The 144,179-nt window shown below is 50.8% G+C and overlaps 1 long non-coding RNA gene across 1 annotated transcript; it reads left to right on the forward strand.

Moving 5' to 3' along the window:
• The first annotated feature begins 51,617 nt into the window (after nt 1-51,617).
• On the forward strand, nt 51,618-87,824 carry LOC106992788 (uncharacterized). Its single transcript, XR_001438840.2, has 3 exons — nt 51,618-51,688; nt 69,468-69,588; nt 87,028-87,824. It is a non-coding gene; the product is annotated as an uncharacterized LOC106992788 (long non-coding RNA).
• The last annotated feature ends 56,355 nt before the right edge of the window (nt 87,825-144,179 follow it).

Here is a 144,179-nt window from a genome sequence, read left to right on the forward strand (position 1 = left end):
TCTCCGGCAAACTGAGCTGAAGCTAATTTGAAATTTGATTGATGCAAAACTGCCAAACCTTTTTGCAAATTTCTGATATCCTCAGTCTAGGACTTTTTTTGAAAATTCCTGGAAGTCAGCTTTTAACTCTGTGATCCTTACCTTCTTAGTCAAAGGCTGCAGCAACACCCTCCAAGCACAGTTAAATTTACTGAGGGCCTCATGAAGTTAGATTTAGATTAGTAAAAATGTACCTTTTTTTTTTTGAGACAGAATCTCGCTCTGTTACCCAAGCTGAATGAAATGCAGTGGCATGATCTCGGCTCACTGCAACCTCCACCTCCTGGGTTCTCCTGCCTCAGCCTCCTGAGTAGCTGGGACTACAGGTGTGTGCCATCACATCGGGCTAATTTTTGTATTTTTAGTAGAAATGGATTTCCACCATGTTGGCCAAGGGGGTCTTGAACTCCTGACCTCAGGAGATCCACACACCTCGGCCTCCCAAAGGGCTGGGATTACAGGCGTGAGCCACTGTGCCTGACCATGTACTGATTATTGATAGATAGATGTGATGGAATCACAGTGCTTCCTCAAAATGTCTGTCACTTGGAACCTCAGAATATGACCTTATTTGGAACAAAGGTCACTGCAAATATAATTAGGATAAGGATCTTGAGATGAGATTGACCTGGATTATTTGGGTGGGCCCTGAGTAAAATGACTGGTTTCTTTATATGAGAAAGGAGAGGGAGATTTGAGATGCAGAGTCACTGAGGAGAAGGAGGTGAAGAGGGAGGCAGAGATTGGAGTGATGCAGCCTCAAGCCAAGGAGACCTGGGCCCCCAGGGCTGGAGTCTTGGTAAGGAAGGAGACCACTACTACTCCTGCTGCCCTCCTCCCCCACCTTGCCTAGTTCACAAGACAGGAAGAAAGAGAGAAAGAAACAAAAGTAAGATAAATAGCCAGACAACCTTGGCACCACCACCCAGTCCTAGGAGTTAAACAAAGTAATAATAATAACATCAACCCCTGGCCTAAACTACTTGTGTTATCTGTAAATTCCAGACACTGTATGAAAAAAGCATTGTAAAACTTTTTGTTCTGTTAGCTGATGCATGTAGCCCCCAGTCATGTTTCCCATGCTTGCTCGATTTATCATGACCCTTTCACGTGGACCCCTTAAAGTTGTAAGCCTTTAAAAAGGCCAAGTATTTCTTTCTCGGGGAGCTCGGCTCTTTAGACGCGAGTCTGCCGACGCTCCCAGCCGAATAAAAAACCTCTTCCTTCTTTAATCTGGTGTCTGAGGAGTTTTGTCTGCAGCTCGTCCTGCTACACTGGGAAGTAAGGATTCTCTTTTAGAAGCTCGGGAGGGAGCACTGCCCTGTCTACACCACGATTTCCAAACCGTGAAAGAATGCATTTCTGTGGTTCTAAGTCCCTGTTGGTGGTACTTTGTTACAGAGCCCAGGACACTGATACAATAACCAGAGGCTAAAGTGGGGAGGAGGGCTGAGCTCCGTATAAGCCCACCACACCCAAGGCCAAGGCACCACTGACCATTTCCTGTGCACTCTCCCCGGAGCAGAAAGGTCTGTACCAGCCCCAAAAGAGGACAGGCTTTGCTAAAACCAGGCCGTCGCAGTCATGGTTGAAATTGCTTGGATACTGTGAGCCAACATCTCCATAAATCTGCTCTCAATATCATGTCCAACCACTTCATCTGACAAATGAAAAGGTCAAGTGACTTACGGTTGCTTTTAAAAGGGCAATCCCTTTTGTTCCAACTGAACGTAGGACAAAGAGAAACACAGATCAAACACATTTTCACACACCTTGCTCCCTGTGCTCCCAAAGGAACAGTGTGTGTGTGTCTCGCTTGGTTTTTGAAATTTGGGAACATAAAACTGCATTCAAACAAGAGAACAAATTATGAAAATAAACGAGGCTTCCAATGTTTAGTTACTTGTGAAGAAAAGGACTGAGAAGACAAAGACCTGGACAGAGAAGAGCAGAAAAGCGGAGGGGAGGGTGATACGGTTTGGCTGTGTCCCCACCCAAATCTCATCTTGAGCTGCATGTAGTTCCCATAATCCCCATGGGTTGTGAGAGGGGCCCAGGCAGAGGTAATTAGATCATGGGGCGGTTACCCTCATGCTGTTCTCGTGATAATGAGTGAGTTCTCATAAGATCTGATGGTTTTATAAGGGGCTTTCCCCGCTTTGCTTGGCACTTCTCCTTCCTGCCATCATGTGAAGAAGGACATGTTTGCTTCTCCTTCCACCATGATCGTAGGTTTTCTGAGGCCTCCCCAGCCCTGCGGAACTGTGAGCCAATTAAACCTCTTTCCTTTATAAATTATGCAGTGTTGGGTATGCCTTTACAGCAGTGTGAGAATGGACTAATACAGACAGTACAACAGGGGTACTTAGTGAGGGCTCCAGGAGGGGTACTTAGTGAGGGGCTCCAGGACAATGGGTGAGGGAGAGGGTCAGGCAAGGGAGGCAACTGCAGAGAGCAGAGAATGGAGGGAGAGGGAGGAAAGGAGGCTGGACCAACAGGAGTGGGGAAGCAGATCATGGATGCTGAGAAGACTGGCCCCGCCCACCTGACCAGACCCCCCCCATGCCAGGCTCACCTGCTGGCCTAGTGCCCCCAGGCCACTCCCCACTGCCCCCCACAGGATCAGGGTGAGCAGTGACCGTGCCCCTCCCTCCTGACCACCAACTGACCACCAACAGGGCCATGCCTGGAGGCTGCACTGTGCACCACTGCCGCTCTCTATTTTCATGCCCTGTTTGCTTCTAAAAAACACAAACATACATTTCATTGAGGAGTAACCAGGTATAGCTTTTTTTTTTAAAGTAAAGCTTTTGTTTGAGAACAGTTTTAGATTTACAGAAAAGTTGTGAGGACAGCACAGAGAATTCCCATGCACGCCATTCCCAGGCTTTGCTGTTGCTCACACCCTTGGAGCAAGGTGCACTGGCTGCCACTAACGAGTCAGCTTCGGTCCATTGTTATTAACTAAGCCTGGGCTTTATTCACATTTCCTCAGTTTCCGCCATGTCCCTCTTCTCTTGCAGGATCCCACCCAGGATTCCACGTCACATTTGGTTCTCCTGTCTCTTTAGGCTCTTCTTGGCTGTGGCAGTCTCTCAGACCTGACTCGTTTTTGATAACCATGGAAGTTTTGAGGGACAGCTGTTTAGGAATTTCACAGGATTTCCTCTGGCTCGAGTTCGTCTTATGTTTTTCTCATGACTGCACTTGAGATGATGTGGTTTTCTGGGGAAGACCACAGAGGTCAAGAGCCATTTTCGTCCCATTGTATCAAGGGTGCCCCGTCCCCATGACTCCTCCCTGTTGGCATTGACCTTGATCACCCCACTGAAGTGTTTCCCAGGCTTCTCTACCATAAAGTTACTCTCTTTATCCTCCATGTCCAGGCTGTACTTTTGGCAAGGCAGTCACTACTGAGCTCAGCCCACACTTGGGGAGTGGGGAGTAAGGCTACGTCTCCCTGAAGGGAAAGCAGCTAAGTAAAATATTTAGAACTCTTTTGCATAGATTTGTTTATTCTCTCCCATGTCCTTTTTTTTTTTTTTTTTTTTTTTTTTTTTTTTTTGAGACAGGGTCTTGCTCTGTCACGCAGGCTGGAGTGCAGTAGCATGATCATGGCTCACTGCAGCCTCAACCTTCTGGGCCCAAGTGATCCTCCCATCTCAGCTTCAGGAGTAGATGGGACTGCAGGCATATGCCATTATTCCCAGCTCATTTTCGTGTTTTCTGTAGAGATGGGGTCTCACTATGTTATCCAGTGTGGTTTTGAACTCCTGGGCTTAAGTGATCTATCCACCTCAGCTTCCCAAAGTGCTGTAATCAGGCGTGAGCCACCCCACCAAGCCTCCCCCATGTGCTTATGTATATAATCTCCAATTTATGTTGGTCTGGGCTCATGGATGCTTATACTGTGGGTTATCATTCAATACTACCTGATTTATTTTGTGTCTCATGTGGTCCCATCCATTGGGTGCTCTTTTGGTTGGCTCCTCTGTCCCTTTGACATAGCTCTAGCATTTTGTGTATCTTTCCTCTCTTTGTTTTGAGCACTTTCTTTCTTGTTAACACTACAAGGTTCTCCAGGTTCATATTGCATATTCCCTGCCCCAGCACTAGGATCAGCTATGTCTCTAAGGAGTCCTGGTTCTTTTCATTGGAGATGGTGTTAGAAACCAAGATCTGAACACTGGGTGTGCTCATGGCTACTGCAGTGTCATTGCTTTTGGTCCTCTCAGCAGACACAGCAAAGGTCTGTGGGCATCTCCAGCCATCTTGGGGGAGTCAGCTGCCTTGTCCCTAGAAATTAAATAAATGTGGTGGCATGACAAAACACCTGCAGAACCCCAGGCATGTGGTAGGTGATCACAGAGGGAAGAGTGTTGCTGGTCTCCCCAGGTAGTTGTTCAGGCTCACTGAGCCACTGCCTCACCCTTGCCAGCCCAGAAGAAAGACTGTGCCTGGCACCTGGTCAGACGGTGCAGTCCCCATGGACCCACCAGCATCCCCTCTCTCTCTTCCCCACGTCAGTTTCTCCATGGTACTGGTTCTGAGCCAACACTGTTGCTTTGCTCATCTGCCAGTTTGCTGCCTGCCTTACCCTTGATGTGGAACTGCCCCTGCAGTCTGCTTGCACTGCCTGTGAACAGTGCTTCCCTGGTCCTGGGGGTGCCCAGCTCAGAGTGCGCCTGAGCGTTCATCCGTGGTGCAGGCCTATATTGGGTCACAGTCCACAGTCAGGAGCACTGGCTGTCCTGCAGATCACTCTGAAAGGAGCTGCAGGGCCATGGAATCACAAGGCTGGGGAAGAGTCGGCCTCTGTAATGCCAGTCTGCTCTGGCCTCCGCGTTCCCTTCCCTGCACTCACCCAGCATCAGCCCTGCAATCCTCCCACAGAGACTTTTCACCAGGTTTTCTAGCCCTGGGAGCCAGATCCAGGAGGCCATAGCAGAGCAGGTCCCCAAGAATGGTCCTCAGGTTGGCCCTTCTGCTCCTCTGGACCAGGGGCGAAGGCCCCGCTGGGCTGGCTTTTTGCAGGTGTTTCGTGTTAACCTTGGCGAGCATTCTAGGTACAGGACGCATTTGCTCACATGCACAGTTGACCCACTGTCATGTTGCTGGACAGAGGGTGATGCCTGCTGGCCGTGCTGTCTCTCTACAGGGAGTGACCACAGAGCTGGTGCTGGGACCAGACAGGTCGAGTCTAGATGCTGCTCTCCTGCCTTGAGATGGTGTGTGTGGGAGTGTGTATATGTGTGTATTTTTGTGTGCAGGTGTGTGTATTTTTGTGTGAAAGTGTGTTTGTATGTGTGTGTGTGTTTCTGTGTGCATCTGTGTATACGTCTGTGAGAGCGTGTGTATATATATGTGTGTGTGGGTGTGTGTTTCTGTGTGCATGTGTGTATGTGTGTGTGTATGTGTATGTGTATGTGTATGTGTGTGCATATGTGTGAGAGTATGTGTGTGTCAGGGGGGAATAACAGAAAACATTTGGAAAGCAAGGGAAAAATCTTAAGAGTAGAAACATTTTTCTTAAAAGCAAGAGCAGCACAGACACCAAAGCCGAGAGGGAATGGGTGTTGCTCATAGGGGTCACTGGGCACAAATGTGAGCCCATCTTATGTCATTCTCCTGGGACGTGGGGACCTGAACTGGGGGAGTCCCTGGGGACTATCAGTGCTCCCTGCCCCAGTTACCACCTGGCCCTACAATGTTGGAATTTATGAACAGGGTTTCAGTGAGGAGCAAACACCCAGCGTGAGATCTAAAACCCTCTGGGCAGGACGCCCGCTACAGGAGAGTTTGTTGAAGAAGGAGGTTCCAGTCTCTCAAGGACCTTAGCACACGGGCCCTGCAAAGCCTGGCAAACCTAGAGGACCCAGTGTCTGGCTTTCCTGAAAGGATCACAGTTTCATAAGCAAGGAGCTGACATCCGCTGGCCGAGGGCTCACTCTCGTTCTTGTGAATGTCACATCTAATTCCATGATCCGACATGCGGAAGGTTTTGACCCCGGCCAGCGGTTCCTCCAGTGAGGCTGAACTTGACCAGATGTGAGTGGGCACTCCGCCCGCTTGCCTGAAAACGCGTCAGATCAAATTTCACAGCCCCGCTGTTACTTGCTAATTCTGTTTTAGATCTGCGGCTCTTATTTGATTTTCAGATGAACTTAATAATTGCTTTAAAAGGAGAATTGGAAACGCTACACAAGTGGCTTTGTGCTGCCCCAGGCCATCCCAGGCTTTGGGGTTCTTCTTTGCAGAGGCACTGGTGTGTTCTGAATCACAGCTGCCTGCCTGGCCTGCCAAGTGGCGGTTCTGAGCTGACCCCCTCTCTCTCATTTTCTTGGTGCCACATAAGTAGGGCAGCCGCTCTGCAAGGCAGGGGCACAGCCGTTCATGGTCACACCGAAGTGTTTCTGGCCGCACATGGACTTGACATCCCTGGGCCCAATGTCTTGCTTTCTGGGATATTTTTCTTTTCAGGGAGAAGGAGACGCAGGCACAGCCCACATTCTCAAGCTCCTCCACACCAGGCACTGGCCTGGCCTGTGGGAAGTTCAACTCACACCCAAGTTCCACCTGAGCTGGGCTGGTGCTCAGGGCCTGGAGTGAGGAACGGGCTCTGAGTCAGACCTCCTGGGTTCTCCCACATGGCCCTGACATGTCCCAGGTGCCCTGTGCTGTCTGAACCTCAGTTTCCTCATCTGTAAAACTGAGATCTCAGCACAGAGACAACCTGTGGATGGAGGTGGCAGTGCCCGGCAGATTGCAAGCTTTTAATCAACATTAGCAGATAAAAACAAGAATGATGACGGCATTAATTGACACTTAGACATACTGCGATGTTGCCAGTACAGTGCTGCCCTCTGACCACTACAGCAGACCCCTTAGGACGTGGGTGATGTGTCCTGTTCTGCACAAGGACACTGAGCCAGGCCAGGGTCCTGGGCCCCAGGTGGGCAGCCGGCTATAGCCAGCTGACTATAGCCGCAGACCCTCAGGCTTCTCTCGCTGCCTCCCCGAGGCACAGGCCTGAACTGATGCCTGGGGAGCTGTGTGAGGTGTGCGGCCCCAGGACGTCAGGGCCTGTGAGACTGGGCACCGCGGCTCCACCATTTCATTGGTTAGGGCGTGCCACACAGCATCACAGGTAAGGGCGCGCAGGGCTGAGGAAGGCAGCGCTCTCCACAGGAAAGGTGGCTTTTCTGGATGATGTTATGTTTTGTTTTCCACATAAATTAACAATAGAGGTGGGAGAGGATTCAGCCAGGTGAGATGATTTGCTGAGGTCACACAGATGTAAATAGCAGAGCCAGGATTGAACAGGACTCTTTCTAGCCCTAAAGCACATTTTGAAGACTTTACGATGCCCTCAATTTAGAGACAGATCCCTGAGGATTTTCCAGGGGAAAAAGAAGCCCAAATAGAAACATGACTACATGAACTACACACACTATCTGAAGACGCATCAAAAGATCTGAAAACAGGAAGAAAAGGATTTGTGACTTCCAGCTGGGAAAACAGGCGATATGTGCGGCACAGAGACGTTCGCCTATACTCAGCCATCTCCCTTCTCCTGGCCCTGCCACTGCCTGGGTCAGGTACTGAAAGAACCCCAGGATCTCAGCTGAGGCAAAGTTACATTCATTAGAAGTGCTTGGGCAGGGAATAGTGGAGGAAAGGCCGTGAACTTGGAGGGGGAAGCAAAGGTTTTGTGAGGGCTGTACTCAGAGCAGCCAGCTCGGTGCCCATCCATCCAGCTGACTGTCCATTCCAGGTGACCATCCATCCAGCTGACTGTCCATCCAGGTGCCCATCCATCCAGCTGACTGTCCATCCAGGTGACCATCTATCCAGGTGACTGTCTAGCCAGGTGATCGTCCATCCAGGTGACTATCTAGCCAAGTGACCATTCCTCCAGGTGACCATCTGTCCAGATGACTATCTAACTGGGTGACCATTCATTCAGGTGACTGTCCATTCAGGTGCCCATCCATCCAGATGACTATCTAACTGAGTGACCATCCATCTAGGTGACTGTCTAGCCAGGTGACCATTCATTCGGGTGTCCATCCATCCAGGTGACTATCTAGCCAGGTGACCATCCCTCCAGGTGACCATCTGTCCAGATGACTATCTAGCTGGGTGATCATCCATCCAGGTGACTGTCCATCCAGGTGACTGTCTATCCAGGTGATCATCCATTCAGGTGACTGTCCATCCAGGTGACCATCTATCCAGGTGACCGTCCATCCAGGTGACCGTCCATCCAGGTGACTGTCCATACAGGTGACCATCCATCCTGGAGATGGTCTAGCCAGGTGACCGTCTATTCAGGTGACCATCCATCCAGGTGACCACCCATCCAAGTGGCCATCATCCAGGTGACTATCCATCTAGGTGACCATCCATCAAGGTAACTGTCTAGCCCGGTGACCGTCTATCCAGGTGACTGTCTATCCAGGTGACCATCCATCCAGGTGACCGTCTATCCAAGTGACCATCTATCCAGGTGACCATCCATCTTGGTGGCCATCCAGCCAGGGGACTGTCCATTCAGGTGGCCATCCAGCCAGGTGACTGTCCATCCGGGTGACCATCTATCCAAGTGACCATCCATCCAGGTGACCATGCATCCTGGTGGCCATCCAGCCAGGTGACTGTCCATCCAGGTGGCCATCCAGCCGGGTGACTGTCTAACTAAGTGACCATCCAGGTGACTGTCTAGCTGGGTGACCATCCATCCAGTTGACCCTCCAGTCAGGTGACTGTCCAGGTGGGTGGCCATCCCTGCGTCTGTAAACCACATGAAACTGTTCACCTCATGGGGTGTCCTGAGGACACAATGAAGCCATGGACATGCGAGGATTAAACCCGAGCCGGCAGGGGTCACCTTGGGGTTTGCTCATTGAGTCTGGATTGGGAAAAATAGGCAAAAGCAAACAAAGGACATGCACCCAGGCGGAGCTGGACTCCTTCTGCCTGGAGGGCTTGGCTGGGCAGGTCTGTAGAGTCAGAGGATGAACAAGGAGCCGCCGCTCTGCCACGGCCTCCACGGCCGTTCCTCTCCTGGCAGCCGGGCCATGCATCCCTTCCATCCTGTTCCCATTAGACACTTTAAAGTGGTTCCAGAGTTGGATTTCAGCTGTGAAACCTCAGTGCCCCAACCTAGACCTCGCCCCATGCCGGTGCCTTCTGGAAAGGAGAACGTACTGGCCTGGCCAGGGTTTCCATTCAGATTGGACTCCTGCCCTGGTCTCAGTCCTGGTCCAGGATTTCAAAAAAGGAATCTGTCCCCAAAGGAAGGGCAGAGCAGACCCTCTTGATGTGAGGCTGCCCGCAGTGGGGGTGCTGGCATCAGGGAGGCTTGGAGAGGAGCTGGGGCATGGGCAGATCCTCTCGATGTGAGGCTCCCGACAACAGCGGTGCTGGCATTGGGAGGTTTGGAGGAGAGCTGGGACTTGAGCCAATGGTGACCCCATGACAATGCGGCCGGGTTCAGAGCTGGCGTGCCCCTTCCTTTGTGTCAGGAGATGGCCTTGGACTTGGGGAACGGAGCCTCTGGAGCACCCTGGTGCAGGCTAAGGGCCTCTGAGCCTGGCCCAGGCCCGGGAGGAATTCAAGATTGCCAAAGAGACGCAGAGGCAGGGCCTGCCTGGCAGGAGCTTCCTTCTGCTCTAGGGAACACTTAGATGAGGGGCCAACCCACAGTTACTGATTCGAAAAGTACCCTCGGCCCACGTGGGGATGGTGTCATTTCTGGGTTTTTCCCTTTATGTGGAGACAAGGAAAGGGCAGAACAATGGTGGAAAAATTCCAGGAAATAATTCTCAGTGTGTATCCTTCAGAGAGGCATTTTCTTCCGAGCTGCAGCTTCCTGCCCTTGGTAGATGCCCCGTCATGATCCCAGGGACACTCTCTGGGTCTTCAGCGCCTGCGTCCAAGACCTGTGATAGGGAGGGAGCTCTGCAGTGACGTCTGGGGAGCTGTTGTCTCTGGGAATTGCCTTCAGCCAGGTGAGCCTGCCTTGCCCCAGGCTACGCCCCTGCCTGGGGGGCAGCCCTTGGCCCGGGATGGACCCTGAGCCACCCCCACATTGGGCTGGGGCAACCCCAATGCACTCTCCCGGGATCTCGGAGGACTCTGTCACCATGGTGCAGCAGCCCCATTCCCCCTGCTCCACCCAGGCCCTCGTGTGATCAACGATTCACAAACCTCTCGCCTCAGAGTCTAACCTAAGATGAGGATCCGCCCCAGCAACCTCATCTCATTTATTCTTTTGATCAATTTATACAGAGAATACTGTTTAGAGGGCACCTGAAGCTTTTTGTCTCATCAGCACCAGAGAGGATTTCCACTCCAGAAAGGGCCTGAGAGGTGATGTAGTCCAAATCCCCAACGTGACAGATGAGGAAACTGAGGCCCAGAGAGCCTCAGGTGGCTCCGGGGACACCTGGATTCTGGAGCCTGCTCCTGCATATACAGGTGGGGGCTGGGGGGCTTGGACATGTTGGGGCTGCCCTGCAGGACAGGAAACGGGTGACCCGGGAGAAGCCGGAAGCGTGGGACCCTGGACTGAGACCACAGAGGCAGAGAGGCGTCCCCACAGCCTGAGAAGTGCGGAAAGCGTCTGTGGAGCCATCTCGTCTGTCACAGCTCCGCAGGGCCAGAGGGCCCCGCTCCCGGGAGAGGCAGGCAGGATGAGAGCCAGCAGCACCGGGCCCACACGCTGCACCGTGTGCGGATGCCTGGAGCTGTCAACAGCCCGTCAGCAGACCCGTCTCAGAGGAGTCCAGCACCTGCCCACAGTCACACAACTGGAGATGGCTGGGGCTGGAATTTGGACTGGACTCCTGGCCTTCAAAGCTGATGGCTGCACCCCACACCATTCAGGTGGGGCCCTGGAGCTCTGGAGGGCTCCACAGCCCAGGGAGGGCTCCCCATTCGGCTGCCTTCTTGTTCCCCACAATAGCTGAGGGAGGGAGCCCTGGCCTTGAGGTGCAGGGGAAGTTCCATGCTCGACCCCCCAGCTGAGGGTGGTGGCCTGGGGGTCCTTGCAGGCCTCAGTGTCCAGGTATTAGCTGTAGCAGAGGACACACCTGGCCCTGCAGGAGATGTGGTCAGTGATGGTACATCTCTGTGGGTGGAGTGACCCAGCCCCACCAGCTGGTACCTGAGCCCAGAGGGGTGATCCCCTGCCCAATCATTGGGAAGGCCCCAGAGAGGGCAGCAGCTCCATGTGCATGACAGACAGCACTTGGCCCAGCAGGGATGACCAAAGTCCAGCCGAGGTGACACCATGCCTCCCATGAGAAATACCTGGACACTGGGGCATTGAGGGGTGAGGAGGGCCGCTGAAGGGCTGGCACACGGGGAAGGCGGCTGTCATTCTCCTGTCTGGTGTGTGACAGGGCCATGGAGTGGGGGCTGGGCATCTGAGAGGCAAGGCCTCCTGCCTTCCAGCTGGCAGAAGGTGGACAGGGACGGTGGCCAGCGCAGGCGAGGGGCAGGTGGAGAAGGCGGGCGCAGCAAAGTGGACAGATTGTGGCCCACGTCTCTAATACATGGAAGGGAAAGGAGGGACACATGGATGCTTCCAAGTTGGGGGTCTCTTCTCAAGGGCTGGGACCTGTGTGTCCAGAAAGCCTCCTGCTCTGTCCTAGAACCTCAGCTCAGGGATGCGTTTGCCTTGCAGGTCTCGCTGGGGGCCCAGAGAAGCATGCACAGGCTGAAGGCCCTGAGAGCGGCTGCTGGGCCCAGGATGAGGCTTTCATGAGGAAGCCAGGCTGCCTTCCAGGGCCAACTGCCAGCTCCACAGTGGTACCTCTTGCACCCTGCGGTTTGCATCCCTTAGGAAACGCCCTGCCCTGTGTTGTACTTGTGGAAACTGCTTTCAGGGGACATTAAAGGTGGCACAGGACTAAAGGGTATGAGGATGTAACACACTCCCCTGGATGAGTTTCAGCTGCCCTGGGACTTGGGAGCTGCAGTGCCGTGCCCCAGAGTCACCAGCTGTCAGGTGCAACACTGGGACCTCTAGACCTCCGACCCCAGGCTCCTCTGTGGCTCTTCCAAATTGTCCTGCCCAGAACACTGAGGGGCCACTGCCCGCCTCCTGATTGCTCTTGCCCTAAGAACCAGGTCCCCGCCTATGCAGCTGTGTGTGAGTGAGCATGTGTGTGTGATCATGCAAGTGAGCCTGTGTGTGCGTGACTGTGTGTGTGCATGAGCTTGTGTAAATGTGTGAGCATGTGTGTGTATACGTGTGCATGTGTGAGTGTGCTTGTGAGTGTGTGTGAGCATGTGTGAGTGTACGTGTGTGAGTGTGCTTGACTGCATGAGTGTGCATAAGTGTGTGAGCATGTGTGTGTGTGAGCGTGCATGTGTGAGTGTACATGTGTGAGTGTGCATCGCTGCATGAGCTTGCGTGAGCGTGTGTGTGTGAGCGAGCATGTGAGCATGCATGTGTGTGAGCATGTGTGAGTATACGTGTGTGAGTGTGCATCACTGCATGAGCTTGCATGAGGGTGTGTGAGTGCATGTGAGTGAGCTCACTCAGTCGCCAGCTGAGCAGCATCTGCAGTCACCTGTTTGGGTCACATGTTTGGGTCCTGGAAGGGGTCACATGCCTGGGTCCTTGTTGGGTTCACCTGCCTGGTGGATAGCCCTGGTGCGGATGGGTCTTCCTGGGTCCCTAAGCTACTGTACCACTTCTTGGGTGCTTGCTCCTCAGGTCTTGCCCATGCTTTGCTCTCCTCTCTCATGCTGGGCTGGGCCCTGCAAACTCTGTCTCTCCTTAGCCAGCTGCTCCTGCAGACCCTGTGATGGGGCAGCCAGAGGAGGCTGCACTGGGAGAACTTACCCCGCCTATCTTGGCTTCTCTGAGCCTGTCCCCAGGAGCTCCTCTTGGCCGAGTTTAAGCCTCAGGAAGGCTGAGCTGCCACTGTGTCCCTGCTTTGTTGGAAGGAGGCCTTCTTGCCCTGAGAATCCCGGGGCCGAAGACTGGGCTCAGCAGGGAATTTTCTCCCCAGGAGCCAGGTGGGCATCTGCAGGTGTTTGCCTGCAGGGACTTGGCTAAAAGGAGCCATTGAGAGGTTGGGTTAATTGGCATCTTCCCAGCCCCCCGCAGAGTTTTCCGGAGTGGGGTGCTCTGTAGGAGGTCATGATGCTGTTTTTCCCCTTGTTAATGCATCGCTGGCTTAGCCTACCTGGGGAATGCGGGGTTGGCCCCTGTTTCCCAGCCACGCCTGGAAATGTCTCCATCTGTGCGTTTCTGCCCCCGGATCCCAGCGCTTCTGCTCCTCCCCCTCCCGCCAATTGTGTGGGCAGCCGATGCCGGTCTCACCACTGCCAGGAGAGGCTGATGCAGGTGGAGACAAGGGAGAGACAGCAGGAGGCCCCAAGTTTACAGCAGGTCAACAGCTGTGGGCAGTTACAGTCCGTCGATCCTGCCTGCAGGTGCCATGCAGAAACCTGCCTGTAGTTCCACCCTGAGTCCAGATGAGACTGCAGGAGCCTTCCTGGGAGAGGCGCTCATTTACCCAGAGGCTCTGGAATGGGGCAACAGGTTGCCTCAAACAGGGTGATGGGAATGACTGGGCAGTGGGCACCAGGGGAGTCTGAGGAGGGAAGGGACACCTCTACCCTTGTGGGGCCATCTGAGTTGCCATGTCACGCGGACCCTGAGCATGGAGGGCGGTCCTGGGAGGTGTGGGGAGCTGGAAATTAGGCTACCTCCACCCCTGCCTTTAGGGGTCCCTAGCAGCTGGGGCCTCTCCTGATGCTAATTTCAGGAATGTTAGCCCCAGTTACGGGGTGCCAGCACCCAGCAGGCCCTCTTTGTCCTACGGCTAGAACCGCCTCCACCCTGGTGCAGCTGCAGGAGAGAGACAAGTGAGTGAGGGAGGAGTGGCAGCCACGCTGGCCAGAGCACAAGAGTCCTGCCCACTGTGTGGGTCATCAGGTGACAATGTCCTGCCAGCACCTGCGTGAATGTGGACCGGCCATTTGCATCTTTGTGGTGCCTGGTGTGGATGACTTCATGGACAACTGCTTGGGCCCCAGATGGGATAGCCTGCCTGGGGTCACCAGCCTGGGTCTGGAGGAGGTCACCAGTCTGAGACCTGGATGGGGCCGCCTGAGTCTGGATGCAGCCTCCAGCCTGGGCCTGGGTGGGGTTCCTTGTTTGGGTCCTGGAAGGGGTCACATGCCTGGGTCCTTGTTGGGGTCACCTGCCTGGTGGGTAGCCCTGGTGTGGATGGGTCACCTTCCTGGGTGCCTAACTGCTGGGCCTCTGCTGCCTGTTCTATGAGGGGTGCTCTTCCAGCCGGCTCCGAGGAATCCTCCTCACCCTGCGGTGGGAGCTGAGCGTTTGACCTCGAAAACTGAGCCCTGCAAAAGCCTGTCAGACATGGGGAACCACCTCCCTTCTGGGACATTCCCGTCCCCTCCCCTGGGTCAACTATTCACCCAGAGGGCAGCGCTGTACCCAGGACTCGGGGACCAGGTGAATCTGCCCCTGTAGGCGACAGTAAATTGCAGGCAAGCCCGCAAGCCTGTTCAGGAGCCTGAGCAAGGAGGAGCAGTTGCATTTAAAGAAAGACTCGGGCTGTCGGAGGGGCGGTGCTCAGCTTGGGAATGAGGAATGAAGAGCCCGCCTGTGGCTCCTGTGGGGAGGGTGCTCTTGGAGACGGGGCCTCCAGCACCTCTTCACCAGGGAACACGGAGGCGCTTGCTCATCTCTTGGCGGGTTCAGGGCCCACAACTGAGATCAGGGTTGTGCAGACCCGGACACAAGCCCATGAGGACAACACAGCCCCACTGAGACCTCCATCATCTGGGCGGACATCAGAAGACAGTAACGCAGCTCCCCGCGATGCAGCCTGCCCGCGAGGTGAGGGAGGTCTCAGGGACACCTGGCTCCACCGCAGCGACGGGGAGCTTCTCCATGGAAGTGACTCCCATCTGAAGTCCCACCCATGGTCTGCTGTAATTCTGCCTCCATATCGGCACCATGGCCTTCCAAGCCTGTACATCGGTCTCCTGAGTTTGGCTGATGAGTCTGACCCGAAAGGCAGGGCCTGGCTCTCTCTTTGTGGGAGGAGGTCCAGACTCTGGACCTGCAGGACTGAGCCCCTGGGTGCTGAGGCCTTGCTGTGGTCAAGCAAGTGATGAACATGCCCAGAGAAGCAGGGACAGCAGGCCCCGGGGTACAGCGGCTGGTGTTCAGGCATAGCGGGTGGCCAAGGCCTGCCTTCCCCTGTGGGGCTCCCATGGCCTCTGATGGTCAGCACTCCCTGCACAGCGGGCACCTGGCCCATACCAGCCCTTCTCTGTCAGCCCCTTGGCTGGCCGGCCTGGCCTCCCCATCCTGCAGTGAGAAGGTGGAGGCTGAGTGGCCCCGGGAGTGTGCCAGGGCTGAGATTCCCAGTCCTCTCTGCCTCCCCATGCATCCAGGGCTGGAGCCAGGATGCAGGCTGAACCCCGAGGGAGGTGCCCACCCCTTCTGGCTCAGTGCTCTCTGCAGTTCGTGAGGGCTCAGGACATCGTCTGACCGTGATGCTTGTTTTACCAGGCACAGGTCTGAAACAGACGGCAGAGGAGCACACACAGCTGGAGGGCATGAGCCAGCAAGGAAGTTTTCTCGCTTCATTTTACCTGGGCCTAACGAGCCGTCTGCCGCTCACCAACAAAAGCCCAGGGTTCCCAGCCAGGTCTGGCACCTGCTGGGAGCGCCAGGCCCTGTGCAGGGCGGAGTGCTTCTGTGCCTAAGCCCGAGGGGCCCGCTGTGTATCTGGAGGGGAGGTTATGAGGAGTCAGCACCCGACAGGCCCTCCTCATCCTCTGACTGCCTGAGCCCCCGGCCAGGGCACCCACTTCTCACAGACAGCACCCTCCACCCGGGTGCAGCGTCAGGTGGGAGACGGGTGAGTGAGGAAGGAGTGCAGCCAGGCCAGAGCGGCAGAGTCCTGCCCGCCGTGTGGGTCATCGGGTGAGAGGGTCCTGCTAGCACCTGCGTGTATGTGGTCCAGCCGTTTATCTTGGGTGAGCTCACCTCCACCCACACCCTCACCCCTGAGCTCCTTGTACCTGCCCTTTCTTATTGTTCAGTGGCTGCCTTGATGATGCTGCTGGTGCCTCTCAAGCACCTCGCAGATGTCCATTCATCTGATCCCCAGAACAGCCCACACTCTCATTACCCAATTCCACAAACAGGCAGCTGGGGCTCAGAGCAGCCGAGGCCCTCCCCACCTCAGGGTACTCACCTGTGGAACAGGCTCACAGCACTGGCCTCAGAGGGCCACTCAGAGCAACGGCAAGCGGGAGCGCTCCACGGCCTTGTGGGCAGCACTGCAGCTCCCCGTCTGCCTGAGCATCCTGGCCTCTGGGATTAAAAGGGTTAAAGTGCCCCCCTGTTTGAGGCCCCTCCCCGAGATGCCCCACCCTGTGATTTTCAAGGGCAATGAGTGGAGGGGCGCCTTCACTTTGCAGGACACCCAGCTGGGCACAAACTCAAAGGAGCCAGGTGTCCAGGGGGCCTCCAGTCTTCCCGGCTGCTCTGCAGAAGGCAGCAAACAGGCAGCAACAGCTTTATTGTCCGACTCTGTCCTGGGCCTTTGAGTTCAGCACCGACAAGTCCAGCTCTCCTCCTCCTCGCTGCGTCGCTCTGGTGGGGCTCCATCAATGCTGGCGGAAAGAGTCCCAAGAGGTTGATGGGGCTGAGGCTGGCCATCACGGGCCTGCTCCCTGTGCACAGGCAGGGACAGTTGTCCGAGGGGCGCTGGGCTGTCTCTGCCGAGCCCCAGCCCCAGCACGTGCTCTCCCGGCCTGAACTGCTACTCCGCAGGAGGGGAACATGCATGTGTGTGGATGGGAACCTGTGAGCGGAGGATGTAGAGAGACAGCTGAGAAGGGTGGGACAGTGCCAGTCCCCAAGGCCCCAGTGGCTGTGCAGAGGTCAGAGGTGCTGCAGTGGGGTCCCGTCTCATGGAGAGAGTGGCCGTGCTCCTGACCCCAGGCCAGCGCCTGCAGCCCCTTCCTTCCTTGCCTGATCACACAAGCATTAGCAAGATGATTCTGCGCCCTGTCTTGAAAAGTGTTCTTTCAGTACGGACCTCCTTCTGTTATGTTCAGAAATGACGGGACTCTCACCACCCATGAAACGCGAGTCATTACTGGGCAGTTTTCTCCCCTCTCCAGCACAGACCCAGCCACTGGCCAGGAGGCTGATCAGGCTCAGAGGGTTGATCTAATCTCACAGGGGCAGTCTGGGGCTGGTGTTGAGGTGCCATCGGGCACGGAGCGTGAGGTACGAAGCAGCTTGTGAATTCACTGGCTGAAACCAGTTCCGCCCAGACCTTCTCAACAGGTCAAGACCTTCCTGCAATTTTCATTCTATCACATTCAGCATCAGTTTTTCAAACTCTTGGGTCCTTAACGTTCCTAACCTGCCCCACACCTGCCTGACACCTGTCTGTGGAACGTTCTCTTATGTTGAGAAAAAGGTTGGAGAACAACCACGTGGCTGGGAGACCAGGCCAGGTGGGCCGGACCCCTGGAGCTCTGGGCAGGCTCAGCCTCCTGCAGGACCTGGGACCTGCTGTGTGTTGGGGGGGGCTCCAGCCGGCTCTGAGGGTCCCCTAGGGGCTGTGGGGTCTAACCTGAGGGCAGGGCTGTCTGAACCCCAGGAGAAGCCTGTTGGGATCCCAGGGCACCTTCAGTCCTTCATACGTGGGGAAACCTCGCCTCTCACAAGCACTTCCTCTGTTCCTAGGGTCAGAGGAGCACCAGGTGGGGCCACCTCCTTTCCAGTCCTACCTTTGAGCTTTGTGACTTTGGACAGCAGCTCAGCCCTTTGGGACAGTCCTGCTCATGGGTTTGGGGGGGGTGGCTGAGGATCAGGCCAGTGGGTCTTTGGAGTCACACCCTGTCCCAGGGCCTTCTGGCCGAGAGGTTGGTGAGGCTGTGGGCAGGGAAGGGCTACCTGAGGAGGAGGACGGGTCCAATTCCTAGCCCCAAAGCCTCAGGCAGGCACTGCCACAGGTAATCATAGGCCCTGCCAGGGCAGTCAGCTCTGAGCCATGTGCCAGAGGCCAGGGCGGCCCTCAGGGTCACAAGGGAAAGGGGTTCTCAGCTGGGGTGCCCTGGTTGAGGGGCTCCACCCTGACCCTCTGACAGTCTACTTCCCAGGATCCCCTGTCTGCAGTCAGGATTATTGCTGCTGGCGTTGGAAGGGACCATGGCATTAAAGCTCGTTCTTGATCCCTGGGTGAGGTACAAAGATTTCTGGGGCCCTGGGGCAAGGCTGGATTTAGAGGGTGGTGGGCCGGGCTCACTCTGGAGCTTCCTCCAGTGCTGCAGGAAGCCGAGGTGCAGGAGGCAGGCTTGGAGGGCTGCTGGGGTGGATGGGACCCCAAGATGATGGAGAAAGTGGGTGGTTAGCCCTGACTGCGGCTCTCCAAACAGACTAAGCCCAGCCCCAGCTCCTCAGCCCTCGACCCTGGATGCGACATGAGTTTCCCGCTTCTCCATTTCCCCAGCATCATATGGAAGCTGTGAGTTTACCCAGCCTGCTTCAGAGGTGTCCACGTGAAGGAAGCTGTGGCCACCATTAGAGAAAGCACGCAGTACTGCAGCCTCGACCGTGTGCTCCTCACGGTCTCTGCACCTTCTCCAACAGCTGTCGGGGAGTTCAGAACGGCAACAGAACTTGGGGAGTTCCCCTGACCTCTGTGCGGAGGTTCCTTTGTCTGCACGATGGGAATCATACTATGGTCCATGAGATAGTATGTGTAAAGCCTTGGCCCTGCACCTGGGGCTTCATCTGTGCTCAAAAATTAGATATTGTCATTTTCATTATGCTGATAATTATGTCCCTTTTCTCCCGCATCTGTCTACCTCATATCTGGTCCTGCCTGGCAGTCTTACCGCTCCATAGACGGTAGGATCTGGGTCCCCCATTGCTCCCGCTGGTCCTGCTCCAGCCTCTGCCGGTCTCCGTGCTTCCGGGCTGGGCGACCTCTCCCGCTTTGCTTCTACTGGTCTCTGCAGCCAGGCTCCCGGCCCCTGTCCTATCTGCCTGAGTCCTGCCCTTCCTCGAGGGTTTCATTGTCCTTCCTAATTGTGTCCTCGTCCCGACGTGATCACCACCCACCCCCGGATGCCCACAGTCATTTTCCTGCCCACCCTGGATACTGCCCGCTTTGCATTGTGGTCATGACGCTCACAATGTGGCTCCCACAAAGTCCCATGGGATTTGTCCTTGATTCATTCCCGAGCTTTTCCCACCACAGGGTTTGGGAGCATCTGCTGGCGAAGCCAGGAAGGAAGCAGGGAGAAGACAGAGGAACAAATGGAACAAGAAGAGGGAAGACTGGGCCTGGAGGGTGTGCGGGCCTTCGTCTCAGCCCCTGAGTGTGTCTCGTGGGTCGTGCAGGGCGTTGGGGTCCTGTTTGGGTCTAAGTAGACCAATCACCAGGCACCTGCCTTTTTATATTCCAATGCATGGTGCATTCACTCAGACCTCGGCCAGGCTCCTGGTGGCCACTGGGAGCAGCACTCCTGGCTTCAGTGGGCCTTCCAGACCCCGTGCTGAGCAGCGACACCCTGTGCCCTCCGGAGCCCTGACTCTTCTGTGCCAAGGCTGCTGGTAAGGAAGGACCCAGGGTACAGGTGAGGTGTGACCCCCATATGCCAAACGTGTTTCCCTACAGAGAAGACCACAGCAGAATGCAGAGGAGGGTTGTGGTCACGAGATAGACGGGAAGGGCTCACACCAAGATACGTGCGATCAGGCAGGGCAGGGACGTGGGCAGCAGGACTGGCCACTGGCCCTGATAGGTGCTGGTGAGCTGGGCGGACTCGGGGTCTTTCTCCCACCCTCTTTCCTCCCCTCCACCTCCCACCTCCCACCCTCCCACACTCCACTCCCTGCCCTCCTTCTTCCCCTCCACCTCCGACCTTTCGCCTCCCACCCTCCGCCTTCAACCCTCCACCTCCCACCCTCCACCTACAACCTCACCCTCCCACCCTCCATCTGCCACCCTCCTTCCTCCCTCTACTCTCCACCCTCTCCTTCCTCCACCTTCTACCTTCAACCTTCCTTCCTACTCTCCACCCTCACCCTCTACCATCCTTGCTCCCCTCCAGCCTCCTCCCTGCCAGGCCAGTGAGGCACCCGCCCTGCCTCCTTGGACCCACAGGGAATTCTCCAGAGCCTCTCCAGAGCGTGGACCTGGAGGGACACAAGCCGGCTCCTGCGAGGGGACACACAGGGTTCCCTCCCTGAGGTCTCCCGTGCTAGGTGGCTTCCAAAAGGCATGGGCTCTGACCCCAAGAGTCCTTGAGTGGTGCCTGAGCCTCATGCTGGGCACATCTGTGAACCACCAGGGGTGGCAGGGGTGGTCATGCGGGCAATGCGTGCCTGTGTTCCTCCACTCCTCCTGAAGCAGGTGAGTGTGCTCCCTGCTCTCAGGACCTCTGACCAGCATGGAGCAAATCCCGGAGCTCCATCTGGGGACCCTGTGTTTCCCTGGCACCCTCAAGGCTTGGGACCCCCCAGCACTGTGCTGTCTCATTCCCACTCCCCCAGTCCAGGGAGGGAGAAGGATTCGTGCTCATGAACCCTGCAACCTGGGAGGGTGGGGAGGGACATTGGCCTCACCTGGCGGACTTGCAGCAGAAGGACACTCGAGTTCAAGGCCCTGGCATAGTAAACAGAGGAGTCCAGGACCCTGGAATAGTGAGTGGAGGAGTCCAGAGCTCTGGAATAGTGGGTGTGGAAGAGTTCAGAGCCCTGGAATAGTGAGTGGAGGAGTCGAGGTCCCTGGAATACTGAAGAGGGGAGTCCAAGGCCCTGGAATAGTGAGTGGAGGAGTCCAGGGCTCTGGATTACTGAACAGAGGAGTCCAAAGTCCTTGGAATAGTGAGCAGAGGAGTTCAGGGGCCTGGAATAGTGAATGGAGGGGTTCAGGGGCCTGGAATAGGGAGTGGAGGGGTTCAGGGGCCTGGAATAGGGAATGGAGGGGTTCAGGGGCCTGGAATAGGGAGTGGAGGGGTTCAGGGGCCTGGAATAGGGAGTGGAGGGGTTCAGGGGCCTGGAATAGGGAGTGGAGGGGTTCAGGGGCCTGGAATAGGGAGTGGAGGGGTTCAGGGGCCTGGAATAGGGAGTGGAGGGGTTCAGGGGCCTGGAATAGGGAGTGGAGGGGTTCAGGGGCCTGGAATAGGGAGTGGAGGGGTTCAGGGGCCTGGAATAGGGAGTGGAGGGGTTCAGGGGCCTGGAATAGGGAGTGGAGGGGTTCAGGGGCCTGGAATAGGGAGTGGAGGGGTTCAGGGGCCTGGAATAGGGAGTGGAGGGGTTCAGGGGCCTGGAATAGGGAGTGGAGGGGTTCAGGGGCCTGGAATAGGGAGTGGAGGGGTTCAGGGGCCTGGAATAGGGAGTGGAGGGGTTCAGGGGCCTGGAATAGTGAACAGTTCAGCTCTAGAAGGGCAGTTCAGCTCTACAGCAGGTCTGGTCCCTCCAATCCATGTCCTTGGCCCCAATCCTCACAGAGACTCACACTGGCCCACAGACTGCAAACATGGATGGAGAGAGGGCAGCGTCCAGGCCCCGCGTCGATGGCTGGAGTGTGCTAGTTCACAAAAAGCTTCAGCGCATCCCTTGGCTAGGCGCCTAATCTCCACCAGTGGAGTAAAAAGTTTAAAAATCAGCCTATCTTCTCCCCAACTCTATTCCCAGCCAAAGTTCAGACCTCAAGGAAGGGGGACCCCACTCCACACCCCACAAACTGAGACTACACCTCTGGGGGAGAGAGAAGGGTGGCTCCTGCTTTAGCTCCAATGGAACTGCTGTGTGACTTTGGCCAAGTCACTGCCCCCTCTCTGATGTTTAGTTTCTCCCCTGGTGGCAGGTGAGGCTGAATGAAGGCAGCACCACGTCATGTTGTGTTAGCCCATTCTCATGCTGCCGTAAAGATATACCCTAGACTGGGTAATTTATACAGGAAAGAGGTTTAATTGACTCACAGTTCTACAGCACTGGGGAGGCCTCAGGAAATTTACAATCATGGCAGAAGGAGAAGCAAACACATCCTTCTTCACATGGGAGCAGGAAGAAGAAGTGCTGAGCCAAAGTGGGGAAAGCTCCTTATCAAACCATCAGATCTCATGGGAACTCACTCACTCTCATGAGAACAGCGTGGGGGAAATCACCCCCATGACCCAATCGCCTGCCACCAGATCCTTCCCTTGACAGGTGGGGATTACAACTGGAGATGAGATTTGGGTGGGGACACAGAGCCAAACCATATAGATGCAGATAGTACTGGAAACACAGTGGCCTCTGGGAAGCCCTGTCCTAGGTCCCTGGTGAGCCATGGGGGCGGGTCAGGCCTGGTCCTGTCATCCACAGGAGACCGAGCCAGAGAAGTGAAGAAACCTCTGAGTCCAGTGTGCAGAGGGAAGGCCAGAAACAGCCTGTGGGAAGCCGTCATCGGCTCTTGCTTCATCAGTGTGGGCCTTTCCCGGCAAGCAGGAAACTGGAAGGATGATATTCATCCCTAGTAAAAGACTCATTTGCATGTGTGGGGGAGGCAGTGAGGCGAGGGGGCAGGGGTCCCACTGTCTTGCCAGTGCACACCTAGGGCCACCCCTCTGCTGAGCCTTCTCGGGAATCCTGGAGTGGGCATGCCAGGTTGTGGCACCCACTTTACAGATGAGGAGACTGAGGTTGGGTGGGGAATGACTCCATTGTGAGGGGTGAGACTGGCCCCCCATGGGTAGCCGCAGTCTGCCAGGGCCTCCCTCAGGACACCCAGCCACCTCCCCTGTGCAGAAGCATGCAGAGGCTCGGGCTTGGCTGGCACTGGAGCACAGGAAATGCCCCATTTACACATGGACCAGAGCCCAATGTCTTACGCACCAGGATCCCGGCCCCCAGGCTCAGAACTTGAATATCTGGGCCATGATCTCCAGAAGCCTCTCTGAGAACCAGGCCAAAGTAGCTGCTCATGGTCTAGGGTCCATCTAAAATAGGAGTGGGGGGCGGCCTGAGAGGTGAATTTCCCTAGGCTGGCTCACGGGCTGGGCTTGTCCCGGAGCCCCCAGTGCCTGGCACTCACGTAGGGCCCCCAGCCTGGGCCAGGAGAAAGCCGTTGTTATGTGTAGCCTGGAGACACATGTGTGTCTTCACGTGACAGATGCTTGCAGCCATCCGGGACCTAAGCAAAGCCTGCAGCTGGTGATGCTCCCCTCCTACCAAGGGGTGCAGAGCTGGAGGATTGCTCCCAAATTGTTCCCACCCTGTCCAATAAATAAAATATGCCTTCCGGGGCGCAGTAGCGGGGAGCAGTAGCAGTGGAATTACCGTGTGGAGCCTGAGCCTCGCTCCCTCCAGCTGCACAGTTAGAGCTGCAGGCAGCCGGCAAGGGAGTGGGTCCTGGAGGCCTTGCAAGTCCACCCACCCCAGCAGGGCCCTGAAGGCAATTGCCCCTGTGGGTGAACACCAAGGCCCCTGGGCACTCAGCGTCGAGTCTGGGCCCTGCTTGCCAACTGCCCCTTTAATGCCAGTGCTGCCTCGCAGTGACAGCCAGCTCCTGACTGGGAGCAGATGGCTTCCACAGAACCCACCGACTCTGCCAAGGCCAGCAGAGGGGGTCGACTCCAGAGAGCAGCAAAAGGCTGGTCAGCATAGCCTCTGGGTTGCCCTCTGACCTCAGGGGCACTGTCGTCAGGGACGGGCTGGAAGGGCAGGATCCCTCTGGGCTGGTGGCCGAGTGTGGCCAGGCAGCATGGGGCAGGATGGCTGAGCCCTGGATGGGTCACATCATGGGAGCTGTGCAGGTAAGGACTTCTCTCTGAGGATGAGGACTGGGAGGGTTCTCCGGGCGTCCCTGACGCTGTCGTCACTCCATCACTCCAGGTTCACCCTAGAATTTGCCTTGGAGATGCAAGAGGATGTCTGCAGGCACAGCCCGGCAGGAGGAGCCTGGCTCCCCTCTCTGAAGGTGCCAGTGCATGAACAGAGGGACCAGGAGCACCTCAGCAGGTTCCAGAGCCTGGGGCTGGTTCCAAGGAGGAGACTCCAGAGGGGCCAGCCCTGGAGGGCAGTGGGCTGTGGTCTCTGTCCGTGGTCTGCCACCTGGGACCCTACTGAGAAGTGTAGCGAGGAGGTCGCAGCCCAGGCCACTGGGAGAGCCAGGGGTCCTGGCTGCCCCTGGGCCTGAGCCCTGCTCTCTCCACTTCGGGATGCATCTCCTTGGTGAGGTCGCGTGGAGGCAGTGATGTCTGTCGGTATCCCAAGGCCTGTGTGGAGGCAGCAAAGTGTCTGGGGTGGCTGAGTGGTTTCCCGGCTTTGCTCAAGCTCCGATGCCCACGGGAGGAGGGTAGGAGGCAGAGGCTAGCCTGGGTAAGACTCAGGATGTAGCACATGCTGCTTGGCCAACCTGTGTTTGGGTCAATGCACCCCTGTGTGCTTGAACCTGGAACTGCACCTTTCTCAGGCACCCTGAGATAGGAAGGGCTCACACCTAGACACGTGCCATCAGTCAGGGCAGGGACGCGGGCAGCAGGACTGGCCACTGGCGCTGATAGGTGCTGGTGAGCTGGGCAGACACTCGGGGACTTCTTCCCACCCTCCTTCCACCCTCCACCCCAAGGACAAGGCAGGACTCCCAGGGGCCCCCAACCCAGTGCCCCCCAACCCAGCGCCTCGCTTCCTCCCTCTCCCCTCTGGCCTCCAGAATGTGGCGCCTGGCGACACAGACAAGCCCATCCCCAAAAGGGTCCTTCCCTTGACAGGTGGGGTCTTTCAAGGAAGGAGCTATGACGTCATCTGAGTCACGTGAACCTGGTCCTTCACAGGTTCTGAAACATGGACGTCAGCAAAACTAGTGGTGGAAAAAGCCTTTGACTCCCGCCCTCAAATTCTTGCCAGTGAAATACCTGGAAAAGGAGACATGGCTTTTCCTTTGCAGCCAAGTCAGGCTCCTGAGTGCTTCTCTCCAGGTCACAGCAGGGCACGGCGGGCTGGGAGTGGAGCCCGGCACTTCCACGGTGCTGCAGGCCCCAAGGCCCAGCTGCTGCCACCACACCAGGATCCCAGGACTCATCACCCTCTGCCCAGCCCATCCCACCTCTGTCAGCCACAGCACGCAGAGGGCTGCAAGCTCTTCTCCTTCCTGCCGCACTCCAGCCCCAAACCCCAGGCCCAGCTCCAGCCCTGGCCCAGGCCCAGCCCCAGCTCCAGCCCCAGTCCAGCCCCAGTCCCAGTCCCAGTCGAGCCCCACCCCTGCCAGCAAGAAAGTTCTGCCCTCCCTCCCTGCGGCCACTGTTGAACAGGGACGCACAAGTGAATGCACACACGCTCACACACTCACATATGCCCCCACACACTCGTGCACAGACACACACATGTGCACTCGGACACACACACACTGGCACACATACTTATATACACTCAGCCACACATGCATGCAGACTTATATATACTCACACCAGCACTCACACCCACACTTACACATATTTGTATACACTCACACCCACACTCACACACATACGTATATACTCACCCACACTCACACCCACATGTGTATATACTCACCCACACTCACACCCACACTTGCATACATACTTGTATACACTCCCACACACACTTGCATGTGCACACTTGGACACACTCACATACACTGTGACACATATATACACTCACAGCCACACATGCTTATATACATACATCCACACACACACTCTTATATACACTCACACATACTTATATACACTCACATCCACACTCACACACATTTACATGCACAGGTGCACACACATGCACACACACACCCACTCACACATACACTCATGCACACACACTCTTGCACATACACACTGACAACTCACTCTGATGCACATAAACCCACACACTCATATACACACATTCACTCACTCACGTACATACACCCCTACTCAGATACACACACACTCACATATGCTTCACACATACACCCTCACACATGCACTCAAACACTCGCACACGTAAATACACTCACACACACATCTACACATACACCCTCACGTCTAAGAACAGCCAACTTCAGGAACAGTGTCGATTACATCCATATTTAGGAGAAATTTCCTAAAGAAAACATAACATAAATGCAATTCTGCCACTAGGAAGATGGCTGTTTACCTCATTACACAAAGCAATTTAGCTCCTCGTGGACTAAAACTTTCCTGTTGCAGAATGTAATATTGTTTCCCTTCACGTAAGCAAGAGACCCGTTGAAGTTATTTCCTAAAACAAAGAACCATAGGCCACCAAAGGTGACCTTAAGATGCCACTTCCTGAAGCTCAGGACTCCCTGCAGCGTCACAATTTGTAGCTGCCAAATTTTGAGCAACCTCAGGTCTGGCCTCTGCTGTGGGCTGACTCCCTCCCACTGCAGGGACCTCCGAGGGCGAGGACCGAATCTTGGCATGTTGTGTCTGCAGCCAAGTGCTGGGCGCGTCACATGGGAAATGCTCTTGGATATTTGTAGAACAAATGAATTTTATAATTTTCACAACTGTTCTAGCTGAAAGCTCAGTAAGTCAGGGTCAAGGAAACTAAAGGACAAAGAGATGAAATGATTTCCAAACAAGAGTGTTAGAAGAGATCATTAAGATATTCTCTATTATAAAAAATGACTGTCTTATAAAACTAAACCCTCCCCTACCTTATAATCCAGGAATTCCACCAAAAGACCTGGGCAAGAATGTTCTAGAAGGTGTATTCATAAAAACCAAACACTAAACATAGTCCGGGTAGTCCTCCACAGACAGAGGAAGGTGAACATCCTTCTTCCTGTGAAAGGCCACAGAAAGGAACAGATTGCAGATATATGCAAAAAAGTGAGTGAATCTCAAAACCATTGTGCCCAGTTAAGGAAGCGTCACATCAGAGGGTGCACACTGCATAGTCCTATCGTGGGACACTCCAGAATAGGCACAGCTAAGCTACAGTGAATGCAAGCAGAACAGTGTTTGCCTCCGGGGGTCTGGTTTGACCAGGAAGGGGTCTGAGAGAACGTTCTAGAGTGGTGGCAGGTGTTGTGTCTTTAGAGGGATTTGGGTTACGTGGGTACATGGGTTGGTTGAAACTCATCGGATGACTCACTTATGGGTAGCTGTGAAGACAGGGCTCAGAGGAAAACTTACAGCTGTCCACATTCCATACTGAAAAAGAAGAAAGGTCTCAAATCAATAGCCTAACTGTACACCTTCGGGAGCTAGAAAGAGAAAAGTAAACTCAACGAGAGCTTAGCAAAAGGAAGGGGATAATGAAGTGCAGTAGAGAGAAGCAAAGCTGTAGAGAATACAGCTACAATTGGTTCTTTGAAAAGATTAAGAAAATTGACAAACCTCTAGCTGGGCTGATGAAGAAAGAAGGAAATCTGTTCGTCTCATTGAACGCAGAACTTGCAGAAAGGCCCATCACCAATTGTTGAGCTCTAGTTAATCATGCAAAAATACTTGGGGAGAAAGGCACCGATGTCTCCTACTTACTTTGAATGTGTAAAGTAAAAGCTGTATTTGATGAAAGGCTAGAGAGACAGACAGATGGAGTGATCAGTGATGCCCAAGGGGAGAAAGGCACGAAGAGTCCAGGTGACGGGTGAGGGATGTTCATAGAAAAATGCTTTCACGTTTCCTGTCTATTTGGACACTTCCACCATCAAATATCTGAAGCGGTGACTGTCAATAGATCACAGCACCCACGGCACCTTCACGGCTCTCCAAGGCGCTTTCTGCAATCCAAGAACTGACTTGCGCGGATCTGCCCATTCGACACTCACATTTGAGCGTCTACACTGTGGACAAGGCACCGGTCTAGGTGTTGAGCTGTGCCAGGAAAGAAAGCACAGCCTCTGTGCATGCAGTGGGGAGAGAGCCCATGAGTGAGCAATCAAGTAATGTGGCAGCTTGCCTGGTGGGTGCTGTAGAGAAATAGCATGTCTGTTTAGACATCACAAAGGAGGAGGAGGAGGCTGGTGGACACTTGCTCGGAGCCCTCCCAGGAGACGTCTTGGCGGTCTCTCCCTCTGCTGTCGTGGATGTGGCTGTCACAGAGGAGCGACCCCAAGATGGCACACTCCAGAAGACAGCAGCATTGTTATGACTACGGCTGCTTGGGGGATTCACAAGGCGCGTTTCGGGAACTTTGCTGGAAGACCTGAGGTCTGGTTTTCTCAGTGATGTGGGCGGGCTGTGGGTAGGATGCTGGGGAAGCACATGACCTCTGGCATCTTAGACCTTACTTAGAACCCATGCCCTGGCACTCACAGGCAAAAGTGGAAGCTGCAGGCCTACTTCAGAGCATGAGGGACAGCCGGGTGGCCGCCTTCATAACAATGGTCCTTCAAAAATCACTGCTTTTCAAAGAAAACGAATTCCACAGAGCCATCTGCCTGACACATGAGGGAAGCCGGCCCTTGGAAACAAAGAAGTTCTAAAACCCATGTATGGTGACAGTTGCCACTCGGTAAAGTTACTAAAAATAACGCACATGCACACTCACGCACATGTACCTGGAACCGCCTGGGTTCTAATCTGACCTCCTCCACTTTCGTAGAATCTCAGTTTCGTCATGGGAAAGATTTGCTCACAGACAGCGCACCAAGGTCAGCTGGAAATCCCGTCACATACACAGAGCTGGGTGCAGCCTGGACGGGGCAGAAGGTGCCCGACTCTGACCTGGCCACTGTGTCTCACCCAGATGAGCGCCTTGGCCTTGTGAGCACCCACGTCCCAGCTCCAGGGAAAGGGACTGGCATTTGGTTGGAAACCTGGGTTGTGATTTTTCCTGGCAGTATTACCTGAGTCGCCCGGGGTCTCGGATTTGTCACGTGCAGACACGAATATCTCCCTGAGGGGTTCCTGCAGATGTCACGGAATCCCGCCTGGGGGACCACATCGGCAGCAGCGCCCGACAGCTGAGCACAGCCCTGCAGGTGGTGGGTGCCCTTCAGTGTGTGTCCACACTGGCTTCTGACAGCAGGAGCAGAGAAAATCCACATCCTGGTCATTGGCAATGGGGTGACCAACCACCTCAGTTTGGTCAGCACTAACGGGCCCTCCTAGGATGGGGGAGATTCAGTTTTAAAACCAGGACAGTCCCAGGTACCCTAATTAAGGGTGACCTTTGAACTTTGTGAGGGAGCAGGGAGCTGTGAGCAAAGGTTTCTCTCTGTGCCATGAGCGCCATGGATAGTGAAATGAAGCTCTCCGGGGTGCAGATGTGGGGGCCGCCACCCTCTTTCTTGGCACTGAGGCTGGCGAACACCAGGACTGAGGAGGCTGGTCCCTGAGCCTGGTACTGCCATGCCTTAGGCTGCAGAGGGCGGCTTTCTGCCCCTGGACCCTCATTCTGCGAGCAGCTTCTGCCCTTCTTCGGTGCGCACCGAGGGAAGCCCCTCATCCGGTGGCCTTGCTAAGGGCTCTCTGCTCCCTGAACGCCGCTCCCGGACCATGAGGGCTGCCTGGCGGCCGCTCCCCTCCCCACAGCCTTTGCTCCCAGCGGACCTGCCCGCTGTCTGTGCTGCTGCTCACCACGGCCAAGTGCCATTCCCCTGTGGGGGAGCCTTGGGACAGGACTCCAGTTAAAGGTCTGATGGCAACACGCGTCCGCCTCCCTCAGAGCAGACGAACAGAACCCCCTAGGGTGCAGCTTTCATCGCCCCGACCTTGAGCAGAGGATGAAGAGCAGACCTCTCCTCCTGCTCCCGGGAGGGTGGGACGGGGAGGCCCTCCCTGTCCACCGTGACGGCCGGATTAGCCTCATGGCTACTGATGCTCTGGGCACTGGGCTTACCTGGCCACCAAGACCTAGTGTGGAAAAAAAAAAAAAAAGAAAAACAGAAGAACGAGGCTTGGAAGACTGGCTGTGGTTGATGATTGCAAGCTGGGGGTGGGTGTGGGGAGATTTACTTCTCTATGTGCTGTTTTTTCCTTTTCTTGCTGCTTTGGTATTAGATAACATTTTATTTAGGCATATTTTTTATATCCTCAAATTCACCCCTTTCATGTATACAGCTCAGTGATTTTTGGTAACTACCGTAGTGGGGCTGTCACCCTAAACTGGTTCAAGGACATCCCTCAGTCAACCCCCTCCCTCCCACTCTTAGCTAATCCCCAACCCTGCGTCCAGCCCCGGCAGTCTTCAATCTACTTCTCTGCCAACATACCTGCCTTTTCCAGACCTTTCATATACATGGAATCATAGGCTACGCAGGACACTGAGTCCAGCTTCTTTCACCTGCGTTTCTCATGACTGGAGCCCCCACTGCTTGGCTGCAGCCCACTGGGTCCGGCCGCTCCCCAGGTGATGGGCATTTGCATGACTCCTTGGCATGGGCTGGCATCAGTAACGCTGCAAGGAAGTGTCTGCATGGATCTAAGTTTCCATTTCTCTTGGGTAGAATCTGTACTTCTATAGTCTGCAACTTTCATTTACAAAGTTCAAGAAATAGGGTTTGTAAACAAAAGAGTATCTTCAATTAATTTAGAAAGTTTATTTTGCCGAGGTTAAGGGCACGCACCTGTGACAGGCTCAGGGGGTCCTGATGACGTGTACCCAAGGTGGTCGGGGCACAGCTTGGTTTTATACATTTTGGGGAGACGTGAGGCTTCAATCAATGTATGTAAGATGTACATTGGTTTGGTCCAGAAAGGTGGGACGACTCAAAGCTGGGAGGGGGCTTCCAGGTCTTGGGTAGAGAAGAGGCAAATGGTTGCTTTTTTTTTTTTTTTTTTTTTTTTGAGTTTCTGATTAGCCTCTCCAAAGGAGGCCATCAGATATACATTTATCTCAGTGAGCAGCGAGATGACTTTGAATAGAATGTCCTAAGCCGTTCCCAGCTTGACTTTTCTCTTTGGCTTAGTGATTTGGGGGTCCTGGGATGTATTTTCCTTTCATGGGTTTGAGGAGAGAGAAGAACATGCCTCCAGAAGAAGAACGAATGTTCCCCAAACCAAATGGGGGTCAGAGGGGGAGGTATAAAGCACCACTGAGAAGTTCCTCTGGGAGAGGTTCTTTGCGGGGTGTGTACAGAGCCCCTCTTGGAGTCACATGGAAAGAACTGATGGCAAATGAGAGCGGCGTGTCCGACCCTGACACTGGACCTGGAGATGGCATGATCCGTGCACCTGGAGGCCAGGAATTCCTGCAGCGTGATGCCGACGGACGCAGATGGAAGGAGGCCCAGGGTGGTGACCCTAGGAACAGGAGGAAGTGGGAAATGAGCAAATAGGCCCCCCACGCCCCATGGGGATCTCCACGCGCTCACACACGTACCTGCTGTTTCGATTATTCATTCTTGCCCTGTGTTAAATTTCATATTTATAGGGGATGTGGTCCACAGTCATATTTGTTTATCACTGTGCCAATAACTGTATTTGACCACATATGGTTTTACATAATACATCAATATATAAGCAAATATAAGCAAGCATCTATACCCACATATATAATTTATATGTAAAAATGTGTATATTATACATATGAATGAGTGTACAAGACATATATATATAAAATACAGATATATGTACATACATGGAAACAGATTGGAAGAATACAGTCAACATTTTTCTGGGAAGCGATGACCATATGTAAGTGTAATGTAGTCATGTTTATCTATATATCAATATCTGTATCCATCTCTATACAGACATAAATCTGTACACCTGCCGTGTATCTGGGGATGTCAGGCACAGGCAGTGCTGTTGCTGGGGGCTCAGCAGAGGCTCCCTGGCCTGGGGCTGGGCAGGGGAGCCTGGAGGGAGTCAGGCTGAGGCTGTGGAACTTGTCACAGGACAAGAACACCCGAGGAATGCAGGGTCACGTTCACAAGGCACATCGGAAGCCTCTCTGACTCGGAGAGGACTTGGAGCATCTCTGCTCACCCGTGAGACCCATGAGAGACAGCGCTGAGAGTCCGGCCATCCGGAAGCCAGGACCGGCTCTGCCTGGAGTTGTGGACCCAGGTCAGCCTCCCCCTTGCTCCCCGCCTGCACTATGCCATTGCTGCAACAGCAGCCTAGAGGAGGAAAGGTGGATCCGAGCACCCTCTAGCTCACAAGCACCCGAGCCCAGGGACTCGGGGGACAGCATCAGCGCTGAGTCCTTGAGGCTGGCACCACCAGGTTCCACTTTCACCCTCTGCTCTGAAGCCTGTTGGCAGGCACAGGGTCACTTTCCTGTCCACGGGCTCTTCACAGTCAGCACATTCAGGGCTGACTTTTTAAAATTATTATTACACTTTAAGTTCTAGGGTACGTGTGCACAACGTGCAGGTTTGTTACATAGGTGTACATGTGCCGTGTTGGTTTGCTGCACCCATCAGCTCGTCATTTACATTAGGTATTTCTCCTAATGCTATCCCTCCCCCAGTCCCCCACCCCCCGACAGACCCTGGTGTGTGATGGTGCCCCCCGTGTCCAAGTGTTCTCATTGTTCAGTTCCCACTTATGAGAACATGTGGTGTTTGGTTTTCTGTCCTTGTGATAGTTTGCTGAGAATGATGGTTTCCAGCTTCACCCATGTCCCTGCAAAGGACATGAACTCATCCTTTTCTTTGGCTGCCTAGTATTCCATGGTATATATGTGCCACATTTTCTTAATCCAGTCTATAATGATGGACATTTGGGTTGGCCAACTTTTTAACGAGTGTGCTTTCAGCCGCAGCAGTGGTAACAGCGGGAAGTATTTATGGAGCCCCCTGCGCTGTTCCAGGGGCCCCCCACACACGAATCCACTTGGTCTGCCCATGCCCCAGAAGGCTTGAGGCCCATCCTGGCAGGGGCTTCTCAGCCTCAGCTCCCCCTCTTCTTCCCCCTCCTTCCCCTTCCATATTGATCAGGTGTGCCCGTCCTCCAGGTGGTCACACTCCTCAGGGCGCTGGCCCATCCCAGCTCCAGAGCTTCAAGTCCGATGGGCTCCCTCGTCACTCCCCGGCTGATGGGAGATCAGGTGTGGACTTCAGACCTGATTCTGACTGAGGAGATGTGGGCACTGGGAGGGGCCAGTCAGAGAAACCCTGGAAGATCTCCTCATTGTTCCAAAGCTTCAGATACAATTGAATAAGGATAAGAATGATAGCCACAATGAGTCCTAACACTGCCATGGTGTCTAAATCCATGAGTTCATAAGAAAACAAAAAGATAATTGGTCAACTTTGGCTGCAGCTGGAGAACCACCTCGTTACTCTGACCACGGATAAGTAAAGGATAAAAATGAAGCCTTTATCGACTTCTCTATGCAAACCGCCCCTCAGGGCAGCTAAGCTGGTATGAAAGGGAAGTTTGCTTTGGTGGGAGTGTCCGGAAGATAAACACAGGAGCAATGATAGAGTGAGGATATTGTTTTACAGCCCCCGAGGAAGCCATGAACCAAGGCAGCTCATCATCAGCCGCTGTACACATCACAGAGAAAGCGGGACCCTGCATGCCTCCAGATGAAAGCCAGCAGCGTGGTCTAAGAGCAGACTCCCCCAGATACCCGGCAGGGCCTGTCAGCAGCTTTCAGGAACTACAGGGGACAGAGGAAAAGGTTGAATATCACCCTTGGGATGTATTCAGCAAAAATCAGAAAATGAAAAATGATCCAATTTCTTTAAGAACCACCGCCACAAAAACAAGCAAATAAGTAGTAAAACATTTTGAAAGTTAATGTAAAAACAGATGTGGAAGGAGACCTACAGGCTAAAACTTAGACACCAACCAATCCCAATGCACGACCCTTAACTGTGTCCTGATTCCAGTTGTTTTTAAACCTGTAAAACAAAGGATAGACCATCAGGATAATGTGAACCCCAATATTGAGGAATGACTGTGCATTTTCCACAGGTGTGGGAGGCGGGTTGGGGCATGAGGAGAGAGGAGAGGGTGGACAGGCAGAGGAAGCACCGTCCACATGCCGAGATGGGGCCCGGCGTCCATTCTCCCGTTCTCTCCACTTTTGTCCAGTTTGAAATTTTCCATCATAAAAAGCTTCTTTTTCCTGTTTTGTTCTGTTTGTCTAATAGGTCTCCTGGGCAGAGAGCCACTTCCCACTTCCGAGGACATTGTCCCACCTGGAGCTGCAGCTGTGGTCTTGATCCCAGTTCTAGGATGAAGCGGAGACACGGGGAAAGGTGAGGTAGGATGGAGAAAGGACTCCGGATTCCAGTGCACCCCTGAACCGGCACAGCCTCCCAACCCTCCTGCTGGGAGTTGGGGGATTGCTTCTAATGGGCAATGGATGGACTGTGCCTGATGTCACCCCATACACGTGGAACAGGGCAGCTGTCTTGTGTTCCCAGCCTCCGGTAAGTTCCTTGAGGGCACAGACGCTGTCTGGTTCATCTCTGCACCCCTGACAGTGCCCCGCTGGGTGCCTGGCCCAGTGCCCAGTGCTCCGTAGACCCTGGAGTTGTCGGAGAGAAGGTGCTTGGGCCATGGTAGCAGCAGGCCGAGGCCGGGCTTGTGTCCAGTGTTCAGGAAACTTGGAAACCTCCAAATGTGTCACCCCGATGTGATTTTGGTTTCTTCCCATCTCTTGTGCCTAAGGCACAATTATTGGGAACCTACAAAACGCATTGCTTAGGGAAAAGCCCACACCCAAATTTCTGCTAAGCAGGAGGAAGGTGCTGCGGTGGACGTGGTCTCGCAGTGCCTGTCCCCGGCTGCCTGTCTTACCACCTTCATCCCTGTGGCTGCTTCCTCCCCGGCGTCCTCAACAGCATATGTGCTCACGGCCCGGACCCCGCCCTGCTGGTCTGGCTGCACGGCTCCTGCACCCTGACTTCCTCCCCCTCTCCTCTTGTGCAGAGCAGCTCTGCCCATGCCCAGTGCCCGGTGCTCGCCCACAGCAGAAGTCTCGCCCTGGAGCTCACCACACCCCAGCCCTGACCCTACAGCACCCCCACCAGTGAGTTCTGCCATTAGAGTCAGAATGTCTTTTCCCTCTCCTGTGACAGGTTTGCATGCTACTTAGAATTTAGTTCTCCAAAGACCCCTGAATCACAGTCAGGGCCAGGCCCAGAGCAAGCTGAAGAAGGTCCTCACCCTCAGGGCTCTCAGAGCCAAGGGAGAGGAGTCTGGGGGGCTTTCGAGAGGCACCAGGTTCAAGTCTGTGTCGCCCACGCGAGGCTCCTTCTCTCTCCAACCTCTTCACCACAGGGACTCTGGAATCCGGCTTTCCACACCCTGCATGGCTAGAACCACTAGTGCAGAACATGCAGCTCCACACTCAGCCTGCCTGCCCCTCACCTGCGCTCACCTGGGCAGCAGCTCCACACTCAGCCTGCCTGCCCCTCACCTGTGCTCACCTGGGCAGCAGCTCCACGCTCAGCCTGCCTGCCCCTCACCTGCAATCACTTGGGCAGCAGCTCCACACCCAGCCTGCCTGTCCCTCACCTGCACTCACCTGGGCAGCCGCTCCACACCCAGCCTGCCTGCCCCTCATCTGGGCTGCCCCTCCACACCCAGCCTGCCTGCCCCTCACCTGCACTCACCTGCCCCTCACCTGCGCTCACCTGGGCTGGAGTTTAGCCATTCCTTCTGCAGCATCTGAGGTGTGGAAAGTCACATTGCTCCTCACAGGCCCCCAAAACAAGACAGACACAAGTCAAAGACAAAAAGCAAATGTTTGGTTTTTAAACTAGCTTAATAATCTGCTCAACTGGCCTCTCCTCTCTGAACTGTCTCAGGGATGCTGGTGGAAGAACTGAGGCCTACCTGCCCTGTGGATGCAGCCACCGCGTGGGCTCCCGCCCCAGGCCAGAGCCTACCATGAAGAAGGTCAGTGTTACCATTGAAGTTGGGTGGTGGTCCACAGAGGAAGGCTCTGGTCCAGAGCAGATTCTGGGTGTCCTTAGAGTGCCTGTCCAGGCACAGTGGGTAGGACAATGCGTGGTCAGGTGGTGGGGGCGGTCCCCCTGACAGGTCTGCACTCAGAGTAAAAACGGTCGCACCAACCAGATGCCACTCAACAAAGGGCTCCCAACCGCCCCCAAAGCTCTGAGCCCTGGTTCTGAAAATTTGGCTCTGCCAGGGGAGGGAACACTGGCTGTTTGGGTCACACACTGTTGAGCAGATGCAAACATTCTGATTGCACACGTGACTACCATCTGGTCCTGTGGTGCACGCTCCACTCACATGCCCAGGGCTTTGCATGTGATCTTCTGTTTAATCCCTACAAGGACTTCCTGGAGGAGACACCATTGTTTCCATTTTACAGAAAGGCAAAACTCAGAACCAATCAGCTCCTTACTCAAAGAGTCTCAGGCAGCCGAGGGCAGAGCTGGGCTCTACCCACTCCACCCAATGCCAAAGTGCTCACCACTGAGGCCACCCTGGGGCCCCTACTCAGGATGATCTTCCCAGGAAGCCGACCTCCCTGATCTACCCTGGTCTTCCCTGATTTACCCTGATCTACCCTGATCTACCCTGATACCCTGGTCTACCCTGATCTACTCTGATCTACCCTGGTCTACCCTGGTCCACCCTGATCTACCCTGGTCTACCCTGATCCACCCTGATCTACCCTGGTCTACCCTGGTCCACCCTGATCTACCCTGATCTATCCTGGTCTACCCTGATCTACCCTGATCTATCCTGGTCTACCCTGATCTACCCTGATCTACCCTGGTCTACCCTGATCTACCCTGGTCTACCCTGGTCCACCCTGATCTACCCTGATCTACCCTGGTCTACCCTGGTCTACCCTGATCTACCCTGGTCTACCCTGGTCGACCCTGGTCCACCCTGGTCCACCCTGGTCTACCCTGGTCCACCCTGATCTACCCTGATCTATCCTGGTCTACCCTGATCTGCCCTGATCTACCCTGGTCTACCCTGATCTACCCTGATCTACCCTGGTCTACCCTGGTCTACCCTGGTCCACCCTGATCCACCCTGGTCTACCCTGGTCTACCCTGGTCCACCCTGATCTACCCTGGTCTACCCTGGTCCACCCTGATCTACCCTGGTCTACCCTGGTCCACCCTGATCTACCCTGATCTACCCTGGTCGACCCTGGTCGACCCTGGTCCACCCTGATCCACCCTGGTCTACCCTGGTCTACCCTGATCTACCCTGATCTACCCTGGTCTACCCTGGTCCACCCTGATCTACCCTGGTCTACCCTGGTCTACCCTGATCTACCCTGGTCTACCCTGGTCCACCCTGATCTACCCTGGTCTACCCTGGTCCACCCTGATCTACCCTGGTCTACCCTGGTCTACCCTGGTCCACCCTGATCTATCCTGGTCCACCCTGATCTACCCTGATCTACCCTGATCTACCCTGATCTACCCTGGTCTACTCTGGTCTACCCTGGCCCATCCTGATCTACCCTGATCTACCCTGGTCTACCCTGGTCTACCCTGGTCCACCCTGATCTATCCTGGTCCACCCTGATCTACCCTGATCTACCCTGGTCTACCCTGGTCCACCCTGATCTACCCTGATTTACCCTGATCTACCCTGGTCTACCCTGATCTACCCAGATTTACCCTGGGCTGTGGCGGGGCTAGGACTGTAGGCCAGCTGAGTGGTGACAGGGTGAGACCCCAAGCTGGCCACTTCATCTTCTGCAACAACTGGCCAACCGGCTCACACAGAGTCACCTGCGAGCATGGCTGTTTAGAAAGCCGTGGTAGGTTTTACGTCTTCATAGAAGTAAAAACTCCTGCTTTGATGACACACAGGCCTATGCATAGGGCCTGGGGAAGCTCCCTCACCCCAAATTCTGTGAGCTGATTGTTCAGGTTGTGCAGTGGGCTGGGATCCTTAGTAAGCACCCAGACCCCCAAAGGTGGCCAGGGGTGCTGACCAGTCATCCCTGGAGCTGAGAGGGCCCCATAGGCAGAAGCTGTGTCCTGACTCCCCGACAAGTTGCAGGACTAGAGTCACTTACCTAGCCTGGGGGTGAATAGCCCCACCTTCAGACGCCAGCCTGTGCGTGGACAGCCCTGCCTTCAGATGCCAGCCAGGCTGCGGGTGCACCAAGACCACCCCTGACGGGCAGAGTCTCGACTCTGGCAAAGCGTCTGCTGCCGAGCCTGAAAGCAGGAGTGGGCACCATGTGTGGCTGCACAACTCGCCCCTCTCCCCATGCAGGGCCCATCTTTCTGGCCCCGTCACCCAGCCCTGGCCTCTAGCACAGCCCTGCTCAGTCCCTTACCCCTCAGCTCTGGGGCCTTGGAGGCAGGGACCAGGCCAGGCCAGCATCTCCCATCTTCCTGCTTGGGTAGAGGAGCTCCCAGAACCTGTGTTCAGCTCCGGCAAGTGGGAGGAGAAGCTCTTTAGAATAACTACCTGTAGCGGCCATGGCCTCCCGGGGGCCACTGGGAGTAGCTGCCTCCTGCATCTCCAGAGCAGCTCTGCTAGTGGTGCTCAGAGCAGGGGCTGTCTCGGGGTCAGGGCTGCAGAGATGCTACCTTCTGAGCAGGGACTAGGGAGGACAAACAGCAAGCTTCTCTTCCAAAAAAAAAAAAATGTATTTCTCTCTCATTCTCCATCACAACTGCAAAGCAGAGAGCAGTAGCAATGAACCAGCAACTGTCAGGAAGCAGTTGTGAGCTGGGATGAGAATTCAGGCATAATCAGATGCTCAGCCAGCCCTCAGTTCTGGGGCTTTCTCCAGCTGCTGGGCCACTTACCCCCTCCCTCACGGCATCCAAGGACACCCCCAGACACAGGGCGGACATAGATCCAGGCCTGGAAGCTTGGGGCTGTCTGATGCGGGAGGGCCACATGCAGGTCATGCAGGAGGATGGATGGGAAGGAGCTCGGGAAGCCATCACGGTGACAAGGGCCTGGCCCCCCTCATCCCCTGCGCTCATCCTGCAGCAGCCGTCCCAAGGGTCCAAACCCCTTCCTTGTACCCAGATGGCTGCCCCTTGCTCTGTAGGCTGCCTGCTCTGCCTTGGCACCAGCACGCCACCCCCACCAAGCTGCCCGCTCTCTTCTCCTCTGTGGGCCCCTTTCCCAAATATCCATTCACACCTGCAGAAAGAGCATGGCCTTTGGACGGGCCCAGGCTCTCAACACCCACTAGGCTGGTCTCTTTTGTAGCCTCTCAGGCATCAATGGTTGTCCCTAGGATCTCCCTGGGCAGGGACAGGTCAGGCAGGTCATTCTCCCGGGACCACCGCACTCATTCCCAGGCTCTCCCTTGGGGGGGCTGCCCAGACCGCCCATCAGAACTTCTTCGAGGGTCATCCACATCCCACACGCAGGGCCCCTCGAGAGGCCCTGGATGCCTACCTCCCCACCTGGACGCCTCCACTTGGAGGGCAAGCCCGGGGCGTGGGGCCCAGCACACCCAGGCTGTCCTAGCCACCTCGGGCAGCGTCCCTGGGCTGTGGGACATGCAGGTCCTGCAGGAGGATGGATGGGAAGGAGCTCGGGAAGCCGTCACAGTGACAAGGGCTTGCCCAGAGAGCCAGAGAGGAGCCCCAGAATGTCCTCACTGGCCCACAGACATCAACTGTTGCTCCTCCCAGGCTCTGTGTTTTACAAGTGAAGCCCAAGGACAGAGAGAGGCAGTGGGCTGCCCACGTCCCCACGACCACAATGTGATCTTGTCCTGGGAGAGGCTGTTGGGGGGACCTCCGCAGCTCTTCTGTGGCTATGTCTACCCCAGTGGGTCCAGTGGGCCCAGGGTCTGCTCTGAAGCCCTCCTCTGCAGGCTCTGCTCTCCACGAGGCTCCAAGGTTCCACACAGACAACTTCCTCCCCATTCCCCTGCCCGTTGCCCAGGGAGCCGTCCTGTTCCAGGACCCAGGCAGGAGAGGAGGCACTTTCCCCATCCTAGCACCCACCCTGTCCCTGCCAGGCCACTTCACCACGACCTCAGGCCATCCTCACCACAGCCACGGCAGAAGGGTAAGATCCCGACGAGGAAACTGAGGCTCAGCCAGGTAACGAGCCCGCCAGGTGGGAGGTGGCATCTGAAGGGCTGTGTGATGCCACCCCCAAGCTCCCAGCCACTGCACTCCACATGTGGCCGTGGTGGCACAGGGGCTGCAGCTGCTGGTTCCCAGACAGCGGGTGCAGGAAGCCTGGGGAGGATGGGGCTCTGCAGCCTGGAGAGGAGCCCCTCCCCAACGGGGGAGCCGCTCCCGGACAGGGCACACGTGGCCACATGCCCACAGTCAGTTTACACCTCCAAAACCTGGGCAGTAGACGTCACCCAGGGGACACCCAGGCCAGGGAGGAGGGGGCAGTTGGCCCACACAGCTGGGTCGTTGGGTCCATTCTGTGTGAGGAGTGGTCTCCAAGGGCAGGGGTAGCACAGTGCAGGCCCCCTGGTGGTCTCGGGGGCAGAACTGGGGGCTTCGTCTCTGTGCTGCCTCCATACCCTGGAACAGAGTTCCCACGCCAGGTAAACCCCGGGCTGACCAAGCTCATCCTGGCTGCCAGCACCCCAAGCCTGCTGTAGTGTGGCCGGGGGCCCTTCCCACCCCTCTGCAGCAGGTATGTGCCTCCTGCAGTGTGGGCGGAGGGGGAAGGGCAGCCTTCCCACACTGTGCAAGCTTGGGGAATTGAGGAGGCTGAGCGGAAGGCCGCAGCACCCAAAGGCCCAGGAGAGGGGCTTCCAGCCAGCCTGGAAGTCACCGCAGAAGCAGGAGCGACTCTGCCCCTCCCAGCAGGAGCAGGCTGTGGGTACCATAACACCAGCTCTGCCAGGGGTGACGACAACTCTGCCCAGCTGGGTGGGGTCTGTGGGGCTACATGAAGAACCCCGTAACCCACCGTGACCGGGCCCAGGCTGACCCCTGGGCGTCTGCCCTGCGTGGGAGTTCTGCCCTGCGTGGGAACTCTGCCCTGCGTGGGAGTTCTGCCCTGCGTGGGAACGGTGCTGGCAGAAGCCCCTTGTTTTGAGCAACTCATGGGCAAAGTGTTTTTAAGGGAGAAGAAACTTACTGTGCGACGGACAAAAGAAATAAAAATAAACACCATCCAAGTAATCCAGGGAAGAATCACCAACCCCACCGACAATGTTTAATACATGAACTCCAGCCTCACCCACAGAGCCGGAGAGGGGAGGGTATGAACAAGGAAGACCTCAGGTGGCCTGGCTGGGTTTCCGCACTTGTTTTCCAAACAGGAGCAGGCCAACCGTCTGGAAAATGGGAGAGAGAGGCCTGGTGGCAGCAGGCCGGCCGATGGTTTGCACGTGGAACCCCCGAGAGCACACTGGCTCTGTGGGCACAGGGCGCTCCGTGGGTCCTGGTGTGCCAAAGCCCCGGTCCCAGATGCAGGAACCAGCTGTCCCTCCCAGGCCAGGCTGCTGTGTGAGCCTGAGCACATGTGGCTGCACCTCTCTGAGGCCCTGAGAGGTTAAGATTCTTAGCCTGGACGCCACAGGGTTGGGGGTGTCTGGAGATGTCCACCAGATTTTCCGAATGCAGTACAGCGTTGAATCTGGAGGCCACATCCGGGCCCGACTGGCACTGGGAGGCCCCATGAAGCTGGTTCCCCAGTGTATAGCTCAGGAAGGATTGGGGCATCATTCTCACTCAGGTTTTAATGTGCCCCTAATAATGGGGTTTCCTCACCCTTCGATGGGTGCCATACACCCTGTGGCCCCCACTTCACCCTCTGTCCTGGAAGCTCCCAGTGCCTCAGCCTGCAGCGTGCAGTTCTCAGGAATGGGCCTCGGGAACGCGCACCGAGGAGCCTTCTGTGCTTAGACCTAACGTACTGAGTAAGCGGGAAGTAAATCTGCCACTGCAATGCCCTGCATTTTGGAAAGTTCCTGAGAATTTCTGCTTCCTCTGAATCACCTCACCATCCTCTACTGACCAGGGAGACAGCATAGTCATCCTTGTTTTGAAAACACAGCCTTATGGAAGCAGGATGAAATGTGGCCTAAAGGCCCCTGGATGTCAGTGCATATTTCAAGTCAGATCCTGGGCCCCTCCGTGCATTCTTTGTGCTCTCCGTGTCTGGCCAGTGGGGGCAGCAGCCCACCCCTTCCCTGCTGCTCTGTTTCACCCTCCATGGCATCGATCTGGGCTGTGCTGTGATGCCTAATGGACCTCCTCCAGATGCCTACCCTCGCTCCTGGTAATGGTCCTCACAGAGCACAGAGGGAGGGGCCCTGGGAACCGTCTCCCCCAGCCTTGTCCTCATGGCACTGGCATCGACTTCCAGAGCCCCCAACGTGTCTGTGTTGGGAGCAACCGAGGCATCAATCACCGGTGACCTCATCTTCCACTCGATAAAATGTGCATTATGACTTTTTCCCCTCCCAAGCCTCTCCAGGGACCCGGGGCTGATTGCAGCTGCTTACTGCAGGCCAAGCAGGAGGCAGGGGCGGACAGAAAGCCGGCATCTGTCAGGCACTGCACAGCGCCGTTCCTCTGCCCAGAGCCCAGGCTCCTCCCCAGCCTCTGGCTGTGCTGCCTCCCAGGAGATCTTCCCAGTGCCCGTCCAAGCAGGTGTCACCTCGGCATTGTGCACTGCTGCCATTTGTCTGTCCCTTCTTAGCTCTCATGCCCCTACATAGGTGCACTTCTCATTAACTGTATACCTGCTTCTTCTCCACCAAGCTTGTTCAGCCCTCCTAAGTGTCCACTGGCATCTGTTGAATGAATCAACCAAGAAAGGTGCCAAGCAGGGAGCCAGGTACTCAGTGTACATTGTTTCATGTGTTCATGGCAACATTCCTTAAATAAGTATAATTATCTCCACTTTATAGATGAGAAAAATTAGATTCAGAGAAATTAATAGCCCAAAGCTAGAATTTCAAATCCAAATATTGCTCTAAGACATTTTGTCAGCAGACACAGCACAAGAAGAGAATGTTTCTCTCTTGTGAAACATTCTTAAGGTCGACCCAGGCCAGCTTACGGAGCAAACATCCCGTGGGAGGCTAGGGTGGCATTGTGACGATGGACGCAACTACCCCCTCCTGTTAGCTCCCACAACACCTGTTCTATGCCTCCCTTTGACCTTTCCTAGTACAACTTCTCACTGACTTGTATTCTCATGATTTCTGATATTTCTCAGTCTCCAGCTGGATCTCAGTTGATGGGGGACAGCAGTCTCATTTGAATAATGCTCATATTCCCCAGACTGAAGGAATTTTCCCTGCCCCACACAATTCTGTTCTGAGATAATTGTGCGGGTGTGTAGAAATTTCTTATTGGCATGCTTTACTCCCTAATAGAATGTGAGCTCCTGGTGGTCAAGAGTCGTTTTATTCAATTCTTTTTCTCCTGAATTTAGCACAGGTGCCTTACTACCTTGTAGTAAGGTATGATAAGTGGTGGATAGATGGATAAATAGATGGATGAATGGATGGATGGATGGATGGATGGATGGATGGATGGATGGACGGATGGGATGGATGGATAGATGGGTGGATGAATGAATGGATAGATGGATGGATGGATGGATGGATGGATGGGATGGATGGATAGATGGGTGGATGAATGAATGGATAGATGAGTGGAGAACTGGATGGATAGATAGATGAATAGATGAATGGTTGCATAAGTAAGTGGGTAGTGGATGGGTGGATTGATGTGTGGGTGGGTGTGCTGATGGATAAGTACATGGATGGATAAATGGATGGATGGATGAATAGAAGGATGAGTGTGTGGATGGATAGATGGATGGATGGATGGGATAAATGGATAGATAGGTGGATGGATGGGTGGACAAATGGATGAATGGAGAGATGAATGGATAGACGGTTGCATAAATAAATGGGTAGTGAATTGGTGGATTGATGCATAGATGGGTGGATGGACAGGTGGATGGATGGATGAATGAATGAAAGGATGGGTGAATGGATAGATGAATGGATGGATGAAAGGGATGGGATGGATAGATGATGGATTGATGGATGCGTGGAAGGATGAATGGCAAATGGATGGATGAATAGACGAATGGATAGATTGTTGCATAAATAAATGGGTAGTGGATGGGTGGACTGATGCGTGGGTGGAGGGGTAGGTAGATAGGTGAATGGATGGATGAATGAATGAAAGGATGGGTGAGTAGATGGATGGATGGATAGATGGGTGGATGGGCGAGTGAGTAGATGGATGGGTGGTAGGTGGATGGACAAGTAAATGAGTGAATGGAAGAGCTGGTGGATGGACAGACGAATGGATAGGTGGATGTATGAATGATGGGTGGATGAACGGATGAGTAGGTATGTGGATGCATGAGTGGATGGATGGATAAGTGCATGGATGAGTGGATGAAAGAATGAAAGTCAGGCATGCTCAAGTGATGATTATGGTCTCTTCTAAAAGATTTTTTGAGAGCTACTTAGAGATGTAAGTATCTGTGAATGTCGCCAGTTACCATCAAGTGGAGAACATTTCCCAGCTGTAGTCACAGAGAGAAATGACGGTGGAAGAAGGGTCAGAAAGATGTGGTATCGCTGGCCTCAGATATGGATAAAGGGGCCACAAGCCAAGAAATGTAGGTGGCCTCTAGACACTGGGAAAGATGAAGAAATGCATTCACCCTTTCAGCCTACAGGAGGAACACAGCCCTGCCCTACAGACACCTTGATTTTAGCCCAGTGGGCCTGAGCTGCAGTTCTGGCCAACAGAACTGTGAGGTAATCACTGCGTGCTGTCATAAGCCACTAAATGTGTGGCGATTTTCTGTGGCAGAAACAGAAAATTAATATGGGGGATTTGCTGTTTAATAGAGAAGTGGGCAAAGTGCTTGAGTGATGTCTCTGTATGGGGCCCAGGGAAAGCAGCCTTTCCTCTAAGAGGGCTTGGACCCAGTGGACCCTCCCTGGGAGGCCTGAGCACGGCTCTGTTAGCCTCCTTCGCAGGTGACACACGGCCGTGGGAAGGAAGCTGCCTTGTGTTCACTCGCATCAGTGTGCATTATTCTTCACAGTGGACATAGGACTGTCATTTATGAAGTAGTGCCAGAGCCAGTGGGTGCAGGATCCACCCAGGAACCAGGGCCCTGGGAGCTGGTGCCTTTCTGACCTGCAGATGGAGAGACCAGGACCAACAAAGCTCACGTGATATGCCCAAGTGTAGAGGGCCCCAGATAGCTACCCTTGTTGGGTAGCCCCCAAAGCCTGGGCCCCTGGGCATGGCTGGAGTGAGGTTTTCTGCCGTGCGGTCTTATTTCGGAGACACTGGTGCGCTGGCAAGTTGGGGGAAAGCCCCTGGCCTGGAATCGCACGGCCTCTGCTCTGATGCTTTGAAAACACTGTTTATCAGGCACGCTTCCTCCATTCTCCTGTGTAAAGCCGATCTTTTTCATTTCTCATTCCTTACACCTAATATCCGAGTGCTTTCCAAGCAAAAGCACACTCCTGTCCACAGGGCATGTGAGACTGAAACAGCTGCTATATTTAACAAAAAAACACATCCTGTTGCCATGACAACCTGCGTCTAAAATTAGAAACGCCACATACCACGGGGTAGATGGCATGAAACGGGCTGCTCCCGTCACTCTCTTCGATTCTCCAGGCAGGGGTTGGGTGCTCCTGGCCCGTGCCGCATCCTGCAGTGGATTTGTATCAGACGGACTCCGTGTGGGTAGACAAAAATCTCTTTCCAATTTCCTCAGACCCCTGCCAGCCCCGTGCATGGGTGGGCTCCTTGTGTTCCTGGTTCCCAACGGTTTGTCTGTCAAGCTGAGGTCGCCTCTCAGGAAGCATGGACAGAGGCATCTGGGAGGGAGGGGGGTGGTCAGGGGTCCAGAACCGGAGAGCCAGCTGGGTGTCCCTGGTGACACAGCAGTCCCCTCCCTAACCGCCCTTCCCACTCTCACATGACCAGTGCTTTGCTGGCATTTCAGAGGGCTTGGCCCTCAGCACCTTTCCACATCTCAGAATCAACTCTCTGAGCACTGCCCACTCAGGCCTGACCCATCTCACCACTTGGGAGGCTGCTCAGGGCCCTGGACCCTTGTGGCTCCCCCTGCCACGTCCCCGGCCAGGCAGCCTCATGGGCAATCTTCTTGCCTCTCAGATGTGCATGACTCCTTCCCTCCTTCCATGCCTGCGAGGCGCTGCCAGGCTACCCCTCTCTCCTGTCCCCTGGATACCGGCCCTGCCCTCGGAGGAGGTTGCCCGCAGGCCCCGACCCCAGTCCGTCTGCTCCTCCACCACGTGTGCTTCTGAAACGAGCAAGGCTCAGACGCCTAAACCCTGCTTGGCATGCAGCCTTTGCTACCCCATGAGCTACTTGGTTGAGGTCCTGGGCATCTGGGCCCAGAAGGGAGCTCCCCTGGCTGTGTAGTTGTCATTGTCTCTGATATGGTTTGGACCTGTGCCTCCGTCCAAATCTCACCTCGAATTGTAATGCCCAGTGTTGGAGATGGGGCCCGGTGGGAGGTGATCAGCTCATGGGAGTGGAGTTCCCATGACTTAGCACCATCCCCTCGGTACTGTTTAGTGGGTGAGTTCTCACGGGATGTGGTTGTTTAAGAGTGTGGCACCTCCCCGCTGTCTCTCTTGTTCCTGCTTCAGCCATGTGAGACGTGCCTGCTTCCCCTTCGCCTTCTGCCATGACTGTAAGTTTCCTGGGGCCTCCCCAGCCATGCTTCCTGTACAGCCTGCAGAACTATGAGCCAATTAAAACTCTTTTCTTTATAAATTACCTAGTCTCAGGTATTTCTTTACAGCAGCACAAGTCTCAGGTATTTCTTTATAGCAGCACTTTAGAGCCACACAGTAGCATTGATTGTTTGTGCGTGGTTCTGTGAGTTTTAACAGACATAGAGATTTGTGTAACCACCACCACATTCCATCAGCACGACACCCCCCTGCTGCCCCGTGTAGCCACACCCTCCTGCACCGAAACCCCTGGGGCTGCTGACCTGTTTACCATCCCCACAGTGGTGTCTCTTCAAGAACGGAGCAGATTCAGTCCCACAGTGCACAGCTACCTTCGCTCAGCGTGACTTCTTGAGACCCACCCCAGGTTGTTGCCTGTATCAAGTTAGTTCTTTTTTATTTCTGGGAAGTGGTCCATGACACAAACGTGCTGTCATTTATTCCACTGTTAAAGGGCATTTGGGTTTTCCAGTGTTTGGTGATTATGACTAGAGTTGCTATAAACATCCACATTCAGGTTTTTATTTATCTAGAGAAAATGCCCAGGGACCTAGACTGCTGAGTCATATAGTGGTATGTGGCTGACATTTTAGGGCACAGCCAAGCCAGTTTCCAGGAGGGTGTCCCCCTTTTGCACTCCCCCTAGCGGCATTCTCACCTGCACGTGTACTGTTTTACCACACTGTTCTCATAGATGTGTTTGGCTGTGCAGGTAGGGCTGTCATCCAGTTTTTAAGGGACTACACTGTCTTTCCACCCCTAGTGAAAGCTAATTTCTAGTTAACTCTTTATAAGCAAGAAATTAGCTTCCATTAGGGTTGGAAAGACAGTGCTGTCCTTTAAAAACTGGGCGACAGCCAAAGAGTTAGCTGGCTGAGTGAGGTGCTCATACCCGTAATCCCAGCACCTGGTGAGGCTGAGGCAAGCCGATCACCTGAGGTTAGGAATTTGAAACCGGCCTGGCCAAAGGGTGAAACCCCATCTCTACTAAAAATACAAAAATTAGCCAGGTGTGGTGGTGCACGCCTGTAGTCCCAGCTACTCGGGGGACTGAGGCAGGAGAATCACCTGAATACGGGAGGTGGAGGTTGCAGTGAGCAGAGATCGCGTCACTGAACTCCAGCCTGGGTGACAGAGCGAGACTTCTTCTCAAAAAACAAACAAACAAACAAACAAACAAACAAGAGTTAGCCAAGGTTTCCCAAGGTCTGTGTTTTGCAGGAGAACTATCCGGGCTGCTCTAACACATGCTGCCAATATTCACTTTACAGTCTTGTGGAGACATTTACCAGGGTGTACAGCAGTAAGTAATGATAAAGCTCATCTGTATCCAGCACTTAGGAGTGGGCTGGCACCTGCACGGCCGCACTGACTCCCCACAGCCCTGTGCGGTGGGCGATGGCACAGCCCTGGCTTTGCTGCTGAGAGGCTCGCCTGCCTGGGGACACACAAGCTCGGCGAAATTTACATGAAGCTAATAAGACTGAAGTTCCAGGAGCTCTAATGTGTAGTTCCCATCCAATGGGAAAAAATTCTTACGAGGAATTTGTAATTTTTGCCACCTGAAAACCCACTATCTGTTCAACAAAAGTGAAATTAGTTCAGAATATCAATCCGAAATTTTTAAGAACATTCACTACCCAAGAAAACATAAAAAGCATTAATATTTTACAGATCAGGTGTGAAAGAAATATGGTAGAGATTTTCCTAAATTTGACAAGAATCCTAAAATTTCTCTCGTCGTTATCAACAATAGGCTGCCAAGTTAAAATGAACTTTTCTAAACTGTCAACAACTAAGAGAAAAAAGAGGTCACTCATGCTGGAGGAGACTGGATTATCTTTCCATTTTCGTCATAGAAATGACGTTGTGTGCTTGCATGAAGAGACCATGAAAAAGTATACAGACAAAATTTGGAGAGAAATGTACAACAGGCTGATAATTAGTAAATGACTGATGCTGCTATTTTTCTTCATTTTGTGATGCTTGTGGTGTTTGTCAGTTTTTAAAGAGTCGTAATTGGTTGCAATTTTCTTCTCATTCAAAATAACTGTTCACTTTTATGCTTAAATTTGTGTTTATAATTTTTCTGTTTTTCTTGCAGGTCTCCAAGGTTGTAGCATCTTCAGGCCCCACACACCTTGGGTCCACTGCACAGGGTAGGGGTGTCAGAGCCTGACTGTAAACATCTTTGCAGCTTCTCCTGCAGGTGGAGATCAGGGCAGCCGAAAGTGCAGGCCAGCACAGCCTTGGGGGCTTGGGCTCTGGGGACAGCCCACAGGGCATTCCGAGTGTGGTCCAGGGCAGCAGGAGCGGCTCCTGGCAGATCGGCTGGTGACAATCTCCCGTGAGTGGGAGGAGTGGAGGTGGGGTCTGTTTCCAGAGCCCCCACAAACTTTCACTTCATTTCATTGCCTTTTCAATGCCCTTGTGCCGCTGCGCATGAGCTGGATACAGGCCCTTCTCCCCGGAGAAGGGAGGCGTCACGTTGCACTGGGAGCCTGTGCCAGAACTGCACGCCGTGAGAATGGGGGATTCTGCAGCGTCTTCACGTGCCCCTTTCTGGACACCACTTCCACTCTTCCATCCTCATTCACGGGCATGTGGCTTGATCATTATGCCCTGGTCTCCCAGGAGATCACGGTCAGAGTGCAAGACCATGGAAAAACAGTGTTAAACCAAATCTGCTTCTTTTTGGTTTCACTGGTTTATTGCCTATTGTCATCCCTTCCACTAGCAGGTGGCTCTCACTGTACATGTAACAAGTTATCCACCTGGGCCAGTGCGCTAGGAAGCATGTGCCGTGGCTATTGTCTAATGCTGTGTAACAAACCCCAACTCTTGATGCTAATAACAATGACAACCTTTATTTTGTTCATGAATCCGCTGGGTGGGACAGCTTCTCCCTGTGCCCTGGACGCCAGCGGGGAGGGTTTACAGGCTGGGTCTGAAGTGGCCTGAATGCTCACTCATGTCTGGTGGCTGATGCTGACTGTGGGCAGGGACCTTGCAGGGGCTGTCAGCCAGAGCACCTGGGCTTCCTCACACCGTGGTGGCTTGATTACAAGGTCAAGGTCCTGACAGAAAAGAAGTCCAAGAAGAAGCTGTCTCATCTTGCCTGTCCTGGCCTTGGAAGTCATATGGTGTCACTTCTGCAGCATTTTATTCAGTGAGGTGGCCCTCAAGTCTCATAAGTTCCAAGAGCAGGAGAAAGATTCACTACTTGGCAGGAGTGGTGGCAAGTTCTGGATGAGTGTGCAGGACTGGAGCAGTGTTGTGGGGAGACCCAAGCTGCCACGTGGCATGCGTGTCAGGCATTCTAAGATGCCCCAGTGAAGTGATTCATTGTTAGGACACATGCATTAGACACAACATTTTTTTGCATGGTGAAGATGTCTGGGGGGTGTGTTGGTTGGAGCAAGTCAACATTACTTTAAAATTACTTTCTCAGGGAACATCAACCCTGACCCACGTTCTTACCTCTGAGTGAGGCAGCCACGCCCCGATGCTGGACTCTGTTGAGAGCCTCTGTTTCCACAGAACACACGGGTCCCACTCACTCCCAGCAGCCCAATGGAAAAGGCACGTGGTTCCAAGCCTCATCTCCCACCTGAGTAGCAAAGGCCAGGTATTTGCGGGGGACCACAAGCTTGCCTGATATCATCAGAGTCCTTGGTCGAGGGATTAGAATGTATGCTGTGTTCCCTGGAGGGCATCTATCCTTCCGCTTTTGCCCCATAATCTCTCCTTCTCTGTCCATCCTCCAATTCAAGCAGGTGGTCAGCAGCGCCAGGCTCATTGCCTTACAGAGGGTCATGACTTAGTCAAAGCAGAAATCTCATCCCCTGCGAGAATTTATGGATTTTGTTTCCAAAAACGCAAGCCCTGGGTTTCAGTGGAAGAGCAAGAATCTGAAGTACAGAGTATCTTAGCCAGAAGCATGAAGGGAAAATACCTTCCAGCACGTGAGACAGAGCGTCTCCTGGGCTGGGGGAGCCGATGAGGGCAGGGAGCCTTGCAGGTCCTGGAGGAAGGGGCTTCCACCCGGTGGGGCAGAGCCTGACTGTGGTCACTCTACTGACCATGTCCTGTGGCTGCTGGACCTTCGCTAGATTGCCTGCCCAGCGTCCTCGTGGTCAGGTGTGGTCACCTGATGAGACAGGCAAGCAGAAGTGAAGTGTGCCACCCCAGGACGGGTGGACAAGGCACAGGCCTGCCTTTGTGCCTGTGAGAGGCAGCCTCCAAGATGCCCAGCAATCCCCACCTCCTGGCATTCACACCCTTGTGGGACCCCTCTCCTTGAGTATGGAAGGGACCACACAGAACACTGCAGAGGTAATGGGGTGGGACATAAAAAGATGGTGGCTTCTGTCCTGCTCTCACTGTCCTGTCCCAGCACCCTCCCTCTCTCCTGTTCTCCCTTATTTTAATGAGGCCAGCTGCCATGCTGTGCACTACACCAGGCAGAGGCCCCCATGGCAAGGGCCTGAGCACGGGCTGGAGCCAATGGTCATCCAGGGACAAAGGCTCCAAGTCCAAGAGTCCATGAGGATCTGAATTCTACCGACAACCATGAATGAGCTTAGACATGGAACCCACTCCAGTTGAACCTTCGGATAAAACCCAAGCCCCTGCTGAGGGCTTGACTCCACCCTCATCCAAGAATACAAGGTGGGGGCACTCAGCTGAGCTGTGCATGGATTTCCAACCCCCAGAAACTGTGAGATCATAACTGTTTGTGGTTTGAAGCCACTAAGTTGTGGGGGTGATTCGTTCTGCATCAGTAGATAAACTGTCGCGTGTTTCCCATCTGCTGGCTGAATGCAGCATCCTCCGCTGACCTGGGGGAGGGCAAAAGTGCAGAAGGAAGGTTTCCATGGACCAGGAGCACCTGCTGTGCGGGACAGTCAGGAAGCAACAAAGTCGACTGTGTCGAGAGACTGAAATTTGTTGTTGTTCCTGCACCTATCGCTCCCCTGAGATGGAGTGGCTGTGTGCTGCATCTCGGCAGAAAACCCGCATCATGTGGGAATAAATTAGGCTGCATGTGATAAAATACCCGGAAAACAATGGTGTAAACCAGTAAGTGTGTTTTTCTCACGGGGCAAGTGGTTTGGGGGTCAGTGCTGGTTGGTGTTGGCTCAGCAGCTGTACATCCGGGCAGAGGCTCTGTGGCTCTCCTGGCCTTTCTCTCGCCTTTGCGGGATGTCTGCTGCTCCTCCAGGCTTTGCGTCCACTCTTGAAGAGCAGTGCCAGCTGTTTTGCCATTTCCATGAGGAAAGGAAAAGGTGTCTCAGATGTCCCTGGCAAGCTTCTCCTTGGTCAGAGTGTGTCACTTGGCAGCTCCTGGCTGTTTCCCTGAGTGGAAGAAGTGCCTCCTCAGCTCACTCCCTCTGCTAACTGCAGCATCTCCAGCTTGCTTCATGAGTCTTCTTTCTGCTGATGTGTTATCCTTCTCCTCCAAGCTGCAAAGAAGGGTCTGGCCTGGAAACCTGAATTCCAGTCACGGTGCAGTCCTCAGCCTTGTTTGTGGCTTTGGCCACGTGTCTTTCTTCTCTGAGCTGTTATGTTCTTCTATACAAGGGATTCCGTTCCAAGGACCAGCTAAATCATTTGGAAATTTTAAGATTCATGGATAAAAGGAGGCCTGGAAAGAAATGAAAAAGAAGCAGAATTCCATTAGGAATGCCTAGCGGTGAAGCTGGGAGTGCACTCCCGCTGGCTGAGGGGCTCCTGGAAAAAGAGGTCTGTCAGGTGACAGAGGTGGAGAGAGGTTGGGCAACGGGAAGGGCCACGTGGCAGGATGAGAAGGCAGTGGCAATGCCAGAGATAAGACGGGCTCTGCAGATTTTGTCTTTAGAGCAACTAGAATTTCTCTTTGGCCAAAAGACATGTTTGTAGCGAGGGAGAATCTGGCCGAGGACACTTCCGCTTGTGTGCATTTCTTTTAGGCATAACATCAGCTCTCAGGGCACGGGCAGTGCTTTCTCTCCCTCACACGGAGCAGGTGGCCCTTCCTCAGAGGACGGCCTCAGGCACCATCAGACCCGTCAGAGAATCACAGCCCAGCGCCTGCCAAGCACACCCGCCACCTCCTGGAACCTGCAGTTCTTGTCTTACTTACAAATGATACCAAATGCCTGGGCAGCCCCCTGTTCTCCACATTTTCTGGATTTGTGCGGTCTGCTTTGCTTTGCATAATGTTTTTGCGCACAGTGTCACTTGCCCTTCATGGCAGCTCCTGTGAAGGGTGACAGCTTCCTCTGGAGACCCTTTGTGACGTGTCCATCCGGGCCCAGTGAGACCTTCTGTGACCGCCCATTGGGGTCCAGTGAAGGAGCCCCATGGATCCTGAGCACAGAGGGCCTGTTGTCCAGCTCACAAGTCAAGAAAGGAACTCCGCAGCTCCCTGGCATTCTTCCCAGGTCCCCAGCAAGGTCATCCTAGGTGTGCCGAGGTCAGAGCCCACAGAAGTGACCCCATAGGTAAAGTCTGCAGGTATAGCCACCTGCTCTTTGTGACTCCAGGGACCACTGGTGGAGTCCAGTGGGGACCTCCTCATACACACACGTCCACTGGAGAACACGGGGCCCTCCTATCCAGAGACAGCTGCAGAAAGGCCTTTTGCAACTAGCATATGAAGTTGAAATGCTTCACCGGCCACTCTTCTTCCTCCTATGCACTGTACTTCCTTCTCAGATGCCCCAGTTGCTGAAAAAGATCCATCCTGTAGGGTTAGGGAGTACCCAGGTGTGGAAATGAGGGACTCCTGGCCCTTTCCACTGCTGCCTGGGGGCAGAGCAGGCCCTGCCTTCAACTCAGGCTGCAGCTGCAGGTGCATGCGGAAGAGGCTGGAGGTTCACTGGCCTTTCAAGGGTACGCGGTAACAGACAAAATCTTAGGCTGTGCAAACGTGAGGGACAAAATACACGGCTGTGTGGGAACTAAGGTGATCTCACTGTCAGAAAAGGGGTCTCCATGCCACGCAGCGGGGCCCCGAGCATCACATGCCACTCGCCCAAGCTGGGAAGAAAGTGCAGTGATTCACCCTTTCCTAGATGAGGAAACTGAGGCTCAGGGATGTGGAGTGGCTCAGGAGAATTCATAGGTGAGGCTCCGAGCTGGCAGCCTGGCCTGGGACTTCTGAATTTCAAGGGTTGACCCCTTTGCAGGCTCTAGGCCTGGCCATCCTGAGTGGGGAGTGGGGATGGCTGTTCTTCCTGCCCTCCGGCCTGGTGCTAATTCCCCCGAACTGATCTTTCTCCTCCTGGCGTCCTCTTGCCCACCCCTCCCCACTTCCGTAGGCTCCCCAAGAGTCAGGCAGGGCCACAGGCCCATGGGACTTCACAGCGTGCCAGGCAACATTCAGCCTTAGCTCTTGACCTGGTCAAAGGGAGGGAGGCCTCTGGAAAGGGTTCTTCTCTCTAATGGGAAACAGCTGAGCAGCGCACCCCACCATCACCGCCATGACGGGAGGACTGCTGAGCAGCGCACCCCACTATCACTGCCATGACGGGAGGACTGCTGAGCAGCACACCCCACCATCACCGCCATGACGGGAGGACTGCTGAGCAGCGCACCCCACCATCACCGCCATGACGGGAGGACTGCCCAGACATGTCTTCCCAGAGCAACGTGACCAGCTTCCCCTCTCTCTCTTTCTGTCTCTATCTCTCAGCCCCCCTCACCCCCAAACTGCAGACTGGTGAGCTCAGGGACTGACGGTTGTTATTTCAACCGAGTTCAGGAGTCACGTGTTACACAGCAGTAGATGCTCTGAACACCCTGTCATCCCCACACGGCAGATTCAAGTTCCTCTAGCACTTATTAAGTGCCTTCTGCATGCCGACTCGGCGCCTTCACACTCTCTTGCCCAGCAGCCCAGGGCAGTCGATCTCCTGTGGACGTGCAGCTTCCCCTCGTGTGCAGGGTCCGTTCACACGGCCGCTCATCTCCTGGGATGAGTTTTCAGAGTGTGTCTTTGCAGGCGTTCCTGTGGGAAGCAGGTTCGAATGGGGGGTGCACAGGGAGGTACCTGGGGAGACATGTCGAAGCGTCCACTCCTAGAGAGCTTTGCTTTATCCCCAGGTGTCCTTAGTTTGGGTGAAGGGACAGGATTTCAAAGCAGCCTTTCCTTCTGTCCTGCTCCTTGCCTCTCAGATGAGGATGTCCTGCCAACTGCTGGCTCTGTAGGTGACCATCCCAAGGACAGCCGCACCCCATATGGAGCACAGAGGCTGGTGGCTGGCGGGCCTGTGACCACCATGCTGCCAAAACACGTTACTGGTGTCCAGATGTTTCTCTCCACACATCCCGGAGCTGTTTGAGGGCAGGGCTGTATCAGAGTCGCCCGTGCACACTCACACGCAGCACGGTGCCCTGGGGATCTCGCCAGCACCGCCCAGAACCTTTTGTTGGAGAAGCCGGCGGTCATAGTGACGGGAGGTGGAGAGTATAGTCTGGCTGTTGGCCGTGCTTGAGTCCTCACCTCCGTGTGTGCTGTGGCCACCTTCGCACAGAAGCACACGCTGTGATTCTAAGAGGGACAACGTGTGTGTTCTGAGTCTTGCTGAAGGCTACAGGGTTCCAGGGAGGAGGCTCCTACCCACAAGGGCAGGGGTGCCCTGCAGTGGCCAACTCCTGGCCTCCAGGTGGCCAGCCACCCGGCTTCCCCCTCCTCCCTGGGTTTCCGCCAGTTTCCCATCTGCTCCCACAGACTCATCTGCTGGGGACAGCCAGTTCAATCGTAAGAAAAGAAAGGCAGATGCTGTAGGTGACATTTTTTTGGCAGTCTCCAGAGAAAACAGGAATCTGGACTCAGGAGAAATGCTGTGTGCAATGGAAGACGCTGGTGCCCACTCACCTGGGTCAGGACTCAGGGAAGTTCGAGGGCCTCCCGTGAGACGGCGTGTCCTCAAGGGCGTGGTGGGGGCCACGTTGGGACCAGTCTTTCCTCGGGGGCTCAAGGAGCGCAGGTCCATATTTTCATATTGGCTTAACTTCATGCTGGCCATTGGCAAAGATAAATTAAAAAAAAAAAAAATCAAAGACATTGTCAGTGGGGAAGGGAGTTTTCCAGATGAATCAGAATCCATTAATTTTATCCCCACACATTTGGTGACTGAATATTCACATGATACACGCACAATAGAGGGATGCAAATCTGTCCCCAGCACACTCGCGTGCCGAGGTGACGTGGCAGGCGCAGTGTCTTCATCTCCCAGCACTGCCAGTCTCCCTAAGGAGCCCCCGGACTGACTGCAGACCCGGCCCGAGGCGTCAATGCCAACCAGCCCATGAGGGAGAAGTTCAGCCTGTCCAACTTGACTCCCTCCCTCTGCTCCTCTGTGCGAAGGTGCCTGTGCCTGCAGGGCTGGAGGAGGTTGGCTTAGGGACCCCACCTGATCTGGATGAAGCCTGAAGATCCACAGGCCTCTGGGGAGACCCTGGGCAGGCCCCACACCTGGTCGCTTTCCTGCATCTCCTCAGGGAGGTGTGGCACAGAGGCCTGGGCTCAGTGTCTCCTACCCACGGGCTGCTGTGCTCAGTTTCACGGTTTCACCCTCGGGGCCTCTGTGTCTGCAAGGGAGCTCAGTCAGCAGCTGTACAGGCCTAGGGCTCCCCATCTGCCTTGCCGCTCCCATAACAGTGAGCACTCAGTACTGATGCCGGAATGGCAAGCCCTGACACAGAGCCATGTTTCTAGCAGTTATTTGAACCCCAGGGGTTTATTGTGGCAGATGCATTCCAGAAACCACACCTGGATTGGGGTGTGAAGCTTGAACACTGCTCCAGGCCTGATGGACCCGGGCTATGAGGTTGCACCATGGCCACAAGCACAGCTTTTGGGCGGTGGAGAAGGTGCACTGAGAGACTGATGCTGTGCCTTTAATGGACCTGGGCACCACCTGGCATAGGGCACCCTCAACCTGCCATCATCTACATCTCGGGAGGCTAGGCGACAGTTCCAGAACAACCACAGGAGTGGTCCCTGCCTGGTGCTCCTCCCAGGGGCAGGAGACCCCTCTCCTGGGCCAACCTCAGGCACTACGTGGCCTTCGCTGCTCCTGGGAATGACTGGCTGGGAGAGGCTTTGGAGCTAACAAGGCCCAGAGTTGAAGAGCACGAGGTTCTCTAGAAATCCCTCTCCCCTGTCATGGACTGGGAAACTGAGGCAGGGAAGAGGGAGCAGAGGCAGAGTCCCATGGCTGACCATTTGTTCTGCAAATTCTGAATGCCCAGCAGTGTGCTTTTTAAAGCTTTACTGAAGTATAATTTACATGTCATAAAATTCACCCACCGAGCAAGCATACAATTGCATGTTTTTCAGTAAAATTACAGATTTGTGAAGCCATCGCCACACTCCAGTTTTACAACTTTTTCATCACCCCAAAATCCTCTCGAGCCTGCTTGCCGTCAGCCCCCAGTTCCACCCTCAGCCCCAGGCACTGCTGGTGTATGCTCTGTCTCTCCCAGCGGCACTTTCCGTGGATGAGGGGTGAATATCCAAACCTAATCAGGTACCAGGCAAGCCTCATGGGCATTCAACCCGTGAGTGCTGACACCCATGCTCAGAAGGGCTCCATGCTTGGGGTTCAGAGCTCTGCAGTCCTGCTCCTGCAACCTCTGGTCACTTTCTCTTCAGTCTGTTTTGTAAGCACAATCTGATGAGGCCAAGTCGCATGTTCCAGGCATGGAGCCTGGGCCCACACACCTCCCGCCCCTTCCCACTGATGTCCTTAGTCCACACTCCAACCCCCACCCTCTCCTCCCAGGGCCACTGCCCGCCTCTCCCAAAGCAGTGACTGGGTCTTGTTAGCAGGGGGTGACCTGCTTTCCTGAGTCACTTTCCATCCTGGTGGCAGCCTGGGCCCTGTGTGGTGAGGGTCACGGTTGGGTCTGGCACCATGCAGCATCTTGGGTGGAACCAGGAGATGACTGTCTCCCAACCTGGGCTGGACGGTGGCTCGGCAAAGTCAGTCCCTCACACATCCTCGATCCAGGTCCCGTGCGTGCCCCGGCTCTGAGGTTCAGCCTGTTGGTAATGTTGTGTCCTGGGTGCTGGGGAGACAGATGCATGGAGCTGGTGCTGACGGCACACATGCCGGGCTGTGGAGTGGGGTCCAGGGTGCCTGTGAGGGTCTGCACTCCCCAAGCATCCCACGCCACCAAAGGAGTGTGACATTCAACATCAAATAACCCCGTGGCTGCTGGCCACCCCCATCGGCACCCTCCCTTTACCTACCTCCCTTTATGCTGCACATCTGCACATCACGCAGGACAGCTCACTGCACCGGAGCACTTTCGGGACTATGAGGCAGCTCCTGTGGCCTTCCTGGCCTTGAGGTCTCCCTGACGTCTCTTGACTCTGGGGTCCATCCACCCAGCCAAGGGCTGTTGTTGCTTGTCCCAAACACCAGGTAATTCATGAGAAGATACGTCTTGTGAGTGCTGAGACCCTCACGTGCCCAGCCAGGAACAGAGAAGAGCAGGCATGAGGAGAGCCTCATCTTCTCCTCGTCCCACCAGGAAATCTTTGAATTCAGATTTCTAATGTCAGATGACAATGAATCTGGGTTCATGTTTAAAGCAAGCATCTCTTACTATGGGCTGTTTTCATGAACTTGGGACTTGGGAAAGCTGTAGCCACTGTCTCCAGGCAAAGACCACGAAGAAGGTGAGTGGGTGAGGGCCAGGCCGAGGCTCCCAACACAGCCTGTGGGCAGACGGACGTAGAACTAGGAAGGCTCCAGTTCATGTAGCGGAAAGTACATACCCATCCCTCCCCCAAACACAATAAGCTGACATCCATTTCCTAAGGGCTACTGAGTTCTGCCAAGCAGCAAATAAATCACCCGCAACACCAGCGACGGGACAGGGAAGGAATCTGAAACCGCAGGTGCAGCAGCCGTGGTGCCAGGAGACATCGCTGTCTGCCGCGGGCAGGGGACTCCGTGCCATGAACACCCCTGCCAGCTGGAGCTGGGCTCTGCAGAGGTCTTGCCCGGGTGAGGGCCCTTCATAGCTCCTCCGAGCTGCCCTGCCGGAGTGAGGCACAGAGGCAGGGGCAGAGTGCAGGGTCTCAGTTGGCACCTGCCACCATCTGGGTTTGGACAGAAAGCATGTCGGGTCATCACCAGACCAGTCAGAAGATGCATTTGATCACTGGTCACAGCAGCACTGTCCGCATCATTCCAAGAGACCCAGTCGACGGTGGAGGGTGAGCATGGAAAACGGCCTTTTGCAATCACTTGCTCCAGCCATCTCAGACACAAAACCCAGAGTCAGCATCTTCCCCTGACACCCTGGCCCTGGCATTTGCAGTGAGGCAGCAGATGTTATAATCCAGTTCAAGATGGCCTTGGTGGTCTCACTCAATTCAGGTCCCGCCTAAAGATAGCCTGGAGCAGAACTGCCCCCTCCAGGAGGGGAGCTGAGCCATTGGCCTCTGGGGGTCTAAGAGCAGAGGGCCTGGGATCCCTGCCACCTGGGCTTGCTGGGTCACATCACTTGGTCCCTTGGGGTCACAGCAGCAGAGGTAGGATGGCAAAAACCCATTTGCAGCTGCCTTCAGACAGAGGCCAGAGCTCAGAGCTTACCACCCCCACCCCCACACCCATCGAGGAGTCTCAGGTGGAAGCTGTTCTCTCTCACATGACAGGTGTTGGGAGGCTCACATTCCCTCGCAGGTGGAAAAGTGCTTTTTCAATCTCCAGACCCACCTGTGAGCACTGACCTCATCAGCATTTCCCGGAGCTATAAATAGACCTGAAACACAATGAAACACAGTTTAGAGAAAACGGCCGTGGACCTTATGTCACCTGAAAAACGCTTTGGTAGGGCAAATGCTGTTCTGAACTCTGTCCACTTTATAAGTGTGGACACCACCATGACCCTCTCCTAGAGCACACATTTGAAAGGTGGGTCCAGAAAAATAGATCCAGATTCCCTGCTGGATCTAAATTTTAGACATATTTTGACTGGCTGAACCTTATTTTTTAGAGTTTAGATTGATTGTACACATTTAATAATCTAGAAATCCTAGTTTCTCTTGTTAAAACAGAAGATCTGACCACATTGGGCTCAGTGTTCCCCAGGATAATAAGCTGGGTTCACACAGCTCTTTGGGTGTGGGCTGTGTACTGCCAGTCTCTGCCAACTGGGCCACATCCAGTTGTTGACACCAATTAACCATACTATTTTCATCAATGTCCCCTGAGAAGTGGTCGTGAGCCTGCAGGACTTAGTTAACTGCAGGTGTAAAATGGGACATCAACTCCTGGAACTACCTTTTTCATAAAAATATATTCTTAAGGTATAAGTTTTCAGTTTCTAAAAACAGCTGATCTTTTGTGGCTGTAAAGTAGGACCCACATAACTACATATGACTTCATGTTATTGATTAAATCTTTGAGATATTGATCACAAACATTCAACTGCATTAATCTATATTAGAAATTTGAGAACCACCTCCTCCCCAAGCAGTTTTCAGAACCTGGCTCCCCCCATACCAAAGGGCCCAGATCATAATGTCTGCAGAGATGGGCTTGGCCAACTGGTGTCAACAACTGGATGTGGTCCAGTCAGCAGGGACTGGCAGTACACAGCCCCCACCCAAAGAACCATGTGAACCCAGCTTATTGTCCTGGGGAATACTGAGCCCAATGTGGCCAGCTCTTCTGGTTCATCAAGAGAAACCAGGATTTCTAGATTATTAAATGTATTAAATCAATCTGAACTCTAAGAAATAATGCTTAGCCAGTCAAAATGTGTCTAAAATTTACATCCAGCAGGCAATCTGCCTGTTTGTGACTCTGTAGAAATTATACAACTAAGACCCCTAGGCTTCCTGCTGCATCCTGCACCCTAGTCCCCTGGGGGAGCTTCATGCTGACTGCCCCCTCCTCTCTTACTCTGTGGCTTATTCCCCTATACATTTTCCAGAACCTCATGAACCTGCACAGATCTCCAGATTATCTTCTCCAGTTGGTCAGGAGGGACAGAGAGATCAAACCATCCCTGACTGCTGGGGATTCACAGGCTGCCTCCAGAAACAAGAACACCTGGGGCTTCTAGAAGTAGTCAAGAGAATGTCATTTCACAGGTGCAGGGTAAACCAAAAAAATACTACTTTGTTAGTGTAATTGGTAGGAGTGAGAGAGCAACATTTTTCCTATTGAATAATGTCAAGGAAATCACAGTCAGAGTGTGGGCCCTGCAGTTGGACCACCTGAGTTTAAAGCTCCTCCATGAAGTTTACTAGTTACATGAACAAATCTGTGTCTCAAGTTTATTTACTAAAAATATTGGAGACAATATTAATATTTATCATATCATTGTTAGGAGGATAAATTGGCACATGTCAGGTTTTTAGAACACTGTCTGGCAATGAAACCCTCAATCAAGTTTGCTTACCATAATCATTATTGTTATTTCTGGTCACCACTCCTCCTTTCCAAGTCCCCAGGAGTACATAGGGACAACAGCAAAGGAACATTTCATTTGCTGGGTTCTGGTTTCATTTGCCCAGCTGCAAGGCATACTGGTGAAAGGGCTTGTGCCAACCTAGCACCCTGGCTCATACCACATCTCAACCAGGTCATGACATCTTACCCCATCTCATAGGGAAAGTAAGGGGCAGGGAATCAAAGGGAGACAAGTATCCCACAACCCACCAAAAGAAAGCTTGGAGAGGTGGCTCTGAGTATCCCCCTCCCCACTGCAGAAAACAGTGACCCCACGGTCCCACTGCACAGACCCAGGAGTGGGTCATTTCCCCCCAGAATGTCCTCTGCACAGTTCCATGCTATTGCCCTGGCCCAGACCGACAATGCAGGGAGGGGACAGGAGACAACCGGCAGCTAAGGAGGGAGCACCACCAGCCTCAGGTGCATGGAGCTGAAAACCTGCACACCAGAACCCCTCCTAGTCAGTCACCAAGCCCCTAAAGCCACATTTCCCAGCCCTGTCTGGGGATTGGAGTGGTCACGTGACTCATTCTAGCCATTGGAGTATAAGCAGAGTTCGTGACCACCATACCAAGCCTGGCCCATAATCACCTCCTCTCTCCACGAAAGCATCCCTTCTCCATCCTTCATCCTCCTGTCCTCCCTCCTCCTCTTCTCGTTCCACCACTGGCTGGATATCCACACTCAGGGAGACCTCAGAAGCCAGGGGTTCAAGAAGGCAGAGTCTCCATCCGTGCCTGGAGCTCGGCCACCGCTGACTGGACTTCATGGGAGCAAGAATTCCATATTATTGTATTGAGCTGTTGAGGTTTCTGGGTTTATCTGTCACAGCAGTTTGCATCCCACTATCTGGTACAGCAGGGCTGCCTCTGTCCTGCAGGTACATCCCCAACTGCCCCAACCCTGCGTGGAGTCCCAGTGCCGAGCCCAGTGGTGAAGGGTGTGGACTTCAGGGTGGGACTGGCTGCATCCAACCCCAGCTCTGCCACAGCTGCAGGCAAATTGCTTTAGCCCTCTGTGCCTCAGTTTTCCTGTCTGTAAAACGAGGATCAGAGTATTTCCTCCCTGTATAACAGTCATTAGAAGGATGAAACAAGTTAAACCTGCAATGTGTTTACAGCTATGTGGGGCCAGTAGTATCTGCGAGGCAGGGGCTTCCTGACAGCATATTTCATTTGTAGAGATAAGGAGCTCCCACACCAGCCATAGCTGTCATCATGACACAGTCACGGTTCTTTATGCTTCCCATTAGTTAGTTTTCCTCACACTCAAGGCCGATTTGCTCAACTTAACAGGAAGTGTCCACTGAGATGGGAGGTCATTGCTGGTCCAGCCCTGCCAGGCTGTAGCGTGGGCTCCACCTCTGCCAAGACTCCTACCTTTCAGCTCAGATATTGATCAAAGATGTAGCCTCTGCATTGAGGCAGCTCCCAGCTCCAGCCTCAGCCACAGGCTCATCAGACAGGATGATCCCTGCCCTACTGGTAAGGTCCTTTAGGGCCCTTAGTCACCTTTTCTATCAAGACATTAGCCAGAGCTATCACAGGCGGTCAGAGAAGATGAAAAACTATTAAACATGGAGAAGAAGGAGGCTGGGGTCTCAACTTGCCTCCCAGGGCTGTAGGGACAGCGGTTTCTAGCAGGCATCAGAGCTTCCCTTTGTAACAGGTGTTTCCTCACCCTAAGTGTGAATGGCTGAGAGGAGCCATCCAGGCTTTTAGGGTAAAGTCAAGGACACATCTCCCAATGGATGCTCCACACAGCCCTGACTCAAGAGTCTGGTAGACTGTGTTTGCGTTAATGCCTCTTCCAGGACCCCTGGGACAGGAAGAGGCACTGGCATGGAAGGAGGGCACAACTATCACAGAGTCTCCAAGGGGGAAGTCCTTGCAGGAATTTAAAATGAGGGCCTTGTCTGGAGGAAGGGCCAGGCTGAAAGCAGGATTTGGAGTCCTCAAAGGAATGATGACGCCTGCAGCTCCAAGGGTAGGCTTGTTTGCCGCAGGCGTCTGAAGGCTCCTGCGGCAGAACTGGGCTGTGACCCTCAGGCTGAGGCAGGATGCTGTCACAGGTGGGATGGTGCCGAGGGGGACAGGGCTAAGACTCTGTGCCTAAGGCTTGCACACTAATGGCCCGATGGTGTTGAAGGTTGGCTAGCTGATGCAGACCTTGGCTTTCTTGTCCAGCCTAAGTAATCAGTGTTAGTTTCCTGGGGCCAGTATAGAAAAGGACCACACACCAGGGGGCCTTTAAAAAAATAGAAATGGATTTCTTTACAGTTCTGGGGGACACTAGTCAGAAATGAAGGTATCTCCAAGATTAGTTCTTCCGGAAGCTCTGGGGGACCTGTGCCATGCCTCTCTCTCCGGCTCCTGGTGGCTGTGGCGTTCCCTGGCTTGTGAACACATCGCCCTGCTCTTTGCTCCTGGTCACATCTGGGTCTGTATCCCTCCTGTCCTTATGAGGACACTGGTTACTAGATTCAGGGCCCACCCTAAATGCAGGAGGACTCGATCTCAAGATCCTTAACAATTACATCTGCAAAGACCCTGTTTCCAAATAAGGTCACATTCTGAGGTGCTAGGAGGACATGATTTTGGGGAGAATACTGTCCAATTCACTAGTGACTTGGGGTCCTCGGGAGGGATTCTAGGCTGCTGCAGAAGTGTTGGCACAATGAAGGTGGTGGCTTTGGAAGATTAGTTCTGCCATAGTGGGGAGCCAAGGTTGGGATAGATGGGTCACCATGGAACTGGAAGCAGGGAGAGAAGAGGAGGCTGGGTGTGAGGTGCCAGAGACTGACCCAACATAGAAGCGGAGGAAAGGGGGAGGAGGAAACCTCCCAGAGGGCAGGAGGGTGGGCCTGGGACCCTTGGAACACCAGGGCCAAGACCAGTGAGTTTTGGGTTTTGGGTGTGCCATGCACAGAACCGGATGGGAAAACCGGGAAAGTTGGAAGCCAGCGTGAACTCTGATGTGGGCGAGAAAAGAAGGGAAAGGTGACAGAACTGGGAACAGAGGGCGAGACCTGCATTCTGGGTCCAGAGCTAATCTCCCTACTATTTCAGTTTTCTCAGCTGTTCATGAAGGGAGGTGTCCCCTGTTCCTTCCACCTCCCACGCTCCTAAGAAGCACCTGAATGCTGCCACCCAGCCGCCCTGAAAAGAGAGGACCCCTCTTCGGAGGCTCCCAGCCCAAGAAAAGAGACTGGGTTTCCTGCATGAGCAAAAGGGAAAAGCTGCCTTTGGAAGAGTGGTTGGACCCGTCAGCCACATGCCTCTGAAGCCGTGTTGCCCTTCGGAGGCAGCGGGAAGGACATGACACAGAGGCTCCCTGGAAAGTGGGTAGGTGCAGAGCCACACCAGCTTCTGTGTGAAGAAGCTGAAAGTGTACAGGACACACTCCTCCGTCTCATTTCTTCACTCAAAACCACAAAGCCTATCTTGAAATAGACACCGTGTGAATAAAGCCAGAAAGTCGAATTCCCAGAAGGAGAGTGTGCGTTTCCTTGAGCCGCCGTCATGGGCACAGCGCGGAGAACCCATTGCTGCTTCATAAACAGCACGTGGTTCCCATTACCCTTTGATTCCTACACAAAAAGATTATGAGAAAGCGCTGGTATGTGGGAAACGGCAGCTTTCTAGATCTCAAATATTTGCCTTGTTAATTTTTCAGAAATGCACGGGGGCTGTGACAATGGGGAAGCGACTGCCGATACGCTTTACTACAGCTCGGCTCTTCCCCAGTTTTAAACGCCACCAGAGCCTCGGCCTTCATGTTTATCACAGGCCACGGCTCTTTCATCATGGGAGGGCATTTTTCTTTATTGCATTGTGGTTGACACGTTTGCGCGCCGCTTGATTTAAATGTCCTAGTAAAATCCTAAAAGATGAGACAAAAAAATCAGCGCCGGCAGCCGAAGTGAGGCCCCGGTAGCAGCTGGGTTATTGTGCCACGGTTTTAAGGGCGCCCTGGACCCATTTCCCTTCAGTCCAGCCTTCCCTGAGCTGGAATGCTCAGCGACATGAATTGGCCACAGTAGCAGAGGTGGCAGGCGTGCCTGCTGACTTCCCCGGGAGCCGGCAGACAGCCCAGAGGCCCCACGCCTGCCGCTGCCCTGCCCTGTCATGACCTTCCTGTTATTCCATGTTCACACCTTTGGAGTTTGGAACGAATGAAATTGCTGTGAGAGATTCACTTACATAAGAGACAATATCCTGCCGGGCGCAGTGGCTCAAGCCTGTAATCCCAGCACTTTGGGAGGCCGAGACGGGCAGATCACGAGGTCAGGAGATCGAGACCATCCTGGCTAACACGGTGAAACCCCGTCTCTACTAAAAAAATACAAAAAACTAGCTGGGCGAGGTGGCGGGCGCCTGTAGTCCCAGCTACTCGGGAGGCTGAGGCAGGAGAATGGCGGGAACCCGGGAGGCGGAGCTTGCAGTGAGCCGAGATCCGGCCACTGCACTCCAGCCTGGGCGACAGAGCGAGACTCCATCTCAAAAAAAAAAAAAAAAAAAAATATATATATATATATATATATATATATATATATATATATATCTCCTGTCCGTCCTTGGTTCTAGCAGGGAGGACGAGACACCCCAGGGCACAAAGGAAAGACAATGAATCACAGAGTCACCACCCGAAGCCAGTGGGACCAGGCCCCCACCCAGGGAGGGATCCCTCAGGGTCAGGACCACCAGTGAGCAGTGGGCCGCAGCCCAGAGTCCGGCTCAAGCCTTCCTTGCTGAGTGACTTGGGGACTCATTTCTTCTCGAGAGAATTCAGTTCCTCTCCTCTGTCCCCACGGTTTCCATTTCATTGTCTTTCCATCTGACTTTCTGGAAGATTTCATCAACTTTCTCCACCAAGACTTCTACCACAGCTGGCTGTTGCTGTTTCAGTCTTGGCAAGCGCATCCTGCCAGGGGCTGCTCTTGCTCTCAGCTGCGTCCTCGCACAGCACCCCGTTCTGGGTCCGGGAAGGCTCCACCCTCCCATTCCACAGAGGATGGGAATTCTGGCTTCTTCAGGGTTTTCTTCCTGCTACGTGGGCTGTGTTCATTTCCTGCAGGGTCAGCTACGTATTTGTCTGCCTCTCTTTCCTTTCTGTCGTGGATTTTCTGAAACACAGGCACGGACAACCCGGGATCACTGGGTATTTTGAAGAATGAGGCAAAAGAAACGTCAGTTGGGGCACGGAGGGGACTGGTCAATGCCAGAAAGAGGACCTCGGGGACACCTTTGCTCGGGGACATCAACCGTCACACAGGCTGCTGGGGGTCTCCCTGTTCATTCCATAAATATCAATCTGCAGGCACAGCATCCTCAACGGCCCATTTAAGTTCTTTACGGAACAGCTGCCCCCTTCTTGTCTGGCTGGGAGAGATCGAAGTCTGACTGGTGGGAGTTCTGTGTCCCCGGGCGAGGGCAGGTTGGGGATGGAGACAAGTCTGTGAGGAGCCCGGCTCAGCCCCCTCCCCAGTCCACGCTGCCCTGCCTGAGGCCGCGCCTGCTTGCCGCGGGCTCCGCACTGATTCCCTTTTGCTGTCTTGATGCCATGCGAGGCGAGGAGAGAAGCCTGGTGCCCGAGCCCAGCTGTCTTAGTCAGCTTCCTCCTGGTCTCAGCTGTGCATCCAGAAGTCCTAGGGAGCGTTTTTGTTTCTCACTAAGGCCAGAGGAACTTCTGCCTGCACTCAGGAGAGGTGGGAGCAAACAGGAAGCATGCACCGGGCAGAAGAAGGTGGGTACGCCCGCCCCCCACCCCTGCCCACCCCGGTCCTCTTGGGAGCTGAGATCCCCGCCTCCGGGATCTGTGCCACCCCAGTGGGTGGGTGCTCTTCAAGCACTGCTAGGACTGAGGTTCCAATCCAAGCTAGGGTTCTGACAGCGTGGAGCCTGGGGAATGCCGAGGCATCTCTGGGCCTCACTTTCCTAAGTTTAAGATGAGGATGAGGATGAGGACGGCAGGTGAGAGAATGATGTGCTTGGAGGCCTTTCTTTCTGGGGGTCCAGCTCTGAGCAAATACTTACTGAACACATGAATCAGGGAGTAACTCCTGTCATACCGCTGAGCTGGGCCAGGGTGAGCTCGGAGCAGTCCGGGTGCTTCTACAGGTGGTTTCCATGCACTTCTGTGGATGGGTTTACACGGATTAAGTTCACAACCTTGAAGGCAGCTAACAGATGCCCTAGATCTGCTGGCAGCCTGGGAAAGAGGAGGCTGCCTGGGCCATGAACATGAGCTCAATGGGCTTCGTGAGCCTTGAGGGGTGCCGCGCTGGAAGGAGAGCTTGGAAGTGGGGCTGGCCCCAGAGAGCCACCATCAACAGGGCTCAAGCTGCCCTGGGAGGGAAGCTATGACCACACCACTCCCAGGAGAGGAGCCCAGGCCCAGAGGAGAGAAGGAATTGCCCCTGAGGTCCTGGTGCCATGGAGGGAAGACCTGGATTTGAATGCAAGCCCCCTGACCCCAGAGCCCAAGCTCCTACTGACTAGACTGGACAATCAGCCCCACTTCCGCTCCAAACCAGGTGATCTGGGGCAAGCTGCGCCCCTCCCAGGCCTCAGATTCCCAGTGCAGGAACAGGCAGGTCTGAGGGGCTGCTCCATCCTCATGTCACTGACAGCGGGATTCAGTGATCCTGGGGTTTGGTGCAGCACTCGGCACAAAGCAGACCGTGATGGGTCATGCCTGCTGCCTGGGTTGTGACCTGAAACAGAGGCCTGGACCCTGCCTGGGCCCAGGAGTGGAGGTGAAACCCAGGCACCTCCCCAGCCTCCTGCCAGCGCCTCCCCTCAGAGCCTGGGAACAGCGCTGTGAAAGGGCCGGCACCTAGGCTGGAAATCGCCCTCAGGCTGCCAAGTAATCGGTTCCACAGTTGGATGCAGGCCTGTGCTGAGACTTGAAGTCAGTCGGCATGGAACACATTTCCCATGTCGAGGCTGGGCCTGACCTCCCTTCTCACGGTAAAGGAGGAATAAAATTGCTTCTTTGATGGCATTTGTGATAGGCTGGAAAGCGCACAGTGGAGTGAGCCAGGAGGCACTGGCTGGGCTCCCACACTGGCCGCCGTCTGCATCCATCTTGGGAGGGAAAAGGGAGGGACCACCTCGTGTCCCCACATCCCTGTGCTCCAACCCCAGCCCTCCGATCCCCATGGCATGGTGCTAGAGGGTCGAGGTGGTGGGGTCTCGATGTCCCAGAGGTAAGTCATCAAGCCCGGTCTTTATGGCAGGCACTGAGGTGACAGGACAGGTGGAACCCTCACAGTGGACGGATGCAGGAGGGGGTGGCTCTGTGTGCCCCAGGGCCTGTGTCCCCATGCCCAAGGGACTCATATACAGCACATGGTGTTGGGCTAAGTCTGTGCCATCTGTCTGGGGCTGTGCAGTGGGAGGTAGCAAAGGTGGGTTCCATCCAGGTCTATTGCCACCAGGCCCTGCCCTGGCCACACACAGCATCCATGTTAGCTGGGATCTTGGTAGAAGACCCCCAGCAGGCAGCACCACTGCCCCAGGCCTGCTCTCCTGGAATGGCTGAAGCTGACTCCTGTGGGTGATCGCAGCAACACCCCAGACCTCACACCAAGCAGCCTGTGTGCTGCACCCACCCTTTCTTGGAACCCTTTTCTGAGTTCTCGCCGTCTTTAGGCTAAGTACAGACAAGAGAAAAAGCTCATCAGCCTCGCACTGGTCAGTTCTGCTCACGGCCTTGCCTCCCAGGCCCTTCTCTCTGACCTCTTTCTTCTTGGTAGTCTGAAGGCAGTAGCTAACCCCTTGTGTCCCCTCACACAGCCCCTCAGACACTGCCTCTGTAGCCCCCAGATCAGCTCCACCACAGGGTCTCCCACACCCCAACCCTGTTGATGCTGGAACAACAGATGCCCTGGACCACGTGCGGCCCTGTGTGCCACAGGCAGGGGGTCTGGCCAGCAGAACATGGGTGCCCATGGACAGACACCTCCTCTCCGCTCTGTGGCACTTCTTAGGGGACAGTCTCTCCCAGGAGGCTGAGCAACCCTTGTATTCACTGGGGTCCAGCTCCATCACCTGCCTGAGTGTGGCTCCCTCCCTCCCTGCATCCCAGGCCTGCCCTCCTCCCTCAAAGTTAGCATCGAAGCCTGACTTTCAGGTTCAGCTTTCTGGAGGGCCCAGGCTTTCCCCCTTGACAGAGAGGCCAAATGCCAAGTAGCCCAGCAGAGTGGCTCTCTGGAACTGACACCTAGACCTACAGCCTCCCCCATAGCGGGGAACCAGTGGTAAAGAGGAGATGCCAACGCCTGCAAAGACTCCTGAAAGGTGGCGGGTCCTGAGGTCACACTGGTGATGGGGAAGGGGGATCACCCGGAATAGTGAGCGTGTTCACCTTTGCCTTTTCTCTCCCCACAGGAGCAGGAACTGGGGCCCAGCTGTGGCAGGACACCCACACGTGCCTACGGGATGCTTCCAGGTCCCCTTCCAGACAAGCAGAAGCCCAGGACACATGGCTGCAGCTCGACCAGCGCGTGGGGTGGGTGCTGTGAAGCCAAGTGGGGGCCCAAGGTAGGGGGTCCCTTGTGAAAAGCCAGGCGGGCATCTCTCCAGGTGTGAGTGTGTGACAGGGTCGGGTCAGAGGCAATGACCAGGGTAGGATCACAAGGCAGGCACAGGGGTGATAGCCACTCACCCGAGAATGCTATCAGAAATAATCACGGCGATTAGGACGACGTGTTAATTCAACACACAGCTTTGAGTGTCTGCTACATGCCGGAAACAGACAGTTCTACGTGCTGGAGATAGAGCAGGGAGAAGACCTTTGTGAAGCGGCTGGAACTGTGCTGAGAGTTTCACACGCATGAATTCTTCCAGTGCCCAGGTGAAGTGGGGCAGTGCTGGGTGCTGTCTTAGAGGGGACACACCAAGGCCTGGCAGGGTCCCTGTGGCTGTGACATGGCAGGACGCCGACCCCTGCCGAGATCTGCCTGTGTCCAAATCCCCTCTTTATCTCTTGGTTCTGTTGGAGCTGCCTGTGGCCATCTTAGTTCTTTGGGCTGAAATGACAAAATACCAAAAACTGGATGTGTTATTAACAACAAACATTTACTTCTCATGGTTCTGGAGGCTGGGAAGTCCAAGATCAAACTGCCAACAGGTTGTATGTCTGCTGAGGGCTGCTTCTTTGTTCTTAGATGATGCCTTTTCGTGTCCTCACATGGTCAAGGGGCAAGGGAGCTCTCTGTGGCTTCTTTCATAAGGACACTGATCCCATTCAGGATGCATCCACCCCCATGACTTTATCACCATCCCAAGGCCCCACATCCTAACAGAATCACACTGGGGATTAGGCTTGAACATATGAATTTGGGGTACACAAACATTCAGGCCATTGCGGTTGCTTTTCCTAAGCCTCCAATATGTCCCTCCTCGTACTTTCTGGATGCCTGTCCTGGGTCAGGCTGGCAGAGGCTGTTGCTGGGCATCCCAAGGAGAAAAGCAAAGGGGCTGGTCATGTGGAGGTGGGTGCACTGGGGTCAGAAAAGTGGGAGGCACACGTGCACAGAACAGGTGGTCCGATCTGGAAGAATACCTCAAACACCTGCCTCTCCATTCCACACCTTTCAGACAATGGTCACTAACATGTCCCCTTCAGGGATAGCACCGGCTCTTACATCTAAAGGAGGTGCAATGCTCAGGTGTGAGCAGGAAGGACCTCAGTCCTCTGGTGTGGATGCTGCTGCCCCTGCTGGGCACTGGCTGAGCCAGACAGTTGGGCCATGACCCAAAGCCTTGTGGTCTGTGAGATGCCCAATGGCAGGATGCTGCTACGCAGGGGAAACAGGAAACAATGGGGAAAGTATATGTGGGTTGAATTGTGTCCCCCCAGCAAAATAAGTTCAAATCTGCATCCCTAGTACCTGTGAATGTGACCTTATTTGGGAACAGGTTCTCTAAAGATGTCATCAAGTTAAGATAAGGTCATCCTGGAGTAGGGTGGGCCCTAAATCCAATAGCATGGATACTTGCATATAGAGACAAGGAGGAAGCACACACAGGAAAGAAATACATATAAAGAGAAAGGCAGAAGTTAGACGGGTCCATCTACAAGCCAAGGAACACCAAGGGCTGCTGCCATGGTAGGAGCCGTAGAGGGGGGAGAAAGGAACGTACCCTCACAGCCTCCAGAAGAATCCAGCCCTACTGACACCTCAGTCTCAGACTTCTAGCCTCATGAACTGTGAGAGACATAATTTCTGCTGTTTTATGTGCTCCAATTTGTGATAAGCTGTCAGGGCAGCTCTAGAAACAAATACACATTTGCAGGGAAGTGCAAGCCAAGTGGGCCCCACTGTAGAACGTCATGGGGCACAGACTTCCGCTCTGGTGGCTTTGCCATTGTTGAATACAGGTAATTAATTTATCATTTGATAAAACTTTTTGACTTTGCAGTGAATCCTTTCTGCACGATAAGCTTTAAAAAGTACAAAATTAAAAATTTCGCTGTTTTTAACACAAAATTCTACGGCATTTATTTCTCAGTGATGATGAATGTGTGTGAGCTGCATGAAATGTTTATTGACATGTACCATTCAATGTGGGGCCATGGTGATAACCCTGAACTTATAAAAAGCAGAAGACACAAATTTGCTGAAAATATATCAGCATCTACTTTAAAAAGTTAGTTGTTATTCATAAAAAACCGTGACCAAAAATCATAATGTAACACATGCAGATACAGAAGGCACATTTACATATATTCTATGAAGCATGACTTTTTATTTAGATCAATTCATTCTTGTTCTAAATTAATTTTGTTCACTTCAAATTCTAAACTTCCGTGTGCACACATGAAGAATGAGGCCCTAGCTGCTCACGTGTGGGTTCCAGTAACAGAAGAAGGGCTTCCCGGACCTTCCGAGAGGCCAGCTCTTCAATTACTTGATGAGCACCACGAGATGCTGTGAACAGCAAACCCACTATGTTAATTCCAATAAAGGATTCTAATTTTCAAAATTTAGTTTATAGAATCAAAATAGGGCCTTGAGAAATTTATCCTCTTGGAAGTGAAACATCTGATATTATTGTAAATGCAGTTCAGTCAAACAATTCAACATTGAGATAAAGTTAGTTGTTTTGCAGTGATAATACAAATACAAAGTTTGGTGGAGTACAGCACTGTGGTAATGTTCTTGCTAAACTAAGAAGCCTCAGGATATGTCTTAGTCTGTTTTGTGCTGCTTTACAGGACACGTGGACTGGATAATTTTTAGAGAACAGAGGTTTATTTCTTACAGTTCTAGAGGCTGGGAGATCCAAGGGACCGGCATCTGGTGAGGGCCTTCTTGCTACATCATCCCTTAGTGGAAATTAAAGAGCAAAAGAGCACATGAGAGAGAGAGAGAGAGAAGGGGAGAGGGTCAGACTCATCCTTTCAATAACAGCATTAATTCATTCCTGAGGGCAGTGCCTTGTGATGTAACCTAGCACATGAACTTTGGGGAACACATTCAAACCACAGCAGGATGGAAACCAGGAGTTGGTTGTGGTGCAAATAGAATCCACAATTTTGTCGAACAAGCTATGATAGTCTACCAACTGAAATAGAAGTCATAGCCATCAAGTTTTTAAATTATGGATATTTATATATATCATTTTATGCATGTGTAAATTTGCGCGCGTGTGTGTGTGTGTGTATGTGGAGAGAGAGAGACAGAGAGAGAGTCAGTCCTCTGTATCTTCATATCTTTGAATGTGGAACCTGCAGATATGGAGGTTTGACTATAAAGGACTTGAGTACCCTTGAATTTCAGTATCTACCAGAGACAGAGGGGATAGAACCAATCACCTGTGGATACTGAGGAATGTCTATATATGTATGATGTATGTATGTATGTATGCATTTATTTAAGGCTCCCCAAAGAAACAGAAGCAACGGTAGATAGCTATATAGATAGATGTGTGTGTGTGTGTGTGTGTGTGTGTGTGTGTGTGTGTGTGTAGCGAGAGAGACAGAGAGAGAGTCAGTCCTCCGTATCTTCATATCTTTGAATGTGGAACCTGCAGATATGGAGGTTTGACTATAAAGGACTTGAGTACCCTTGAATTTTGGTATCTACCAGAGACAGAGGGGATAGAACCAATCACCTATGGATACTGAGGAATGTCCATATATGTATGATGTATGTATGTATGCATTTATTTAAGGCTCCCCAAAGAAACAGAAGCAACGGTAGATAGCTATATAGATAGATGTGTGTGTGTGTGTGTGTGTGTGTGTGTGTGTGTGTGTGTAGAGAGAGAGAGAGATTTATTATGGAATTGGCTCAAGTGATTATGGAGGCTGAGAAGCGTTACAATCTGTGTCTGCAAGCTGCAGACACAGGAAAGTTGTTGATGTAATTTATTCTGAGAAAGAAGTCCTGAGAACTAGGGTAGTGATGTTAACCTCTCCAGGGACAGGAGTAGATTAAATGAGTTTTCCCAGATCAAGCAATGAGGCAAGAATATAGTGGCAAATTTCTCCTTCCTCCAACTTTTGTTCTATTCAGACTTTCGACAGATTGGATAATGCCCACCCACACTGGGGCGGGAAATCTACTTTACTGAATTCACCAATTCAAATGATAATCCCATCTGGACACACCCTCAGACACACCCAGAAACAATGTTTAACCCGGACACCCTGTGACCCACTCAAATTGACACATAGATAGACACACACACACATACACACACACGGAATGATTGAACTATAAATGTTTTATGGTTACACTGACGTTGTATAAACATACCTATCATGGAAATACATCTCTCCTCTTATTACCTATCATAAATTTAATTTTAGGAATGTGTGAGTTCTGTAAATCAACCTAAATGTCCTGCAATGCTATCAATGATATATTATAAAAAACATTTTGAAATCTTTGCTGAAAGTGTTAACTAATTGGAGTGTCAAAGAACTTAAGCTCTTGAAGACTCAAGCAAGTACAATTATGGAAAACAAAGCCGTAAATAGGAAGACATTGAAACTTAACTATCTAAAAGAAAGAAAAAGACTTTAGCTTCAATCATGATAAGTTAGCTTCCATTTATCTGATTCTTCTGCCAATAACAATCATAAAAGCTAAAAAAATTGTTTTTCTAATTAACTAATTTAAGATACTGAGAAGAAACTGGAAGGGGTATAATTATTGAAATATGGGAGAGTAAACTGGAAATGTTAAACTCTTCGGAGGAAAAGAATGCCTTCCTCTATAATTTTTTACCCACAGGCAAGAAAATCAGACTCACTGGTGATTCAGATATCAGAGTTAGCAGATAAGCTTTTAAAAATAACTATGATTAATATGTTAAGTGCCAGGGAGAGATATACTAAATGGAAGATAGAGAATTTCAACAGGGATTAAAATCTATAAAAGAAGTCAAAAAGACATTTTAGAACAGAAAAAACACAATATCCAAAATCGGAAAGCCATTCAATGGATTTTAAAAATAGCCTGGACACTGCTGAGAACAGAGTTGGTAGACTTGAAGATAAGTTAATAGAAAATATCCAAGATAAAACAGAGAAATAAAAGAAAAAAAGTAAAGAGCCAAACAGAACATGAAAGATGTGGAATAATAGAAGATGGTCTAGTGGAAGTCAGATAATACTGCAATGATATTTTTAAATAAAAGGGTAGAAGGGGGATCCTGCCAACCTAGAAATCTATATTCAGAAAAAAAAAATCAAAAATGAAGGTAAAAATAACAACAATTTCAGACAAACAAAGGCAAAGAGAATGAATTGCCATCAGACCACATGTCAAGAAACAGTAAAAAAAATTCTTCAGATTGCAGGAAAGCAATTCTAACTGGAAATTGGAATTGCAAAAGGAACACAGAGCTGGAGAAAGAGAAAATATGTGTACAAATATGAGAGATGTTAATTGTGCAAAGCAACAACAGCAACTATGTTTGCCAAGTTTGTAAAATGCATGATATGATTTGGCTGTGTCCCTACCCAAATCTCATCTTGAATTGTGGCTCTCATAATCCCTACATGTCATGGGAGGGACCCGGTGGGAGGTAATTGAATCATGGGGGTGGGCTTTCCCATGCTGTTCTCCTGATAGTGAGTAAGTCTCATGAGATCTGATGGTTTTATAAAGGGCAGTTCCCCTGCACGTGCACTCTAGCCTGCCACCATGTAAGACATACCGTTGTTCATCCTTCACCTTCCACCATGATTGTAAGGCCTCCACAGTCATGTGGAACTGTGAGTTCATTAAACCTCTTTTTCTTTATAAATTATCCAGTCTCGGATATTTCTTCATAGCAGTATGAAAATGTGCTAATACAATATATAGTAGCAAAAGGACAGAGGGGAATGAATGGAATTATATTCCTGTAAGATTTTTCTTTTGTCAGATCTGGTACCAAGAAGCAGATTTTTTTAAAAAAAGTGAGACTTGCAGAGATGTATTGGGGATACACCTGTGAAAGACAGGTGGGAGGGGAAGGCGGGTGGGTACGCAGAACCTTCAGACCATCATGCTGGTCTGACACCTGTGAAAGAAGAGAGGAGAGAAGGAAGGACTGGGCAGGAAGAGCCCCAGACTGTGGTCTCAGTCAGGCTGCAAGGGAGTCCCAGGCAAAGATTATCTGTCGTAGGAACCCTGTTGTCAGGAACGAGCTAGTATTGCACTCCTACCATGCTCCATCATTGACTGGGAACAGCCTGGGGAGGGACCGAAGGCTTGGCGTGACACTATGGTGTGTCTGCAGGTGCACAGCTAGAACTTATCCACCAGCTACTTTCCTTTCCTAACAGTGCGTTCTCTGAGCACCCTGAGAACCCTGAGAGCACCATGGCCACCACACTTGTGTTACTCTGAGTGTGATAAAAGTGGTACTTCCAGGTGCGTCTAATAAATCAATGATGCTTATTGCAATCTCTAGGCAACATCTAAAAGAAAAGTACAAAAATGTGTATTTAAATGTTCAACACAATTCGATAACTAAAAAAGCACTTTATTAGTTAAAAAAAAGGAAGACAGCAAAACAGGTGGGACAAATGGAAAGCAAATAGACTTTATCGGTAATTATGTTAAATGTAAATGGAATAAAATCAAAGAAGAAATCGAACACATTAACTTGGTGAAAGCTCTAGCCATGTATCAGGTTTAATTTTGAAATTGTATGGCTTTGCTTTAGTATGTCTCAATTTGTGGGAAAAATCTTTCGAGGGAGCACCTATTTTTAATTGGATAAATTTATACTCTATACCAGAATGGAATTAAATTGAGAAGTCTTACAGTTTTGCATGATCTAAATATGGTGAGAGATTCAAAAGAACCATAAATAGACACAATTTATTTGACAAGTTTTATCTTATCTTTGCCAAAAAAATGTACTCTGAATGGAGGCATAAAGATAGTATCTATGGAAACATTTGGCCTGAAATATTTACACACTTATATATGAGAAATAGAATTAAGATTATCCTCCATTTAGCAGAAATTATGCTGCACTTACTTGATACCTCAGCATAGTTAGAGGGAATGTTGTTTCTAACATACATTAGACTGTAGCAGCAGAGAAGAGTCCATTGAAAGTGTCTATAATTTTAAACTTATTAATGATAAAGCAGAAATTTAAAGAAGATTGTAATTTTATGAAGAGATTAAAAAGATGAGAGATAAACTATGAATTTCATGAGAAGAGAAATGGCTAAGCAGCAGATTCAAGTATAGTATATGAATATATATCAATAATAATCTGCTTGGCTATTTTTTCAGTGTTCAGATATCCAACATAAAGATTATCTTGCTTTGGTGAACACAAAAATACGTTATTTTTAACAGGAATTCTGTTTTTGAAATTTATTTATTCATAGAGCTATTTTATGGATTCAGTAATGTAATGTAATCAATTTGCTGGTCAATAAATACATATTTCAAACATTGCATATCTTTATCATTTCTAGTGTTCTATTTACGCGAGGACTGTCCTGTTTGAACAGTGGTTACTGTGCCTCATGTCCCTGGAGACGCAGCAACCAAAGCTCCACAGGCCACTGGAATGGCAGAGGCAGATGTAGATGAGCTGATGTGTGTCACCATGGCGAGGCTGTCCATCTCAGCCACAGCACCATGTCGTTAGAAAAAGCAATTAGAAATGAAGTCGGGGTGACTGAGGCAGGTCTGCCCCATGCACACCGGCAGGCTGGAATAAGACCCCTTCTTGGAAAGCTCTGGTCAGGATGCAGGATTGCACCCACTCCCAGCCCCAAGGAGTGTTTCTGCAATTGGAAAGGCCAGTGTGGCCAGGCAGGATGACAGGGTGTCATGAAGGCTGCCGTAGTTGTAGCCAGAAAGCATCACAGTGACATATGGGATCTTGTTTGTAAGCTCTACAAGACGTTTCTTTATTATCAGAACCCAGCACCTCAAGGTATTTATAAGAAGGCAAGTCAAAGGTAAAGAGATGCATTACCAAGAATCTGTGATTCCGAAGATCAAAGTTCATCTTATCACTCGCAGGTTCCTCTATTATTTGAAAAGGTTACTCACCCTACTTGGAATATCAAGCAGCAGTTGATTGGGTTTACAGCATTTTCTACCTTTACCCTTTGCAAACTGTCTGCATGCAAATGTCAGGATTGAAATGCCCAATAACTCGGATCTCTGGATCCAACAAACAAGAACTTAGTGCGATATTTTTAAATTCTGACTTGAATTAAAGTGATGGATGGGTCCTCTTAGCATAAACGTGCTTATCCTTTCTCCCTTCTCTTTCCCCTTCTAATAAACATCTCGAGCACTGGGGAAGAGGAAAAACACCTTGATATTACTTACCGCTCTCATGACTAGTCATTGGCTATGCTAGCTTGTACTTATTCTACATCAACAGAGCCACTGTTGTTAAAAATAGCCTAAGGAAATCAGTTAAGATCTAAGCATTAACATAACCACAAAGCCAAGGATCAGGCCATCGAGCTACTTTAATTTAGTTGCTGTGCTTGAATTTTCAGGTCGTAAAACTGTTGTATAGATTGGTGTTGTCGGTAGATTGGTTCAGGTTCTTGAGGTCGTCACACAAAAGAATTTGAGAGCGAGTTCAAAGTAAGAGTAAGCAAAGAAGTTTATTGCAAAGCAAAGGTGCGCTCTGAGAGGCAGGGTGGACCGCTCAAAGGGAGAGACAGCAGCCAGTGCCTTAAGAGGAATTTCCCTTGTGGGAGCCGCGTACGAATATTCATAAAACACTGGTGTGGTCAGGTATGCAAAAGTGGACCTGCGGTTGGCACATGTGCTCAGCATCTACGTCATCTAACACATATCCCATGTACCATTAGCATATGAAATCTCCACCTGTGGATGTGTTTCTACTACTAAAATGAAGAAAAGGTCACTCTTAAGCTAAACCTTGAGCCTAGCACATGAGGGACCTTGGAGAAGTCCCTGGCCACCCCCTACAAGGCAAGAACTTGCAGCTAATAGCTTCTTGGGCTTCTGGTGGTGATTGGCTGGGGATTGAGGAAGCTACATCAGGGAAAACGGGCTTTTGTTCTGTTTCCTGAGCCAGAGATCAGGAAAAGGTAACCATCTGGCGGGCGGCTGGTATCCTGCAGGAGCGCTTACCTTGCAAAAGAGTCAGGTGCTGATGCACGAAGGTGCAGGGAAGAGTCTGCGAGGCTTCCCACAGGGGGACCTGTCAGTATGGCCTCCTAACCTTACTCCTGCCTCATTAGTTGTGTTGGGAATTTAACCCCACAGGGCTCCTGCTGAAACCACTTGAGGCTGGGTCTCTGTGTCCTCAGTGCCAAGGTACACGGACACTGGAGGGAATACTTGATGTCCAGCATGAGGACAGCCTCAGGAGAGCACGATTACCTCCTAGGTGTGCCCCAGCCAGCCTCTGTGTGGTCTTTGTCCCTTGGCACCAGGCCACATTTCTCTAGGGCTTCCAAGTCTTGGACAAGGCGATGTTTTTCTAAAAGAGAAAGTCATTGTTGTATTTCTGGAATTTCAACAGTTGTAGACATTAAGGACAGTGGAGTATGTAAAATCGCACTGCAGGCTCCTGGCCCTGGGGCACAGTGTGAATGGCAGGTCTGGGATTGGGAGGCTGGGTCCCTCACCAGGCTCTGATTCTCAGAGCAGCGCTTTCTCACCCTGCCCCAGAGCCTGGGGGCAGAGCCACCAGGCCCAGCCTGAAATTCACTTCACCTGTGAGCGGGGGGAAGCTGTGAGCCTTGTTTCCTGGCCTGGAAAGTGAAGGAGTGGAACAGGGTGACCTCTGAAGTCCCTCCCAGGAGGCAGTGTCTTGGGAAGTCCAGGAGGTGGGGGCCAGGCTCACTCAGCAGTGTCCACGCCCATTTCCTCACTTTGAGAGGCAGAACCAAGGAATCAGCGGGTCTGGCCAGGCCTCAAGTGAGCTGGATGCCGGAGAGAACGATGATAAAAGAAAGGAATATCCTGGAGAAGGGGAGAAAGAGAATGCAGAGCAAGCATCTAACAACGTGTCTCTCAAACACAGGCTCCAAAGAGCAGACCAGTGCCCTCCAGGCTGATGGCAAGACCTGAGGGTGGGATTGTGCCCTGCTGTCTTTGCTGCTTCTTGGCACCCAGTACCCTGCCAGCATCTTATTTTACAAACATCCCTTTACATCCTAAAGGGAGACTAGTAAAACCTGAAGTTCATGGAAGTTGGACCAGGGCAGTCAGGGGCTCAGGGACTGCTAGATGTGAAGGGGATGGGGAAGCAGTGGGCACTCCTCCTCCTGGGCACAGGGCACTCCAGGCCCCACTGACTCCTGCTGAAGCTCCACCAGCCACCCACAGACGGGGACTCCGAAGCTGTTACCCACGACCAGCACTCGGCACACATTGTCACAGAGATGACTGATGCACGGCTCAGGCAGCTCGTAGGTTCTGTTGAAAGCCCACTCCCCAGGGGAGAAGGACAGCGTTTCGGGTCATCCCCAGGCTGGTGTGGAGAGTGTGTGAGCTATGAGGCAGAATTCGAACAGACTGTGGGCCAGCGAGTGTTCATGGTTAATTCTGTGGTTTCTCTTCAGTAAGAATTCTCTACCATATAATCCCACCTAGTATCATTCTGTTTCCTCATGCATAGTAGGGGAGGATACAGTGTGGATATTTTTTAAAAAGCATGAAGCCCCAGGAGGCAGCCTGGACACCCACTCACACTCGCCGACTGCTCTCTTCATGGATGAAGAGGGAGCTGAGAGCCACAGATGGAGGCTTCCTCCTCCCGCGTGCAGCGTTCTGCATACTGGAGGCAGAGGACCTGGACTGACAGCTGTGAGGACCTGGACTGACAGCTCTGAGGACCTGGACTGACAGTTCTGAGGACCTGGACTGAGCAGCTATGAGGACCTGGTCTGACAGCTCTGAGGACCTGGACTGACAGCTATGAGGACCTGGACTGACAGCTCTGAGGACCTGGACTGACAGCTCTGAGGATCTGGACTGACAGCTCTGAGGATCTGGACTGAGCAACTATGAGGACCTGGACTGACAGCTCTGAGGACCTGGACTGACAGCTATGAGGACCTGGACTGACAGTTCTGAGGACCTGGACTGAGCAACTATGAGGACCTGGACTGACAGCTATGAGGATCTGGACTGACAGCTCTGAGGACCTGGACTGACAGCTATGAGGACCTGGACTGACAGTTCTGAGGACCTGGACTGAGCAACTATGAGGACCTGGACTGACAGCTATGAGGACCTGGACTGACAGCTCTGAGGATCTGGACTGACAGCTCTGAGGATCTGGACTGACAGCTCTGAGGACCTGGACTGACAGCTCTGAGGATCTGGACTGACAGCTCTGAGGACCTGGACTGACAGCTCTGAGGATCTGGACTGACAGCTCTGAGGATCTGGACTGACAGCTATGAGGACCTGGACTGACAGCTCTGAGGATCTGGACTGACAGCTCTGAGGACCTGGACTGACAGCTCTGAGGACCTGGACTGACAGCTATGAGGACCTGGACTGAGCAGCTATGAGGGATCTGAGGACCTGGACTGACAGTTCTGAGGACCTGGACTGAGCAGCTATGAGGACCTGACCTGAGCAGCTATGAGGACTTGGACTGACAGCTCTGGGGACCTGGACTGACAGCTATGAGGACCTGGACTGACAGCTATGAGGACCTGGACTGACAGCTATGAGGACTTGGACTGAACAGCTATGAGGACTTGGACTGACAGCTATGAGGACCTGGACTGAACAGCTATGAGTACCTGGACTGACAGCTATGAGTACCTGGACTGACAGCTTTGAGGACCTGGACTGACAGCTATGAGGACTGGGACTGAACAGCTATGAGGACCGGGACTGAGCAGCTATCAGGACCTGGACTGAACAGCTAGGAACCTTGAGCAGGAAATGTCTCTGTGCCTCAGTTTCCTCGCCTGTAAAACAAGGAAGTGGAACCAGAGCCCCCCCATTCTCACTCATGCACTCCCACGGTCCTGGACAATACTGAGCAATCTACAGATATCAATGTAGCATAATTTGAGCCTCCTTGTTTTTCTAAAATGGGAAGGTTTTAACTGAGAAGCAGTCTTTTCAAGAAGCATACCTCAGTTATTCTATTGCATACTGGAACTCCAACTGCATTCTATTACATCAGTATTATATAATACCTCTTTCTCTCTTAAATAAAACATAAAAAGGACTGTAAAGAGCAGAACTAAAGTATTACAGAGAGCAACAAGAGGCATTTTCCACGATTCGCCACTTAATTCGAAGGATTAGGACCCAAGCATAATACCGCGCAGGAAGGGAGCATTGCCTAATTAAAAACAGTTTTATAAACTGCAGCATTAAAACTGCCACAGCCGGCGAGCTCGGGAGTGTTTCCATGGTGGAGCGCTATTATCGGCCTAAGGTGCTTCTCAGAAATGCAATTCTGAGTTCATAAACCCAGCAAGACCCACACTCCCAATTCCAGGCAGTTTTTGAAGCACTGTGGAAAATCCAGTGACGCAGGACTTGCCTGTTCCCCCAGCATGGGTGGTTGCCATGCTGTTGACAGGGATGGGTGTGGACGCAGAGGGAGCCCGGGCAGGCGAGGTGGGGAGCACGGGTGAGCGATGGGACTGCCGTGGAATTAAAGCGTATGGCGCTAGGGGCTCCAGGAAGCCAGGAGGCCAGGAGTCCAACCACCCGAAACAGAGGAGGAGGAGGAGCAAGGTCATTGGGTGCTAAGGGGGTCACTGGAGCCCCTGGGACATGGCCAGCGACTGCACACACAGACCTCTCAGTGTGCCCACGTGCTCCTGGAGTCAGAGCCTCGGCAGCTCGCCTTCCCATCCCCCGCAGCAGCAGGTTCAGTCCTGCCTCCTCTCCCTCGCAAGAGGGCTCAGGGCTGCTGCGTGGAAGGAAAAGAATTGTCCCTGCAACAGTCCCTCACCCAAGAAAGCCCCACACAGCACACAGCTCGGGAGTCGGTCCTTGGGTGTTGGGGATGCGCTTCCTTCCCAGTCCCTTCTGTCTTCCCAGGAAACAAGCACAGGGGCAGCATCTGGGCCCCTCTCTGTCCCCGGTGCTCCCGCCTGGTGGAGGTACCTTGTCTGAAAGGAGAGTCTGAGAGCAGGGACCTTGTGCCTGGCTCCACTCCACGTCTGCTGCTTTCCCACAGGAGCGGGGCCTCGCTGCCTGCAGATGTCCCCGTCCACATCATCCACATCATCCACGTCGTCCACATCATCCATGTCTGGCCTGGGCTGCCTCCCAAGTTGACCCTCGTGGGCTCATATGGACTACAGGTTTAGTGAATTAAAAAAAAAAAAAAAATCAAGTTAGCTTAACTCTCAAGTCCAAGCAAACAAGGGCCCTTGCCAGGGGTCCTAACATGGCCAGAGTACATCCCAGCAGGTCAAGCCCCTGCACTGCCGGCATCCCGGGGTGACTGGCGGGGGCCCTCAGGGACAGGGAGGGGCCAGCGCTGTTCATGTTTGCCCCCACCCCAGCACGCAGCGCATGCCTGGCCAGGCCTTCGTGAGAGCAGTGGGAGTCTGCAGCTGCTCCTTGGCCCACCCAGGCCCTGCAGGGTCACCGCCAACATATGCATCCTCCCATCCCTCTCCTGCCCGCCCCAGGCTGGGCTTTGCTTTATCCTGGCATTGCTGCCTTATACCCGCACAGTGCTGGGACAGAATGACATCGTCTGTTCTCTAGACCATGCTTTTAATAAGGAGTTTCCTGGAATATCTGCACTTACATAACCATAACCCCCAAAATGGGCCTGGCCTCTTTTATTTTTCTAAATAAACTCTTTTATTGAAGTTTAACTTCCCTACAGAAAAGTGCCAAATCACCAGTGTACAGCATGCTGGATTTGCACAGCACCTGTCTCACCGCCTACAGACAAACAGGCAGGGCATCACCGGCATTCCCGGGCCTCCCGGGGCTGCAGCCCTCCCCAGCCTCCACCTGGCCCCTTCTCCCCACAGTACACGTCCCGCTGATTTGAAGTTTGTATGAATTTGAAGATTTGAGGTTTGTATGAACTTGAAGATTTGAAGTTTGTATGAAGTTTGTATGAAGATTTGAAGTTTGTATGAATTTGAAGATTTAACGTTTGCATGAAGTTTGCATGAAGTTTATGAATGTGGAGATTTGAACTTTGTATGAATGTGAAGATTGGAAGTTTGCATGAAGTTTGTATGAATGTGAAGATTGGAAGTTTGCATGAATGGAAAGATGTGGCGTATATTCTCCTGGCCTGACATCTTCTGCTCACCATCGCACCTGTAAGAGTCATGCCTGGGAGTGTGTGCATGCTGTGAATGCGCTCATTGCTGTTGCTGATTGGGATTGAATTGGATGCCACAATGCATTCGTCCTGCTGTTCAGAGACGTCTCGTCCTTGTGCCCAGGTCTGGGTATGTATGCATGGCTTCTGGCTGGGTGTCATTCCTGAGATGGGGAGCACACATGCTAGGCCCTAGCAGTGCCCTGACTGGCCTCCAACATAGCCGTGCCGCCATAGGCTCCCCCAGCACGGAAGGGTCCGCTGCTCCACACCTGGCCGGCCCTGGTCAGCACAGGCTGCTGTCTTTGAGCCTTTCCACCATGCTGTGGGCTTCATGTGTGTTTCCCTGACAACTGGCCAGGCTGAGCACCTCGAGGTCCACTGGCCGGCTGTGTGGCCTCTTTTATCCACAGCCTGTTAGGTCTCTTGCTTGTCTCCCATTCAGCTTTCTGACATTTCCTCATTGATGTCCAGGAGTCCTTATATACTCTGGGATGAGTCATGGGTTATGTGGATGGCAAGGACACTCTCTGTCCTTTAAAACTACTGTTAATTTATTGTTTTTCCATTTCTCCTCAGTGTTGTTTGTATCTTTTTCTCTCCTTCGGCTTATACAGTATTAATTTTCTTTTGTGAATTTTTTCCTTCCTATAAACTCCTTAATCGTACATTTCTTTATTCTTCTTTTAGAGCTTATCTTAGGCTTAGAGATTTTCAAAATGTATCCTTCACTGATAAAATTCTAAAATAAATTTTATAAAATAATAAAATATTTATATTCATATAGTATACATTTACATACAAATTTATAAGATCTAATTTTATTATGTACATTTTATATAACATACAGTAAAATTTTATGAGTTTATATAATAAAAATAAAACTCCAAAATAATTTTAATATACTGCAAGGCCCTAAGAATATTTAGACTCCATTTACTTCTATACTACTGTTGCTGTGTCTTTTAATTCTACATTTATTTTGAATCTCACAGGACATGATTTTTGTTGTTCTAAACACTAAATATTCATTTAGATTGGCCTAAGTAAAGTTACCTTTTTTCTCGTTATTCTTTCATTTCAAAGATTCCACCTGGGATCATCTTCCTTCTACAGAAAGAGTCCCCTTGTACTGGTCGGGCACAGTGGTTCATGTCTGTAATCCCCTGCACATTGGGAGGCTGAGGTGGGTGGATCATTTGAAGTCAGGAGTTCAAGATCGGCCTGGCCAACATGGCGAAACCCCGTCTCTACTAAAAATACAAAAGTTAGCTGGGCATGGTGGTGCATACCTGTAATCCCAGCTACTCGAGAGGCTGAGACAGGAGAATAGCTTGAACCTGGGAGGCAGAGGTTGCAATGAGCCAAGATCATGCCACTGCACTCTAGCCTGGGCGACAGAGTGAGACTCAGTCTCAAAAAAAATAATTAATTATAAATAAATAACTAATCCCCTGTACGTTACCTTTAGTTCTGTGTTTTAGTTGCAAATTTTCTCAGACTTTATTTGAAAACATCTACTTTACCTTTAGGTTTAGAAGATATTTTCACTGGGCATAGAATTCTGAGTTGGCAATTATTTTCTTTTTCGCACTTGAAAGACATCATTCAATTGTCTCCTAACTTCTATTTTTTTCTGTTGAGGAAGTAGCTGTCAGGTTTATTTCTTTGTAAATAATGTATCTTTCCCAACTCTAAGCCCAGTTTCTTTTTTATCTCAATTTCTATTATGGTAAGAGACACATAATATACAATTTTCCACAATAATCATTTTAAGTGTACAATTCCATGGTATTAAATACATTCCGAATGTGTGCAACCATCACCACCATCGTCTCCAGAAACTTTCCATCTTCCCAAACTGAAACTCTGCCCCCATTAAACACTCCCTCCTCATCCCTCTTCCCCCAGCCCCTGGAAAACTCCATTCTACTTTCTTTAAATACTTGGAGGTATTTCCTCAAATACTTGGAATACCTTCTTCAAATGATTTCATGCAGAATTTGTCCTTTTGTGACGGGTCTGAAAGGTTGAGACTTGCATTTATTTCAACCCATTCTACAGTCAGCCACAGAGAGCTGAAATGTGAGCTTTAACCAAAACAAAGACAGAGCAGAGTGCACACGTCCCAAATCCTCCTTTGCACTCCCCACTTGGAAAAGAGGCGTAAGAAACCGATTTATCCAGAACCCCAAGAGTTCCACTGGACCCAGGCCTTCTTTTTTTGTTCTCCTTCTCATCTTGAAATCTAGCAATGACTACACAAAACGAAATATGCAGGAATGTTCCTTTTGCAGATATATTTCAAAGAATAATTATAGAAGAGGGAAATCTACAGATTGAAAGAAACTTTTAAAACATCCACCAATCCCACTGCATCAACCTTATTTGGATTCTGACTCAAACAAACAAAATGTAAGAAGGACAAATTGACATTTATGAGGCCATTGAAAACTTGAACACTGATGATATTTGATAATATTAAAGGTTTCTAAAATAGTAAAGACATACCATTATCTTGCCTAAAAACATGAGCCTTTACCTTTTAGAAATACATGCAAAAACATGTACAAAATATATTTTATAATGTCTTGGGTTTATTTCTTTAAAAATATGGGGAAAGGGGAAGTATGAGGGAATTTCTGTATGTATGTATTTATTTTTTGAGAGAGAGTCTCTATCTGTCACCCAGGCTGGAGTGCAATGGCACAATATTGGCTCAGTGCACCCTCCTCCTCTAGGGTTCAAATGATTCTTCTGCCTCAGCCTCCTGAGTAGCTGGGATTACAGAAACCCACCACCTCACCCGGCTAGTTTTTGTACTTTTAATAGAGACAGGGTTTCACCATGTTGGCCAGGCTGAGAGAGTTTAGATTTTAAAATATGCATATTGATTTAGAACAGTACTTGAAGCTGGGTGTTAGGTACATGAAAATATACTGTAGCATTCTACATGTTCTTTATATGTTTAAAATTCTACATAAGAAGAAGTTGAAAATATACCAAGAATAAATAAGCATGTTGAAGACTTCTGTCTTTGAATTGACTACTGCTTGGCCTCATTTTCTCTTTTTTCTTTCCTGAAGTTTCCTGAGTAAACAGTTAACTTCTGTACTAACTCTACATGGTGAGCCATGCGTTTGCTGGTGCTGTCTTAGATCATCAAAGTCCTCATTTCATTCATCTTTTTTCTCATTAGGAAAATGGGCCCCCCTTCTTCACAGGTTCCCCAACACCTCAGAAGTCCAGGAAGACACAGTGATGATTCATATCTTTTGCCGAAGAGGGAAGATTTCATGGAGTCTCCAAATGATCACGATAGCATCCCAGCCATTAGGGATACTAAGCCAAGCACTGAAGTTGGCAGAGAAGCCCTCATCTTTGAGAGGAGTAGGAAGCAAAACATATACTCTATGTCTAGAATTAGAATCCATACTGGAACGCTGTTCCTATACATCAATCCGAACCCCAGCCTCCTCCCCCCACTCACTAGAGGTGTGGGTTCAGCCTCAGCTCAGGTACTCACTAGCCAGAAGCCCAGAAAGCGCCCACCTCCCTGAGCACCAACCTCTTAATCTAGAACATGAAGGCCACATCCTTCTCCTGCCTCCATCCCCAAAGTGAGCTAAGCTCAGAAGAACCAAGCCCAGGCAAGTATTTAGAAAATGGATCCACTGAACAGTTCTTCCATTGCAAGTCAGATTCTTCAACGAAATCTTTATTGAACCGTTTGTTAACTAATATCATGTGTTGGCTTTTGGTTTTACTATGTTTTAGTACAAATATCCAGGGACAAACTCTTCAGCTGAATACATCTGAGGAGTAAATTGTTCAGTTGCTTCTGCATTTTTCTCTATCCTGGTTAAGACATCTTGAGAGGTGAAGCCAGCTGGGCTTCTGGGTTGGGGGAACTTGGAGAACTTTTCTGTCTAGCTAAAGGATTGTAAATGCACCCATCAGCATTCTGTAAAATGGACCAATCAGCACTCTGTAAAATGGACCAATCAGCACTCTGTAAAATGGACCAATCAGCAGGACGTGGGTGGGGACAAATTAGGGAATAAAAGCTGGCCACGCCAGCCAGCAGCCGTAGCGCTGTGAGGTGCTATTGCACGTTATGGGACGTCTGTTCTCTCCTCTTGGCAATAAATCTTGCTGCTGCTCTGTCTTTGGGTCCGCACCACCTTTAAGAGCTGTAACACTCCCCGCAAAGGTCTGTGGCTTCATTCTTGAAGTCAGTGAGACCAAGAACCCACTGGAAGGAACCAATTCCAGACACAATTTCACGCCCAGTCAACTGCCACCTGAACCCAATTCTAGCCAGACTCATTGAAGAGGAGAATGAGCAAAACCACACTCCCTCCCTGATGCCAGTCTCCTCGTGGCTGGGCTCCTGGTTCTGCAACCAGTTCGTATGCCAATGGGGCATTAATGGTGCTGTAAAATGGGCACCAAAATACCCTAAATCATTTATTCCACTCCCTCCTGCCCTGTGAAAATGACCTGGTGAGGAGAAGCATGAAGGGAGGTGCTTATATTTTGCTGGACCCTCGCTCTGCCCACCACCCATCACCACCTCCGCGGTGAAGTACTCGAGGAGGGGCCTTGGGAGCCAGGACTGTGGGTCAGTGCTCCGCCACAGGGATTTCTACCTCCCACGGTGTGGTCAGTGAACTGGAATGCATCCAGGTCCCCACTGGCACCTCTCAGCCTTTGGGTTGGATTCTTGGGAGTGAGACCCCCTAGGCGCAGCCCCCACTCTGCCGTGCGTCTGCCACTTTCTGGGCCATGGAAACGTGTTCATGTCTACACCACCCTGGAACCATCCTCTGTCCCACCTCGGGACTGGGTGGCACGTGAAGGTGGCCAGGGGGAGACCTCATCTGGGAAGGCACAGCTGGTGGAAGGGAGGGGCTGCCCTGGAAGATCCCTTGGGCCCAGCAACCCAGGCTGCTAGTACTTGGTGACTCACCCTTTCTGGCAAGAGAATAATGATAAACTTTCAAGTTATCTGGAAGTAAGTTCCGTTCTTACTTGTGAGATGACTGAGGGGTAGGGGCTGAAATTCTGCCTGGGGTTGGGTTGGTCCTTTTAGTGGGGGGCCAGACCCCAGACTTTGGACTCCGCAGGTGAGCTGCAGGGAAGGCCCTCATTCAGCCAGGTGGACGGTGCGAGGAGCCGGGGAGCCCACCTGCTCTGCCTGGGAAAATGGTTTCTCTTCCAGCACAACTCGTTCTACAACCTGCACAGAGCTCCCAATTGCAGAGAGGGAGTTCGTGGTATCCATTCGTGTGCACACGTCTGTGTCTCTATATATTCATGAATGTGAATGGTATAGAGTCACTGTTCACCGTGGGATAAATGGCAATTTTTAGAAAGCATCTGTTCTGTGTTCTCAACAAGACTCAGGAAACTCTGTGAAAAGAGATGGAGAGCGAGATAACTAAGTGACAGACTAGGATGAAAATGGAATTGGCTGAGGAGTAGCAGGAAGGAACACGCAGGCTGGGCCAGGCGCTGGGGACAGCAGGGGGAGGAATTTCCACCTGAGTGAAGCTGTGAACTCGGCTTCAAGACCTCGCGCTGCTGCAGAAACCTGCTGGGGACGGAGAGGACAAACCCCAGGCACCGTCGTGAGATGTAGAGGGGAAGGACAAAGAGCAAAATGAAAACGCCCCACGATGGAGAAGACGAGGGGCAAGAAAGATTGGGCATGGAGCACAGGAATGGTCCCTGCGAAGACAGCGTCAGAGGGAAGGGAACAAATCCCAGCCACAGTCAGGCAGGAGGGAGAAGCCTCGGAGCTGAAGCAAGCCGTGAGTCTATTATCAACAAAGGTCACGCCGAGGCCCGGGAAACCGTGAAATGATGTGTACACACGTTGCACACTCTCATCTCAAGAAGGTTAAAAATACTGAGTATCGTAAATAGTGAGCAGCTATGCGGAAGAGCTGCTATGAGCCTGTTGCCAGCTCAGGTTCCCGTCTTTGCTTTAAACACATGAATGTTAAAGGTAACTTCTCTGGTCGGTCACGGTGGCCACGCCTGTAATCCCAGCACTTTGGGAGGCCGAGGTAGGTGATCACCTGAGGTCAGGAGTTTGAATCCAGCCTGGCCAACATGGTGAAACCCCGTCTCTACTAAAAATACAAACAAAAATATTAGCTGGGTGTGGTGGCGGGTGCCTATAATCCCAGCTACTCGGGAGGCTAAGGCATGAGAATTGCTTGAACCCGGAAGACGGAGTTTGTAGTGAGCTGAGCTCGTGCCACTGCACTCCAGCCAGGGCAACAGAGCAAAACTCTGTCTCAAAAAATATATCTATATAAATAAAAAATAAAGATAAAGTCTCTTTAATCATCACCCCGAGCCCCCACCCTTCCATCCTCCCCTGCCTGAAACGCTCTTAGTGTTAGAAACAAATAATGGATTCCTTAGATTTAAAGTTGTGCTCCAGGTCCTGCTGACCGAATAGAAGATCCCTGGATATGAACCCCACACCCTTGCTGCTCCATCCCTGCTGTCCCCTACATGCCTGTGTCATCGTCACACCTGCTGAGGCTCCAAGGACACCATGTGTGAGGAACCGGCTGTATCTTCTCTCATCCTCCCTTCTTTACCCGCAATGTTCCTCTGCCCCCATTGCGGCTGCCTGGTGAGCTCCTTCTTACCCTCACAGGCCCCTCCGGGGACACCTCCTCCATGAAGCCCTGCCCAGTCTCTGACTTGTGCTTACTTCTGAGTCTGACTCCCAGGAGGCCCCACATACAGGAGTGTAGCTCTCACTAGCCTCCCTAGGGCCTCACATTTGCTATTCTCACTTGAGTACTCAATGTCTTAACTGAATTTGATGGGGTTTTAAATTCCGATGTAGCATCCTTATCCTGGCGCCATAGCGTCCTTATCCTGGCACCTTTAGCATCACAGCACACCTTTCCTCGGTTCACCACCTCTGTTGCCAACGGCCACCAGGGGGGCCCCTTCAGTGCTTGAGCAGCAGCCAAAACATGTCACTGCAAATTCTTAACAAGATTCAGGAGGAACCAATGTGGTTGTCTCGAGGGCTTGACGAGCCAGTGCCTTGTTTTTGGAATCTCCATTTCCTTATTATTCCCCTGGAACAAAGCCTTCGCCACAATCCGCAGGGAGCCGCTGCTGTGCGGGAGATGGCAGCCCGCACTTCTGAAAGGACAAAGGGAACACAGGACTCGCTGCGTGCAGCAGGGAGTGGGGACAAGGACGGCCTCGTCATATAAAGGGAAAAGAAGTTGAAGATGCTAAAGACAGAAAAAAATTAAGCTGGAGTCATGCTTCCCAAGAGAGGGACAAATTCACTGCCGGTTAGCGCTGGCCGAGGAGGCCACGCACCTGTGTGGAAGCTGCAAAGGGCAATCGCATGGCTCTGGGGTGGGTTTTGAAAAGATCCCAGGTGTGTGAAGTCCCTCAGGTGCTGGGGATGGCTGAGGTATGGACAGGTGTGTCTAAGCAAACATGCCCCTTCCTCACGGCCACTGGGTGTGATGGCCCCAACTGGGCCCCGCTGCCCCCAGTATGCACCACAGAGGTGCTGCCCTCTGAGATGCTGCCTAGGGAGGCTCCCAGGGACATGCCTGGTGCAGCTCCAGCTGACCCACAGAGGCCCCTGAGGCCCAGCTCCGTGCCAGCAACTCCAGTGTCCCTGTAGCTCATCCACTCACTCCAGGGAGGCCAGAGACCTCTGCGGGGGACACCAAGGTGCAGTGGTGAGAATCATTGTCCAAGTACATGTGGCCGGCAAGCCACAGCAGCCTCAGCCTCAGGCTCGTTGGACACAACGGTGCTGACGGGCAGAGGACGGAGGGGCGGGGTCTCTGGAGACGGTCAGACCGTGGTGGACACCACCCACCGGCAAATGGTCATTTCTGACAGCGGGCCATGTGTGTGACCAGGCCTCTTTGCAGCCCAGCATTTGGAGACACTTTCCAGGCCCCCTGGGAGCTTTCTGGGTCTCTCTGAGTGAGGGGCTATGGCCCCTAGGCATCCTCACTGTCTCAGAGGGAGCTGAGGGCCCTCCCAGGGCAGCAGCATGCAGCAGAAGGCCCTGGGCCAGGAGCCAGACCTGTGACCACTGGAGTCCCCAGTGCCAGGCACGCCTTCTCCACAGTCTGATCCTGTCTCCCTCCTTGTACAAAGGGCTGAGTTTTCAGAGTCTCCAAGATACGATGCTCCCTTCAGCTCCATCCCAGTTTTAAAGTGAAAGAACCAGGTCTCATCCAGCCTTGCAGGCAGGTCATGGCAGGACTGGATGGAAGCGGCGGCCCCCAGTCATTTGCCCAAAGCTCCCCAGAGCCTGCGCTTCCTGAACCAGCGACGAGTAGCGGGCACCGCCTGTCCGGTCTGTGGGGCCCAGTCCTCCGGAGATCCCCCAGCCCAGTGCGCCTGAGGCCGAGGGGGCGGTGGGAAGCTCGGGCCTCCAGCTCCTACAGGGGTGCTCAGCGAGGAAGGACAGGTCTCCGGGGATCTCCTGGACCTCACTCTTACACCACACAGAGAATCCCCTTTCAGAATAAATCAGTAGCTTCAACTGCTCGTATGCTGTCACTGACTGTGTAAACCAGAAAGTGTCTGAGGCAGGTCTCAATCCACTCAGAGGTTTATTTTGCCCAGGTTAAGGACGTGACCATGAAGAAAGGAATACAAAACCACAGGAACGGTCTGTGATCTGTGCTTTTTCCAAAGAGGATTTTAAGAGTTTCCATATTTTAAGAGGAAAAGGGGGCAGCGAGGGAAAGCAGGAGGGTATGGTCACGTGACTGACCCCTCACGTCACACGTAAAGAGGAGCAGGTAGAGGAACAGGTAATGCATTTGTCCGGCATTTGGTAAATCAGCACTTTCCGTGAGACACAGGAAGCACAGCAGAGCCACTGTGCAGACCCCTGGCCTCCTCTCCGAGCTCTCTGCTTAAGAACAAGAGAGGCCGGGCGCAGTGGCTCACGCCTGTAATCCCAGCACTTTGGGAGGCCAAGGCGAGTGGATCACAACGTCAGGAGTTCAAGACCAGCCTGGCCAAGATGGTGAAACCCCATCTCTACTAAAAATACAAAAAAATTAGCCAGGCGTGGTGTCGGGCGCCTGTAATCCCACCTGCTCAGGAGGCTGAGGCAGAGAATTGCTTGAACCTGGGAGGCAGAGGTTGCAGTGAACCACCGCCCTTCAGCCTGGTGACAGAGCAAGACTCCGCCTCAGGAAAAAAAAAAAAAAAGATGGAAGGCAGTTTCTCGCATGACAAAGCTTCCAGCTTTATTTTTCCCCTTGGCACAGTGAACTTGGGTCCTGAGATGTGCCATGACACACACTAAAAAGCAAAATACATCATGACATACCCGAGCCTTCCGGATCAGCCAGAGCAGGTGTTATGTGTTTGCGCCTCTCACCGGCTGCAGCACCGCCCTCGTAGCACGTGGTGTTAACCTTGCCATGAGCTTCATGGTTGCCTTTTTGCCTTTTAAGCCAACTTCCCCCTGCACAGAGCTCCCCGAGAGCACTCAGCAGTCCTTTATTTTATTACCACCTGCTCTTCTGCCTGATGAGGGAAGGGGAAACTTGCTAATAAGAAACCGACAGTACTGCCCGGCTCCCTGCAGCCCCGGCCCAGGGACCTGCTTCAGGTCTCTGAGCCCTCGCTGGTCCCACCTACTCAGTGAGCAGCAGGCGAGGAAGAGGAACCCAGTGAGCTGGGGTTGGAACCGATCCTGCAGAGCGGGCAGTTAGGAAGTTCTCTCTCTCATCTGTTCTCTGGGGAACTTCTGAGAAGTCGCCATGGTGGTTCTCATCTTTGGTTTCTTTACTGGATCCGGAGAGATGTTGGGTCCAAACTACCTACAGAGAGTTACCAGGGATCATCGGACCTCACTCCCTCAGAGGGGAGGGTGAAAATGGGCAAATCTGGAGACACAGGCCTTGGAGGACGCAGAGAGCCAGACACAAGGGGCGTCTGGGAGACCGCACTCCACGGCCAACTTTGCTACAACCTCTCCGTGTGCCACTTGAACAACATCAAAGCAAAGTCACACAGCGTGGGGCACGTGGACAGAGCAGGGGCACATGGGGTGGAGCGGGGTACGTGCAGCAGAGAGGCCACTGCCCCGCCCAAGCCACAGGCTGTGTTCTGGAGGGAGGTGGACTCAGTGTTCAGCCCTGGCTGGTGCTCATCCTCCCACCAGTCCTGGGTAGGGACATGCACCTCCCCCGCCCAGGGGTGCTGCAAGGGGCAGGGGTGGGTCCAGCTACCTTTACATCCCGCTGGCCCATCCTTGATGGAAAGGATGAGAGGGCCAACGGAATAAAGCCAGGGTGAAACGCCCCCACTGCTGCGAGATGGAAGGTGCTCCTGGAAGGGACTCGGAAAGGCATCCTCCCCTCACGCCGCCTCCAGGCTGGGTGTCCCTGAGACCAGGGCCCCCAGGCCAGCACCCAGGCCCAGTGTCCACGCCTCCGGGAGGCACTGCTGGACTTTCCGAGGAATGCCGAGAGAGGCCCCTGTATGCATGCATTTCCCTCCAGGCGCCTCTGAAGCTCCCCCAGGCGATCATGGAGGAGAGTGGCTTTGAAAGCCAGAGTACAAGACTCAAATGGAAGGATCGTTAGGACCCCAGGGCTGGCAGCTCACAGCAGCTAGGCGCTCTTCTCAAATCCCGCCGTGCTTTGATAAATGCCCTGGACTTCTTCAAACACACTGTCAGGTGCAGGAATGTTCAGCCCTCCACACACCACTCCGCACCTATCTTTGAAAAGTTATTCTTTGTTTTTGAAGTTACACGTGGGGGAAAAATTACACAATCCGTAAAACAGAAAGTAGAAATCCACTCAAGCTCAACCACCTAGAAATGGCTGCGGCTGCCCTGGCTCAGGGTTCCTCCATCTATCAAACTGGAACTGGGAGAGCGAAGTGCTTCCCACCAGTGCTGGACCCGCAGCAAGGTGGGGCAGGGGGCAGGCAGCTGTGGGTGCAGCGCTCACGTGGACCAACTGGGCAAGAACACGAGAGCTCCCCTCTTTCTTTCCCAAGCACGTTCCAGGGCGATGGCACTTCCGGAAGAGAGGAAAGGGATGCTTGTCCGTCTAAATGCAAGTTTACCCTGGACACATGTACACTTTATTCTGAAATCAGCTTTCTTCTATCAACAATATGTTATAGAAATAGTTCACTATCAACAAGCAGACATGTACATCATTGCTTTTAATTAGTGTGTGATCTTTCAGTATATTTATCAGAGCTTATGTAGCCAGTCTCCATTAATGAGCATTTAGAGAGGTCGTGTTTTTCTTTCTCCCTTTGTTTAATAAACCATTTCCTACGAACATCTTCGTGCATCCCTTGTTTAACCTTGTGCAATTATCGCCTTTACAACCAATAATGACTCAGGCAGAAGCTGCAGCCATCACACATTACGGTGCTGGTTTCTGAACTGTGTTTTAGATGGTTCTAATGTAAGCTGCTACTAAGCACACAAGAAGACTGTCACCAGCACAGATTTCTTTAATCTTTAATATTTCTCAAGCCAATAGCTAATGTTTAAAACTCTTATTGTTATATTTGTATTCCCTTCCTGTAATTCTTGGGTGTTTTTCTTTCTTTTTTGTATGCCTGTGCATAGCCTCTTGCCATTTCTTTCTATTGGGATTTTTTCCTAATTTATTTGTAAATATCCTTTGCATAATAGACCTTGTCAATCATGTGTGTGAAAAAAACCTTCCCAGTTTTTAAATTTGATTTTCATCCTGGCTGTAGGCGTTTTTTTTTTTTCCGGCTATTTTACATTTTTATATAGTCATACTTATCAGTATTTTTCAATATGATTTCTGAAGTTGGGAACATACAAAAAAAAAAAAGGCCTCCTTCAGTAACTCCAAGTCTTTTCAGCATCATTTGATTCTAGAACATTCACATTTTAGTTTTTAATATTTAATTCTTTGATGGATCTGAATTTACTGAGTTTTAAAGACATGAGATTCAAACTGTGTTCTTTCTCCACATGCCAAGCCATTTGGCTCAAAACGTTTCTCTGAAAAATAGACTCAATCCTTGTCATGTGTCTGAAGAGCCCCTTCCCTGATGCCAGTCTGCCTGTCCGTCCAGCCTGCCCCGTGCATGCTGGGTGCAATGGCAGGAGCTTTAAGGACATTTACTCCTGACCATGTTACTTCCTTGACGTAGCTCCTTTTTACAGTTTTCCTGTTTGAAGTTTATGATTTTCATTTTTCCATTTTAAGGGAAAAGGAATCTTTGAATTTTTATAATAAGCATCATCTTATCTTGTCATTAGAATAATAGATAAGTACAGAAGTAAATAAGTCAGGATACAAAGTACCCTGTAACCCTCTTGCTACCCCAGGGAACCAGCCGAGGCACCACCACAAACTCCCAGGAATCCTGGAGCCCATGGACCCTGGACGTTCTCTGAGGGCCCTTCCTGTTCTGCACCCATCCATGGTAGCTTCTTCCTTCCTTTAAAGCCAACTCTGCTCCCCAACCCAAGACCCACTCTGTGTCCTGGAGCCCAGGGACTTGCATTCCAACCTCGTGCCTGTGTTTCCGTCTTGGGTCTGTGTAGAGTCTCAAAAGGTGCCCACCACCCCCCTCCTCCCTGTTTGGGCGCTGCTCCCTCCCCAGAGTCCAGGCTGGCCTTGGCGACTGAATTGGCCGAAGGCAAGTGGTGGGAGTGGCTGGGCAGTGACTAGGCTCCCGCCCTTCCCTCCCCCAAGACAGTTGCACCTGCCATCTCTCGCCGCTGCCTGGCGTGCCCTGCCATCCTGTGGATGGTTTCCTCTGGGGCAGTGGCACTCAACTTGTCAGTGTCTTGTGTTTGGCCCTGGCCCAGTGATCTTGCAGGAAACCAACAAAAGCCATTTCCGTCCGGGAGACTTTTCCCTCAGTGCACATCAAATCACCTGGGGTCAGCACCCCCTGTGACTATATAAAACGGGGATAGAGCAAACATGTTTTAACTTAAGGGTTGTAATGAGATCCCAGCTCATTAGGTGTTAATCAGGGCTGTTTGAGAAGGCACCAAGCCACGGCGTGGGAAAGTCTCCTTCACAATCTGCCCTTCACACTTACTTTTTTAGACAAAATCTCCCCCTGTTGTCCAGGCTAGACTGTAGCAGTGCAATCACAGCTTACTGCAGCCTCAACTTCCCAGGCACAAGTGATCCTCCTGCCTCAGTCTCCAGAGTAGCTTGGACTACGGGCATACTCCACAATGCTTGGCTAATTATTTTTAAATTTTTTTGTAGAGACAGAGTCTCACTACATTGCCCAGGCTGGTCCTGGGCTCAAGGGATCCTCCTGCCCTCAGCCTCCCAAAGTGCTGGGATTACAGGCATGAGCCACCACACCTGGCCCCTGAACTCTTCCATGTCATCTAGAACAGAGCTAGTGGGGCTTCAACAGGCTCACGTGCCCCAGAGACTGTGTTGAAGTGAGAATTCTGACCCAGGAGCCGTGGGGTGGGGCCTGAGGGCCTACATTTCTAACAGCCTCCCAAGTGATGCTGATGCTGCTGGTTCCTGGACCACACACGAGCAAGCTGGGATCTAGATGTGCCTTTGCCTCCAGGGGCAGCAGGGGTGTGAGCCGTGCGCACTTCCCGGAGACGCGCCTGTGGAGTCACGTTCTGGCTGCACCGTCCTGGTCCTGATGAGATTGCCACTCTCCTGCTTCCTCTCTCCCGTGCTTCTCACCCCTTCGGGTCAGCTCCCCTCCTTCTTCTCTCCTCTTTCCATCCCATCAGAACTCTTGGCTCCATTGAGAGGTGCTCTCATGAAAGGACTCCCGCTGCTGACTTGAGGGTGGCCTTGGGGCCAGGCTGACCCCTCCAGCCCATGTGGCAGGGAGTCGTCAGAATGTCGGTCCTGGCCCCAGCTCTGGCTCCAAGTGGGAACAGATTCCTGCTAGGCCACCTTCTTCATGGGCTCCCAGCCTATGCTTGTAGGGCTCCCAGCCTATGCTTGTAGGGCTCCCGAATGGGACCCTCTTACTAATCTCTCAGGGAGCTGCAACCATCCAGGCAACCACGCACCTAGAAAGATCCCACAAAGCCTCATGCAAACGCATAATGAATTCCAAAGTCCGACAATTAGTGGGTTCACGATAGAAGCCCCCCTTCAGGCACTAAAAAGGTGACTGTAGGCTCAGTCTGTGTCCCAGGAAGATACCCTCAGCTCAGTGCCGTTTAGGAGAAGGACTCCAGTCCCCTCCTGACCCTCCCTCTTGTCAACAAAGACAGGAGCTTCTCAGTAGAGGGTGGGTCTGCGCTTCCTCAGCTCCCCAAGTCCCAGGCGCTAAGCTGGGCTCAGAAGCAATGAAAGCACAGTTCCAGCCTGGCCAGGACAGGGGCTGCTTCTCTCAGCTCCCCTCTGAGCCCAAGAGGCCCCCTTAGAGCTCGTCCAAGGGCCTCTGAGCAGAGAGCAGGGCTTACCTCTGTGGGGGTCCAGGTAGGAACCTCAAGGGGAAATGGCCGTGAGGTTGTAAATAGGGCCAGAGGAGTCTGCTCAGAGCCTTCAGCTAAGCGGAGTTGGCATCCATCGCTGCTTTGAACAGGAATCAAGGAATTTCTGATGTTAGGAAAAAGTGAAATGGCTTTAGAATTTGGAAACGCAGAGGCTTTTCTCAGATCTGCTGGCAGTGATACCATAATCTGGTCAGAAGTGAACTATTAATGGACATTCTCCTTAAGCAGAGAGGAATTTCCATGTCACAGAAGAGGTACCTTCCCCCTGCCCCGTGCTGCCGTGGGTTCCAGGCGTTCAAACTCTTCTGTTCCAATGGTCTAATCTTGGCTTTCATGCCTACACCACCCTGCAACTAGAACACGCCCGGCTTAGGGAGGGGGTTCATGGGCGCTGCCCGCAAGGAGGAACAATCGTCCTCCTGCCCCACCTGGGACACTCCACGTGCTCCTCCGCCTCGTTTTTCCACAGAGAGAAATACTGAGCTAGACAGAGCTGCATGAGGCTCTGCCGACCAACGAGCAACGTAGCGTTGGTCTGCGCTGAGCCTGGCCTTTCTATAAAATTAAGGGGCCAGAGAGGAGGAGCTCAGGAGAGCAGAGTGAGTGTGAACGCTTTGCCTTTTGTGTTGTGCCTTTGTACCTCCTTTCACGAGGACACCAACAGCAAGTTCCTGTATGACATGCCTTCATGGATGATGGCTGCAGGTCTGTCCCATCACGGCACGCACACGGGAATCCACAGCTGCCCCAACCCTAAAGTGTCCTGCGTTTGAAGACAGTCGGGGCCTTGCATTTTCCATGTTTTGTTTCCTTGTACTCTTTTTTTTTTTTTTTTTTTTAAATCCTAGCAGCAGCTTCCAAATGTTGCTGCTGTAAAAAGCCTTAGTCCTCCCTTTGAGCTGCGTCTGATCTGCTTCAGGAGAGCAGGTAAGCAGATGTGTTAACTTTGTGTGCGGAGCGGAAAGAGTGGGCTTCCAGGGAGGGTCTTCAGGGCCCAGCTTCCCAGTCACATGCGGGAGTTTAGTGCCTGGGGAACCCTTTGCTTTTGCGTCTTGGTTCTTGGCGGTGCTCACAGGAAAAGGTATTCCAGCGTGGCCACGTGTTTCTGTCCTGTTGTCATCAGCGCCCTTGTCTAGAGTGATGACAGACATCCACGAATGTCATTTCTGGAAATGACCCTGAAAACCAGGGCAAATTCCGTCTCAGACACACAGACGCAGTCGCACACACATCACTCAAAACTCCAAAATCAATGACACACAAAAATACATGTTACAATGGTTCTTTTGAGTGCATCGCCATGTTTTAGCCCCTTTTGCACTCCCAAGAACTCCCAAAATAAGGCATATGCCCATGGACCCCCGGGGACACTTCTACCGGAGGGACGTCAACCTTGGCTTCAGACGTCTTTGGCGCGTCTGTGTTACACACCCTGGCTACCCATTCTCCTGCCATGTCCATCCTTGACTGTCCAAACACGAGCTCCCCATTTTCCAGTCAAGGAGATGGAGGCAGATAAATGTTAAGTGAACGTTGCAAACAATTGTCAACAATTTTCTGAATGAATGTGAAGGGCTCTGAATTCTTAAAACTGCGTGGGCCTGGCCTTGCCACATTGTCTCCAGGCCGTCCAGCGCCCAGGGCCGCCGTCACTGCTGCACGCTCAGGCACATCTCAAGGGAAGGCCGGGCTGCCCAGGGCCCCTGCTGAGGCCAACACATCATCCCCACAGGCCCGGGTGACAGGTACCTTCAGCTGCTGGAGGAGCCCTGCCATTCCCAGGAGGAGGGCGTCAGATCTGCCACCAGCACACGCAGAGCATCCTTTCCAGGCACTGACGGCACCTGCTTTCCGAGTGCCTCTCAGAACCTGTGTCCCTGAGGGAGCCCTTTAAACACAGCCTCTCTCACACTCCCCGCCCCTGTCCACGGTCCTGCATGCTCCACTCAGGCTTGGCCTGAACTCCCCTTCTCATAGGCTTTCCCTGGCCACCTTTTTTTGAGACTGAGTCTCACTCTGTAGCCAGGCTGGAGTGCAGTGATGCGATCTTGGCTCACTGCAAGTTCCACCTCCCAGGTTCAAGAGATTCTCATGCCTCAGCCTCCCAAGTAGCTGGGATTACAGGTGCCCGCCACCACGCCTGGCTAATTTTTGTGTTTTTAGTGGAGACAGGGTTTCACCGTATTGGCCAGGCTGGTCTCAAATTCCTGACCTTATGATCTGCCCGCCTCGGTGTCCCAAAGGGCTGGGATTACAGGCATAAGCCACCACGACTGGCCCTTGGCCAACTTTTTAAAGAGTCGCCTCTCCCTGCTGCCCCTTCCCAGATTGGCTTCCTTCCTGGCACAGCCGTTCCCGGAATTCAGTATTAATCGTTCACTTGCTTTCCACATTTCCACATGCTTCCTCCATTTTTAAAGCGGGCATGATGAGACCCAGAGCATTTTAAGCAGCCAGGCACGAATGCATAGGCCTCTGATTCACCCCCATTTCCCATCCTTTTCCCCACGCTGCCTCACTGTGAGGCAGTGCTCCATTTGGAGACTCCTAGGCCACACCTGGAGCACAGGCCTTCTCGTCTGACCTCACTGTTCTCTGCCTCTCTCAGGTAAGAGGCTACCCGCCCGGCCTGGACACCTGCCACCCTGCCCCAGTGTCTCACCAGTTCTTCTGTCTTTCTGGCCCTGTCTGAGTAGTTGATGGTGACTGGGGAAGGCCCAGTTAGGTTTGCTCCCCATTGGGACCAATGCCCCCTCCACGGGAGCCCTTGTCTGGCCACTGGGGAGAGATGGATGCCTCCCTTGCTGGCCATCACAACCCAGCTCCTGCGTGAAAACGTGTTCCACAAAAGCCGAGAGAGTCTTGCTGGTTATTTTTCCCCTGTAGTGCCTCTGAAGTGCCATTACTCTTACAGTTGTTTACACATGGCACCTCTCTCAGACGTGTCAGTTAGGGTTTGTTGAGGGGGCTCTGGCCATTTTCAGACCATGAAGGGCCCTGAAATCCAAGCTGATCCTCACCAATGAGAACTGCAAAGGCCTAAGATCGCAGCAGAAACAGAACATTTGGCAAACTGGTGTTAAAATTCTCCAAACAAACTTACGTATTAGTTAATGCAGGCTGTCACCATAACAACCAAACAGCACAAAAACAATCCATTAGCACACAGATTTATTACTGTGCAAGGTTTAGCTAATACCATTCCAGAGGTCTATTTTCCACTTTCAGTTATAATAATAAAAAAAAATTTTAACTAATTTAAAATTCAGCATGAGAGCACAATCAGGCACACATCTCCACACGCAGGAGCTGAAGCCACAAGTGCATGAAGCCCGCAAGTCTGTGTGCGGCTCTGTGACGTGGACCCAATGCCGTAATCCACGCACACGCGGGCTCGCGGGAGGCAGAATCACAGGCACAGGCTGCGGCTCAGCCTGGCAGGCAGAAGGCTTTCAAGGAGCCATGTCAGGGGTCAGATCAGGTGCGTGGCGTGTGTAGATGTGTCCGCTACACAAGTGTGTCCACTGCACTGTCGTGTCCACTGCAGCTGGCCTCCCTCCTGGCACGGGAGGTGCTGGTTGTGACCAACAGTCCTGGCTTTAAATCAAGTCTCAGACTGGAAGCTACCATGAGCAAACTCCACCACCTTTCTCAATCTCAGCTTTGTCATCTATAAAAGCAGGAAGACAATAGAATCCACATAAATCCGGAGTGCCTCGTGGCCCTCCGGAAAATAACAGCTCTGGAATGGTGTGAGGTAAACCCTGCGCTGTGATACATTCGTGTGCTAATGGTTGGTTTTGTGCTGTCTGAACTCTGCCTTTCCTTACAAAACAGACACACAACCCCCACCCCGGCAACATCCAAAGAGCTGAGTATTGACGACTCCCCCAGAGGGATGCCACTTGGGGGCTGCACTCCCGAATCAAAACGACTTCTTCCTTTCCATGATCTGGATCAGGGGAGACATTTGTTTTCTGTGAAGAGGCAGACAGGAAACAGTTTAGCCTTTCTGGGCAACACGGCCTCGGTCGGACAACTCACCTCACTGATGCCAGGGCAGTGGGAAAGCAGCAGACAACATACAAATGGTGGGAGGACTGTGTGCCAATAAAACTTTATTTTAAAAAGTCAGCCAGACTCAGCCCCAGGTGATCCTCTGCCAACCCCTGATGTGGATCACACAATAACAACCAGAAAGGGCGCAGGGAGCACACAGAGGGAGGACTGGCACACGTGCATGTTTATTTTACATTCTCGAGGGGGAACTGGGATGCATTTACGTTTACATTCTCAAGGCGGAGCTGGGATGCATTTATGTTTACATCTCGAGGGAGGACTGGGACGTGTGCGTGTTTGCATTCTCGAGAGAGGACTGGGACGCGTGCATGTTTACATTCTCATGGGGGAACTGAGGCACGTGCATGTTTGCATTCTCGAGGCACCTAGTGCATGAGTCATGTCTTGCCTGAGGCCTGGGAGACCACCGAGACTGCCTCTGAGGAAGTGTTTCCTGATGAAACAGAGATGCACACATGTCATGCAGCATTAATATTAGCAGCAAAACTCAGGCTACCTCCACAGAGAGAGATTGCATATCCTAGCAGTGATGTGACAGATGATGGGCAGAGATGCTGCACCCAACATCCCTTGTAGGTGATAAGGCCTGCATTTGTCACATTAAACAACTTATCACATTGAACTGAAGACACCAAGAGGGACGGCTTCAGGGACATGAGAACCAGCACCATCAGAACTTTCCGCAGGAGTTCAGGCAACTTTCCTGGGGCCTGCCTCTGTGCCCACGGATGCCAGGACCACACCTGGGCTCTCTGCACTCCCAGGGCTTCTCCTTGGTTTCTGAAGGTCCCTCGGTGACCAGCGCCACTAACAAGGGTAGCTAATCTACTAAAGCCCTGTGTTCAGGAGCCCTGCCATCTCACTAATGGGGATATGATGGCTTAAGCTTTTATGCTGGGTAAAGAGGTGGGTGAGGCCAGATAATGAGAAGGGTCTGCCCTGTCCTGGGGAGTGGAGAGGCCCAAGGGGGCCTTGGATCTCCAGAGCTGTCTCACAGCAAGCCCCAGATCTGGCTGGTGAGAAGTGGAGTCAGGGCACTCAAGGGTGTCTGTTATCCACACTGCCAGCATGGGGTCCAGGCCATGTGGGACTCACTGTCATCCCAGGGACATCTGAGCCCCTGTGGCTGGTCACCACCAGCTGGTGCCCGAGGTGGCTGAGCTGATGGACTCGAGACCAGAGAGCTTTGTAGGCTCGTCCTGGTCCTTTTCTTCCCCTTGCTGGTATTTTTCTCACCACTCGATAGATACTATACTGCATTTCCTGTTCTAAACCCTTGAGTGGGTTGTTTCCTTTCCCTGACCACTGTACTAGATGCCAACCAGCCCAGGTCCCTCTTAAGAGAAACTGCAAGTTCCTGCCCAAAGTTCTGTCCCTGCCCTCCCAGGATCCCAGCCCCGGCTACTAGCCTGGGCCGCATCTGATCCTTCACTGGCACGCTGACCTGAACCCTAAATCCCTCGGGCCCTTGACCTCTCACCACAGCCCGAGAGGGGCTGTGACTTTCCCATACGGGAACAATTGTCCAACGGGGTGGGCGATGTTGTCCCCTCCCAGTCACGGCTCTCCAGGACATTCCAGAATTGGCAACCAGCGCACCCTACAGTCTGTATCCAGCAGACATCAGTCCACCCCTGCCCAGGGCCATCGGCTGCCATAAATGGGGCCTCTGTCTTGAATATTTGGGTTCCTGGGTCACCCAGCATTGGGTAAGGAAGGTGTGTCTCAAGGTGGGGAGTGGAGTGGGGGCCACAGCTTATTCTCCGGCTGGACTCTGGCCTTCCACACCAAGGCTCTGTTTCTTCATCTGCAAACAAGGACAATTCACCCTGGAGCCCCTTCCGTGTTGACTGATGAAGCCACTGCCCGGGCCTGGTGGGAGTCCCCAGGGAGGGCGTGGACCTTCAGCTGTGCCAGGCAGGGGTGCCCAGGGCCTGCAGGGGCGAAGGGGTGGAATTCAGAGTCCAAGAGACAGATGTGCTTGGAGGAGAGGGGGGCGTCTTCCAGGAACCTGCAGGGAAAGGAGGAGAGGCTCTGGCTAGGGACAGTGACCGAGTGTCAGAGTCTCTTTTTGAACCTCAGAAACAGGTTGTTTAAAGAACTTCTCCCTCGAGTTCCACTCCAGAAAGTAGCAGCAGGAACATGATCTGATCAGCAGCAGCGTCAAACTGTCTGTGTGAGGTCACCCATGCAGCCACCCACACACGTCCCCTGCCTTATCTGGTATCTGATGATTTTTTCTGGAGAGGAGCCACGTCCAAAGCTGGGCTGCCTGGCGCTCCTGGCCCAAGGTTAGGGTTAGTGTCCTCTCCCCTCCTTTCATCCCCACGCAGGTGCCTGTGCAGCTTGCCCTGATCTGTGCGTATCCGTGCTCCAGGTGCTTGGGCCTTTGCTGGCACCTCCGTTCCTGTGGCCCCAGCCCCTTCTCCCCGTGGTTCGATTTGGCACACGTTGTCCCTTCTCGAAAATCAGCAGGGGCATCACCTCTGCTGGGAAGCCCCCCGTGGCATTTCCAGTCCAGTTTCATGACTGCACCTTTGGAAGTCTGTCCCTGTGTTGAAATGACCCACATCCTTGTTTTCTAGATCACTTGTGCCTGGAGAGTGGGAACTCGGTGCTTCAGCTCTCTGCCGCCAGCACTGAGCACCCAGTGGGCATTTGATCCTGGCCATGACAGAAGAGGGAAAATCAAACCCACCTCCCAGGGAACCAGGAGTGGGTGACCGAGATCAGAGATGGATGCTGGGAGGTCATCCAAACAAACAGCCTCAGTGTCAGGCAGGGCTTCCAGGGACAGAAGGGTGGATTCTGCTGTAATTCCAAGAAAGAGGAGAGGAGGAGGAAGCAGAGGTCTGATGGTGTCACCTTAGAAAGGCCACGTGGGGGCAAGGGCGGGGCAGAGAGCTCCCAGGCACAGATTGGAGGTAAGGCAAGACAGGGGTCATCCCAGCCAAGGCCAGGGCACCGCTGGGGCCAGAGCTGCTTCGGCTGAGGGCAAGGGAAGTCAAGGACAGTTGTGACACTTTGTGACCACCATCGTTAACTTCAGGCGGTAACTCTGACAGCACAGACACGCACAATAGCATGCCGTGCTCAGGAGGAAGAAAACACACAGGGGCCCAGGAAACATAGGGATTCCACTGTAACGCACTGGGAAGGAGCCTGACAGCTTCTATGTGAAACAGTCCTTAGCACCAGATCACCCAGCTGTCACAGGTCAGGCTATTATCACCCCGTGCAGAGGGAAAGGGCATGGCGCCTGGTCTCAGAGCTGGTGAGCTGCGAGGCTGCTGTGTGGATCTGTGCCCTTGACACTGAAGCCCAAGCGCTTCTCCAGAGGAGTGGACACTGGGTCCAAGCAGGCAGCATGGATCTGCCCAGCCCCGGCTTTCTGCCATCCGCCAGCACAGGAGTGTCTGTGGAGTAGTCCTGGAGCTCTGGCCATCTGATGCCTCTGTATCTGGAATATACCAGGTCATATTCAAACAGCAGATTTCCCAGCCAGCTGGAACAGATGGATCCACCCCTTTCTGCCTCCTCAACTTCCCCAAGGTCAAGAAACATCCCACACTGCTCCATTTCACCCCTCATGAACCTTCAGCCTAATGCGAGAATCAGCCCCAGGCAAGAAGAGGTCAGACCGAAGCTAAGACCACGGGACTCCAGGACAAAGAGAAGAATCTGGAACTGAGCTCCCTCCTGGGCGAGCAAGGGCCCTACCTTAGGAGAAAAGCTGGGATCTGAGCTGGCAGTGGGAAAGGGGGGCTCTGGCTGGAAAGAAGAGGGCTGAGAGCAGAGGCAGAAAAGTCACCACGCTGGTAGGGAAGGGGCGGCTCAGGAAGACAAGGATCCCTGCAGGTGGCAGGCCCAGGAGAGTGCAACAGGACAGCTGTCACATGGCACAGGGAGGAGCCAGGACAACGGATATCAGGGCGTTGGAGAGAGAGCCTGAGGTGTCCCCGGATAACAGGACTCAAGGGCGCCTTAGGGGTGCTGTGCCCCTTGCACAGAGAACACTGAAGACAACAGACAGGAAGAGATCATCACTGGAGAAGGGTTCTTAATAAACCAGACGGAGGGCATCGGGGCACCAGGGGAGAAGATACAGTGTGGATGCAAGTAAGTCTGTTGGGGGTTGCAGGAAGGCAAGAAGGGATTTGGGGGACGGTTCCTGTCTGCTTAGAGAAGCAGGGAGCCAGGGTATCAGCCGAGAGTGAGGGGCAGGTAGGGTGCACAGAGAGGGAAACTGAGTCACTGTGGAGGACCCAGAGGCAGAGAAGCAGGTAGCCAGGACATCAGCCGAGAGTGAGGGGCAGGTGGGGTGTGCAGGGAGGGAAAGGGAGTCACTGTGGAGAACCCACAGGCACAGACAGGGCGTCCTGTGCAGCCCAGGGCTACAGCCAGGATTGCCGTCCCTGCTCCCTGGGGGCCCAGCCAATTGCCTTTGCATTTTCTCGGCAGTGGGCGGCAGTCCGAAGCGTCAGTTAAAAAGGGAAGAATGGGGTACTAGCAGAGAAGGGAGTGTTGGGTGTGCATGGTGATACAGTTTGGATCTGTGTCCCCACCCAAATCTCATGTAGAATTGTAATCCCCAGTGTTGGAGGTGGGGCCTGGTGGGAGGTGATTGGATCATGGGGGTGGAGTTCCCCCTGGGTGCTGTTCTCATGACAGTGAGTGAGTCCTCACAAGATCTGGCTGTTTAAAAGTGTGTGGTACCTCCCCGTCTCTCCCTTCCCCCCTCCGGCCATGTGAAGTGCCGGCTTCCCCTTCACCTTCCACCATGATTGAAGCTGAGCACGTGCCGCCATGCTTCCTGTGCAGCCTGCAGAACCCGGAGCCAGTTAAACCTCTTTCATTATAAATTACCCAGTCTCAAGTATTCCTTAACAGCAGTGGGAGAATGGACTAATACAGGTGGAGAAGGAGTGCTAGGTATGGGAGGAAAGAAGAGCTTTGGATTTGGGAGGAGAAGTGGGTGTTGGGTACTAGTAGAGAAGGGAGTGTTGGGCTGGCCCTCCATTGGTAATTTGCCAAGCCCCTGCATAAGTACCCTGGAGAGGGGGCTAACTGAGGTTCATATCCCACAGTGAGACATGGGATATGGAGGCGTACTATGGGCAGCAGGCAGGATAAAGACTGGGGGAAGGAGAGATCTTAAGAAGTAGATAGGCAAGACCTTGCAAAGCCTCCTTGGGTCCAAGCATGATTTTCCTTTGCCCTTCTTGTAGGAGCAGTACGCAGCTTCTCCTAGGGAATGGCCACTGACCTATCTGCTGGATGTGGCTCTGGGTGAATCCAAGAAGTTCCTTTAACCTTGCCATATTTACCTGGAGATGTTTCGACTCCGTGACAGATACTCTGCCCATTTGCCACAGAGCAGATGGTTACTGGGAGTTCGTAGAGCTGTTATAAGCTTATGAAACAACCTGATGAGCCATAAAGTGGACCAGCTGTGAACAAGAGCAGTTATCAAGAGTAATGGCTCAGGATTACCTAAGAAATACAAACACATTTTTTTCAATGCAAAATTAATATTATAGCAGACACAACACAAAATAAAGCCAACAAAAACTGAAGCAAAAATTGTTACAGATTTAAAAAACTACAAAACTGAAGCATACAGCAAAAGTTGTTATGGATTTAAAAACCTGTAAAACCGAAGCATACAGCAAAAGTTGTTACAGATAAAAAATTGAATGAACAGTCAGTCATCATCATAACATTGAAAACTATAAAAATTGAACTGGGGAAATTAGAAATTATCAGCGGAAAATGTAACTGACAGTATGTAAAAATACAGATGTTAAATTTAAAATTCATATTTACAGAAGAAGAAGAATTTTTTTTAATTTAGAGCTGTGCAAATTATTTGAGAAATTTGACTTTGTAGAAGTAATGGCCACAAAAAGAAAACTCATTAAAGCAGAAAATTCACTTTTTGAAATTAGACTCGGGTAAGGAAAGAACAACAAAAAGCCCACAAAAAAAAAAAATGGATGAGTCAAGTATCACTGAAAAATAAACATGGAAACAATTTGGTTAACTGCTCTGTGTAGAAAATTGACCCAAGAACTAAACTGGGTTCACGGAATTTGCTTCAGAAAATGCTTCCTTGACAAATGTCAACAGTTGGTTTAATTCTGATTAATATGGTGGGTTATGAACTTGGAGTCAAGAACTCTCAGGGTGAAAATGTCCACTGGGTCAAAATGGCAGAGTCTGGACAGCCTCACTGTGCAGGGCCCTGCAGTCGTGGGGCTCAGTCCCCCACCAGCCTCAGGGGGGCTGCTTGTGCCACACCATCCCCTTGTGGGGAGTCCGATGTGTGTCCATCGAACACAGTCCACCACAGTCCTTCAACGAGATTTAATATTTGGATGCTGCAAGGAGAACTTTTTCCTTCTAGACCATAAGCCACAAGTATCTGGCCTTGAAACTTCCAGTACTCACCATGACAGCCAGGTGGAGACACCTGTTTAAGAACAAAGCTGATACGGTTTGGATGTTTTTTCTCTGCAAATCTCATGTTCAAATGTGATCCCCAGTGTGGGAGGTGGAGCCTGGAGGGAGGTGACTGGCTCCTGGGCGTGGATCTCTCATGAATGGTTTAGCGCCATCCCCTTGGTGATGAGTGAGCTCTCCCTCAGTCTTTTCCTGCAAGATCTGGTTATTTAAAAGAGTGTGGTGCCTCCCCCTTCCCTCTGGCTCCGGCTCTTGCCATGTGATGCACCTGCTCCCTTCTACCTTCTGCCATGATTGGAAGCTTCCTGGGCCCTCACCAGAAGCAGATACCCATACCATGCTTCCTGTACAGTCTGTAGAATTGTGAGCCAATTAAACCTCTTTTCTTCATAAATTATCCAGTCTCGGGAATTTCTTTATACGATGCCAGAATGGACTGACACAAAAGCTAATCCAAATTGAGATGGAGAGAAGGGAGGAAGACAGAGAGAAAAGGAAAGATAGAAACTAGGAAAGATAGAAATGACTGACAGCGTCTCTTGAGCCCTTGGCTCCAGCCGGTTCCTGGATTTGCCGGTTGGGGGAGCCAGTCAGAGTCTGGGGCGTGTGGGAGTTGACCTCTTCATCAAGTGATGGAGACGGTTTCAGAGGGGAGGGCTGGGAAGGTGCGGAGCAGACAGTGGAGATGAAGATTCGAGAGATGGAAAGCCCTGGGGAATGCCAAGATCTGGCCACGGCCACGAGGATGTTTGCTTGGGTAACGATGAGTTCATATTTGAAGAGAGCTGAGGGGCCTGGGGCTAGGATGATGTATGTGCCACCCTCTTGGGCTTCAAAGTCATCTGCAGTGGCATCTGGACTTGGGTGGAAAATTTAGTGAGTCAGGCTCCAAAGTTCCTGGGGCCTGTGGGAGGTGGTCAGGAACTCCACAGATCCACAGATGGCAAGAGGAGGAGGAAAGGCTGGCACGCTCAGACATGGGGAGCCTCAAAACTGAGAAAGGCCATTCATAGCTCCAGCTGTCAGAGTTCCATCAAGGTCAAATCCACCTACACAGTGTTGAGAATCGAATTGTGTCCCACCAAAACTCATGTGTTGAAGTCCTAACCTCCTGCCCCTCAGGACATGATCTGATTTGGAAATAGGGTCATTGCCAGACTAGTTAAGATAAGGTCATGCTGGAGCATGGCAGGCTGGAATCCTCCTAAAAGGGGGACATTTGGACACAGGCAAACCGGGAGAAGGGCATGTGAAGGTGAAGGAGCAGCTCAAGGTGGTGCTTCTGCAAGCCCAGGAACACCAAGGTTGCTGGCAAAACCCAGAGGCTGGAGAGAGGCCTGGAGCCACGGCTGCCTCTCAGCCTCAGAAGGCACAGCCCCGTCGATACTGTGACTGTGGCCCTCAGGCCTCCAGCACCATGACTCACACACTGCTGTAGCTAAAAGCACCCAATGGGTGGAACTTTGCTATGGCAGCCCCAGGGCACTCACACAGCTGTGAACCAACTACTCCACTCCAAGGCATTTTCCCATGAGAAATGAGCACATGCATCCCTGCAAGGACACGTCCGTGAATGCTCACAACAGCCTTGTTCGTAGGAACCGCAAATTGGAAGCAATCCAAATGTCCGTATAGCATTGTTTATCCAAATGAAAAATAAAACTGCAGTGTATTTACACAAGGGATTCTACTCAGCAACAAAAAAGAACAGATTAGGCCAGGTGCAGTGGCTCACGCCTGTAATCCCAGCACTTTGGGAGGCCAAGGCGGGCGGATCACCTGAGGTCAGGGGTGCAAGGCCAGCCTGACCAACATGGTGAAACCCCATCTCTACTAAAAACACAAAAATTAGCTGGGCATGGTGGCGGGCACCTGTAATCCCAGCTACTTGGGAGACTGAGGCAGGAAAATCACTTGAACCTGGGAGGCGGAGGTTGCAGTGAGAGGAGATCACGCCACTGCACTCCAGCCTGGGCGACAAAAGCGAGACTCCATCTCCAAAAAAAAAACAAAACAAAACAAAACAAAGAACAGAATACGGATTAGCAATACACACAATGTAGATGAATCTCAGAAAACATTATGTTGAGCGAGAAGCCGGACACCAGAAGATGACAAGCCATAGGATCTCAAGACTGTGAAGTCCTAGAGCCTCCAAAACTCACCGCAAGGGGTGGAGATCTGACGGGCAGCGGGCTGCAGAGGAAGCGGCAGAACAGCACGTCTGGAGGCTGAGAACATTCTGGGCCTCCAAGGAATGGAGACACACTCGTGGAATCTTCCACCAAATCTTCGTGGAATCGACACATACTCGTGTCGAACCTGCTGGATGTACTCAGACCTCAAGAACACTGCTTTAGGTTTTTAAAATAGATATAAAAAGCAGAAGAGGTTGCTGGAGGCAGTGACCTGGGGTCCGGGGCGTGGCCGACCCTGTTTTCTGTCCCATCATGAGGGCGGGGCTCCCCAGTGTCCCTGATAGTCAGAAATTGAGAATAAGCAGGAGTCATTCCTGGGGAGAGGCAAGCTTCAGAGCCCATCCTTCCTCCCCCCGTGCATTCAGTAGTTACCTATTGAGCACCAACCACAGCCGGGCAACGTGCCAGGCACAAAAGTACGCGAGGGAACAAAACCCCATCCTGCGTTCCCGGCAGGGAGGGAGGAGAGAGCAGTGAGGAAAACCTGGAACTCATCCTCCAACAGTGATGCAGGTTAGGAAGGAATGTAAAACCGAGGGTGGGAGGAGGCGACCAGAGGGTTGCCACGTTAGCCCTTCAGGAAAGGCTCTCGGATGACGTGACATCCAGGTCAAATCCTGAAGACAAAGGGAATTGAGATGCACCAAGAGCTCCCAGGCCCACTTGGCGTCTCTGCCTCCCCTTGCCGCGGCCCTGGACCTATACGGATCCACCTGCTTGAGACCTCCTGAGGTTCTTCCCCATGTGGGATTGAGGACAGGGATTAGGCCATGGGGTCTGTCTCTTCTGTCATTGGGCCAAGCGGAGGCGCCATCCCCAGCAGCTCCTTGCCACAGGCTGCACGGCCTTAGACAACTGTCCTCGGATTGCATATCGGAGACGGCTTTATCATCGTGAAGGGAGATGGGGGACCCCGGAGAGGGGCTTTCCAAGTGCCTCCTGGAGCCCCGGGACTCCTGAGGACCCCATCTTCTCCTCTTCCCATTGCATGGTTCCTATTCTTCATGCCTGTGCTGGTCTCCCCCACCCCACTTTGGGCCTGTGTCTCTCTGTGCATCCCTGGGCTTGTGGCACGGTGGAGGTTTGCTCCTGAGGGTGACTAAGCGGCAGGATTTGGGCAAGGGTTGGGCCAGGCCTGGAAAAGTTGAAATGGGTTCAGTTCCCAGCTTTCCACAAGGAACCCAAAATCCCAGCGAGGCTCCCACCACCTCGGGGCCCGGGCCACCCTCCATGCCCTCTCCGCGTCCAGCAGGCGTTTTCCTGCTCCCCTGGGAAAACCAGACCAGGAAGAAAGAGGACGCGCTCGCTAAGAATCCCTGCGCAAGGACGTCCGCATATTTTATTTTACTTAACCTGAGCATGCTTCATTTCTGGCAGGACTGCCCAGATAATTCATCACTTGGAACAATTCCCATTTTTCATTTAATGGAAAATAAAAGACAGCCCCAGCCACTGGCCATAAAATTGGACAAATGTCATGTGAGGTGAAGGGAGTGGGAGGGAGGTTTTGTTATTTTGCTGTCTTGCAGTTGGCAGTCTGCTGGCTACCTTCTCCTTCAGGGAAAAACTCTTCCTTTTCATGCCAGATAAAACCCAGCCATCAGAAGTGTGTTCCTCTAGGGAAAGAGGTGCATCCGAGAGCCGGAGCTCACTGTTTCTCCCGAGAGCCCGCACCCTGAGATGCTGACTGGCCCTGAGCTCCCCCAGAGCCACCAGCCGCATGGGCTCCCGCACCGATCTCCAGCTGGTTTTGAAAAATAGTTTGAATCTCTCCAACCTGTTCTAATCTAATCTAACACAAGCAGTGGCTGCAGGGCTCGGAGCGCAGAAGGAGGCCATGGCTGGGGAGTCTCCAGGTCCTGGTGGTCCTGCTCATCAGAAGAATCTGAGAGAGAGAAACTTGAGGGCTTCGAGTTGATTCTTCAAGAGCCAACACTGCTATGAGGATACTGAAATGTGAATGGCACCGCAGGGTATATTTCCTGGGGATAATGAGAGGTCAGACAACCCCTGGGCTTCCAGCAGGGATGGAGGTCTTGGCGGGTGGGACAGAAGCACTCGCCTCTGCAGTCTCCAGGCCACTTCACTGTGTTATTCGGAGCACACATGTCTGCAGGGGGCATGAGGTGCTGTGACAACAGATAGAGCCAAGCATGGAAGGGCACCACAGGAAGGCGGGTCATTCCCCACCCCTCGATGGTGGGCCAGGCCTGGGCAGGGAAGGGGTCGGCTGCATGTGGTCACTCAGGACCCACCATCGAGAGTGGCCATCTGGAACCCAGTGCTTCCAAGAGCACCCGGGCCACCATCCCAGTTGCTGGAAGAGCAGACGGCCCAGAGGAGGAACCTGGGAGGGCCTTCCAGGGTCAGGTGCAGAGGAATCCCGAGTTGCTCCCTCACACTCTCTGGGCCAGATCTCAGCCTCCCAGGTCCGTGGCAGCAGAGTGCGCTGGAATTGCAGCCCAGCACAGCCGAGAGTTCCAGGCCAGGGGTGGCTGCCACCATCCCTTTCCCAGAGCGGGCCCTGGGAGGGGAAAGGGAGGGGTGCGGAAGCTCTGTCGTAGGAGGGCCAGACCGGGGAACTGAGGACACCCATCCTAGGAAAGAGACTCGAGCACTGAGCATCTTCAAATATTTGAAAATCGTTAGCGCTCTGACTGCCGTGAATCCAAAAGGAAGTGGAGAAAACGAGTAACGATTGCCAAGAGCTATTTTGGGTTTCCACGAGAAATAAGAGCAAGCCAAGATCTCCCGGACTGAAACGGCTTTGCGAGGCAGGGATCTTGCTGTCCTGAGACAGCTGTCGAGCCTCCAGGGGTGCGGTGGGGATGGAACCCATGGGCCACAAAGAGGTTTCAACCTTCCAGGGTGAAAATTCTGCAAAGCAGAAACTCTCCTCCATCCAAACTTCACTTTAAAAATATATTTCCATACTTTCCTCTTTCCTTTTCCAAATCCATTCTCTTCTGTCCTTTTCTAAGATCTGGGAATCCATCATCCTTCACTTCTCGGAATACAGAGGCTGCAGGCCTGGGTCCAGCCTGCGGAAGGCTCGAATTCTGCCTCGGCACAGCCACACATGGAGCTCCTTTAATTCCAAGTTTCTTCACCAGAACAAAACATTAATGGGGAGAGGGGGAGTCTGTTGAAAGCCACCTACCTACCTTTAGAATGGGCAAGAGAGATTACAAAGTCATGATTGCAAGCCACTGTGAACTTTAACAAAGTACCATTTTTAATTATTACTGAGAAATATTTTCCCATGTTGTTCATGTCTGCGAACTGAGGGAGGGAGGTGGAGAGTGCGAGGGCAGGTGTGCCTGTGACCACTAGGTAGACAGTGTGGGCTAAGAGCAGCTGAGGGCTGGGCCTGCTGCAGCAGCCTTCAAGAAGGAAGGAGCCCCAGACCTGCCAGCAGAGACTGCTGCCCAGACATGGACTGTCCACCCATCTCCGGCAGGGCCAGGGAATGTGCTTCCAAGTGGGAGGTGACGTTCAGCCCGCAGCTCTCAGACTGGACGAGATGCCCCTCAAGCCCATCGGCCTGGCATTGGCCACTGGCACTCACCACATGGCAGAGGTGGCTCAGTGACAGAAAGAGCCCTGGGAAGCAAGGCCTCCATTCTTATGGGAGCTCAGCCTGGAGCTCTGGTCCCTGTGGCTGGGGCAGCACCCTCCCCTCCCTGGGCCTACACCTGCATCTTCATCTAAGAAGTGAAATGGTTGCAATGCTTTCCTCACCATTTAGGGTTGACCTATGGTCAAATGCAAGAGTGTGTGCAGAGCTTAGCCTCTGATGTGTGGTTAAGACTCAGTCATGCAAGCTATTATTAGGAGTATTAAACATCAGTCACTTGGGGTCACCTTCAGCTCCAGCTGTGCAGGCCATGGCTGAGTCTCACTGCTAAACACCTCGGGGCTAATTCCAGGGTATTGTACCCCTCGTGTAAGTGTTATCTTTAAAACCAACTCTAAAATCTCCTCGTCCTATAGAAAATCACAGACTCCCGAGCCGGCTGCCTGCAGATGGGTCAAGAAAGAGGCAGACCACAACACGAACTCCCTTCTGGCAGCCAGGCACTGTCTTCTCTGGGCACCAGACCCCAAGCCCACCTGGCAGGGACCTGGGCTCCCAGCACTAGCCCAGCACATGCAGAGCTCATGGGGAGCCTCGCACCTGTCAGGAGACCGGGCCAGGTTGTGCTATTGAGGCCAATGGCAGGTCCTCTGCCTTTGCAAGCAGGGCCGGGCAGCTGCAGCGTGCCCTGTGCTGGGCCCTGGCCAGCACTTCTTGCTTCTCCCAGCAGCATTTGCTAGAACAGAGCTGCTGGCCTAATGAGTTTTAGGATGTTTATCTCTCACACCACGGAGCATACATTCCTGAGTGTGTGTTTAAATCCACACATTCCAAAGGGCAACCAGGCCTGTTTATCCAAGACTCACTCTCCTCAAACCATTGTTTTATGCCTCCCTGTTTTCCAAGCCATTTCCTATTTTCCTGCTGATATCATGAAAACATAAAATTTTTCCGCACATGCTAAGTGCCTGGAATGACAGCCAGCTGGTCGAAAGCGGGAAAGGGCCATTAGAGGATCAATGGCCCACAGGAAACGGGCGAGGAGGGCTCCTCGATGGCTGCTGTGGCTGACAATAGGCTCTGCACATGCTCCGTGACACATGCCTCCTGGGGGCCCTAAGAAACCAGCTGCTGACCCTTTCGGGCTGGGAGGAACGTGGGGAAAGGTTAAACCAGAGGATGGGAGATAATGGCCTGGCGCCCCATGAACCCAGCCCTCCTGGCCAGCTTTGCAGAGCAGCCCGGGGGGCTCACATGCTGACTGCTGACCCCCCTGCTCCATCAAGGGAACTTTCACTCCGAGATAGAGCCTCTGGGCTGAGGGTGGTGCATGACTCCCTGCAGGTCTTAGCGGATGCAGATGCTGACTGGTGGCCTTGGTGGGAGGTGAGCGCTGCCATTCTTCAAGCTCCCGGTGATGGTGATGTGGCTGGTCTGGGGGCGTCACAGGCTCCTCGGTTGTCCTTAGTGAAAACAGTCACTCCAGGCACAAAGCTCTGTCACCTACAAACTCACTATCATCCCATGAGGGAAGCAGAGAATTTTCCATATTACAATTTGAGAAAATGAATAGGGAAGTAAGTAACTGTGGAAATTCACAAACCAGGTCATTTATTCACTCAACAAATATCTCTTGGGCCCTGTTGATATGGTTTGGCTGTGTCCCCACCCAGATCTCATCTTGAATTCCCACGTGTGTGGGAGGGTCCTGGTGGGAGGTAATTGAGTCATGGGGACAGGTGTTTCCCATGCTGTCCTCAAGACAGTGAATAAGTTTCATGAGATCTGATCATTTTAAAAAGCGGAGCATAAGCTCTTTCTGTTTGCCTGCCGCCATCCATGTGAGACATGATCTGCTCCTCCTTGCCTTTCACCATGATTGTGAAGCCTCCACAGCCATGTGGAACAGGAAGTCCATTAAACCTTTTTCCTGTCTAGTCAGGCACGGTGGCTCACGCCTATATTCCCAGCACCTTGGGAGGCTGAGGCAGGTGGATCGCTTGGGGTCAGGAGTTCAGAGTGTGTGCAATAACGTATTAGAAGCAAGTCAAAGGAAATCAGGTCTCTGACAAGCAAGCATAAAAATTAAAAAAAGAAAAAAGACAGAGAAAGGAAAACCAGGAGGCCAGACTAGCACCCCAGGGTTCAGTGAGATGCACTGGGAAGGGAAGGTCTTCTCTTTCCACTGTTTTCATCACAGAAGCAATGCTTGGTGCACACTTGGTAAATAACTGGCATAGGGTATCACCAAGTGTGACATGTGTGTACAAAGCCAGGGAGCCTCAGATGGGAAGCACCCCTGTGATTCAGGGACAGGATCGTCAAAGGAAAGGGAAGGAAGGGGCCTCATGTTGCCCTGGGGCAGGGGCGTCCTAAGACGCCAGGACAGGGAAGTTGGCGGGACCCAGGAGAGCCTGCAGGAGTGAGCGTGGGACCCCCACACATTGGCTGCTGCTCTCCTTGCCTCTGCTGTAAGTCAGGGTGGTCTGCAAACCAGTTACTGAGCGCCCAGGGGCCTGGCAGTCCCTCACTAGTGCCCTCCTCCAGGGAGACAGCCTCAGGCTAGTACAGGACAGATTCCCCATGTCCTGCGGTTGGCCTGGGATGGGAGGATCCAGAGTTACTGAGTGGCTTTCACTGCCTTTAGCCACAACAGGAGGGACATCAGAGCACTGACCTTGGTGTTAAACTGGGGAGGCCACAGGGAGGGGAGAATAAGATGGAGGAGCCTGGGCAGTTGGCCCCTCTGAAAGGCACCAGCCTCGTCGAAGCTCTTCCAATTCCAAGGCGGAAAGTGGGAGTACACAGAGGGTCGCTGGCTTCACCTAGCTCCACAGCGAGTTAGTACATCCACAGAAGAGAGAGTGGGGAATCCACAGCAGGTCACGGGCTCCAGGGCTGAGATACACCCAAGGAAGCACACCCAGAAGAGGGCACAGATTGGAGGCAGGCACCTGGGGAGGATCTGGCTGGTGGCGACCCCTGGAGCTGAGGCTCCCGGAGGAACATGACTGAGAGCTCTGGCAGGAAGAGAGGAAGGTGAGGGGCCTCACGGGGGACATGGTGAATGGGGCCAGGGACAATGGCAGCAGAGGAGCAAACGAGAAAGGCCATCCCCATCGAGCAGAGCCAGGAGGGGTCGGCAACGCGAAAGTCCAGGGAGAGATGGCCCTGGGGTGAAGAGAGTGAATGAGCAGAGGTGGAGGCAGTGGGCAGATCCGGCCCTCCCGGGAAGCTGGAGATGAAGATGCCATGGGTATCATGGTGGCTGCCCCAGCTATGGGCTGTCCCTGGCCGGCACAGGGGCAGCAATGGGCAGGCCATGCTCCCAGGTGGCTTGGGGCAGCTAAGATCTGTGGTCGTGCGTGTGGGTGCCTGTGAAGAAGCGGAAGGGGGGAGGAGGTGGGTGGGGGAAGGGCAGGGCAGAGACACCATACACCTAAGCTGGTTGCTCAGAAATCGAGTTCTCCTCCAGCTGGGAGGGGCATGGTGCCAGGACCATCAACCTCACCCAGGAGATGGCAGCTGGTTGCACAGAAATCGAGTTCTCCTCCAGCTGGGAGGGGCATGGTGCCAGGACCATCAACCCCACCGAGGAGATGGCCGGACCAGTCTTTCTCTCCCCCGTCCCTCCCTGCTGCAGAGGAGGTGGCAGTGCTGGCCATGGCAGGCCAGTGGGCCCCCCGTGGAGCCCGAGTCAGACTCCCATGGCCGCTGTCCACTATGTGGGCACTCAGGACATCAGAAAACAGGTTGCCATCTGCAAAGTATTGTAGAGTGTCTCCTCCGAGGCAACTGAATCTGTGAGAAGTGCCTCTAATGGACCAAAATTCATCAGGAGTTGCATCTGGATAACGGTCTTCTAGGAAAAAAATGTAAGAGGAGGATTCACCAAATAGAAGCCTCTGAAGCGAGGTGGTCTGGAGCCAGAGCAGGAAAGAGAAAACAATGGCACCAAAAGCATCCTCTTTTCACCAATGCATCAACTCCTGACGACGACCTTACCCACGTTCCCCGGCCAGGGGTCTTCAGCATCTCTGTGAGCCGTCCTGGTGGCCGGAGCCTGCGCACAGCGCAAGGGGAGCGAGCAGGCAGCCTGCCGAAAGGCTGAGCCTCTGCCTGGGCGCTGAACCCCACATGGGATAGCAACCGCCAAGACTACGGGTATGTGCAAGGGATTCCCAGAGCTCGACCCGTGAGTACCAGTTCTGGAACAAGATCCTCCTCTGTTCTAAAGAGGCAGAGAACACGGTGGCAGCAGAGAGAAGCAAAACATGCTGTAGCTGGTGTCTGGCGTAGCTGCTGCACCATTTAATTTTAACATCCGCACACTGGCAAAAGGTGAGTGCTGAAACAGCGATTTCTTGGGAAACTCAAGGTGCATCCTTTGGAAAGCCTTAATAAAGGCAGTTGAATTGTGTACTGGAAAGATGTGTAAAAGACAGGCCAGCCGAACAATTGCAAGGATGAAGAACTACACTCGGGTTATTTTGCAAGTGTCTCTAAGCTTTCGTTATAATGTTTTTTTTTTTTTTTTTTAATGGCAGTGGGAAGCAGAGATGATGCACTAGGGTGGGTAGCACAAGAAAGAGGGCCTGGAACACAGTCGCTGCCCCGATCCAAGAAACAGTGACGTTCTAAACCCAAGGGCTGGCCAGAGGACGGCTTCCACAGCTCAGGTACAAGTGAAAGGGTAGGGTGCACGTGGACTTTTGCTGTGATTCCCCACATGGTCTTTTTAAATTTACTTAGTAACTCCTATCCTGGTCTTGCTGCAAGTCATTTCCTCCTCTTCATCTAACTTTAAAAAGGTAAAACTTTGAGGTGGGTGGATTACTTGAGGTTAGCAGTTTGAGACCAGCCTGGTTGGTGAAACCACAAACTACTAAAAATATAAAAAATTAGCTGAGTGTGGTGGTACGTGCCTGTAGTCCTAGCTACATGGGAGGCTGAGGCAGGAGAACCACTTGAACCTGGGAGGCAGAGGCTGCAGTGAGCTGAGATCATGCCATTGCTCTCCAGGCTGGGCAACAGAATGAGACTCTGTCTCCAAAAAAAAAAGTGGTAAAACTTAACTGGTCTCTCAAGAGCCCCTCTTCACAAGGCCCCTCCCATGCGAACTCTGTCCCTCTCCCAACACTATTCAACCTTATGAGCTCATTATATCATCTCAGGCCTCTTAAAGCATGTTTGCATCTTAGGAAACATATAGAATTATTTTGTGTGCATATGTGCTGCATAAATGATACCAGGTTTTATGGGTTTATTCTACAACGTGCTTTCTTTCCTCAATTAAAAACTAACTTGAGGGTTCAGCCATGTCCATGAATCTAGTTTGTTCATACGTGTTTCAACGTAGAACTGGCCATATTTTAAAATAGTTTGGGATGTAATGCACCTATACTTATGATGGTGTTGATGGCAGCAGTGAGCCATCTGGAGTGGCTGCTGTCGTCACACCAGCTGCAGCAGGGAGGCACGAGCGGTGGTGGCAGGAGTGGCTGCAAGAGCAGCAGTGGTGGTGGTGAGGCCCCTGTGCCCCATGTCTCTGAGGCAGCCAACTGCACCATCCCTACCCTTGCATGGCAGGGCAGGACCCACTCCCAGGCCCAGAGTCTCAGCCACAGCCTCAACCTCACTCCCTGAGGCGGATCTGGGCCCAGGGTGGTGCCACACTCCACACAGCCAGTGGGAGCCAGGAACCGGCAGGATCTTCACCCTCTCAGGTGTGGCTGCAGCTGCCCAAGGTGTGGCTGTGGACCCAGGCACCTCTGCACTCTCGGGGAGCCTGAGAAGGCCCCCGTTTTGCCCCCACAGGCTCAGAAGTGTCTGGTTCCACTACCTGGCCTCTTCCTGCTGTCAACACCTGCTCCAATCATGGAGCAAAGTTGAGACTGAGTCTGGGCACTGTCACAGCCCAGCTAGGTGTGTGCATGCTTGGGGCAGCACTGACACACCAGCCCCCTGCCACCTTGGCCCCCTCTGGACTTTGGGCACCAATGAACATGGGAGGGAGGCTGACAGTGTGCTGAGGGCAGCTCAGCACTGACCTGCAGGCACCCCTTGGCACAAGCAGCCTGGGCACCATGAATGGTGGCAGAAGGCAGACAGGCTCCTGGGCAGAAGGGCCAGTCCCACGAACTGGAGTGAGAACTTGTGGTGCCTTTTCTGGGCCACCATTGGCCACCCACAAACCAATCAGCACTCACTTCCTCCCCTCTGAGGCTCATAAAAGCCCCAGACTCAACCGGAGTTGAGATGACAGGATAACCAGCTGCAGAGAGGAGCCGCCCACCCCAGCATCTCCTCTCTGCTGAGAGCTGGACCCTCATCAGGATGACCTGCCTAGCAGAGGGGAGCTACCTTCTCTGCTGAGAGCTGAAGAGATGATGGATGACCAGTTGCAGAGAGGAGCTGCTCTGTCCGCTGAGAGCTGGACACTCCTCAGGACACCCTGGCTGCAGAGAGGAGCTGTCCACTGCGGGTCTCCTCTGAGCTGTTCTATTGCTCAATAAAGCTCCTCTTCATCCTGCTCATTCCCCGCTTTTCCGCATACCTCATTCTTCCTGCAAGCAGGACAGGAAGGCTAAAAGAGATATAACACAAACAGGGCTAAAACATGCCCTTTGCCTACCACACTGTGGGTGACAAGAGGGAGGGAAGACAGAAGGAGACAAGAGCTGTAGCCCTTCAGATATCTAAGACCTAGAAGAGCCCTGAGTCAGGGCTGTGGCATCTTCTTTAGCGCTCTGCAGTTCCTGGCATCTCCAAGCTTCTGGGTGCTACACCACGTTCCCCGGTATCAGCCGTGGAAGCTGCTTATGGTGCATCTGGTCCAGCCATTGCCTCGTAGGGAGTCAGCATGCCTCACTGTCCAATGGTAGGACCTCACACTTGCTCACACACCCCTGGTTGCTCCATGCCTGGCTCGCCCTTGGCAGGTGTGAGATTCAGGCTGGTAGTGGGAGTTGAATGCAGCCTGCCAGGCCAAGTGGGCAGAATGAGCCCAGTGGGCAAGAGCAAAAGTCAGGCAAAGGCACCAACGGCCACGGAGGTTTCCAGCTGGCAAAGTGACACCCAAGGGATCCCATAACAGTGTGAGGCACAGATGTCACACAGGACATTGAGATGACACCAGAATCTCCCCAGACCCCCACCCCAGGCTCACACCCTAGGCTGCTCCCCAAGAGGTAACCACTCCCGGAATGTTGGGGTCTAATCCCTTTCTTTTTTTTGCTTTTATGGATTTATACCATAAGCCTTGTCCTTAAACAATCTATTGTTTAATTTGGGCTGGTCTCAGTGGTAACTTATAAAATGATCCCATGCTCTCTGAGGGCTCCTGCATCTTGCCTTCTTTACGTGGCCTCATGCTGAGTCTCCGGGGGTGTTCATGCCGTGACACAACTGCCAAGTCCTGATTGTCTCTGTTGACTGACATTCCGTCATGCACACATCGTAGTGCATTGTATACAATGTGCACAGTGTATTGCTCCTCTCTCCTGTGGATGGGCATTTGGGTTTTCTTTGTTTTGTTGTTTTTAATAAACAATGCTATTGGGAACATTTTCATATAGGACCCCTGGAACACTTATCTGAGAGTTTCTATAGACTGGAGAGCTGGGAGTTGACTTGGAAGGGTACTGTCCACTTTCAAGATAATGCCATGTAACTTTCCAAAAGGATTGTCCCACATTTTGTCTGTCCACTCCTCTAACGACAAGGATTTTCCGTACCATCAGCCATGCTGTGACGAATGGCATTGTCCTCCTGGTGGTGTGTGAGAGCTTCTGGCAATATTCCTAGAAATGGAATTGCTGGGTCAGTGTATGTGAGTTCAAAATTTTAATAGGTATCTCCAAGCAACCTTTGTCCATATGCCCCATCGGCTGTGTCTAAAAGAATCAGGCACTCAAATGTCTTCCCATCCTAATATCTTCCCATCTCATATTGTAACAATTTCATTTCTACAGTCAGTTGAAAGTGTCGTGTAACCATTGTTTTACTTCGCACCTCTCTGATTGCCAGTGACGGTGAGCTCCTGTTTGTGTGTTTATTGGCCATTCATATTTCTTCTTCTGCAGTTTGCTACTAAGATCTTTGCCCATTTTCTGCTGGGCTGTTTGTCTCTTGGGCATGTGCAGGATCCCTTTATATGTTTTGGATTGCTCATCTTTGCCTGCATAGCAATGACATTTTATCCAGTTTGTTCTTCTTTGTAGCTTAGTTTTTGATATCTTAATGTCATGCAAAATATAAATTTTGTATAACCAATGTTATCAATATGTTTATTGTAGGAATTTTGCTTTGAAGTCTTTTAAATGCCACCTTCTATATGTAAATGTGAAAAATACTGTATCTTAAATAATCTTAGAGCTCCATTTTTAAATATTTCATTTTTCAATACATATGTCCGGAATTTATTTATGTCTATGGTGTGAGGTAGAAATAGAATGTTTCCCACGTGGGTGCCAGTTTTCCCAGCACTTTCTATTGAATGGCCTGTCCTTTCCTTACTGGTCTGGAAGGTTACTTATGTATGGACCCAGGTCACACATACAAACAGCCTCTTTCTGGAGCTTCTGCTTGTTCCACTGATACAGGTGTCTATGTCCACACTATGATTCAATGTTGTAAATACCAACCTTGTTCTTTCATATTTGGTAGAGTAAATTTTTAAAAACAAAACTCTTTGCTTTTCTATGTTAAGTTGCTTGAAATGTATGCTTGCATATGAATTATGGGATCACTTTGTCAAGTTCTATAAAAAATCTTTCAAAATTAATGAATTGTAATTGACGTATTATAACTGTACATACTTATGGGATATAATTTGATGTTTTGATACACATCTGTGTTGTATAATGATAATGATTCAATCAGGGTATCTAGTGTATCCAGCATCTCATGCATTTATCATTCCTTGGTAGTGAGAACATTCAAAAGCCTCCCTTCCAGGTGTTTTGTAATATACAATACCTTACTGTTAACCACGGCCACCTGGCTGTGCACAAGCACATCGTAATTTATTCCTCCTAACTGTAACTTCGTACCTGTTGACCAGACTCTCCCCATTTCCCTCTCTTGTCTCCACCCTAGTCTCTGGCAACCATGTTCTACTCCCTACTTCTGTGGTAGCAACTTTTCTATTTGTTTTCGATTTCACATATGAGTGAGATCATGCGATATCTGTCTTTCTTTGTCTGGCTTATTTCACTTAACATGATGCCCTCCAGGTTCATTCATGTTGTTGCAAATGACTGGGTTTCCTTCTTTCTTACGGCTGAATAGTACTCCATTGTATATAAGTCCCACATTTTATTTATCCTTTCATTCATTGTTGAGCACTTAAGTTGATTCCATATCTTGGCTATTGTAAGTAGTGTGTGATCATCATGGGAGTGCAGATATCTCTTTGACATACTGATTTCATTTCCTTTGGATATATACCCAGTAGTGGAATTGCGGGATCATCTAGTAGTACTATTTTTAATTTATTGAGGAACCGTCATACTGTTTTCCGTAACAGTTTTACTAGTTTACAATCCCACCAACAATGTGTAAGAGTTTCCTTTTCTCCACATCCTTGCCAACACTTGTTTTCTTTTGGTTTTTTCAACAGGAGCCATTCTAACTGGAGTGAGTGGTATCTCACAGAGGTTTGATTTGCATTTCCCTGATGATTAGTGATGTTGAGTATTTTCCATATATCTGTTGGCTATTTGGATAGTTTGCCCATTCTAAAATTTTTTTCTGCTGAATTGTATTAAATTGGTCATACAGTCTATATATCAACCCCTTCTCAGATAAATAGACTGCAAATATTTTCTCTCATTCTGCAGGTTGTCACTTCACTCTTAATAGTTTTCACTCCGCACAAGGTATGTTTAGTTTGATATAGTCCCACTTGTCTATTTTGATTTTTTTCTATTCTTTTGAGCTTTTATTTAAAAAGTCCTTGCCCAACCCAATGTTGCAAAGTGTTTCCCCTGTTTTTTTTTCCTAGTAGTCTCATAGCTTCAGGTTTTTTTAATTTAAGTTTTTAATCCATTTTGAGTTGATTTTTTTATGTGGTGAGAGGTAGGGATTTAGCCTCATTCTTTTGCATGTTGACATACAATTTTCCCAGCACTGTTTATTAAAAAGATTGTCTCTTCCTCAATGTGAGTTCTTGTCACCTTTGCCAAAAATCAATTGGCTGTAGGTGTGTGAATTTATTTCCGATCACTCTATTCTGTTCTGGTCTATGTGTCTGTTTTTATGCCAGTACCATGCTGTTTTAGTTGCCAAAGCTTCGTAGTAAATTTCGAAGTCAGGTAGTGTGATGCCTTCAGCTTTGTTCTTTTTGTTCAGGATTGCTTTGGCTATTCAGTGTCTTTTTTTGTTCTATATTAATTTTAGGGGTTTTCTTCTATTTCTGTGAAGAATGACATTGGTATTTTGAAAGGAATTGCATTAAATCTGTAGACTGCTTTAAACAATATAGCCATTTAAAAATATTCTTTCAATTTATGAATGCAGAATGTTTTTCCATTTATTTGTGTCCCATTCAATTTCTTTCAACAAAGTATTATAGTTTTCAGTGTAGAGATCTTTCACGTCCTTGGTTAAGTTTATTCCCAGGTAGCTTAATTTTTGTAGCTATTCCAAATGGAATTGTTTTTTCTTCAGTTATTTTTCAGATAGGTCACTATTAGTAGAAATACTACAGATTTTTGTATGTTGATTTTATATCCTGCAAATTTACTGAATTTTAAAAATTAGGTCAAACAGGTTTTTGGTGTTTCTTAGGGGTTTCTATACATAAGATTGTATTTTATGCAAATAGGCACAATTTAACTTTCTCCTTTTTGATGTGGATGCCTTTATTTCTTTTTCTTGCCTAATTGCTCTGGCTAAGGCTTCTAGTACTATCTTGAATAGAATTGGTGAAAGTGAGCATCCTTGTCTTGCTCCTGATATTAATTTCCTCATTCATTCTGATGTTAGCTGTGGGTTTGTCATAAATGGCCTTTATCATGTTGAGGGACGTACCTTCTATACCAAATTTGTTGAGAGAAGAAATGTTAAATTTAGTCAAATGCTTTTTCTGTCTCAGTTGAAATTGTCTTATGATTTTTGTCTTTCTTTCTGTTAATGTGGTATATCATATTTATCGATTTGTGTGTTAAGCCATCTTTGTATCCCTAAGATGAAATGTGCTCCACCATAGTGAATGATCCTTTTAATGTGCTGTTTGATTCAGTTTGCTAGTATGCTGTTGATAATCTTTGCATCTATGTTTATCAGAGATATTGGCCTGTAGTTTTCTTTGTTGTTGTTGTTGTTGTTTTTGCATCCTTGTCTGGTTTTAAAATTAAGGTAACGGTGTCTTCACAAAATAGGTTTGTACATATTCCCTCCTCTTCGGTTTTCTGGAATAGTTTGAGGAGAATTTGTGTTATTATTCTTTAAAAGCTTGGCAGAATTCAGCAGTGAAGCCATCAGGTCCTGGACTTTTCTTTAAAGGAAGGCTTGTTATTACTTATTTAATTTCCTCACTCATTATCAGTCTACTCTGATTTTCTATTTTTTTATAATTTAATCTTTGGAGCTTATATGTGATTAGAAATTTATCTATTTCTTCTGAGTTATCAAATTTGTTGACCCAGCCTGGGTAATATAGCAAGACCCCATCTCTACAAAAAATAAAAAGGTTGCAGGTTGTGGTGGTGTAATCCTGTAGTCCCAGCTACTTGGGAGAATGAGGGAGGAGGATCATTTGAGCCTAGGAGTTCAAGGTTACAGTGAGCTATGGTCCAGCTCATGCCACTGCACTCCAGCCTGGTGACAGAGCGAGATCCTGTCTAAAAAGAAATTGTTGGTGTAGTTATTCATAATCATTTTTTATCACACTTTGTATCTTTGTGGTGTCAAGTATAATGTCTCTTTTTTAATCTCTGGTTTTATTTATTTGAGTCTTCTCTTTTATTTTCTTAATCTAGAAAAAACCTTGTCAATTTTGTTTATTCTTTCAAATATCTAACTCTTTGTTTTATTGATCTTAACAATTTTTTAAACCTCTTTCATTTATTTCTACTCTGAACTTTATTATTTCCATCCTTCTACAAATTTGGGATTAGTTTGTTCTTATTTTTCTAGTTTCTTAAAGTATATCATTAGGTTGTTTATTAGAAATCTTTCTTCTTTTTTTAAATATAGTCATTTATTGCTACAAACTTTCCTCTTAGAACTGCTTTACTGTGTCCCATAGGTTTTTGGTATGATGTGCTTCCATTCTCATTTGTCTCAAGGAAATTTTTAATTTCTCTTTTAATTTATTCATTGACCCATTGTTTGCTTAGGAGTATGTTGATTACTTTCCATGTATTTATAAAGCTTCCAAAGTTTTTCTTATTGTTAATTTAGTTTTATACCATTGTGGTCAGAAAAGATACTTGATATGATCTCTGTCTTCTTAAATTTCTTAACTAGTTTTGTAGCCTAATGTGATCTATCCAGCAGAATGTCCCATGTGCAGTTGAGAGGAATGTGTATTCTGTAGCTGTCAGGTGGAATGTTCTTTAAATATCTGTGAGGTGCATTTGATCTATGGTTCAGTTTCAGTCCAATGTTTCTTTGTTGACTTTTTTGTCTAGATAATATATCCATTGTTGAAAGTAGGTGCTGACATACCCTACTATTATTGTATTGGAGTCTATCTCTCTCTTTAAGTCTAATAATATTTGCTTTATGTATCTGTGTGCTCTGGTGTTGGGGGCATATATAATTATAATTTTTATATCTTCTTGATGAATTGATCCCTGTGTATCAAATAGGGAACCCTATCATTATCTAATGACCTACTTGTTTCCTTGTACAGTTTTTGACTTAAAATTTATTTTATCTGATATAAGTATGGCTACCCTTACTTGCTTTTGGGTTCTGTTTGCATGAAAATTTTTTTCACATTCCTTTATTCTCAGTCTGTTTGTCTTTAACAATGAGGTGAGTCTCTTGTAGGCAACATATAGTTGGGTCTTTTTTGTTGTTAATTTTGGCTACTCTGTATATTTTAATTACATAATTTAATCCATGTACATTCAAAGGTATTATTGATAGATAAGAACTTATTCCTGCCATTCTGTTAAGATTTCTCTGGTTGTTTTGTTGATCCTCTGTTCCTTTCTTCCTCTCCGGTTGTTTACCTTTGTGGTTTGATGGTTTTCTGGGGTACTAAGCTTTGCTCTCCTTCTCTTTCTCATTTGTGTGTCTGCTGTAATTTCTTCCTTTGTGGTTATCATGGGGCTGACATAAAGGGTCTTGTAGTTATAATATGTTATTTTAAGCTGACAGCAACTAAACTTTGGTTGCATGAAAATATTCTAGATTTTTCCCTCTTTCCAAAAAATCTGTATTAACGTTGCCTTAATTTACTTTTGTATATATTGTGTGTTCCTTATCCACTAATTGTAGCTGATGCTATTTTGACTTGACAACTTCCTAATAGACAGAGAGGGAAATAACAGATAGGAAGCAGGACTAGATTGCAGCTCCCACTCAGAGAGAACAGCATGTGGAGACTCTCACTGTGAACTTTTGCTCGAGAACTAGTGCAGGAATACACCAGGAAAGCCAAGAGAATCCACAGACCCTCTGAAGGAAGTGGATTGCTCCTGTAGGGCCTGGGAGACAGCCCAAATACTGTGAGTGCCCAAGCTGTGAAAGTGGGAAAGGGGGATTGTCCACCCCAGAACACACACCCTCACTGGGGAACCTGAAGATCTAGATCATGGGAGAAGGATTTGAGCTTACCTGGAGTTGAGTCAGTTTAGAGACCCAAGCCTCTACCCCTCTACCAAGGGGTAGAGGAAGCAGTGGTAAGAGCCCTGTGGGCTCTCTGGGTCCCCAGCAAAGCCATCTCTGACTTGTCTCAGGGGAGTTTTCGGGTAGGGCTGCCAGAGAAACTGGGAAAAGACCACAGGGAGAAAGAAACCTCCAGCTGGACTTTATAACAATTCCAACCAAACCTGAAGTCTCCTGGCCAGAACTGGGGTGAAGGCATAAATCCGGTGTACAGACTTGACAGGTGGGGAGGCACAAAAGACCTGCTTGCTTTCTAAGCTGAGAGGCTGGTAGCCTGGGGCAAGTTCTCAGCCATGTTCACCCACTACCTGGAAACAAAGTTGGTGCCGTTGGAGGGGTGGGCACAGTGGAAGTGAGACTGGCCTTTTGGGCTGTGTGGGAGCTGGGTGAGGCCTATAACTGCCAGCTTCCCCCCACTTCCCTGAAAACCCACATGACACAGCAGCAGCCATAATCCTCCTGGGAACGTAACCCCATTGACCTGGGAACCACACCCCCATCCCCTACAGCAGCCTCAGAAAGCCCTACCGAAGGAAAGTCTGAGCTCAGACATTCCTAATTCTGCCCCCACCTGATGGTCCTTCCCTACCCACTCTGGTAGCTGAAGACAAAAGGCATATTCTCTTGGGAGTTCTAGGGCTTGTCGACTGCCTGATCCTCCCCTATACTACCACAGCTGATGCTCTTTTGAAAGTGCCACCTCCTGGCAGGAAACCAACCAGCACAAAACTAGTGCATTAAAGAACCAAAACTAAGGACTCCCACAGAGTCCATTTCACTCCGCTGCCACCTCTACTGGAGCAGGCTCAGGTATCCATGGCTGAGAGATATAAAGATGGTTCGTATCACAGGACACTGTGCAGACAACCCCCAGTACCAGCTTGGAGCCTGGTGGCCCTGTGGGGTGGTTAGATCCAGAAGAGAGATAATAATCACTACAGCTTGGCTCTCAGGAAGCCACATCCGTAGGAAAAAGCAGAAGAGCACTACATCATGGGAACACTCTATGGGACAAAAGAATCTGAATAGCAGCCTTGAGCTCCAGATCTTCCCTGTGACATAGCCTATCCAAATGAGAAGGAACCAAAAAAACAATTCTGGTAATATGACAAAACAAGGTTCTTTAAACCACCCCCCCAAAAGATCACACTAGCTCACCAGCAATGGATCCAAACCAAGAAATCCCTGATTTACCTGAAAAAGAATTCAGATGGTTGATGATTAAGCAAATGAGGAGACACCAGAGAAAGGTGAAGTCCAATTTAAGGGAAAAAAAAAGATACAAGAAATGAGGGGAGAAATAGTCAGAGAAATAGACAGCAAAAATAAAAAACAATCACAACTTCAGGAAATAAAGGACACTCTTAGAGAAATGCAAAACGCTCTGCAAAGTCTCAGCAATCGAATCGAACAAGCAGAAGAAAGAACTTCAGAGCTCAAATACAAGGTTTTAAAATTCACCCAATCCAACAAGGATAAAGAAAAAAGAATTTAAAAAATGAACAAAGCCTTGAAGAAGTTTAGGATTATGTTAAATGACCAAACCCAAGAATAATTGGTGTTCCTGAGGAAAAAGAGAAATCTAAAGGTTTGGAAAACATATTTGGAGAAATAATCAAGGAAAACTTCCCCAGTCTTGCTGGAGACCAAGACATCCAAATACAAGAAGCTCAAAAAACACCTGGGAGATTCATCACAAAAACATCATTGCCTAGGCACATTGTCGTCAGATTATCTGTAGTCAAGATGAAGGAAAGAATCTTAAGAGCTGTGAGGCAAAAACACCAGGTAACCTATAAAGGAAAACCTATCAGATTAACAGCAGATTTATCAGCAGAAACCCTATAAGCCATAAGGGATTGGGGCCTTATCTTCAACCTCCTTAAACAAAACAATTATCAGCCAAGAATTTTGTAGCCAGTGAAACTAAGCTTCGTACATGAAGGAAAGATACAGTCTTTTTCAGATAAACAAATGCTGAGAGAATTTGTCCCTAACAAGCCAGCACTACAAGAACTGCTAAAAGGAGCTCTAATCTCGAATCAAATCCTGGAAACACATGAAGACGGAACCTCTTTAAAGCATGACTCTCACAGGACATATAAAATACAGAAAACAAATAAACAAACAAAAACCTAAGCTTTACAGGTAACAAACAGCACAATGAATGGAATAATACATCTCAATACTAATGTTGAATGTAAATGGCCTAAATGCGCCAGAATCTACAAGGAACTCAAACAAATTAGAAAAAAAAAAAAAAAACATCAAAAATGGGCTAAGAACATGAATAGACAATTCTCAAAAGGATATATACAAATGGCCAACAAACATATGAAAAAATGCTCAACATCACTAATGATCAGAAAAATGCAAATCAAAACCACAATGTGATACCACCTTACTCCTGCAAGAATGGCCATAATAAAAAAAGTAACAGATGTTGGTGTGAATGTAGTGAAAAGAGAACACTTACACACTGCTGGCTGGAATGTAAACAACTACTATGGAAAACAATGTGGAGATTCCCTAAAGAACTAAAAGTAGAACTACCATTTGATCCAGCAATTCCACTACTATCTACCTAGAAGAAAAGAAGTCATTATACGAAAAAGATACATGCACATGCATGTTTATAGCAGCACAATTTGCAATTGCAAAAATGTGGAACCAGCCCAAATGCCCATCAATCAACGAGCGGATAAAGAAACTGTGGTGGTATATATACACAATGGAATACTACTCAGCCATAAAAAGAAATAAATTAATGACATTTGCAGCAACCTTGATGGGATTGGAGACTATTATTCTTTTTTTCTTTTTTTTTTTTGAGACAGAGTTTCACTCTTGTTGCCCAGGCTGGAGTGCAATGGTACGATCTCAACTCACTGCAACTATTACCTCCTAGGGTCAAGCAATTCTCCTGCCTCAGCCTCCCAAGTAGTGAGGATTACAGGCATGCACCACCACACCCGGCTAATTTTGTATTTTCAGTAGAGACGGGGTTTCACCATATTGGCCAGGTTGGTCTCGAACTCCTGACCTCAGTTTGATCCATCCACCTTAGCCTTCCAAATGCTGGGATTACAGGCACAAGCCACCACACCCAGCCCAGGAGACTACTATTCTAAGTGAAGTAACTCAAGAACAGAAACTCAAGCATCATATGTACTCACTCATAAGTGGGAGCTAAACTATGAAGATGCAAAGGCATAAGAATGATACAGTGGACTTTAGGGACTAAGGGGGAAAGGATGGGAAGTGGGTGAGGGATACATGACTACAAATTTGGTTCACTGTATCACTCAGGTGATAGGTGCACCACAATCTCACAAATCACCACTAAAGAACTTACTCACGTAAGTAAACAGCATCTGTTCCCAAAAAAAACTATGGAAATAAAAAAATTTTTTTTAAAATTTGATAATAGAAGACTGATAGATTTACATAGCACCATTATAGCACTGGGGTATTCTGAGTATAATTATGAATATTATGAATGCACTTATAACAGTGAGTTATATGCTTTCATGTTTTTTTCATAGTGGTAATTATCATCCTTTTGTTTCCAGTTGTAGCACTGTCTTAAGCATTTCTTGTCAGACCAGTCTAGTGGTAATAAATTATCTCAGCTTTTGCTTGACTAAGAAGATCTTTATATCTCCTGCATTTCTAAAGGATAGCTTTGCTGGATATAGTATTTTTTGTCTGACAAACTTTATTTTTTCTTTCAGCACTTTGAATATCTCATTCTCTCCTGCCCTGAAAGGTTTCTGATGAGAAATCTCTTGATAATCTAAAGAGAATTCCCTTATATGTGACTTGATGCTTTTCTCTTGTTGCTTTTAGAATTCTCTGTCTTTAACTTTAGAGAGTTTGATTATAATATGCCTCTGAGAGGTCATTTTGGGCTGAATCTAATTCAGGACTGTTGAACTTTTTGAATCTGGATGTCCATATCTCTCCTGGTATGTGAGAAGTTTTTAGCTATTATTTTGTTAAATAAATTTCCTGTACCTTTCTTCATTCCTTTTCTCTGACATTCTTATATCATAAATACGTGTTTGCTTAATTGTTGTTTCATAAGTCCTGTAGGCTTTCTTCCTTCTTTTTTATTCTTACTTATTTTTGTCCCCTCTGACTGGGTTATTTTAAATGCCCTGTTTTTCAGTTCTGAAATTATTTTGTCTGCTTGATCTGGTCTGTTGTTGAAAATCCCAATTGTATTTTTAATTTCATTTATTGAATTATTCAGCTTTGAGATTTCTATATGGTTTTTATGTTGTCTGTCTTTTTATTGAATTTCTCATTCCAATCATGAAATTGTAAAAACTATTTTAATTTGTCTGTATTCCCTTGTAGCTCACTGAGTTTCCTTAAGATCATTAACTTACATTCTTTTTAAGCATTCACAAATGTCCTTATCTTTGGAGTCTGTTACTGGAGATTTATTGTGTTCCTTTGGGGGTGTCCTATTTTCTTGCTTTTTCATGTTTCTACATTGATATTTGTGCATCTAGTGGAACAGCCACTTTTTCCAATTTTATGGAGTAGGTTTCATAGGGAAAGACATTTTCCTGTAGATATGTCCTAGGGTGTTAGCTTTGGATCTGGGTGGACTTAGTAGTGTAGTCTTCATATAGTTTCTTCATATCTTATAGTAATCTTCATCATCAAGGTCTGTGATTGCCTCGGTGGCATAGGCTATGGGAGTTTGTGATGGTAGTGGTGTGATTTTGCTGGGGGAGGGAGTGCTGAGCTGGTTGTTGGGCTGGGCACATACGGATATGGAGGGCCAAAAAGCTGTCCATTGGGTTCTCTGGAAGAGAGAAAAAGTGACTGCCACCAGCTGACTTAAATACCAGACTCAGGCATGCATGGGCATGGCTGGCCAGGCAACTATGTATGTACTGTCTCTTTAGGGAAACAGGGCTGCTGGTGGACTGGATACTGGGCCAGGTACATGTGGATGCAGTAGGGCTCGGTGGCTTTACAGCAATCTGCCCAGCAGGGCAAGGTCACCGCAGGACTGGCTGTTGGTCTATGCAGAGACATGCATAAGCTCAGAGGGCTAACTGGCTATGCATTTCAGGTGCATGTAGGTGAGGTGACCAGCCAGCTGTTGGGTGGCTGCCCTGCTGTGCAGGCCCACCTGTTCCCTGGTGGGAGGGGATGGTGTGCCACATGGGTTCAGATGCTAGGTGGGGTCTCAGTTTTTCTGTCTGGGCTAGGCAGTTGGGGTCAAGGTACTGCAGGCACCTGTGTGAACGTGGTAGAATGACAGCAGGGCCTGAAGGACGGATATAGTTGGTTGCTACTCACTCCCAGGACAGGGCATACCCTATTAGTGGGTTCAGTTTCAAGATGTCCTGCTACCCAGAACAGGGTACACCCTATTAGTGGGTTCAGTTTCAAGATGGTGTTGAGTTGCAGCAGCTTAGGTGACAGGGTTGGGGGCACTCAGTCAGGCTCCTACTCAGGTAACGTAACTGTAAAAAGTCCCAGCTACTCTCCAAACTGGATTTGGGGCCTGTGAGGACTGGGGGCCCTTTCCGTAGCAACGATTGCTGGTGTTTGTGAAAGCAATGGGGACTGCTGTGGATCTCTGTTTCCCATAAGAAGAAATCTGCTCTGAACCAGTTCCAGGTGGGGGACACCGTGTAGCAGAAGCAGGATGCCTTGCTCTCATCTCTAGGGTGCTATCCTGGACTTCCGTGCTCCACAGGTTGCTCCACGCCCCTGTGCTCTCCAGTGCACCTCCTCAGTCACGCCAGTTGACATACAGTTGCTTATTTGTTGTTTTGGTACTTTTTGTGTGTGTCGTGGGGCAGGGGATGCTGCAGGTAACTCTGATCAGCCATCTTGCTGACATCCTCTGTAAACTCTCTTCTTTTCTATTACATTTTTGGGATTTTGATTAGATTTGCATTGATTTTATAAGTTACTGTGGGGTGAACCGATACGTTTATGACAAGGAGTCTTTCCCTCCTGACATGGCATCCTTCTCTATTTTTTCTCATCCTCTTGTCTGTCATCAAAACCGTATGACTTTCTCCATAAAACAATTCTCAGGCATGTTTCTAAGGACATATTTTTGTAGGGATTTGGAACACAATCTGCTTTTGCATTATTATTTTTTAATTGATGTCTACTGGTGCATAGGCAAGATTTGGATTTTCACAGAAAGCTCATGTCAGCTGCACCGCTGAACTCTGATTAATTTCATATTTGTCAAGCCATTAGCACAAACACTTTTGAAAAATAAAATCTGATTGGGAATCTCAGTAGCAAAATGGATAAAAGTGTCAAGCAGGTCTCTCATACTGCCTTACTTCTTCACCATCCGGCTGAGGAACAGGCCATTCCTTGCTGGCCCAGCTCCTTCCAGTTCAGTGTGATGATGAGAATCCTGCAGCCTCCTCCCCTGATCAGGCAGAGCCTGGCTCCACCCGGTGAGAGCCTGGGACCTCGGCACCCACAGATCAGACGCCCTCCTGCTCCAGTCTACCAGCACGCAGGGGAGGGAAGGGAGACCCGGGAAAGCCACGTGCCTTCCCCATGTTGCCCAGCAGTTAAAAGGGGTGCTGGGACCACCCAGGGACTTTGGCTTCCAGGCATGACACAACCTTGCCTTCCAGGCTGGTCTCACTTACAGGCATCCCGTGTCAACCAAGAACATTCTGTTCAGAAAAAGTTATTTTTTTCTTTTTTTCCTGCTTTTTCGGTCCTGACAATTAATGTGGTCTCTTTTCTGATTTTTACCGTGGGCTCTCCTTCATCTAAGAATCAAACCAGAGCTAGATTCCCAGCTGTCTATCAGTCTAGTCTGACTTTTCCCTTGAAGAAGAGAGATCTTTTTGCACAAGTTGCTCTTTGATCCTATGATAATTTTACCATTTTCCATGACTACATGTCCCCTGTTCTGAACAGGCTCTGGGTGGCAAAAGGGATCTTAGGTTCCCTTGACAACCTAAGCCCATACTGATCCCACTGAGTTTGATGTAAACGACATCGATACCTGAGCAGCATTTCCTGCTGTGTTAGGCTCACAGCTGGCTCTGTTTCCCTTGCCTTAAAAAGGAAATTGGCAAAGGAAGTACACAGCTTTATCCCAGTGTCCACAAGAAACGTTTCCTTCCAGTCTTCCACTGCCCTGGTGTTTTGTCACCAGACCTGAGGCCATTTCTCCATCTCCTCCTGCTGTTTGGCCTGTGAGTCGGGATCTCTCCAAGGTGCAGGTGCATCCAGTATTAGAGAAGCCAGGCATGTGCGTGCACACACCTAGCACAGGTACCCACAGTGCTAGGCATGGCCTCTGCACTGACCCACATTAGTACAGGTCTGCATTTATCTCTGCAGTGTTCCAGGAGAGTGGGGTGAGTCCCACACTCATTTCTGACCCCAGAGCCTTAGAGCTCATCTGCAGCATCAAACTCCTTTAAATGTCCACCTATGTGTAGCCCCTCCCTTTGCTCTGTCTCTGCGGGAGAACCCAGGCTCCCATGAGGGCGGCTGAGCCTGCTTTGTCCCCTTCGGCACACGCAGAACTGAGCCCTGAGCCTCGCTCCTGGGGGGACTCAGGAACGTTCACAGTAGTGGAGTGTGCAGCACCAACAACAGCATGACCCACCTACTGGGCCTCAGCAGAGCGACCATGACAGTTGCAGTGTCTCTGACTTTCACAAAAGATGGTTTTACAAAAATGCTGACAGAGGTGAGGTCAGGGAGCCAGATTTAGCTCACAGGGGACAGGCAACAAGGACAGGAACGGATCCCTGGGTCTACAGCTCACCCAGGAGATGATGCCTGGAGGGAGTGAGGCAACCTGACCCCACGTCTTACCAGCTCCTGTCAGTGTGGCAAGGGTGGGAGGCACCTGCTCCTTCTGCTCCAACTGCCTGGGACACACAGTGGCCCTGTGCTGCAGGGTCTTTGCATGTTAGAGTCCTGGGGCTGACATAACACAGTTCCATAAACTGGATGTCTCACATAATAGAAATTTATTGCCTCGCAGCTCTGGAGGCAGAAGTCCAAGATCAAGGTGTCAGCTGGGTTGGTTCCTTCTGAGGCTGTCAGGAAGAATCTGTTACTGGCCTCTCTCCTAGGTTCTGGCAGCTTGCTGGTCCCTTTTGGCATTCTTGGCTTATAAACACACCACCCAGAATTCTGCCTTCATCTTTACATGGCATTCGCCCTGTGTGTGTATCTCTGTGTCCAAATTTTTCTCTCCATAAGGTCATTAGTCATATTAGATTAGGGACCACCCTAATGACCTTATCTTAACTTTGTGAAAATTGTCAGAATTCAAATGGAGTCACTTGTGTCAAGCCCTGACAAATGGACGTGGGCATGACATGAAGGGAGAGTTCTCATGCATGCACGCTTGAAGAGAAGAGCTATCAAAAATACTCTGCAAAAAACACAGCCTTGCACAAAGGCCACAGCAACCACACAGAGAAAAGTCTTCTGCAAGGACATCTGGCCAGCAACTGCCCGTCCACTCTTGTTATTGATCCTTGGAGCCAAGGATAATTGTTTCAAAACAATTAGGTAATCCTCATTTCTCCTCTTAAAACTCTTGTGTTACTTTTCCTCCCTGAAAATGCCCACCATGTTCCCACTGCAAAACTTACTCCTGAATAAATATCGTTTTCGTTTAGAGATCCTCTCTGTCTGCTATTTAGGCTGACAACTGGATCACCTGCAAAGATCCTATTTCCAAAAAAGGTCACATTCACAGACACCAGAGATCAGGGCACATACATTTTGGGGGAAGGGACACAATTTAATCCACAACAGTCTGTCAAATGGGGATGGCATGAGCCGGCAGGGCTGTTTGGGATCATAGGTATCATTCCATCTTAGTACTGACAGCTGGGTGGACACTGACTGAGTCTCTACAGGGCTGACTCCTCCAACAACTGGCCCTATCTGCCAGGAGGTTGTGTGACCTGGACTCTGGCCTGCAATTCTAAAGCACCTTCCCTGTGGCTTCAGGAACCCAGGAGCCTCTGACTGGTCCCAGCCCCGACTGGCTGGATTTCCTGCATCTCTGAAGCTAGAGGACTCCCTGACACTCCGTGGTCAGCTCCAGTTTTCATGTTCACGACCTTGTGGTTAGGGAGGAAAAAGGAAAGTCCAGCTTCCTCAGCTTCTCCATTCAAGTACCATGTTGTTGATGTAATATGAGATGTTGGATTAGTCCAGTGACTGCATGAGGACTGAGCGGTCTCACTTTAGGTCCTCACTACTCCCTAGCTGATCCTATGACCTCCAAGATCCAGGATCACTGGCAAGTGAAGTGGAGCCAAGGTTCATGCCTGAGCGGGAAGGGCTCCAGGCAAGGAGGGAGAGCCCTAAGGTGGCTTCAGTTGGGAGCCCAGCGAAGAGCTCCATGGCCTCGAACAAGTGAAGCTTCCTGCTTGCAGGGGCCATGGAGGTGGACAGGGGCAAGACAAGGATGTTAACTGGGAGGTTTGCACTGTGCAGAATGGGCAGGGCAGCTGCTGAAAAGAGTGGCAGGGGCCAGTTGTAAATCACACTTCTAACATTCACCCATCATGTTCCAGAAAAGGATGGGATACTAGACAGAGGAACTGACTTTCTAGGGCATGAAGCCAGGTAATGCTAGGGCCCAACCAGAAGCAGGTCTACCATGAGTCTCATGGCACATGGAGGCCAGCACCCCCTCGTCTTAGTAGCTGGTCAAAGGCATCACCTCCAGGGGGCTTCACTTGTAAAGGGCCTCGCCTCCAGGGACATCATCTCCAGCGGGGAGATACCTTCAGGGACCTCAACTCTGATGGGAGACATCATCTCCAAGGAACATCACCTCCAGCAGGCATCAACTCCAGTAGACATCACCTCCAGGGAGCATCACCTCCGGGAGAATCATCTCCAAGGAATATCACTTCCAGGACCTCAACTTCAGGGGGAGATTACCACCAGGGACATCAACTCTGAGGGGACATCACCTCCAGGAGGAATCATCTCCAAGGGACATCACTTCCAGGAACATCAACTCCAAGGGGACATCATCTCCAAGGGACATCACCTCCAGCGGGGAATCATCTCCAAGGAACATCGCCTCCAGTGGACATCACCTCCAGGGGGGATCATCTCTAAGGAACATCACCTCCAGGGACATCACCTCCAGGGGGGTCATTCCGCCTAAGGAACATCACCTCCAGTGGACATCACCTCCATGGGGAATCATCTCTAAGGAACATCACTTGCAGGACCATCAACTCCAGGGTGACATCACCTTCAGGGACATCAACTTTGAGGGGACATCACCTCCAGGGCGACATCACTTCCATGGAACATCACTTCCATGGACATCAGGTTCAGGGAAGATCATTTCCAGGGACATCAACTCTGGGGGAGCCGTCACTTCCAGGGGCATCAACTCCAACACGATATCACCTACAAGGAGCATCACCTCCAGGGGATATCAGCTGTCAGAGATGGGGGCATCACCTCCAGGGGATATCAACTCTGAGAGATGGGGGCATCACCTCCAGGAGTTATCACCTCCTGGAACATCACCTCCAGGTCATTAACTTGGGTGGCAGGGAGTCATCACCTCCAAGGGTCTTGCTAGGGGCATTCCACCTAACACAGACCAGATGCTGCAGTCCTCTGCAACATTTGGGCAAAATCTTCCTTTTCCTTCAAATGTCAGTAACTTTCCTATATTTTTATTTTTCTTATAAGTATATTTTTTCTCACAATAAAATTGCACTGTTGTTCCTGACCCTGAACACTGCTCCTTTCGTATCCTTTGAAAGTTCTGTCCTCTCTGTAAGAAATGTATATGCAGAGTTGGGTGGATGGGAAGAAGGATGAACAGGTTCCTTGGCCTTTCACAGGTGGTTCTGTTTTGTTCCTTCTCCATCTCTTCCCCAGACATCCTCTGTATGTCCCAGCGCCTCCTCCCATTGCATCTCCCTGGCACTTTTCTTGTTCTCTTGAGTCCTTTCATTTCCCCATCTGTGTCCTCTGCCTTGCAACTCCCCCTCTAATCTCAGTTGACAAGCCTCTTTCAGCACCAGCAGCAAGAGTGGTGAATGCGCCTTTGTTTGCCTTTCTCGAATCCTACTCGTGGAGACATCTGGACACAGCTGGGGAGAATAAATGATGGACGCCCTTGTCAGTGCTGATAGGGAAACAAACAAGGAGGGGAGTAATGAACGTAATTCTTTTGTCTCCCCATCAAAACTGGCTTCATGTAAACCTGCACGGCGTGGTATGCCTCAGACTGACCTAAGAAAGGAAAGTCAGGATAAATCCTGTGGAAAGGAGGCGTCCTTCCTTGACTGTCCCTGCACCCACTGCCCTTGGAGGTGCCTCTTTGCATCATGTCTCGGGCTGGGAATTAATGCTGAGGTTGAGAATACACATCTACATGATGACCCACCTGACGTGACCACAGTCAGAGCAAGTACAGTCTACTGAAGTATGTACTGTGTGCTCAAGCACTCCAATGTGGAAGGGATTAGTTAGGTATGTAGTTAGGTTTTGATGTTGGAGAAGAGATAATAGACACAGAGATTGTTCCAAAAGGAGAATGAGTGCATTGCTGATGGTGCCGGTGGCTTTTTGCCTCCCAACAGTTGTTCCCCAACTTCATTTCTTCTTCCCTCCTAGAGACGGCCCACTGGGTCAGGAAGTAGGAAGAGATCCCATATACTTAGGGAGAGTACATTGTTCTGCTTATTTCAGTTGATACATTATAATGCTTTTTAGCCAATCTTGCAAAATCTTAATCCCCTTTATCAGATACTCATTCTCCAGCCTTCCTTGTACAAGGGTTGGGCCTATGACATTGACACCCCTATGCCAAAAAAGATGTAAGCAGAGAACTGCAGGAAGACTTCTGGCAAAGATCTTTTCCTCCTAATAGAAAGGATGGATGCCAGGGGAGATCCCCAGTGCTGCTCTTCTCCCTTCGTTTGGATATGGAATGGAGACATGATTCCTGGACCAGTGTGATGTAAGCCTAAGGCTGAGAGTTTCCATAGCAGGGAGATAAAAAGAGACAGAACCTGATGGCATTACTGAGCTGAAAGAATAATCCTGAGACTACTTAACTTTGGAATTCTTGTCAACATAATGATAAATATCCTGATGATTCAAATCATGTCAGTGGATTTTCTGTTGCTTGAGGTTGTAAAGATCCTAACTGTTGTGTCATTTATAAAATAATTTTCTAAGCATCAAGTAAGTACTACCACTGACACAGAGAGGTGCCATCAAAGATCTAGTGGGGAGCCGGAACTCCATCTGGCAATACTAAGGCAACCTCTCCATTTCCCCTGCAAAAGCAGCATCACAGAAAGTCAGCTAAGACAGAAGATTTAAATCAAAGTTTCCTTAGCATAATGCAAAAGAAGTATGAATTTTCATTGAAAATCACTTCCCATAGCAAGACCCAGGAAAAGCTCAAACTGAATGATAAAAGAAAATCAAAATATGCCGACAGTGAGATGACAGGTCTAAGAGTTATCTGAAAAGATTTTTAAAGAAGCCATTATGAATATATTCAACAAACAATTACAAGTGTGCTTGAAATAAATTAAAAAAAATAGTTTTGGCAAACAAAATATGAAGTCCCAGCAATAAAATATAAGATTCAAAGGCTAGGTGTGGTGGCTCACACCTGTAATCCAGCACTTTGAGAGGCTGTGGCGGGTGAATCGCTTGAGCTCAGGAGTTCGAAGCCAGCCTGGACAACATGACAAAACCTCACCTCTACAAAAAATACAAAAATTAGCCGAATATGGTGGCACATGCCTGTAGTTCCAGCTACCTCGGGGGCTGAGGCAGGAGGATCACCTGAACCTCAGAAGTCAAATCTGTAGTGAGCTGAGATCGTGCCACTGCACTCTAGCCTGGGTGACAAAGCAAGACCATGTCTTAAAAAAAAAAAAAAAAAAAAAAAAATTCAAAGAATAACCAAATGAAAATTTTAGAGCTTAAAAACATGCAATAACTAAAATGTTACAAAAATAAGTAGATAAGCCCAACAGAAAACTGGAGGAGACAAGAAGGGAAAATAAATGAACTGGAAGATAGCACAATAGTAATTACCTAATCTGAACGACAGGAAAAAACTAAACTAAAAAAAAAAAAAATAGTAGACCCTCAGGGACCTATGAGACTATAACTAAAGATCTAACATTGGGGTCACTGGAGTCCCCAGAAAGACAGGATGAAGATGGTGGCACTAAAAAAGGTGCTTGAAGAAATAGTGCCCCAAACTTTCCTAACTTAGCGAAAGGTGTAACTACAGAGTCGAGAGGCTGAAATCATGTCAAAAAGAATAAACTCAAAATAATCCAAACAAAGACACATCACAGTCAAACTTATAAACTCAAGACAAAGAAAAAAAATGTGAAAGTTTATAGATAGAAAAAATTGCCTATAGGAGAAAACAATTCAAGTGAATTTATCATCAAAAACCATGGGGATTAAAAAAAAAAAAAAACAGAGTGGCAAAACATTTTTATACTGAAAGAACAGAACTCCCAATCTAGAGTCCTATATTTGGTAAAAGTAACCTTCAGAGATGAAAGGGAAATCAAGACATCACAGAGGAAGAGCAAACAAGAGAATCTATTGCCAGCAGATACAGTCTAAAAGAATGACTAAACAAAACTTTCTAAACGGAAATGAAAACATAAAAGAAAGAAATTTGGAGATCAGGAATGAAAAAAGAATAGACAAGCAAAATCAAAAATTGGAGTAAATACATCGGACTTTCCTTTTCTTCTTGAGTTTTCTAAATTGTGTTTGGCAATTTCAGAAAAAATTCTAATTATCTGATATGGTTCTAAATGTACACAGACAGAATACTTAAGACAACTACATTGTAAGTGAAAGAGGATAAAGTGATATAGAGGGAGATAAGGCTTCTATATTTTACTTGAAACAATGACACCAGTAGATTGTGACATTATGTATATATGATGTAATGCCCAAAGCATCCTTTAAAAAAGCTATACAAAAATTTACACTCAAAAACACTATAGATAAATCAAAAATTAATACTAAAAATGTTTAAGTAACCCATGGAAATACAATAAAAAGAAAACAGAGAAGCAAATCAGGACAGATTAAAAAAATGGAAATCATAGCCTTCGCATATCAATTATTGCAGTAAATGTAAATGGTCTCAAAACACTAATTAAGAGACAGAGCTTGAAAGTTAAAAAGCTATGACCCAACTATAAGCTGACTATAAAAATTTATGTTAATATGGAAAAGTTAAAAATAAAATAATAAACACCATGTATCATCTAAACATTAATTAAAGGTAAGGAGGAGTGACTACATAAATATTAAAGTGGACTTTATAGCAAAGAAATTTCAAAAGACAGAGAGAGACATTAAATAATGATAAAAGGTCAATTGCTCAAGAAAACAGCAATTCCAAATGTGTATGCACCAAAAACAAGGCTATACCATACACTAAACAAAAACTGATAGAAATGAAAGAAGAAATAGACAAACTCGCAATTAGAGTTGGGGACTTTAAAATCTTTCTCTCTAGTATTGATAGATAAATGAGACAAAAAGTCAGCAAGAATATGGAAGAACTCAAACGCATTAATCAGTAAGATATAATTGATACTTACAGAACTCTCCACTCAATCACAACAGAATATACTTTCAAGTGTCCAAGGAACACATAGTAAGAATAGACCATATCCTGTACCATAAAACAAATCCCACCAAAAGTAAGAGAATTGATTATACAGAATGTGTTCTCCCGCCACAGTGGTATCAAACTCAAGATCAGTAACACAAAGATAACAGGAAATTCTCCAAACAGTTGAAAACTAAACAGCACCCTCAAAAATAGTTCATAGGTCAAAAAGGGAGTCTCAAAGGAATTTTTTTAAAAAAACAAAATATTTTTTTAAAAAGCTGAAAATACAACATATCAAAATGTTTGTGACAGAGCTAAAGCCATGCGAGAGGGAAATTTATAGCACTGAATGCATACATTAGAAAAGAAGCAAAGAATCCAATTAAAAATCTAACCTCCTCGCTCAGGAACCTATAAAAGAGGAGAGCAAACTAAACTCAAAAAAGGAGAAGAAAGAAAATAATGAAGAACTGAATTCAGTAAAATTGAAAACAGGAAAGCAGTAGAGAAAATCAAAGAGGTGTTTGGAAAGATAAAGAATACGACAAACCTCTAGAAAGACTGACTATGATGTACAGAATAATGCCACCTCCAATGATACGACATCTTAATTCTCAACACCTGTGAATATACTAGTTTACATGGAGAAGAGGAATTAAGTTTGCAGATGGAATTAAGGTTGCCAACAGATGACCTTAAATGAAGGAGAGTATCTGGGAATGCTCAGGTGGGCCCAATGCAGTCACAAGCGTCCTCACAACTGAAAGAGTTAATTGGAAGAAACAACCAGTGAAGTGGCATTGTGAGAAAGACCTAGCCTAAGGTTGCTGGTTTGGAAGATAGGGGAAGGGCAGCAGCATCCAAGCAATATGGGTGACTTCTAGAAGCTAGAAAAGTCAAGGCAACAGATTCTCCCAGGACATCTGAAAAGGAGTGCATCCTGCTGACGCCTTGATCTTAGCCCGGTGAGATACATGTTCAGTTTCTGACTTACATAACTGTAATGTAACAAATGTGTGAGGTTTCTTAAAGTCACTAAGTT

This window comes from Macaca mulatta, chromosome 12 (genome assembly GCF_049350105.2).
Source record: "Macaca mulatta isolate MMU2019108-1 chromosome 12, T2T-MMU8v2.0, whole genome shotgun sequence".
Classification (NCBI taxonomy): domain Eukaryota; kingdom Metazoa; phylum Chordata; class Mammalia; order Primates; family Cercopithecidae; genus Macaca; species Macaca mulatta.